Here is a 144,179-nt window from a genome sequence, read left to right on the forward strand (position 1 = left end):
CCCATATAGTCTATTGAACGGAGAAGTTGCTGCTGTGATAACGCAATTATACTACTCATATTCAAAGAGTGAAAGACAGTCATCATTCTCAATTTAGCTTCTAGATTTATTAAATTTAGCCACAAGTAGTAGGCATTTGATTGGATGGTAGAAATTTTTATGGATTGAATTTGGATTATTTAGTTATGAGAGTAGGATATCTCATATTTTGGCTATTGAAGTTAAATTTGTAATATATACTAATAATATTTAAATGTGAAATGAAAGATTTTGTGATATAAATTAATTTCTTTTTGTCATTTTGTGGTGCTTTTAATTTTACCAATAAATCAATAGGCAATGATCCAATTCAATTTTTTATTTTTTTAAAAATAAATTAACTAGTGATATCATGGTAACAGTAATCATAGACACTAATAAAATATCAATAACTACTAACACTATGATGTCATAATATCGGTGATACTGTAGTAATAGTAATAGTAATCACTAACACCACTTATAAGTGTCACTATTTTTCTGACTCCCAGATTACTGACACAATTAACAAGTGTCAGTGAAAGTAATTTCTGACACTATTCTAAAGTCAGTAAAGACCATTTTTCTAGTAGTGTTTGTTGATTCCTGAAGATCGAGAAAATGGCTAAAGTGCGACGCGTGTGAATTAGAACTTGTTTTATGGTGATAGTTTTTCTTTTTTGGATTCCACAGTGCTGTCTATGGACTTTTCTTTGTTGCTAAGAAAAACAAGTTGCATCCACTTGAACAAACACTCTTTTTTGAGTCCTTGCAACTGTTCAGTTAATGGCTTAACTTTATTGTATTTGTACCCGCAACTTGCTGAATAAACTAAAGCAATCGACCTTATAACAATAATTGAAAAGATCATCTTCTCATCATTATGTTTTGCTCCAATCACAGATGACTAGACCCACCAAAGTCGATCGAGCATTTGCCCTAGCCTTCCTTTTTTTTTCTGGGTTTACTTTAATTTTACGAGTTACGAATTCGAATTAAAACATCTTAACAAAAAGGGAGAAAAAGAAAACAGATTGTATTACAGCAAAACAATCATATATTGCTAAAATTTCATTCTTTTTAGTGCAGATATTCGCACCGAAGACCAAATATTACAGCTTTTATATCAATCATTTAGATGCCAGCATGTGCTAAATTTGTATATAGGCCATCAAACATATGCAGTGACGTATTGGGTTGTAGTTAAGTGATGTTCGAAGACGCCAGGCTCCATACGTTCTTAATGCCAAGTGACAAATTTTCATGTGCCCCTCTCAAATGGGATAAGGTTGCATTTTCTTGTCTCGTATAGGCTATACTCTCGGCACCATAAAAATTTTATAATAAGAAAAAGAAAAAATCAGTGTATATGTTGTTGTATATACGAGCATCACATCATCGATGAATCTAAAAAAGGCTACGTGAAGGCAAAGCCAGTGAGACAATTGTGCCATACTGCGTTCTTCGCTTTAATAATTAATGTGTGTGTTAGGTTATTAACTTGACCTAAATTTTTGATCCACTAAGTGAAAAAAGAGATTCAAAAGCAAGGTCGAAGAGAGACCACACGCACTTCTGTTCTTAACTTTTGCTTTTTCATCTCTTTACTTTCTTTGCTTTTGATTCGATGCAGGGGTCTGATGGGGGAGACAATATAAGCCGCTTAATAAGATCATCTTGCACACAATATTGGAACAAAAATCACCCACAATATTGTAATCAACTGCAATTATTGATTGATCGTCAATAATAATTATACAAAACAAGAAAGAAACAAATTACAGTATTGCCACTGTCAATTAAGAAAAATAGTGGTGTAATTTAAATGTAGAGTTTTCAGGTAAAAAAAAAAGGTACACGTCCGTATCGAGCAGATACGGGCCATACGGCTGCGGGTCAAACACTCAAATGATCTGCCTCGGGAAACGAAAAATTACTAGTCCAAATTTACCCTTAGCTATTACGAAAATATCAACTATGTCCACCGTTCTTTATGCTTTTCCAGTTACGGACGACACTAGAAGTATCTGAAAACTAGGTGTAGATTGGTCATTAATGACAAAGACAACCCAACTCAGCTTTCGCTTCATGGATATATATATATATATATTTTTTAAATAGGATAAAAAGTAAAAGATAACTGACGTGGAGGCTAATCTGTGTTTGTCTTGTCTTCTTTTTTTTTCTTTTTTTTAACTCACGTAAAAATAAAAAAAAAGCGGACCAAATATATAAAGTGAAAATGTAAAATAATTGTGCCTTGGTTTTTGTTAAAGTGCCCGAATTAGTGGGATTAATTTTTCGAAGATCAAAATATTTGCCGTTTATTTGAACGGTTGAGAAATTGAATTGGTGGGACTGCGCCCTCTTTTTATTTTTTTTTTTTGGCTAGGAAATTTACTTGTGAGTGGGCGTGATGATTCATGCATTTGTTACAATAATTTTAAGTAAGATAATCATTTATTCCTTTTTTAAAATGAAAAAAAAATTACCATGAGTGATATTTATCTTAAGATAACTAAAGATTAATAAAAACAAATCTAGAATTAAGTCTGTCCACTTCAATGCTGATCAACAAATGAAGAATAAATTGCAAACGTGCAAATGCTGTAGAAGGATTTTTTTCTTTTTTCTTTTTTTTGGGGCAAGTTCATTTTTGACAAGTCCACAAATAATGTCTTGTTAAGCAACGTCATATGTTGGTGCAAATTTTATCCCAACTTATGATGGTGAGTTCGTTCTTTGGGCTGATCTTTATGGGCCTTTGTATATACTCTTCTGAGTCCACTTCCTTAGGCAATCAGAAGGTCCTTGTCTTGTGATACTCTACAAACACAAGAAAATTATCAGAGGGCCGGTTTTGCCGGCGTAAACCCTCCGACGGTCAAGTCAGTCATCAGACTTTTGAAAATATGAATTTAGAAAGAGAAAGATTAGAGTGAGAAAGTTAGCATTTTCCCCTTTTGAGTCTCTTTTTTGTCTTACCTTTTGATGAGAATGAAAGACATATTTATCGACCAAACTGATTTGACTTGGGTCCTAGTTATTTCGATGACAAATGTCATTGTTCTTGTGACATTTGGCAATACTTGTCCTCTAGAGCCCATGTGGATTGACACATGGATATACAAACTTGTCTACAAATTAGAGGAAGAAATGTTCTATCCTTAGGTTATTTTTACTAAGACCTTGGGATCATAAGAGCCTTCACACTTAGTAGGTTTGTCCTAGGATAAGAGCCTAGAACCTCAGCACGTTTTGGACTTTAAATCCTTGCCACCTAGTTGATTTATCCTAGGTGATTTGTCTTAGGATAGGAATCTAGGACCTTGGCTCCTTTTGGGCTTTGAAATCTTATTACTTAGAAGGATCATTCTAAGTCATTTGTCCATCACTTCGTGGGCTTGATTGGGAGGAAATTTATTAGATAGGCCTTATTAGACTTATTTTATTTTTGGTCCAACATCATACACAATTAAAGTGTGCCAATAGTTTTGATTGGAACACCAAAGTGGACATTATTAGCACATTTAGTTAATTTCTATATATATGAAAACACCATCTTATGTTTTCTGACTTAAAAAACCCAAAATATTCTTCAAAAATATATTACAGTAAATTGTTAAATAACACCTGGAAAAAAATTATTAAAAAAATTTACCGAAAAATAAAAAAGCGTAGTAATTACGCACATGATGTGTAGTTGTTAGCCAAACAAGAATCTCACAGTGAAAGTTCCACGTCCCATTAAATAACTGATAATTAATATTAATTATATATATATATATATATATAGCGGAAACGTGATCCATACATAATTTTTTGAAACTCTGTCATCATCAAACTCCTTGTTCCAAAACTTTTGTTTATGAAATTGTAAAAGTAAAATTGTAAAAAAAAAAAAAATTCAAATTTTCTGTTGCGTCTTAACTTTCCTCATTTCTCTCTCATTCTCTTCAGAATAACGATTTAGAGCCTTTGGAACATTCTTTCAAGTTTCAACTGCGTTCTTGTTGCTTTGTAGTTTGTGTGTTTAAGGCAGTAACATTTATTAATGGCGCCACTGGGAATTTTAGTCGCCGTCTTGTTGTTGCCGGTGGCGGCGGTGATGGGTCATTTTCCGGTGACTCTGACGCTTGAAAGGGCGATTCCGGCGAGTCATAAAGTGGAGTTGAGTCAGCTTATAGCTCGTGACAGGGTCAGACATGGCAGATTGTTACAGTCTGCTGCTGGGGTCGTTGATTTTTCTGTCGAAGGGACCTATGATCCCTTTGTTGTTGGGTAATTTTGCTATGTCAAAAAACCTTATATATAGATATGTTTGTTAAAGTTTGAGTAATGGGTTTTTTTTTGTTTTCAAAAATATTTGCTTTTTGTTTGTGGTTTCTGGAATTGTTGTTGCTTAGTTTACATTTGACTGTTTTTTTATTTTTCTTGCTTTTGTATGCAGCATTTGTTTAAAATTGTGATTAAATTTGGTTATTTTATTGGCTTTGTTATTAGTTTTATTTTTTTTTCCTTTTTTGTGGGTTCTTTTAGGCTTTATTATACAAAAGTGCAATTGGGTTCTCCACCAAGAGAATTTCATGTGCAGATTGATACAGGAAGTGATGTTTTGTGGGTCAGTTGCAGTTCTTGCAATGGTTGCCCAGGGACAAGTGGACTCCAAGTAAATTTTGCATTTCCTTATATGTAAATTTTCTATTTGTTGTCAAATTGTTAAAATTAGAGTCATAAAGTGGAGTAGTTGGGTCTGAAATTTTTCGACTGATTTTACTTGCTACTGCAACAGATTCAGCTCAATTTCTTTGATCCCAGTAGCTCATCAACAGCCTCATTGGTCCGTTGTTCTGACCAAAGATGCAGTTTAGGTCTTAATACGGCAGATTCTGGCTGTTCTTCTGAGAGCAATCAGTGTAGTTACACGTTCCAATATGGAGATGGTAGCGGGACATCAGGCTATTATGTAGCAGATTTCTTGCACTTAGACACTATTCTTCAGGGTTCTTTGACAACAAATTCTACAGCTCAAATTATGTTTGGGTGAGCTAGAAACTCAGTCAAGCTTAACATTGTGGTTTTTTCAACTATGTCTTGTTGTTCAGGTATTAGAAACTAATCTTGATAGGTGGATTATGGAACAGGTGTAGCACCATGCAGACTGGAGACTTGACGAAGTCAGATAGAGCAGTTGATGGGATCTTTGGGTTTGGCCAACAGTCTATGTCTGTAATCTCACAGCTTTCTTCTCAGGGGTTAACACCAAGAGTGTTCTCTCACTGTTTAAAAGGGGATAGTAATGGCGGGGGTATATTGGTTCTTGGTGAGATTGTGGAACCGAATATAGTTTATTCTCCACTCGTCCCATCACAGTATGTTATTTTTGTTCCAGGAAACTATTTTTCATCCCCGTTTTTGTTTCTTTGGCATTTTTCATATCAGCCTCCGAAAGATATCATGCTATTGATTCACTTTGATAAATTTCTGATAGATTAGAACTTGTTCCTACATAGCCTCAGTCATTTCTGCCTGCAGTTCTCCATGTCTTGCTTATATAGGTCCAAATGACACATCTTTGTGCTGTTAGGCCTTTTTAGGTTTTCTTTTTAAGTTTGAAATGGAAGTAGTGTTTCAGTAGAACAAAACAAATTGTTTGTTTCACGTAAAGGGGAGTCATGAGCAGATGTAACTATAATAGTGATTTTACAGAAACACTAGAGGAAAGTAATAATTCTGTTAATGGGGGGAAAAATTCGTAGAAGCAGCTACATTTGGCAACATATCAATTTATGCTTTAGTTTTCAGACAACTTTTATGCATTTTATTTGGATTGTGATATGTTAAGTGCCATGGATCTTTCATTCACTTCTCTATAAATAATGAACATTTGAAAAATAAAATAATTGACTGCCATAAGTTGACTAATCAACTGCATTGCCACAATTTCAGGCCTCATTATAATCTGAATCTGCAGAGCATTTCAGTCAATGGCCAAACTCTGTCCATTGACCCATCAGCATTTTCTACTTCAAGCAACAAAGGAACCATAGTTGATACTGGGACCACTTTGGCATACCTTACTGAGGCTGCTTATGATCCTTTAATCAATGCAGTAGGTTTTGGTGAGCAAAGTTTTGATTTTCTAAACAGTACACTTTACTCTCTATCAAAGATTGAGGTATAAAGCTCTCATGTTGTGCAGATTACGAGTTCTGTCTCTCAGTCTGTGCGCCCAGTTCTTACCAAGGGAAATCAGTGTTTTCTAATCACCTTGTTTTATTGCAATTATTAGCTTCTTTCTTTCTTTCTTTCTTTCTTTCCCCACTGACTAGCTTTTTACCCAAAATAAAATTTAGTTTAAATCACAAATAGAAAGAAAACGATTTTCTTTTTTCAAATAACTGGATTACTATGGGCTTGTTCGATATTATTTTTTAATTGATATTTTTCTGAAAATAAAAATGAGAATGAAAAATATATTTTGCAATTGCTGTATTTTGAATTTAAGTATAAGTTTGGTATTATTTTCTATAACCTGTTTTTTAAAACTGCAAACAGTAATATGTATTCGGTAGATATGATTGAAAATAATTAAAACAATGAATATGTGGTCGGTAGAACAATCCTATAAAAGCAAAATTTTAGTAAATATATTATCTTAACATTTAAAAAATAATAATTTGTTGTTTCATTATATGATAAAATATTGTAAAATTTTGATCGTTCAAAATTCTTTTTAACCAGTCAAATGAAAAAGCATAATGAACACAAGCAAAATTTTATACAAGATAAAGTTAGATTACAAGATTCAGTATATATTTTATAGAAGTAAGGGCAAAACAAACTTAAGAAGAGCATTGTTAGTTATCACCGAGTTACTGAATACAAGAAAAATTGAGAGCAACCAAAAGAAAATATGAGTTACTCAATGGGTCACACTGTATAAATGTTCAGATTAATCTTTCATGAGCAGTCATCCATTCTTTTGTTTCTTGATATATCGCATGATCTAATTTGGATACTTTTTGTTACTTTCATCTCTATATGAATGCCCAAACATCTGTTTAATAATCCCATTAATTTGAACAAATAAAACTAGCTAGCTCCCTAAACACCCATTGAGTTTGCAGTATTTTCATGTAGCAATAGAACCAAATTTTATAGTAATTTCTTATTTTTTTAAAGTAATAGTAATTTCTTATTTTTTAAAGTAATTTCATACGTGTTTAATTACATTGATCTGAACTAATCAAACGCAAGGTGATTTAAGAAGATGAAGGGAAAAAAAAAAGGAGTTTACGGAAGAATAATGAAAGAAGAGGAAGAAGAAATGGTCAAAGAAGATGATGAAAAGAAGAAAGGACGAAGAAGATGCAGTGTAAAAGAAATGAAAAAAAAAATTATATTGTTTATTTTTTATGTCTTGAAGTTTGTTCAGGGAATTGTTTTGCTACATGAAAATACTGCAATTCTTATTTTTTAAAGTAATTTCATATGTGTTTAATTACATTGATCTGAACTAATCAAACGTATGGTGATTTAAGAAGATGAAGGAAAAAAAAAAAGGAGTTTATGGAAGAAGAAGGAAAGAAGAGGAAGAAGAAATGGTCAAAGAAGATGATGAAAAGAAGAAATGACGAAGAAGGTGCAGTATAAAAGAAATGAAAGAAAGATTTGAACAATGTTTATTTTTTATGTCTTGAAGTTTGTTCAGGGAATTGTTTTGTAGGATGAAGAAAACGTGTATAAGAAAACGTGCAAATCCTTTTTTTTTTAATTTATACCCGCAAAAATTTTATTTCTTAAAACAGTATTTAATCGGTTTGTAACCGGTTAAATATAATTTAATTAAAATTTTTTATTATATTATAATAATTATGAATCGTTGATCTAATATAATGGTCCATAATAATTACGGTATTGATGTCGTGATTTTAATTACGGCATCATAGAATTTTTCCTTTTTCAAACATAAATTTAAATTAAAAAAATAAATAGTTGAGATCTAATGAACTAAATGATACGACACATTAATTTTAGCAAATTGATGCTGCAACATTTGTTTTTCTTTATCCTCTCTCCTTCTCATAACGCTCTTTTAAGATTTTGCATTAAATTTTCTAAGTTAACCCAAATAGGTGAACATAATCATACTCAACAAGAAAATAATGAATTAAATAATAATCTAAATATGACTCTAACAAAACAAAGTGCGCTTTTTAAGATAATTAAATTGTAATTTTATCTTACATTAAGGCAATAGGATAACTTATGTGGTTGGCCTTTTACCGTGAAAGTAATTAAAAAAGGAAAAGGATGTAAAAGCACGAAGAAATACATTAAAAATTTTGAGAGTGGGATAAGGTGAGGTAAATGGTAAGAAATATTTATATATGGACACTCTTGCATATTTTAATATATATGCTCTGAATAGCCTCATCATTGAATGATTTTTAAGTAGTTTTATTTGATTGGTCATCACGAATAGTTTGAATCTTGAGAGATAAGGATTAAAAAATTGACTTGTACTTTCACCCTCTCTCTCTCCCAATATATATATATATATATGAGTAACTAATTCACAAATAAATTTAGATTAAAAAAAATAATGGCTTAAAGTTAATGGATTAGGTGATATGATACATTGGTTTCAACCCATTGATGCTATAACACTTATTTTTCTCTATTCTCTCTCCTCCTCGCCAATATTTTCTTCATTTCCTCCATTGTTTTCTCTCTTTATTTTTACAAGAATCTGAACTCCCATATCTAACTTTTCCTCTCTCTTTTGAATGGCTGAAAGTTAAGTAGAGAAGTCCTCTCTCTCCTTCCCCTCAAACCTTTTCAATTTTTCTTACTTGCACTATTGCACAAAGCAAGTTAAGATACAGTGAAAAGAGGGAAAAATAATATAATAAAACATCCAATTGATTGTTGAAGTATGTAACCTTCATCTTTGAAATAACCACAAATAATAAAATCAGTAATATTTTTTTAAGTATTCTTTAGTAGAGTTTTGCGTTATATCCTAAATAACTTCTTGTTTTTCTTCGGATTTTTTTTTTTTAAACAAGCACACGTACATTTTCCCTCAAAGACAAATTCTTCTCTAAAATTTTTTAATCCAAAGGGTTTTCTTCTACAATCTCTGTAATTAAGTCAAGTTCATACTTTTGAGTTCCCCGTTCAAAACAATTAGGTTTTACATTAAATGATTTGGTTGATTTTCCCCAAGCACGTGTGCGAATCAAACCAAAAGAAAATTCCTTTGAATTGAAATTTTTTAATCCAAAGGGTTTTTTTCTACAATCTCTGTAATTAAGTCGAGTTCATACTTTTGAGTTCCACGTTTAAAACAATTAGGTTTTACATTAAGGTGGTGTTTGGTTGGGAGGAGAGAATATAGAAGAGAAAAATAATTTAAATTCTATTTTTATTTCCATTGTTTGGTTTGACAAAATGTATAAGAATTTAATTTTCATTAAAATTTAATAACCATCATAATGTAGAATTTGAATTCCATACTAAGTAGTGAAGAATTTAAATTCCTCTTATATTAAAAACTAAAGTTTTCAAAATTACCCTTCGGTTTTTTAACTTATTTAATGTCATTAATAATTATTATTTATAGTTTTATTTTATTGATTTAATATTATAAATGGACCTCCACTGAAAAGTCGCCGGACCACCGCCGGATGTCGCCGGAAAGTCACAAGACCACCGCCGGATCTCACCGGACCACCGTCAGACATTGCCGGAAGGTCGCCGGACCACCGTTGACTTAGCCGGAAGGTTGCCGGACCTCCGCCGCGGGCCACCGGACCACCATTTTATTATATATATATATATTATTACTAATATAAATAGTTTAATATTTAAGATAAAGGATAAATTTGTTTGAAGAAAAAAATTATAATTCATTTTCTTATCAAATTTTATATCAAACTAAACAATAAAATCTAATTTCACTACTCTTCTCCTTTCCTCTCCATTCCACTCTTTTCCTCTCCTCCCTTTTCTTCAAACATGACCTAAATGACCTAAACAAACATGACCTAAATGATTTGGTTGATTTTCCTCAAGCACGTGTGCGAATCAAAACCAAAAGAAATTTCCTTTCAATTGAAATCGGATGGTTAGTTTTCTTTGCCAGCATCTGGCAAAGGAAAAAAATGTTAATACACATGGTGAGATAAAGAATGAGACGGGAACTAGAGAAGTCTTCGGACAAACAAACACACAAACACAGAAAAGAAAAATCGATATATATATATATATATATATATATATATATATATATATATATATATATATATATATATAAATAATTTAGTGATATCCTCACTTTGAAAAAATGAGAATATACTCTCTAGAAATTTACTTTTGTATATTTTGTATTACAAGTTATTTGAAAATAAATTTAAAGAATATAATTGTCAATATATAAATACAAATTTATGTATAGAGAGTCCCTTCTAATGAGGAAGTCCTCATCCTATTGAAATGAAGACTAAACTAAAAGGCAAACAAATCATTTGAAAAAAATCATATTGAAAATTTAATTGTTTTATGTAAGTAAACTATAAAGTTTTTTCATATCAATAAGTGTGAATTATTTTAAAATTTTGATCATAAATATTTGTCATAAATAATCAATTCTGTAAAAGAAAAAAATAATTAATCTTTTTCATGGTGGAAAAAAATATGTTCATAAGAGTAGTTTTGAAGGTGTTACAGTTAAATAATTTATTGAGGATTTAACACTATGTGTTGAAGTAAATTTTTTCCATAATTTTATTCTAACATAAATATTTGACAATTTTTTTTATGTCAAGGTTAAATATCAACACACATAAAACAGATAAATTACTGAAATTAAAATATGTTTAAGGTATTTTATAAGTCAAAAAACAAACGGCCATTTGAATCCATGTGAAATTTATCTGCATAAAACAATTTTTTTTACCTTATTATAGGATAATACTATGCCATCTCCGTTGCACCAATGAAATGATAAAGATTAAAATGTCAAAATTATTTAGTTCTTTCAAAATTGACTATTTGTCCCTCTGTTAGAGGGGTCACAATTTGTATCGATTAAACAAATTGTTGGAATTCCCAAAGTGATACATTCTCGAAGAGCCGTATATTCTTCTTGTTAATCATAGTTAATTTAAACGACAGCAATAGTTATTGAGGTCTAATACATTTTTACATTGTTAATTATGAAAAATAGTACTTTGTAATTTTTAACTATGAAAAAATAATATTTCACTAAATTTCTGTTAATTGACTCATAAAATTTCGGTATTACCCTTATTTGATTTTTCCACATCCGTCGGCAGTTTCGTGGACGGCGTGTAATTATTTGTCGGAAATTAATCAGGTGGAGACTGGGACCAACTCCAATTCAAATCTCATTTTTCATTGGACCAACTCCAATTAATAACTGTCAGAACCCAGCTACTATAAAAGAAGGTGAAGGGGACGGTGTTAATGAGAGCTTCAAATAAAGAGAAATCAAAATACAAACTTCAATTCAAAGATGGATTTGTTAATCAGCTGCATACTGTGGCTCGTGTTCACATTGGTTTGGGTGATGGCTTTAAGTTTCATTTCCAGTGGAAAACGCAAAGGGCTTCCACCAGGACCGAGGCCTTATCCGGTGATCGGAAACCTCCTGGAACTGGGTGGCAAGCCTCACAAGTCACTGGCCAAACTTGCCAAAATTCATGGCCCCATAATGAGTCTAAGACTTGGCCAGGTGACCACAGTAGTGATTTCTTCTCCAAGCATGGCCAAAGCTATCCTTAAAGAACATGATTCATTATTCTGTGATCGAAAGGTCCCTGAATCAATCTTGTCCCAGCCATACCAGCACCATGAATTCAGTTTGGTCTGGCTGCCAGTCTCACCACTGTGGAGAAGTCTTCGAAAAATATGCAACATGCATATTTTCAGTAATCAGAAACTCGATGCCAATCAAGACCTCCGACGCAAGAAAATCAAAGACCTTCTTGCTTATGTTGAAGAAAATTGCAGTGCGGGTAAAGCAATAGATTTTGGCCAAGCTGCTTTTAATACTTCACTTAATTTGTTATCCAACACAATTTTTTCTATGGATTTGGTTGATCCCAATGAGCGAGAGTTTAAGGATACAGTTTGGGGTATCATGGAAGAAGCAGGAAAGCCTAACTTGTCCGACCATTTTCCTCTACTAAAAATGCTTGACCTGCAGGGCATAAGGCGCCGCAATACACTTTATTCTGGCAAGATGTTCGAAGTGTTGGATCGCTTGATTGATCAACGATTGAAGCAAAGACAAGAACATGGTTGTAGTATTAGCACCGAATCTAAAGATACGTTAGATACTCTTCTCAATATTATCCAAGAAAAGAGTGTAGAGTTTGACACAAAACATATCAAGCACTTGCTTGCGGTAATATTTCTATTTCTTTTTATTAATTTCTCGTACAAAATTACGAGTTAATTAACAGAATTCATATAACAGGATTTGTTTATTGCGGGGAATGACACAACTTCAATTACAATGGAATGGGCAATGGCAGAATTACTCCACAACCCTAAGGTTTTATCGAAAGCAAAATTGGAGCTAAAACAAACTCTTGGCAAAGGCAGCCCAATTGACGAATCTGACATCGCTCGGTTGCCTTACCTACAAGCAGTTGTGAAAGAAACTTTTAGGTTGCACCCGGCTGTTCCCTTATTAATCCCCCGTAAAGCTTCAGAAGGCGTTGAAATTGCAAGCGTCACGGTGCCAAAAGGTGCACAAGTTTTTGTCAATGTATGGGCTATTGGCAGAGATGAAAACATATGGGACAACCCTCACTCTTTTAAGCCTGAAAGATTCTTGGGGTCAGATGTTGATTTCAAAGGCCAGAATTTTGAACTAATTCCCTTCGGAGCTGGGCGGCGAATTTGTCCTGGTTTGCCATTGGCAATCAGAATGTTATATCTAATGTTGGGTTCACTTATTAATTCTTTTGATTGGAAGCTTGAAGATGAGAGCTTGGACATGAAAGAGAAATTTGGCCTCACCATACAGAAGGCTAAACCCCTTCGTGCTGTCCCCATTGCCATTTAGTCCCATACCATAGTTTTTTGTGCCGGTGGAGTGCGTTTAGTTGTAGCTAATAAAGCACTTTGTTGTTGCTATGTATTCACCGTTGTTGTTTATCTATTGTTCTTATTATTTATTAGCAACTATCCAATTGATAACCTAAATCCACTTTTTTGAGTGAATCGATATTGTAAGCAAATAATGTGTAGAACTTTGAATAACCAAGGAAATGATGTTTTTTGTTACGATTTTTTTTTTAATTAAATAAGCGAAGAAACATTGTTATGAAAAACGTTTTGTTTACCTACACAATGTTTCGCGACTAATGAAATGATGTTTACCTACACAAATTATAGGCAACGAAAAAATTTCTCGACTAATGATTTTTTTAGGCCAAAGCTTGTTTTTCATTAGTAGATGCTTGTTTTAGCCACAAAAACACATTCTGTCCACAAAATGATTTTGTGAAATAACTGAAGTTTCCTTCGCATTGAATGATTTTGTGAGCACCAGAGTCTATGAATTGTTCAGCCATGAAAGCAAACTTGGCAGAGGATACATGGAAATGTTATTGTCAAAATGTCAGCTTTGTTATATGAAATTGGCAAACGAAGCTGAGTATAAATAGGGATGTCAAAAATCTCTGTTCGGCCGGATTTGGCCGGATTTGGATTAGAACGGGTGATGTGAACCGCGTAGTACCCTGTTCGGGGATGAAGTTGGGTAAGTTTTGGGCTTCGCTTGATAAGTTTAGGGTCTAGTTTAGAACCCGAATTTTGTAAAAAAAAAATTATAAAATATATTATTTTAAATTATTATATTTATTGGGTCCATTTATTACACATATTTAAAATTTTAAACATTTAAAATTTATTTTTTTATGCTCGCTTTCATTAAAATAAAATTAAAAATTAAAAAATTAAAAAAATGCATAAATAATACTATAAAAAATAAAATCAAGGCTTTTTAACCCTAATAAAAAAGCCTGGTCTAAGCATCTAAAAAAAATCCAAACCGAATCCGGATATTGCCACACCCGGGCCCAACCCTGGGTTTTGCCACCCCCACGCACAAAACATGGAGTGGTTCAATGTAAATACTTAAAGAAAGTATTTTTGAGACTGTTTAATATTATTTTATGGTGAAATATTTTGATTTTAAAGCATACGTAAAATATATAAACGGTCAGTAACAATTTTTCATATGTATAAATTTTATCGGGTCATCGTTGGCTGTAGGGGTGGGTATAAACCCACAACCCATGGGTTTATCCAAACTCAAACCAAATTAAATGGTTCGGGTTGGGTAAATCATTAAAATGGGTTGGATGTGAGTTTTATGTAGAAAATCATTTCATTATGGTTTGGGTATGGTTTACCCATGGGTTATAGACAAAACCCCAACGCTCAAATTTTCAAATGAAATAAATGAAAACAAAATAAATGAACACAAATAAGTGAAAGACCATCATTAAATTTTTTACGGCGTGATCAATTGTCAACAGTTAGAAAATGAAAATAACAGTAAAAATAAATTTAAATTAAATAAATATTATTGTAAATAACATAAATTTTTTTTCTTATTTACAAAAATAATTCCTCCCACATGGAAGGATCATCATAGAAAGAGCAGGAGACTCTACTAATGATCAATAATAACTCGGCTTGGACTGGGTCCGATACGCTAGATGGTGGCTAATTTTTGGTCAATAATTGAATGTAATGCCCATATTAAGTATTAAAACAAGAAATATATGTTTTGATATGAGCAGAAAAATTAATAATAAAATTTTTTCTTGTAATTATTTATTTTGTGAACATTTTCTTATAATAAATATTTTTTAATATTTTAAAATTAAATGTAAAAAGTATAGGTAAAATATTTTATTATTTATCTTATAATAAATTTTTATTTGTCAATCAAGTTTTCTTATAATAATTTTTTTATCATTTGACTAATAATTTTCTTATATATTTATTATAAGAAAATTTTCACAAAATAAATAAGTATAAAAAATTTTATTATTAATTTTTTTGTTCATATCAAAACATATATTTCTTATTTTTAATGCTTTATTTTTTATTTAGTTTCTATTCATGTGATTTATTTAATTTAGAATAAATATAAATAAAAGAGTAGTTGAAAATAAGGGTAATATTGTAAACTTATACTATTAGAGGAGTTTTTGGCCATTATAAAAGCAGGAGGGGGAAAAATAATATATGTTGATTACTGTAGGGGGGAAACTGGCAATCTCCCTAAAATTAAACATATAAGTAGACAACATAACGCAAAATTACTAAAACGATAAATAAAAATAAATATTGCATAATTAAATAAATAACAAGTGGCAAAATTTATTATTAGATTGTTAATGTCATGTTTGTGAAAGTTTATTATTAAAGTGTACGTTCTTATTTATTGAGAAATAATAATTTTTGTGATTAAACTTTATTTTGATTTTTTAGTATTCTTTAATTTAAGGATTAAGTTATTGTAAAATTTATAATTTTTATCCACTATATTTTTTTATATTTTAATATCAATTTAATAATTAATAACAATTAATAATTATTATAATTTTGATATAATTAAATTTTATTAAAATAAAAATTATTTTGATAATAAAATTCAAACCAAACCCAAACCAAACCCAAATTGTTTGGTTTGGTTTGGGTTAAAAATATTTGGGTTGGTTTGGGTTGGATCCAAATTTTTATGGTTTGATTTGGATTGACTTAAAATCCAACCCAAACCAACCCATGCCCACCCCTAATTGGCTGTTGTATTTTTCTTCTCTAATAGAGAAGTTGTCACGTAAAATTTGAGATGTGTGACTAGCGTTGTTCTACAGCTTTATTTTATTTAGTTTACGACTTGTTTAATATATTCTTTGAAAAAATCATAGGTGAGAACTTAAAATTCCTAACATTATCCATTGCTGACTTCTCTCTCTTAAAGATTCTTCGTCGTATGAAAGAGAGGCACAAAGTGCGCAATCCATGAGCTTCAACGAAATACTCACATCTTTTCCAAACTGACATCTAACTCTTTTCGAAAATTGCTCAAATATATCTTTTATTCTATTTCCCTAATTTTTTTTTTAATAAATCAAACACTAACCTAAGGGCGTGTTTGGTATCCCGCACAACATAGTATTAAAATACTATTTCGCATTAACTTAATACTAACTTATATTTGGCGTTAAATTCAACTAGCGTGGTATTGCATTAACTTGGGAAACTAATGCGGTCAGATCCGCATAAACCAAACCCGAGGGGGGGTTCGGGTTTATGCCGCATCGTATTAGAGCAACATCAAGAAAATAAAATTGAGAAAACTTTACAGCATATTCACGATGAAATTCATATAACCCAATCTAGTACCACCAAATCGACTTGGCAATCATCGCTCGACGCCATCACCGACGCTTTTACACTGCTGCGCGACACCATAGCCATTGCTCCATGAAGACGCCTTCACTGTGGAGAAGATAAAGCTCAGAGAAGAAGAAGAAAGAAGGAGAAAAAGAGGAAAAGAAAAAGGAAAAACAAATTGAAGAAGACAATGAAAATAGAAGAAAAGGAGGAAAAAAAAGAAAATGAAATGAAGACGAAGATAAACCCCAGAGAAGAAGAAGAAAGTAGGAGAAAAAGAGGAAAAGAAAAAAGGAAAACAAATTGAAGAAGACAAAGAAAATATAAGAAAAGGAGGAAAAAAGAAAATGAAATGAAAACGAAGAAAGAGAAAAAGAGAACAAAAATGAACGAAGAAGAAAAAGATCTGGAGAAGACAAAGGTGGGAGAAAGAGGAAGCAGATAATGATACATTGAAAAGCATTACCTAAAGAAAAAAAAAGGAGAGGGAGGAAATTAAAATAAAAAAATAAAAAAAATATTTTTTTAATAAATAAATAAAACGTTAATAACTATTGTTTTCTAAATATATATAATTTAAATTAATTAAAAAAATTAATACAGTGAAGTACCAAATACAGTATAACTAAAAATTATAAATATTATTTTTTAAATATATAATATAAATTAATCACAAAAAATTAATATAGTACAGTGCAACACCAAACATAGTATAATTAAAAATTAATACAGTATAGTACAACACCAAATATTGTACAACATTATTATAATACAGTGCTAATATAATACAACATAATACAATACATTAACATAAAAATAATGTAATATAATATAATATAATACAGTGTACCAAACGCATCCTAAACGTCGAGGTGTTTTTGATAGGTGCCAATCAGATCATTAACTGTAAGAAAGAAACTTAGATGGATCGAGCTCACCATCTCCCTATAAGTGAGTTTATACCTAAGCCAATCGTTTGGGTAGGTCAGGTGGTTCCTTGAATTGAAATCACCAACTTTAATATTAAAAATTTAAAAAAAATCATTAGATTCAGAGTGGGACCCAGCAGACCTGCCCGTATGGCAAGTTGTTATGGGTAGGGCCATCCACATAAGTGCTTCTCCAACTGTAGACCAGAAGATTATTCATATTTTTCATATTACGATTTGAAACTAGATAATCATGAAATTAGCACACCAACTTGAAAACAAAAGAATCACAAAATCTACCTGCAAATCTTGATAAAATATTGAGAATAACCATTATTTAAGATTTTGAAATGTAACTATAACATTGCAGCAAGTTGATTAATATAACATGAGCCAAACATTGCAAGTTGAGCGACCTCTGCAGCCAAGCCATCACAAATATATGTTCTCACAGTGTGTTAGAAACTGATGTGTAAAACAAAAGAGGAGCTTCACATGGAGCTGGAAAGTTTCCATTTTACAATTAATGTTCTAATGGTGTATTTACTAATTAGTAATTGGAACAGACTAAAATTAAAATGAAAAATGAGAATCAAAATAAATTGTTTATTTTACTTGTGGGAATCGAAATTGGAATGAACTATATTGCTATTGATATGTGGGTCCAGCTACAATACCTTTGGGGTTTGGTACCCCATTTTTTGTCTTTTTCAAATCTACCGTTGGATTTAACGTAAGAATTGCATAATGGCTGAGATGTAATTATTGGGTTATTAACATCAAAGACCCTTATTGTTCATGTAAATAAAAAAAAATTAAAAGTTTTGAAATTATGACATATAAGTCAATAATATTCTCTTTTTTTTTTTTAACTCTATTGAACTAAGTTTCTAATTAAATGAATTTTTCTTACATTTATTAATATCTATTTAAATTAATAATTTATTAGTTAATAAATTAACTACTTTATTATATAGTTAAACTATGTATATTATTTACTAACCATAATTAATGATAAGTATAAATATGATCTTTTTTTTTTAATTTAACATAAAGGCAACTAATTTCCTCTCACCTATGTGAACAAGGTTCAAAACCCATAATTTTTTCTTTCAACACAAGAGATTTTATTATCTCAAGTAGATGAAATATACAAAATATAAAAATAAATTTAATTTCATATTCTATATAGTTAATTTTTTTTGTAACATAATATTTATTAAACATACTATCAATTATTTAATTATTTAGTAAAAATATGTTAATTTACTAATAATAATAAAGTGTTAGTTTATGAACTTGTAAAATCTTTTTTTTAACAATGAGTTTTTGTCCTTAAAATAAAAAATAATAATTTAATTGCACACTTAAATAAATTGGTGTTTGTTACTCCACCCCAACTATTTAAATAGTCATTAACTGATATGAGAAAAGGATAAAAAATTTCTAAACAATTACTCTATTTGAAAATAATCTAAAAATACGTATTTTCTATTCTTTCTTCTTTCTTGCTAACATCACACATGGATAACAATAGAGATGTCAATTTAACACATATCTATCAATTAAAATAGAAGTCAATTAATATAATTAATTGTGTCATGAATGAGTTATCATATTAGGAGTTTTAAAACCAAATCCAATAAAATTATTAATCTAGTTAACAGCTAGAAAGAGCAAACAAATCCATTCAAGTTGGATGTCTAAGTATCTGATCCAAATAGATTGGATAATATCTATCTAAAATATTCCGGATTTGGTTTATTCAATATCCATCCATGAACTTGAATATTAATAATATTTAAGTATATGAGACTAAAATTGAGTATTATATTTAATATTTAAGTTTTGTAAATCAAATGAAAAATCAAAATAATATTGCTAAAAATTATTGCACCATCAATGACAACAATGACGGTATCATCACTAAGAAATAGAAGTGAGTAAACAAAAAAAAAAAAAACTATCAACATATTCAAAATTCTCTGATCAATGTAATGGTGGCAATGTTGATGGATAACTAGATATGCCGGCGATAGATGAGCCTTCCAATGCAAACAACTATAATAAGACCCTATGATTAGATGACGTTTTAACACAGGGGGGAAGCAATGCTAGATTTCGTTCTAGCATACGTCTTGAAAACTCAAGAAAGAGACTCTCACCAAAGAGAATATATTTCAATTAAGAAAAAATTAAATTTTATTAATGAGAAGCTTGTGTCTGTTATCATAAATTAAGAATAACAAGCCTATATATATAATAGTAGCTAACTTAAACATTATCTTTTTCAAATAAGAGAAATAATCTAAAATCCTAATTAGATTAGAATTACAAATATGACTCAAGTAGGCTTAATAAAACAAGATAAATTCTAATAAAATACTAAATTGACCCAAATATTATAATTCCTAGTAAATTTCTAATTTATTTATTTTTTTATAAGTTTGTTTGGTTTTTTTTTAAAGAACATAAAATTATAGGTAATAGTACAAGTATAAAAAAGTAAAGGGGCAAAATTATAAATAGGCAAAAGTTGGTGTCGCTAGCAACGGTCGTCGAAAAATTGGCCTAGGATAGGTGGATTTGGAAGATTTGATGGTGCTGAGTGTGATGCTGGTGGTGGTTTGTCTCAAATAGTTGTGATTTGACCGAAAAGTTGAGTTAAATTTGCGGGTGGAGGTTGGTTTCGGTTTCCGGCTATTCGACCGGGGGTTGGCAGCGTGAGTGAGTTGAAAAGAAAGAGCTGATGATGGTGGACGAATGGGTGGTGGTGGAGGCTGTGAATCGCGGCGAATTGCAGCGAATGGAGAGGCGGATTTTCGTGGTGGTTCAGCGGCTGTTTTGGCTAGTTTCCCGTGGCTACGGTGATGGGATGGTGGTGTTATGGGTTGGATGTGTGCGCTTTCGGATGGGAGAGAGGATCGACCGAAAAGAAGAGAAACCGGTGGCGGCGGCACCGTGTGTGGCGGATGTGATGGCGGCTTCGGGTTTTGCTAGGTTTTTTTTTTAACTTGATGGAACTAATGTATGGAGTTGGTGGTCAAGAATGCTCTGCCTGGTACAAAAAAAAGCTCTAATATCATTTATGTCTTGAAAACTTAAAAAGCTCTAACATCATTTATGTCTTGAAAATTTAAAAAAAAAAAAAGCTCTCACCAGAGAAGATATCTCAATTGTGAAAAAATTGAATATTATTAATGAGAAACTTGTGTCTGTTATTATAAATTAAGAATAACAAGCTTGTATATATAATAATAGCTAACTTAATCCTAATCTTTCTCAAATAAGAAAAATAATCTAAAATCTTAATTAGATTAGAATTACAAATATGACTCAAGTAAGCTTAATAAAATAAGATAAACCTTAATAAAATACTAAATTCTAAATTGACCCAAATATTATAATTTCTAATAAATTCTAATTTATTTTATTTAAAATGCTTCCTACATCACGTTTTAAGGTTCATTGTCTTTAACAACCAAATTGAGGGTCTCTAAATTAATAATAAAAAAAAGGTGGTAGTGTAATGTAACTCCTTGTGTTTTTGTGGTATAGTTATTGTTGCAGCTATTTTAGAAGAAGCATGCAACTTTATATATCAGCATTTGCTAGCATTGAGACTATCTTTATGTAAATCATCTAATTTCAAGGCTAATGAAACCCTTCATATCCCCTTTCGATTAATAATGTCATTGCACTTGAAGAAACAATGGTTATTAGTGATTGTCTATATTTTTTAATACAAATATCTTTTTATAATTAATTAAAAAATAAATAATAAAAATTTATTTTATTATTCTGTTTCTATATGGAAAATAATTTTAATTACCTTTTAATTAAAATGGGTGAGAAAAATGATGTCATTGATGGTGCAAAATGGATGAGAAAAATGATGTTATGTAGGTGTAGGACTAATGCGTAAAACTTTAAAAAATTTTAGCATTTTTATTTTTATAACAAATAGTAGGACACTATTATAATTGACCTTAAAAAAGACAAAAGAGAGGGGTACCAAACGCATGTTGCAAGATAGCTTTGCCCTTGATATGTTTACTTTATCTTGAAATCAGAATAGATTGTTATAAATTACTAAGCCGCCCTTAGTTAATTATTGTCATTATTTATTATAATAATAATAATAATAATAATAATTTATAATTACTGTTAAGTCCATTATTTATAGAGTTGGCATCTTATGGCAAGTCTAGTTAAATTAGAATTTTATTTATTGCATATCTTGTAATAGGGATTAATTTATTAATTCCCTAATTTAGTGAGATTCCAATTTATTTGAAATATTTGTTTCCTAATTTAATTAGATGTCTAATTTAACAAGTCTATTAATGATGGGATTCTATAATTGGCGCATAAGATCTATTTAGAGCAAGAAGTTTGTTCAAATAAGAAGTTTACTAAATGATCTAGATATTTCTTGAGAGACAAGGTAAGAAGATCAGATTTATTCCTATTCAAATTCATAGGAATTATAAGAGGAAAAAAACTCTTATTTGGAAAAAATCCAAGTCTTTTAAGACTTGCTATTTTTGTGAAACCCTAGTGCCTATATAAAGAGAGGTATTTCACAATTGAAGACACACAACACAGAGCATAAAGCAGAGAAGTAAAGTTCGGCCTCTTCCCTAGAGAATCCAGATTTGGCACATAATGTTGTGTTGATTTATTTTCTTATTTTTTTTTCATCTATGTAGAGAGTCTATATAGATCTTGGATTACTAGACATTGAAGAATTGAAAAATTCCTATTGATCACTTTGCGAAGTGCCTTGAGGATCGTGGATCAAGAGGGATAACAATTATTTAAGAAAAGCAGATTCAGTTTAAGGTTGAGTAAACTGTATGGTGATAAACTGTAAGTGAGAATCTTAAGTTTGGTAAATCCATAGGTTGTAACATCGCAACTTAGTGAATTACTTTTCATCTAGCCGTGGCCTCATGGATGTAGGATTGATTAATCCGAACTACGTAAAAATCTCCGTATAATTTATTTTCTACAATTTATTGTGTTTTGAAAAATTAATATTTTTTATACGGATGAACAGTAACCGTAAACAGTAATTGTGAACAATAACTATGAATAATAACCATGAACAGTAACTATGAATAGTATTTCTGAAAAATTAATTAAGTTGTTAATTTTAGGTTTTTTTTAGTTGCCTACATCTATTTGCGATAGATCTAAATTCCTTTTAATTAGTATTATCATCATCATCATCATCATCATCATCAACTATGAATTTTTCATCATCATCATCATAATTTTAAGATTTAAGTGGGGTAATATGGTCACTTTAGGGAATAGGATTCTCATTTCCACCTCTCCCCATAGGAATGGGAACTATAGTAATCATTCCCAATTTTAGGTGGAACTTGTCACTTTGATTCTCATTCCACATCTCATTTAAGCAAGTAAACATATTATTCATTCTCATTCCTTAATTCCCATTCCCATTCCCAATAAGTAAATACACCATAAATGAAGAGATTTCTACGCTACTTACGGTCATAAAATGAAAAGAAAAATCTTTTTGGATGGCGCTCTTTGTGTAAAATGTACACAAAATCACATAGTACTAAAAGCAGAAAATTAACGGTTCATAAAATAATTTTTTGGCCATTACCAGCAATAACAAAGTGAAAACATTTTCTGGCAAATGCTGGCATTAAACTGCATCGCATTGCAAAGATCTCACCCTAAAATATAATTTTAGATCATGGATTAGCACTTAGTTAATTAGCTATAAAATTTATAAAATTATGCATAAGAAGTCAGATAAGCATCAACTCTGTTTGCCAAAGAGCATAACCTTGTTTTCTGTAGGTTGAGCCGAGCAAGGCCACTCAGCTTTTGGCCCATAGGCCATAGCCACCCTGAAATATGAAAGCGGGCATCAATCACATGACCCAGGTCAAACAACTTTTTCAGAATATAAGTCAGTTTCTTCAGATTGGTAATCACAAAATCTTATAGAATTAAATTAAATTGCACATCTTTTATCTTGAATTTATACTATCATTTCATAATGCTCTGCATATTGAATGAAGCGCCTATATATTAGTCAATTCATCCCTGACTATGTACCACTAAATAAGAATTTAATAATGTAGCACTAAGAAGAAAAGGTAAGACTAACTAGTATAGCTGGGTTGTGGAATCTCACATGATAATTACTTGGAAGCTGAAGGACACAAACTCTTTCATCACTTATACTTAGATTATAACAAAATTAATGGATAAGTTCTAATCGATTACATGATACATTAATTTCAACACATTGATGTTATAATATTCATTTTTGTATCCTCTCTCCCCGTCATAAACTTTCTTATAAAATTTTGAGTTAAATTTTGTAAGCTAACTCAACAAAAAGATAACGAATTAAATAATAATTTAAAGATGACTAACAAAAGAACAAATGCAATCTAAGATAATTAAATTCTATTAATATATATATGTCCTATATCAAAGCGAGAAAGTATCTTACATGGTTAGACTTTTATAGTAGAATTAACTAAAGGGTGAAGGGTTTAAGAATCCAAGGGAATATATTAAAAAATTGAGGGTGCATAGGATGAGGCAAATGACAAGAATACTTGTAAATAAGAACACTTACATATTTTAATATATATGTCCTCAATAGTTTAAATGATTTTCATTTTTACTTGCCATATCAAAGATGAGAGCTAAAGAATTGATCTATGCTTTTGTCCACCACTCTACTTTTTTTTAAAAAAATAAAAAACAAAAACATAAATTTAGCTTAAAAAATAAATAAATGGCTGAGATCTAATGAATTAGATTACATGACACATTAATTTTAACAAATTGATACTTTAACATTTGTCCTTCTTTATCTAATTGTCTTCTCCTCATCAACGTTCTTGTAAAATTTTGAGTCAGATTTTGTATGTTAACTCAAATAGATGAAAAAATCATACTCAACAAAAAAATAACGAATTAAATAATAATCTAAATGTGACTCTAGCAAAATAAGAGTGCTTTCTAAGATAATTAAATTGTAATTTTGTCTTACATCAAGATAATAGGATAGCTCATATGGTTGGACTTCTATTGTAGAAGTAACTAACAAAAGGGTCAATTGTTTAAAAATACAAGGAAATCAATTAAAATTTTTGAGTGTAGGATAGGATGAGGTAAATGACAAGAAATATTTATATATGAAAACTCTTGTATATTTTAATATATGTCCCCAAGAGTCTGGTTGAACCTTTTTTAAGTAGTTTTATTTGATTGACAACCATGCATTGGTATGCACTTTTGCCCATAGTTCTAATTTTTTTTTAGTAACTAACACAAATAAATTTTGATTAAAACAAAATCAATGGCTGAGATCTAATGAATTAGATGATGTGATACATTAATTTCAACCCATTGATGCTATAACATTTATTTTTCTTTATTATCTCTCCTCCCATCAACATTCTTCTTTTTCTTCATTTCGTCTGTTGTTTTCTCCCTCTATTTCGCCAAGAGTCTAAACTCCCTTTCTTTATATTGTTTTGTACCAATATATAATAAACTATCTTTTTTTGTTTAGTATATTAAAATCTATGGCATCCTTATTTTAGTAAAGTGAGGATATTTTCGCTAGACAATAATTATATATATAGGAGTTATGTTTTACCGCAATAAGGAGTTATGTTTTGTCCTTTGATCCTAAACTTTATTTTTTTTTCTTTTCTGAGTTATTTGGGATAGAAGGATTATTTTTACATAACCCCTTTGTATAAAAAATCATGTCTTTTTTTCCATTAGTATAAGAAGACAAATCTATCTTTATTTGAATAAATTTTAACGTGTTTGTAATTTTGTCTTGTACTTCATCATGCATACAAGACGAATCTTATACTTCGTCTTGTCTTTCAAGACATAAAGGTATGAATGATATTAAAAAAATAAAAAATAGGGCTCATCTCATGAGAAAACCCTTCCCGAGATCCAATCAAATACTCCTTCTTCTTCTTTAAAAAATTTAGATCTATTTAAAGAAGCATAGGAAAAATAAAAACAATAGATAAATTAGTTTCTCTAATTAATTAATCCTAAAAATATTGCTCATTGATAAATTTTTATGTTATATTGTTCATACGAGTTACTGTTCATGGATACTGTTTATAGTACTGTTCATTAAAACTATTCAATGAATTGTCACATTTACTGTTCATTCATCATAAATAGACTAAAAACAATAAATTGTTGAAGTAGAACTCACAGAAAATTTTTATGTGGTTTGGAGTAATGAAAAGATTATAATATATGCTGGATTCTTACATAATTTTAGACATCCTCTTACTCTTGCCACCAACTCATTGTAACTAACTTAGTTGACCCTGCTTGGTGAGAAACCCTTGTTTAATTGTGTTTGCTGCTGTCCTTCATCTCAATGAGACCAAAGTAAATATTAGAATGTCTAATGAAAGACTTAATATGATGAAGACTTAATGAAAAAGACTAAAACATCATAGAGATATGAAACATCATATGCGGCCAAATAGGTTTCATCTTGATCTCTGCATTGGGTATTTCTCTAATATAAAATATGACATACCATCTTTACTCTTTCAATGTGTGAAGTACTCCTCTTTACGTAGGAGTAGTATTTCACCCAAAATCCTAGTAGAGGAATATTAAAATATACTTCTTTAAGAGTCCAATATTTAACAAATACTTGATTCAAGACTATACTTTCTTAAGAGTCTAATATTCCATAAGTACTTGATATACTTACTAATGTAGTATTCATCTTAATTTATTTGGAAATCTTTGATATGGAATCCTACTTTCATGCCAATTTGCTTCTTTTATACCTCTAAAAATATTCTTCAATATTCCGCATAATCTAATTTTAATTAATTCCCAAGACTAGATAAATTTCAAATAAAAGGAAACAAATCCCTAATAAAAGAAATAAATAAATTGCAATATTATTGATACGATGATGTCAATAATAGAAACCAAAACAATCTTTCCCTTTGACATCCTTGTAGCCAAAACATAAACTAACCAATTGTCCAAAGAACTAATCAAAACAAAAACCATAAGTCACCATTAGTTCAGATACAAATCTCCTCTAATAAATAAATGCTCATGACTATAATTCAATTGAGAAAATTAACTCTCCCGTTAAGATAAACCATCTCGTACATTTAGAGAGCAGTAATGCATATCAAAGAAATAAATAAACTTCCCTTTTAATAGAGTGTAAACAAAATGAAGAACTACTCTCCCCCTTTCATGATGCAATGAAAACGAAAAAAATATGTAACAATAAAAATGAAAAAAAAAATGTAATCTCCCTTTTTTGACAAAAAGTGCGAAAGCATGATATATAACATAAACAAAAAATTGAAATAGCAGGCTAAACGAGTCAAAAATCAAAACTAACTAACAAAGGGGGTATAAAGTAAAGAAATCATCAAGAGTAATGACCACGCCTAATGTCATTTAAGAGTGTTTTCAATGCATTTAGCTCAATCCAACAAATCCAAAATCGTGTCCTTTTGATCATCGAAGTGCTGAAGAGTGGAGCAAATGATTTGAAGCTCAAAAATGATAATGGCCAAATCTAGGAGAACATTCTTAGTTTAAGTATGTTCATCTTGATCACCAACAACACCAAGGGTGTCCGCATAGGATAGGTTGGTTTAATATAATTAGGAAAAGAATTAAAAACTTCATCATCGTCAACTAAATTATAATCTTGAGATGTAAACAAGTGATGAATCAAGGAAGGAATGGTAGTGCATTCTCTCCCAATATATATCTACATTCTTTACAATAAAATCAAAAGCTATCTTGCCAAGTTGAAAGGAATGTCGCCTCCAATTAGAAATATGACTTTAGCAAATAAAGGGTTCACTATGGTAGAATTTTCAGTAATATACCAATTGTGTGTCCCAATCTAATATAAAGCTTGATATTTAGAATTAAGCTTGGATACCAAAAGGTCTTTAGACGAAGGAGAATTTCCTCTTAAAAGTAGAGTAGCAATAGTAGACATGTCCAAGGTGTTCACGTGTTACTAGAATTGGTACTATCAAAATCTTTGCAACCAAACGAACTTGATTAAGGAAGGAGAAAATCCAAGGTACGCCCTTTTGCATGAATTTTATGGAAAAAACCTGGCTCAGTCTTATGCACAATATTTTCATTCAAATGGGCATAGAATTCACGAATTGAATTAGGTGCATATGAAGGATATTCTTAATGATGTTTTCCAAACCAATAGCATTAACGGATGGTTCAATCTCAAAAGGAATAAACTTAGAAATAACATCATGTTCAGAATGAAATTTTCTTGAAAGCAAAAAGTCAGGACCAGCACTAGGAGGGCAAGTATAGTACCTTTTATTATAAGCACAAGGTAATACATATCCAGAGATTGAATGGCTACTGTTTTGATGAATTGGAGACTTTAGGATGTGCTCATCTAAACTGGCTTCACTAGGATTTTCTTCAACTGAATCAGCATTTCCTTCATGAGATCCAACAAGATTGTTGCGTGAGATGATGCAATCGGCATGATTCCACCATCCTTATGTGTTGAGTAATTTCGATGTAGCTTCTATCATAGGCCATGGATTGTCATCTTTCTCTTTTTCATAAGTCGCATGCATCATATTAACTAGACCAGATTTCACGTTGGAATCACCAAGAGCATCCACTTCCTTTGCTTGTTCAACATGCATCTTTGATCTCTTCTTCATGGAACTTGACCCTGTGGAAACTATGATGCCCAGCTGAAAAAATAAAAGCTAAAATAGAGAAGCTTTGGAGAAAGAGGCTACTGGTTGGATGAGAAAGGATGAGAAGAGAAAGCTAAATAAGAGCCCTTATATAGAGAGATAACCCAGACCTTGTAGGGGTAGGAAAGTGTACTTTGGGTAAAAACCAATAATTATATTTTCTATAAATATAAAACAACTCAAACAAGGTTATATAATCCTTATATAACAATAATAACTAAGACATACAAGAAATAAAATCATAACTAAGGATTATATCCATGTATAATCACAAAAATTGCAAGTTAGATGCATAATCACGTTAGAAGGACTACACTGAAAATTAGGCCAGATTTCTGAAATACACACAAATATTGAAAAGTTTCATGATCAGTCTGAAAAACTTCAAGCACTTATAGGACAATTACAAAATGATCCCTAAAGATTACAGCATATATGAATAGTCATAAATGGCTACCATTTATCCATTTAAACCCTATATCGAGAAAAACCCTAAAAATAAAATACATGGAAAAATGTTTTTTTGCAAATATCCAAGTAATAATGACTAAAATGCATTTTTGATATATAAAACACATATATTCAATCTTTGTGCAATAAAACACTATTTTTTTAATTTAAAAACAAAACAAGCTAGTATGCAATTTTGTCAAATAAAACATGACTTTTGAAAAATTAAAGAGACATGTTCATCAATAATCATCACAATACACACAAAATCAAGATAATTGCTAAGCAAGAATCACTCATCAATTGGTTTCCATTAATTCCCAAGATCATGATTATATATATCCCACAATTTATGCCATATTTATATTTATTCTGTTTTTTAATTTAGCTTCATTTAAAGCCTATATATAGGCTCATACTTTGTGTAAATAAAAATGAAGATTATACAGTAATAATATTTTATATTCACCTTCATGGTATCAGAGCTAAAAGGTAATTTAGCTATAATTTCCCTGTCTTGTCTCTTTTAGTCCAAATTCAGCCATTGTGATTTGTGCAACAACATTCGACTACCATCTCTCTTAATCTTGTTGTTGGCCATGATTCACAAGTCTTTTGCTTGGCTGATTTTGGGCATCTTGTTGAATTTTATTCTTCGTACTTTTGTGCTTTGGGACTTGCATTAGATTGGCTACTGCCTTGGTTGGTTGACCATTTCGATTTTATTTATTGTCTTCTTTATTGCATGGATTTTTTTTTTTTTAGGATGGAAAAATTTAATGTTTCACAGCTTATTCATCTTAAACTCGATGGACATAATTATGTTCTCTGGGCACAAACAATGTGTAATTTTATTAAAGGTCGCAGATTATGGCACCATATTATTGCAACCATTGTTCAACCAGTCCAGAAAGAAGATGAGGATGCTGAAAAATTTGTTGATCGTCTTGAGGAATGGGATAACAGGAATCATCAAATAATTACATGGTTCTATAATACCTCACAACTATCTATTCAACTCCAGTTTAGTCGATTTGAACAACCAAATCGCTTTGTGACTTTCTTGCTCACCGTTATACTACCATAGATCTTTCACATCAGTATCAGTTGTTACAAACTCTAAATGAACTCAGACAAGAACCCGGTCAATCAATTGATGATTTTCACTCTCGTATGCAATTCTTTTGGGATTGACTAGCCCTTTTTGAACCTGAGTAGAATGATCCTACAGATGTAGAAAAATTCTCAATCTACTAGGATCGTTAGTAATTAATACAAATTATCATGGCATTACATAATAATTTGAGCCCACTCGAGCAGCCTTGCTTCATCAGACCCCATTCCCAAGTCTTGATCACATTATTGATCAACTTATCTTTGAAGAAACTCGCCGAGCTAGCTTACAGTTTCCTCCCATAGAAATTGCTTTGGCAACTCATTAATCTGAACTAAGTTGTAGCTTAAAGAAAATATGCAAGTATTATTGTGAACCTAATCATATTTTACTTAATTGTCCAACAAGGCATTGTAGATCCTGCAACAAAATTAGGGCAGGCCATTGTGAAAAAGATTGTCCAAATAAAGGCAAACAATTTATCCTTAAGCATGCACCTCTCAAGAATAACCTGCTTTCTATTATAGCTGATAATGCTAGTTAATCCGCTCAAGCAAATATTGAGCAGTCTCCTCTTTCTACCTTTATTACTCTTAATGACTTAGAATCCCTTCTCCAACAATGTCTCTAGAAATTCGGTAACACTTTTATCTCTATCTCATCTATTTCATCAGGTAACTTATCTTGGTACTTTATTTCTGCATGTTGTAATCATATGACTCCTGATGCTACTATATATTTACTTCTAAATCTATTGTCTTAAGTTCTCCTATTATACACACTGCTAATGGATTCTTAATGCTAATCAATCATATAGGCCATGTCTTTATTCCTAATTTGTCTTTATTAAATACTTTTCTTATTCCAATATTGACTTTAAATTTATTATCCATTGGTTAATTGTGTGAACTTGGTCTTAATGTCATATTCATTCTAGCTGATTGTTCAAGATTAACAAGCTCAAAGAAGCACCCTATTTTACTATTACCAATGAACATGCTGACTGTTTATCTTGTCAAGTAGCAACACAAACCACTTAACCTTTTAATAATATTGAGTTTGTTTCTCATGCTCCTTTTGATATTATACATTTTGATATTTGGGGACCATCACCAAATGCCATTGTGGGTAGATCTAGATATTTTGTGATTTTATTGATGACTATTCTTATTTTACATGGCTATTTCTTATGAGAAATATATCTAAGTTTGCTAGAATTTATTGTGACTTTGCACAAACGAGTAAAACTCTATTTTCTCTGTCTATTTTAAGTTTTTCATACTGATAATGCCATGGAATACAAGGATACTGAATTTCTAAATTTCCCACATAAACTTGGTACTATATGTCATCGCTCTTGTCTAGGTACTTCCTTACAAAATAATCTCTGCTTCTTATCTTGAGCATTTATGGGAGAAGTTGTCCTTACTATGGATGTCGTAGATACCTCCCTTAATTTCTTTGAGTTGTCTTTCTAAAGTCTCAACATGGGATACTAACTCTGGTGGTTGTAGATCTTAAATATGATGTGTTTTACAAAATCGTATATGGCCTATGAGATGAGATTTTACATGTTGAAGTCGTCTAAGAAGGTCCAAGAGGATCTGTCTAGGTGAGGCATGTATGATTAAAAGTGATAAGAGAAAACTTAATGGTTAAACAAACACACTTATGCAAAAATAATTTCAATTAGCAAAAGAATAATAAAAAGAGAGAAAAGAAGAAAAAAATTAAATCACCGAAAAGAAAGAAAAATCTCAATTCAAATTTGGTAGGTCACCCAAATTTATTTCGGTATCCTCTCTATGTGGTTGGTACTCTAGATATGACTTTAATCTTTGACCATTAACTTTAAAAGTGACACCGTTCTTTAGATCCTTAATTTCAATTGCTCCATATGGAAAAACAGTGTGAACAATAAAGGGGCCAGACCATCAAGAGTGTAATTTACTTATGAATAGGTGCAAGCAAGAATTGAATAAAAGTACTTTCTGACCTGAGGTGAAAGATTTTCTCAAAATTTTCTTGTCATGAAAAACTTTCATTCGCTGCTGTAAATCTTGGCATTTTCGTTTGCATCATTGCGAATTTCTTCAAGTTCTGCCAGCTGTAATCTTCTTTCTGAGCTAGCTTGCTACATGTCAAACTTGAATTTCTTGATGGGCCAATACACATGATGCTCGAGTTCCACAGGTAGGTGGCAAGCTTTTCCATACACTAGCCTATAGGGTGACTGATAACTCTATGACATGAGAGTTATTACAGCAATTCTAGACTTAAATCAAGATCACTTAGAGAGTAAATGAGGTGTTTTTATTATATTTTGGTTATATTTTACATAAACATCCATTTTAGTTGAGTCTTAATAAGTTTTGCTTGAATTAAAGTAATTTGTGCTCAAAACATATGCATAATTGTAGGTTTTCAAAAGTTTATAATTCATGAAGGGATGCTGAGATAGTAAACTAGCAAGAGGAGGAAAGAATATGGCCATAAAAGAAGTGAAGCACAACCGAAAATAGTGCAGTGTTATAGCCGTTGTTAGAGCAACCATTGCTGTAAAATCCTGGAGCATTGAGGGAGAAAACTTAGTGCAGGTCAGTTGCAGAATTGCGATCTGCAGTTTTCTAATTTAACTCATACACGTCCGAGGCTTTTGTTTACCCCAGTTTTTAGTTATAAAAGGAGACGCGCACCACATAAAACAGCGGCAAGGAATTATCATTGGGGAAATTAGAGAGAAAAAGAAAAAGAAGATCAGGATTCAAGGGAACGGCTGCAGCAGTATTGAAAAATCCAGCAGAGTTATTTGGATTCGCTTTTTGCCGTTCTCAACTTATACCTTTCTTCTTTCTTTAACTGATATGATGTATCTCGTGAATAATGTGTTGATGTTTGTTTTTCTCTTTCAGAATATGAACTAAATTTGCTTGTACTTGAGTGACAAACAATCTAATGGGGTCTTGACTGTTCTTATGAGTTGCTATGTCATTGCTGTAGCGTTTTACTCTAGTAGTTATTATTATAACTGTTATTTCAGTTGACCACTCATTTAATAGTTCAAGTTAAGATAGAGCCGCAAAAGGGCATGTCTTAGTGGATATTATTAGAGTAATACTTGATCTTAATTTAAGTTTCCTGGATTAAGTTTATCTTGAATCCCATAAGGGCTATACTTAAAGTTAATATTTGTGACAACCTAGACATAGGTACTCACCTTGTAGGGTGAAGAGAATAAAGGTTCATAATGCCATGCTATAGGTAGAATTGCAACTGATCACTGCTAATATACTTAAGGGTGTGAGGGTTCCAACACGCAATAGCTGAGGATGCAACATAATTCTACCCAATGCTGTAGCAATTGCTGTAATAACTGGTGTTAACTTGATGAAAAGCAGTCAGCTCATAAAGAGAATTTGATCATTCAACTACCTTATTCTCATTTGATTCTTCGACGTATTTTATTTAACTTATTTCATTACTGCATTGTTCATTTTATTCTCTCACAATTGTCAATTTCAATATAACCAACTTTACATTTGTTAATTTCGGAATTAAGGTAGATTGCACTATTGTAATTGCTGTAGCATTTCTAGTAACATCAATCTCTGTGGAGACGATCTTGAATATTCATCACTTTATTACTTGTTGTGTACACTTGCACATTGGCATCATTAGCATTTGATTATAATAATAACCAACAGTGACATCCTAATCGAGGTCTTAAAAGCCGTTCTATATGTCTATAGTGCATCATCAAGTCTCAATGACTGATCTTTTCTGTCTGGCCTCACCGTCTTTTCTAATATGTGCTTTATTTCTCGATTGGAGATCTCAACTTGGCCACTGGTTTTCGGATGATATGGGGTCGCCACTTTGTGAGTGATGGAATACTTTGTCAAAAGTGATTTGAATGATTTGTTGTAAAAGTGGGCACCACCATCATTGATTATTGCTTGAGGGAATCCAAAGCATGAAAAAAAGCTACTTTTAAAAAATCCTATCACTACTTTGTGATCATTGGTTCAACATACTTCTACCCATTTCGATAAATAGTCAATAACAACCAATATGTATTGATGGCCAAAGAAGGGCGAAAGGATCCCACGAAGTCGATACCTCATACATAAAAAATCTCAATCACTAAATTTGGGTTTAGTGGCATCATATTTTTTTGTGAAATTCTCCCCATTCGTTGACACCTATCACAGAAGAGCAAAAAGAGTAAGCATCTCGAAATAGAGTTGACCAATAGAAACCACATTGTAAAACTTCAGTAACTGTTTTCTTAAAGCTGAAATGACCTCTACAAGCTTGGTCATGGAAGAATGAAAGGATATTTTGAAATTCAATTTTTGGGATACATCGTCTGATAATTTGATCTACACAATACTTGAACAGATAAGGGTCATCCCAAAAGAAATTTTTTATTTTCGCAAAAAATTTGGCTATGTCTTGCTTGGTCCAATGCTGTGGAAGTTAACCTGTAACAAGATAGTTAACTATATCAGCATACCATGGTAATACTTCCATACTCATTAATTGTTCATCTGGAAATGATTCATTCAATAGTAATGGTTCTGTAATTGTGTCAAAATTGAGACAAGAGAGATGATCTACCACAACATTTTATGTGTCTTTCTTATCTTTGAATTCAACGTCAAATTCCTGCAAAAGTAACACCCAACGAATTAGTCTAGCTTTTGCATATTTCTTTGTGAGAAGATATTTAAGAGCAGCATAATCTGTGAACACAATTATGTTACAACCAATGAGATAAGATCGAAATTTCTCTAATGCAAATACTACTACTAGAATTTTTTTTCAGTGGTTGAATAATTCAATTGTGCATAATTTAATGTCATACTAGCATAGTAAATGACATGGGGAATTCGATCAACTCTTTGTCTTAATACTGCTCCTACCGCATCATTAAATGCATCACACATGAGCTCAAATGGTAAGTTCTGGTTTGAGGGCTGAATGATAGGTAATGATGTTAACAACTGTTTTAGTTTTTCAAATGCCACAAGACATGAATCATCAAAGATAAAATGTACATCCTTAGCAAGTAGATTGTATAAGGATCTAGAAATTTTGCTAAAGTCTTTAATGAAACATCTATAAAAACTAGCATGCTCAAGAAAAGATCTTACTTCTCTGACTGTTTTAGGTGGAGGAAGAATGGAAATGAGATCCACATTGGCTTTATCAACCTCAATACCTTTGCTCGAAATGATGTGACCGAGACCAATACCTTATTTTACCATAAAATGACACTTCTCCCAATTTAAGACCAAATTCTTCTCTATACATCTCTGCAAAACTAGTGTTAGATGATGTAAACATTGATCGAATGAATCACCAAAGACAGAAAAATCATTCATAAAGGCTTCAAGAAATCGTTCAACTATATCAGAAAAAACGCTTAACATGCATCGTTGAAATGTAGCAGGTGCATTACATAATCCAAATGACATTATCCTATATACAAAAGTGCTAAAAGGGCAAGTGAAAGTGGTCTTCTCTTGATCTTTTGGTTCTATGAGAATCTGATTATATCCTGAGTAACCATTTAGAAAGCAATAAAATCCATGGCTTGCTAATTTATCAAGCATTTGATAGATAAATGGTAAAAAAAAATGGTCTTTACGTGTGACAAAATTCAACTTTCTATAATCAATGCATACACACCACCCTGTAGTCACTCTAGTGGGTATCAAATCATTATCAGCATTAGTAACTATTGTAACTCCTGACGTTTTGGGGACAACTTGCACATGACTGACCCATGAACTATCAGAAATTGGGTAAATGATACCTGCGTCTAATAGTTTAAGAACTTTAGTTTTAACAACTTTTTTCATGTTAGGTTCAACCAACGTTGCATTTCCCTAGTAGATTTAGCATTTTCATCAAGGTGAATGTAATGCATGCAGTTTACTAGGTTTATACCTTTTATATCGGCTATGGTCCATCCTAATGCTCCTTTGTGCTCTTTTAACACTTCCAACAACTTATCTTTTTGTTTGTCATTTAGGGATGATGAAATGATTACTGGCAGAGTACTTTCTTCTCCCATGAATGCATATTCTAAAGTGTTGGGTAATGGTTTGAGTTCAAGTTTTGGTGGTGATTCTGATGATGGGCTTAATTTCTTCTCTGATGGTGCTAGTTGTTCAACTCTTGACTTCTATTTATTAGTGTCTATGGATGATGTTAAATCAAGTAAGGCATTGACCTCATCGATTGATCTATCAATATCAAAATACAAAGCAAAGTGAGTTAAACATGTTTGTAAAGGGTCATCACTGAGGTTTGAAAGAAAAGAATTATCAATTAATTCCTCTATTAAATCCACATAAATAAATCTATCATCTGCATTGTGAGGTTGTTTGGCAATGTTGAAGATATTTTGCTCCATAGTCATATTGCCAAAGGACAACTGCATATTTTCAGTCCTGCATTAAATGTGAGCATCGGCAGTTGCCAAGAAAGGTCAGCCTAAGATAATGGGGATGTGCTTCCTTGAATCCTGGACTGGTTGAGTGTCAATTACAATGAAATCAACAGGAAAATAAAACTTATTTACTTGGATAAGTACGTCCTCCATAATAACACGAGGTATTTTTAGGGACCGATCTGCAAGCTGCAACACCACTGGAGTTGGGTATAATTCTCCCAATCCAAGTTTCACAAATACTGAGTAAGGCAACAGATTTACACTAGCTGCTAAATCCAACAAAGCATTCTCAATTATATGGTTCCCTAAACTACATGAGATAGTAGGGGAGCCTGGTTATTTGCATTTTAGAGGAATTTTGTGTTGGAGTATAGAGCGAACGTTTTCTATTAAAAAGGCTTTCTTTTGAACGTGAATGTTTCTCTTTTTAGTACAAAGGTCTTTAAGAAACTTGGCATAAGATGGCACTTGTTTTATAGCATCAAGCAAAGAGATACTAACACTTACCTGTATAAAGATTTCAAAAATCTCACCTGTGGATTTTTCCTTCTTTGCTTTAGCTAACCTCTGGGGAAATTGAGCTTTAGAAACGTGTTCTCGTGGGTTGGTTTCTTCTTTCTCTTTTGATGATGAATCCTTGGCATTTACAAGTACAATTTAACTTGTTTTTGTCACCGACATCTCCACTTTGTTGTCAACTTCTTTTCCTTTTCTTAAGGTCATGACGGCTTTGACCTTTCCATGCTGCTGAGATGAACTCGTACTTGCTTTATGTACTCTTTTAAGATTAGGCACTAGTTGACTTGGCAATTTGCCTTTCTCAACAATCATTGCCAATGTTTGAACTGAAGAGACAAGTTGTCCCACCATCTTTTTGAGGTTTGAAACTGATTGGGTTTGTGAGTTGAAACCTGCTCTCATCTCATTTCGTAGTTCATTAATGGTGCGGTTTTATTGCTCAATCGTGGAATAAGTAAGATTCTTGAAATTCAGGAATGTATCCTCCCATGATATGAGTTGAGAGTAGTTCGTGTTATGATTGTATGGTCTAAATGGTGGTTGAGAGGCTTGAGGAACTTGAAGAATTGGTTGCATTGGTGGAGCTGGAGCTGTTAGTCCATTCTATTGGAATCCTTGAGACCATGAAAAATTGGGATGGTCTCTCCATCCAAGATTATATGTGTTAGAGTAAGGGTTGTAGTTTGATGGTTTTCTCATTATACCTATGGCATTGACTTGATTTGGGTATAAGCGATGGTCATGTGGCTCTGTTGATTTAATAGCTGTTAACGATGCTATTTGTCAGGAAAGACCTTCAATTATTGCTTTGACTTCTTTAATTTTCTAACTTGACTCGTCAATATGAACCTTATTCACTCCCTTAATTCTTTTAAGATTCTTGATTGATCAACTCCGTTGTTGGGAATTATCAGTTTGTCGCTGGAAGAAATCCCAAATCTCTGATGTACTTTTTGATATTAGCTCTCCTCCACTTATTGCCATTAGTTATTTGTGCACATGCGACAATAATCCCTCTAAAAAGTACTGACATTAGTGACATTTCTTGTACCCATGATGTGGACACTTCAAGAGTAGCCCATTGAATCGCTCTCATGCTTCGAAAAACTATTCGTCTTCTCTCTGGGTAAACTCTAAGATTTCCCTACGAATAGCATTGGTTTTATGCACTGAAAAATATTTATTCAAAAATTTTGTTACCATTTGTTCCCATGATGTAATGCTATTAGCAGGCAATGTATTAAATCATAAACGAGCTCTATCCTTTAAAGAAAATGAGAATAATCTAAGTTTAACATTATCATCTGAAAAATTCTCATATTTAAAGTTTGACAAACAACATGAAAATAATTCAGATGATTATATGGGTCTTTGTTTTCCAAGCCATAGAATGTTGGGAGACAATTTAGCACACTAGATTTTAACTCAACACTCCTAGCAACTACATTTGGGTATCTTATGCATGATGTGTTCAAGTTAGCTAAGGGACTGAAGTAGTCCTTAAATGGCCTCTCTTGTGGTTCTGGTTGTTGGTGTTGCAAATCCATTTCAATTTTATCTTTAATTGCAACGTGTTTGTGTGTGCGAAGTGTTTTTTTCCAATCCAAGCTCTATAGGCTCAAGATTAGGTAATTGTGACATTCGACCATGCATGCTAAGAACACAAAAAAATGAGAACAAAACTAATAAAAGCAAAAAAGAAGGAGAAATTATGATACTAACCTTATTACGTTGTTACAACTTTACTATGAAAACACACTCAAGTGCTATATAAAAAGAAATACGTGAAATAAATTAACTAAAATTAAAATAAATTAACAAGATAAATAAAAAATTACAAAGAAAGATAACTTGAAAATTAAATTTAAAAAATTTAAAGAAGAGAAAAAGAAAAGAAATTCTTACCTCAAAATGTAGATTCATTTTTTTAATTAAAAAATAAGAAAAAGAAATTACAAGAAAACAACTAAAAAAATAAAAATTATTTGCAAAAATTAATTCTACGAATTAAAATAACTTACCTCCCCGGCAACGGCGCCAAAAACTTATTGTCCAAATTTTATTGAACTCGCAAGTGCACGAATTTATTATAGAATAGATCAATGGTGACGAGTGTCGATTTCACGAGGAGGTGAATTTTAATTGCATATAGAGTTAATTTTCTAAGTGGGTGGTTGGATTTGTGGTAAAAGTGATTTAGACTTATCCTAAAATTTAAATTAGAATGACGGAAATAAATTAAAGTAAAATCTATTGAAATGAAGCGTTTAGATATTTGAATCTGCATCAACATGCATCATGGGTTTAATATTCCTTATTAGTGCCAATTAAATCATGAGGGGGGTTTCCACTCCTCATGAACCTCACTCTAATCAATATGATGCTAAGGGCTTATCGTGCCAAATAGTAATAACATTGCACTAGACAAGATTATTACCATCTGTCGATGAAAAGTCAAAACATCTACAAAAATCCGAGGGGAAAAGAAAGTAAATTTACCAAATTAAGCCCATGGAACATGTTGAGACTTCACCTTCAACCCAAGCTTGAAAGAAAATTAGCTACTCATAATTGAACTAGGGATAAAATGGAAATTTATTAAAATATATAGAAAATATAAGATGGAGAATGAATTACATAAAATGGAGTTCAAAAATAAATTCAGGGGTATCAAATTGAGGGGTGGGAGCCCCTTATTTATAGATACAATGAGTAAATCATAACCATCAGATAAAAACAATTTGGACACTTAGGATTAAGCCACTTGACAAGTTCTGATTGGATAGAACACATCATCAGGGCTGTCATTCCGTGTATATGCATGTACCGTACACATGTTTTCCGGTCCACTAACATACTGCCACACAAGCAGTCAATGCCACATCATTCGTCCAATCGAATGCTGTCATGTCATCGGTCAATGCCACTTCATCGATTAGTGCCACGTCAGCGTACCGTATATGTGAACAGAGTCGATAACAGTATCATGAACAGTACCGTATATGTGAACAGAGTCGATAACAGTATCATGAACAGTACCGTATATGTGAACAATGTCATTTATCTTTTTTTGCTCCTCCTAAGGTTTTCGGTTGTCCTAAGTTTGGAATTACTGTCCGTTTTTCCATCTGATCTCTCGTTCATTGTAAAATAACCTTAATGCCCCCTAAATATATATAAAATGCTTAATTATAATAAAATACGGATAATTAAATCACAAGGGACTTAAATACATAAAAGTAGGGATGTTAGTGGAACTTGGAGTGTAAAATGACGATTTTTCCCTTTATAAATATACATTTTCTAGCACTCAACACTACTCTCACTAGTGTGCTGGAAAATGGGTTGTTGTGGCTCTTCTTCAAATTGAGTTTCCTCTTGAGTTGAATTAAGTTCCACTCTTCTTTTTGGTACTTCAACTGGAATATGAACATCCCTTCCAGACCTTTAGTTAATCACTTTGCAATGTTTTTTTCCTTCTCTCCTTGGATCTTTTGTATTGCTTGGTAAACTGCCGTGAGGTCTGTTACTCAATGCTATAGCAAATTGTTCAATCTGATTTTCCAAGTTTCTTAAAGATACAGCTTAGCTTTGGACCATTGCTTCATTCTTCACACTATACTCCTTAATTAGAGTTTCAAAGGAACTAAATTGATCATTACTGGTGTTTCTTTGCCCTTGAATTTGCTAGTGAAAACTAGGTGGTTGAGCAGGCCTGTTCTGTCCACTAGATACTGCAGCATGCTGATTCTGATTACTCCATGAAAATTTTGGGTGTTGTCTCCATCCAGTGTTATAGGTGTTTGAATATGGATTGCTCTGATTCTGTCTGCTGAAATTGCCCACATAGTTGACTAAAGCTCTGATTCCCAGAACAATTATCATATAGATGCCCCTCTCTACAATAAACACAAGAGACTTCAGCAACTTGGTTAACTGTTGCTGGTGGTCATCACTTTTACCATATTTATCAATGCGGTTACTTGGGCTGATAATACTGTCAATGCATCCAAATTGTGTACTCCTATTGCTTGTAACGCCCACTTTTTTTCCTCTTCTACCCTTATTAAATTGGGTATGATAGTTATTATTGAGTGTTTGTGTGTGAGTAGAATTTATCAATATGTTTTAGATAAGTTACACAAGTTATTAAAAAAAAAAGAGAATTTTCTTAAAAACTCACATTTTCTTGCTTCATATTTTTTTAAAAAAGATTTATTAATTACCTAGTATTTAAGAGGAAGCCATCTTTTTAAGAGGAATCCGTCTTTTATTTTTTACACCGTTACAAACCTTAGAAGAAAAAAAGAAAAAAAGAAACATAAGTCTTTGGAGAAGCAAAAGAAAGTTTTATAACTTCTTTTCTTGGTGTTTGCCTTAAGATATTAAGTATTTCTTTGACTTATATGATTTATTTTTATGAATTGTTTTCCTTTAATTACTTGTAGTTTGATTTGGATAATATATGTGTGTTTGTAATATTATGATGAAATGAACAGTCTGTATTCTTTGCTTAAAATTGTTGTCTTTACAACTCATGAAACTAGACATCCTAAGCTTTCTATTGATAGGTCTTATGTTGAAATCCTCTAAGTATGTAAATTGTTATGGTTTTTCAAAGTTGGATTACTAGTGTTGGAAAATTTTGATTTTTAGCAGTGGTTCTCACTTCTGGAAATTTTTCCGTAAGGTTACACATCCTTAAAAATTATGGCAATTTTCGTATCAACAGATCTATGTCTCATATGATTACATATTTAATTTCGTAATTTATTCATTATGGTTAAATTATAAAAAATCATAACATGCGGCTTCTGCAGATCTGGAAATTGTTTTCCAAAATTGCAGAAAGCTGAAACATGTAACAGTTTGGGCTAATTTATGAATATTACTGAAAGGAATTTAGATCTATTAAAAATAGATGTAGGCAATTAAAAACAAAAAATTAATAACTTAATTAATTTTTCAGAAGTACTGTTTACTGTTGATGTTCACCGTTACTGTTCATCACAACTGTTCACAGTTATTGTTTACGATTACTGTTCATCCGCATAAAAAATATTAATTTCCAAAAACACAGTAAAATGTAGAAAATAAATGACAAGAATGATAGTGCTCTCATTGCACGCACCATCGAGCGAATTATTGGTGAAGCTATTGCTGCCCCACCAGAACCAGCTGTTGTAGCAGGGGTGAGAAGAGTTGTTGGTTTGGAGAGGAGAACCCAGGAACTGAGCACCAGTATCACTCAATGTGCTGAAGCCCAGCAGAGGGAAAACAATCAGTTTTGCTGTATACATGAAAAGTACCCACAATAATTTCCCTTATTCATTGCTGCAGCAGTTCAACTTTGGTACCTCCACCACAGATGCTCCTGCAGAAGCTAGTGAAGATGAACCTGAGGAAGAAGTTGCAACAGAATCGCAAGCAGAGGCCCATTTAGATGCTGACAATCAATCAAACCAGCCTGAAGAAGAGGGTGTTAAGTCTATAATCGATAGTTCCTCGACAGAGGCGGATGAAGACCCTAAAACAGAACTCGAGGAACCCTCGGAAAGGACATCTTCCAAGTCCAGGAAGAAGCACATCATGAGAGAGGAGGACGATGAACCCAGTGAGGAGCCTCCCATTTCAGACCTCTCTCGGAAGGACAAAGAAAAAGTGAACAACCCTTCTACATCCGAAGATGAAGTAGAAGACATTAATACAGAGCTGGAAGCTGCAGCAACCAGGGTTACTCGCACAAGCATAGAAACAAAGCACCTACTCGATATCATTACCGCAATCACAGGTGAATGGTCTGCAGTCGAAAAGTTGCCCCAGCTAACTCACAACAAACTCCCAGCAAATTCATTCTCACTAGTCCTAAAGGACCTAACAAGAGAAAATGGGGCACTTCTGAAGGTGTTACTGCCTCAGACACACCAGCGCAAAAGAGGACCAGATCTATTCCGCCCCGAGAGGCTGCACCCACTGGAACTCCCCCAAACAACCCATTACTAAGAAAGAAAAAGATGTTGTCCACTACCTCACTGCAAGGATCTCTTAAGGATCGTCTGCGGAGCTCCTCAAAAAAGCGGTGAATATGCTGCTTTCTGTTGCAGCATTGATGCCATCAACAGGGGAGTACCCCCTACCCGCCAGTTTATTTTACTTCCTTCTGAAAAACTTCTCTTTCATTTAGTTTTAATTTTTTGATTCATTCTGTAGGTTCTTTTATTTAGTGCATGCATGTGTGGTTTGTGTTGTTTTATTTTGTGTGCTTGTGAGGACACAACACCTCTCAAGTTTGGGGGGTGTGTTTTGTGTTTTATGCTTGTATTATGGTGTGAAGCTTTGTTATCTAGTATTTATGTATGGATTTGAAAACCTAATGAAGATAAATTGGGTGTTATTCAGTATTTGTGAATGCCAAGTAGGGATAGTTTATAGATGGAGGTTGAAATTTTGTCCCAACACTTAGACTTTGGTTGTATTTCATGAGTATGCTGTAGCAGAGCCAGAAAAAACAAAAAAACAAAAAAAACAAATAGTAGAAAATATCTCAAGTTTGGGGGGAAAATTTTTGTTGAACTGTGCCTATTATGAAATAAATTTTGCTCCAATGGCTTAAGTTGCTGAGTAACCAGGGCTGAGTATGCACCCTATATGCAAACTTGAATCCAAAGGCAACAAGAGTTATGAGCATTGCTGTAGCAACTATTAAAAGGAAAAAAAAAGAGGTCCTCTATTTAGGATATTGAGTAACTAAGTCTGTTCATGAGCCCCATGTTCAGCCTTGAGTTAAAGATATCTTTAGATAAGACTATGTTATGAGGATTACTACAGCAACTCTGAGCTGTGCATTGGTTGAGTAATTGGGTGTCATCATTACAAGTGATCGATATTCACATGAAAAATTAATGATACATTCAAGAGAGTTTAAGTTAAAAAAAATTATAGCACAGTTTGAGGTTACTTGTGAATTCTGCTCCCCCATATGTGAATATATTTGTGTTCTACCTTTGAATTATATGCAATGTCTGTGTAATGCTACAACATCTTTGGAACTTGATCAAAATGGCACACACACACTTTGGACATAATGATGCCTAGAGTTTAGAACTGAACTACCATGGCTATTTTGCATGATTGAGAGTGTGATCTGAAGGTTGAAGAATCCTTATAAATTTGATGACAGAGCTAAGTTTTTTGTTGCATGATTATGTGAATGAAGTGTTAGTGTTGTTGTCATTACTCAAGTATAAGTAATGGTTTAAGTTTCGGGGTGTGATAACTCTATGAAATGAGAGTTATCATGACACTTTTAGACTTAAATCAAGATTACTTTGAAAGTATACGACATATATTTATTGCATTTTAGTTTTATTTTGCACGAATAACCATTTTAGTATATTCTTAATAAATTTTGTTTGATTTAGAATAAATTGTGTGCTTAAATTATATGCATAATTGTAGGTGACTGGAAGCTCAAATTTCAAGGAAGTAATGCTAATACAATAGGCTTGTAAAAGATGGAAAAGAACTTGGTTATAGAAGAATTGAAATAAATCTGGAATTGTGCAGTTGTTGTAGTCACTACTGTAGCAATCATTGCTATAGCAACCATTGCCATTACTGTAGCAATCCTAGAACAACAACAGAGAAGATTTTACAGAATATCGCGATCTACAGTTTCCTAATCTGGAAGACACGCGACCTAGGCCTCTTTTTACCCTAGTTTTCAGCTATAAAAGGAGCACACATCATAGGAAAGAGGTAGAGCCGTCAATCATAATTGAAAGAAAAACAAGAAAGAAATAAAAGAGAAGATTGAAGAGAATGACGCAAGTCTGCACTAATAACAAAATCTGTAGAATATTTGGAATTCAACTTTTCTCATTCAACTCTTGTTGTTCTTCTTTATTCTTTAGTTGGAAATATATACTTGATGGCTGGAACTTTGTCGTTTTTTTTTCTCTTACAAGTTATGAACTAAATTTGAATGTAGTTGAGTGACAAATAATCTAGATGGGTTCTTGACTGTCCTTATGAGTTGCTGCATACCTGTTGTAGCACTTTGCTTTAATAAATCTTATTACATTCATTATTTCCGTTGACCTTCTATTTAATGATATCAGTTAAGAGAGAGCCACAAAAGGGCCTATCGTAGTGGAACTTATTAGAGCAATACTTGATCTTAGGTTGAGTTTCCTGGATTGAGTTTAACTTGAATCCCAAAAGGGCCACACTTGATTTGAGATTTGTGATAAACTAGATATAAAGATTCACCTTGTAGAGTAGAGAGAGTACATGCTTGCAATGTTGTATCCTGTGTTGACATAGCAACTGGTCATTGTTAGGTTGTATAAAGGTATAAGAAGTCCAACATGCGATAACTAAGGATGCAAGGTAATTCTACCCAGTGCTATAACAAATGTTGTAGCAACTGGTACTAATTTGACAAAATAGTCACCCCATCAAGAGACTTTGATCATTCAACTACTTACTCCTATTGAATTCTCTTTGTGTTGAACATACAATTTAATTTATAATTTAATTTTTACTTTATTGAGTTTTTATTCTATTAGTTAGTCAATCTTATTAAATTTTATCAAGTTAAGATAGAAGAAAGTTTGCACTGTTGTGATTGCTGTAGTATTTCTAGTAGCATCAGTCCATGTGGAGACAATATTGAATACTCATCACTTTATTACTTGTTGTGTGCACTTGCACATTGACACCAATAGCAATTGAGCTTAAAATATACAACACATACCTAGAGAAATCATCTACACACACAAATGCGTACCTTTTTCCAGCCAAAATTTCAACTTGCATTGGTCTTATAAGGTCCATATGAAGTATTTGTAGCACCTTTGATGTTGCTTTATCCGGAATGGCTTTATGTGACGCCCTTTCTTTTTTTTTAGATTGACATGAACCACATATTCCGGGTTGTTTCTTTTTAAGCATTGGAACTCCTTTTAGAGCACCTGTTTTCATAATTCTAGTCAGTAATCTATAGTTCAAGTGACCCAACTTTTGATGCTATAATTGTGTGTCATCAAGAGTGGTCTTATGACAAATAATTGAGCTAGTCAATTTATAACAATGATTAGATGATCGATGTCCTAAAATACAATTTCCATCAACATCAAGAACGCGACATTTGTTCTTGTCAAAGTTGATAAACAAGTTTTGATCACAAATTTGACTAATGCTAAGTAAATTTGCTTTGAGATCCTCAACAAGCAAAACATTGTCAAGTTTTGAAAAACCTTCCACATTCAAAGTTCCCTTTCCAAGCACTCGACTTTTCACACCATCAACAAAATTTACATTTTCTCGATCAAGTTTTTGATAATTGATCAAGGCACTTCTATCACCTGTCATGTGTCTAGAACAACCACCATCAAAGTACCAAAAAATAGTAGTGCAAGTTCTCAAAGAAATAAAGGAAATATAAGCTTTATAATCAGTCTTCCTCATCCAAGTAGTTCTAGGTTTATTTTCACTTGTCTCAACCTTAGGTTTAGATGTCATCCTAGGTTTTCCATGAGAATAATTAAAGAACATAGCCTTTTTCGTATATTTAATGAGCTTGAAGCAATTAGGTCTTATATGTCCTTTCACATGACAAAAATGACAAGCGGGAATAAACTTGTTGTTCTTACCTTGATGAATTGGTGACAAATGTGCAACAATTTTACCTTTTTGAAGATCTGGAAGTTTAACTCTTGGTGGAGAAGCTGTTTATGAAGAAGCTTTAACAAACACACCTTGAGAATTCGAGTTTTTACCATGTTGATATCCAAGACCATGATGATCTGAGCTAGATTTGACAAGTGACAAGATATGGTCTAACTTCTGTGTTCCAGAATTCATCATCTTAAGTGACTTTTTGGTATTCTCTAATTTTGTCGTCACTACAAGCAATTGGTTATCTTTATTAGTAAGTAAAGACTTGTAATGAATTACCTCACTTTCAAATTTCGCCTTATCATCTAAAAGATTGGATACTTAAGTCATCAAGGTCACATTCTCATTGTAAACTTCTTCCCATTTAGCGAACATCATCTTGTAGCTTTCATGAAAAGCTTTCTTGTCATTTATATCAATGTCACTGACGTCGCTATCAGAATCATTATTCTTGTTATCATGTCAAGACGGGAATCAGTGTCTTCTTTGCAAGAAGCTAAGTGTAAGGCTTTAGATATGGATGCATCTCTGATGTTTAATTCCTTTTTATTGCCGTCATTATGGACAACAAGTCCTCCAACAAGGTCTTCTTCGTCGATGCTATCAGTAGAATCATCATTACTCCAAGTGGATTGCATTGCTTTCTTTTTCATAAGAGTGTTAGCACATTGTGCTTGTATGTGTTCTATGCCTCCACGTTCTTTGCATTGAATACCCTCAAATTTGTTAAAATCAAACAATTTAAAATTAGAGTTAGAAGAACCTTTTTGAACCGTAGGAGTCACTGTTCATCTGCATAAAAAATATTAATTTCTAAAAACACAATAAAATGTAGAAAATAAATGACACAGAAATTTTTACGTGGCTCAGATTAATCAATTCTACATCCATCAGGCCACGCCCAGATGAAAAGTAATTCATTAAGTTGAGATATTACGACCTATGAATTTACCAAACTTAAGACTCTCACTTATAGTTTATCACCATACAGTTTACTCAACCTTAGACTATATCTGCTTCTCTTGAATAATCGCTACCCCTATTAATCCATGATCCTCAAGGCACTTCGTAAAGTGATCAATAGCAATTCTTCAATTCTTCAATGTCTAGTGATCTAAGATCCACATAGACTCTCCACAGAGATGAAAAGAAGATAAGAAAACAAATCAACACAACATTATGCGCCAAATCTGGATTCTCTAGAGAGGAGGCCAAATTTTGCTTCTCTGCTTTATGCTCTGTGTTGTGCATGCCTTCAATTATGAAATATCTCTCTTTATATAGGCACTAGGGTTTCACCAAAATAGAAAGCCTTAAAAGACTTAGACACTTCCCAAATAAGAGTTTATTTCCTCTTATAATTCCTATAAATCTAAATAGGAATAAATCTGATCTTCTTGCCTTGCTTGTCTCCCAAGAAATATCTAGAGCATTTAATGAACTACATGTTTGAACCAACTTCTTGCTCTAAATAGATCTCATGAGTCAATTATAGAATTTTATCATTAATTGACTTTCTAAATTAGACATCTAATTAAATTATGAAATAAATATTCCTAATAAATTGGAATCTCACTAAATTAGGGAATTAATAAATTAATCCCTATTACAATATATGCAATAAATAAACTTCCAATTTAACTTGGAGTTGCTTTAAAGGTATAATGACAAAGGTGTTCAAATATTGTGCATGGATTTGCTTACCGAATTGACAGCTCACCCCTCGTCTCCAATTTATTTTTATTTTTTTGCAGATTGATTATAGATATGGCTTGAGTACTTAGATGGAGATTTTTTTTTGTGGACCCTTGGAGTTGCGTTAAAGATTAAATTTGGCTAGACTTTTTATTTTGGATTAGAGACTTTTCTTTGGAGACTTTATTTTAGATGTTTTATGTAAGGATTCAATTGGAGTATGAATAATGATTGTTTATCTCGAGGTTTATTAATAAGGATAAAGGATGTGAGGTTTCATTCCAATTTTACCATTGTGCTTTCATGGGTGAATTTTTGGGATGTTACATTGCTCCTCTTGCTGCAGCTTGTCTAGTTGATGGCCATTGATAGTTATTGTTAGCTATCTTTTCCAAAATTTCATAAGCCTCATTATATGACTTAGACAACAAGGCCCTATTTGCTGAAACATCTACCATAAATCTAGTGCTTGAGTTCAACCCATTGTAGAAAGTTTCCAATTGTATGCAACAAGGAATACCATGATGAGGCATCTCTTGAGTAACTCCTTGAATCTTTTCCATGCATCATACAAGTATTTATCTTCGAGTTGATGGAAAGATGTGGTCTCATTCCTCAATTTTGCATTCTTTGTCAATGGAAAATATTTCATCAAAAATTTGTCAGCCAAATCATTTCATGTGGTGATGGAATCTGGTGGCAAGGAATTCAACCATGCCTTTACTTGATCTCTCAAAGAAAACAAGAAAAATCCGAGCCTCAATGCTTCTTGTGATGCTCTTACAAACTTGAAAAAATCACTTACTTCCAAGAATAGTTTAAGGTGAAGATGAAGATCTTCTTATGGCAATCCATTAAATTGCGCCACTATTTGTAACATCTAAAACATCACGGGTTTGACTTTGAAATTGGTAGTTTGTACTTCAGGTCTAACTATTTCAGGTTGTATACTTGAGGGGTCAATATGGCATAGTCTCTAATGGCTCTATCTCTATCATATGTCATGTAGATAATATTGTTGTTTCCTGATTATCCCTGAATATTTTGCCCATTCTGACCTTTGTTGTGCAAATTTTAATGTACTCGCAAGCGCACGAATCTATTGTAGAATAGACTAATGGTGACGAGTGTCGATCCCACGAGGAGGTGAATTTTAATTATATGTAGAATTAATTTTGTAAATGGGTGATTGGATTTGTGGTGGAAATAATTTGGAATATGTTAAAACTTTAATTAAAATGGCGAGAATAAATTCTAAAATTGGAATTCAAATGACGAGAATAAATTGAAGAGAATTCTATTAAAATGACGTACTTGGGTATCTGGATCCGTATCAACATGCATCATGGGCTAAATAATCCTTATTAATGCCAATTAAATCATGAGGGGGGAATCCACACCTCATGAACCATGCTCTAATCAATATAGTGCTAAGGGCTTATCGTGCCAAATAATAATAACCTTATACTAGAGAGCCGGTGTAACCAAAGCGGTATCTAGACAAGATTATTATTATTTGTCGACAAGATTATTATTATTTGTCGACAAGAAGTCAAAACATCCACAAAAACTAGAGGGGAAGAGAAAATAAATTTACCAAATTAAGCCCATGACACATGTTGAGACTTCACCTTCAACCCAAGCTTGAAAGAAAATTAGCTACTCATAATTGAACTAGGGGCAAAATAAGAATTTATTAAAATATGAAGAAAATACAAGATGGAGAAGGAATTACAGAAAATGGATCCCAAAAACGGATTCAGAGATATCAAATTAGGGGGGAGGCTCCCTTTTTATAGATACATGGAGTAAATCATGGCCATCGGATTAAAAACAATTTAGACGCTCAGGATTGCGCCACGTCATCAGTCAACAGTACGCGTGAATAGTACGCGGTTTGACCACGAGGATGAACAGTAACACGGTTTGACCCGGGTAGGGTTGGTAATGGGATGGGATGGGATGGGATTTACCAATCCCAGTCCCATCCCGTATATGCAAATGGGATGAAAAAACGTCCCAATCTCGCCCCTATATTTTTTTTAGGACAAAAATATGTCCCAATCCCGTCCCAAAAGAGATGGGATCCCGTTCTCAATTGGAAAAATTTCCATTCTTAATCGGTAATGAGACGGGATGGGACGGAATTTGTCAATCCCACTCCCGTCCCGCATATGTAATTGGGATAAAAAAATGTCTCAATCCCGTCCCTAAATTTTTTTATGGGACAAAAATATGTCCCATTCCCGTCCAAAATGGGATGGGATCCTGCAGGATCCCATCCCATCGGGAAAAATTGCCATCCCTAGACTCGGGTGAACAGTGACGCGGTTTAGTTGAAAATAATCCTGAGTAATGCATGTACCGTACGCGAGATTTTTGATCTACTGATATGCTGCCACGTCATCAATCAACAGTGCATAAGAATTTTAGTCCAACAGGATCGTGACACCTCATCAGTCAATGCCACATCATCGGTCCGTCTATGTGAACAGTGTCGTGAATAGTAACGTAGACAGTACCGTATATGTGAATAGTACCGTATATGTGAACAGTGCCATTTTTCCTTTTATGCTTCTCCTAAGGTTTTCGACCGTCCTGAGTTCAAAAGTGATGTCTGTTTTGCCATTTGATCTCTCGTTTATTGTGAAATGACTATAATGCCCCAAAAATAGATAAAATACTTAATTAAAATAAAACACACATAATTAAATTACAAGAAGCTAAAACACATAAAAGTAAAGGTTGTTAGTAAGACTTGAAATATAAAATAACGATTTTCTCCTTTATAAATATGTATTTTCTAACACTCAACAACCTTCTTGGCCATTAATTGGTTGTATTTCTCCGTGATTGTTCATTGCTACAGCAACTTTTGAATTACTATTCTCTTTCCGAAATCTACTTGTAGTTTTTTCAATCTCTGGATCAAATTGGAATTCAATAGGTTTGTATTTGCGCATGCAAGGGTTGCCAGAGCACTTCTGCAAACACAGTAAATAAAAAGAAAATCAAAATCTTGCACCAACTAAAATTGATTTAAAAAATCACAATAAGCACCAATCCCTGGCAGCGGCACAAAAAACTTGTTGTACGTTTTCTAATGCTATTAGTGTCAATGTGCAAGTATACACAACAAGTAATATAATGATAAGTATTCAAGATCGTCTCCACATGGATTGTTGTTACAGAAATTGCTACAACAATTTTATCACTGCCATTTTTATTCTAAAATAGAATTAAAATAAATTATTAAACTAATAAATTAATTAAAAAAAATGTAATAAGAAAAATGCAATAAAATAAATTATCACGGTAAATATAAAGATGCAATCAATGGGAGTGGAGTAGCTAAGTGATTAAACTCACTTAATGATTTTGTCTATTCTCCTACTGTTTGGATCAGTTGCTATAGCACTGGGCATAATCCTTATATATTCTCAGCTGTTGCATGTTGGATTTCTTATATCTAAATGCAACTTAACAGTGACCAATTTTTAGGCTGACGTCAGATATAGCATTACGCATTTTAGATTCTAAGTACCCTACAAGTTGAATCCATGTATCTAGTTCATCACTAATTTTAGATTAAGCATGACCATTTTCGAATTAAGTTAAACCCAATTCAGGAAACCTAATATAAAACCAAGTATTGCTTTGGTATATTCTACTAAGACGGGCCTTTTTGAGGCTCTCTCTTAAGTAGTATCACTAAATGGGTGGTCAGCCGAAATAGTGAATTAAAATAAGTATTATCAAAATAACGTGCTATAGCAAACATCCAGCAACACAGAATATCAGTCAATTAACCATCAAATTTATTTATCACTCAACTAAAAATAAACTTAGTTCATAATTTCTGATAAAATAAGAAACAAAATAGTTTCAGTCATAACCAATTCATCATAACAAGATAAAAATAAGAAAACAAAAAATAAGAGTTGAGAACCGATTGATGCTCTCCTATAATCCTTTGGTGGCATCCTCCACTCTCTCTTGATGCTGACCGTATTAAAGTTTTGTGATAGATTTGGTTTTATATGCAATTAACTTCATTGTCTGTACCTTTATCTGAGGGACGAATTAAAGTTTACCCCGTAAAATAATGACATCTCAATTTTCTCAAGATGAATTCCGGACCTCTCGACTTTATCGTCCGAGATATTTTGCTGTTGGGCTGGAAGGAGATTGAAGCCACCAATAAATTTCGTTGCCCCCTTTTTTCAAAAATAAGATTAATAGCTAAATTTGTTGTTTTATTTTGACCAGAAAAACATAGTAGAAGATGCGTTGGACGTGTTTATCAGTTTCATTTGAAAACGTTCGTATAGCATTAAATGTTTGATATGAAAGCACGTAGAAGATTTTGTAATTCAAGCAAGGATTTCTTGACTTTTTAGCATGCAGTACAACGTTGTATTAATTCACGAAAGTTCCCAAGTGGATGTTTCAAGCCAGCAAGAACTCGGAAATTAATAGTTGCAAATTCAAATCTTTATGCTCGTGGAACTTTCCTATTCAAAAGGGCAATAATGACTTTGTGTTTGTATGATTACCGAGACCAAATAAATTAGTGGAAAGCTACTACCGACCTAATATTCGTGTTCCAGCTAGTGTGCACGTGGTGCATGGTGCACCATTTGTTCTTGTATGAGTTGCCCATTTGTTTCAACGGCACGGATGTATTTTCATCAGTTTCTAACATTGATGTTCGTTGTTCTCTGGAAAAACAAAAAAGTTCGAAGATTTTAAAATTTGACACATAATTTTGCATTGATTCAAATTTTAAAATTCGACACATGATTTTGAAGTGTTTCAAATATTTATATTTTGGTCAATTCACCTAATTTGATTATTAAAGTTAGTGATAGCTTAAAGGTAATAACTTGTAAAAGCTTTTTAACAGATAATTTTTCTTTTGGGTGGGGATATTTTAACCCACTACTTTTGTACATTCACTCTATTTCTAGAAAATAATTACAGTAAGTTCATAATATTTTTAAAAAATATATAAATTAATAAAAGTTTGGTACAATTAATCAATTAAATCTTTCTATTAATTTTTTTCTTATTTTTTTACCATATTTGATCATAAACTTTAATATAAGTTTTATATTACTATTTTATTATTATTATTATATGACCAATTTGCCCCAGTAATCATGAATTATGTATATAATAATTTAGTTATTTAATTTTGTGACTTAGAATATAATACTTTTAAATGAAATTTGATTATTATTTTCACCATCCTTACAAATAAATGACATAAATTCAATAGCCCAATAATTTACATGAGTATTGTGCCATAAAGACCCTATGCTAGTTTATTTACAATTTAATAATTATACTAATTAAGTAATATTAGAAACAATGAGTTTGGTATAAAATTAGAAAATTATTGAAGTTAAGTAAACTCTTGGAACTTTTACCTTATAAGTATAAAATAGTCAATTTAAACTTATGTCATAGCAATCTTTGTAATCAAACATAATAAAAGGAAATCTAAATTAGAAAAAAGTAATTAAGATAGATTTAATTAATTAATTCTCTAAAGTTCATCTCTATTTGAAATTTTTTAATTTTTTAAAAATAATGTACACCTTTTGTAATTATTTTTTGGGAAAATATCCACCGTCCACCCATTTTTTCCAACTTTTTTTAAAAATACAAAAATCTTTCTTTTTTTGGCTGGAATCCACCTAAAGTTATATTTTGTTTCACTTTTCCACTTCCATTTGGAATCCGTTAAGAAAACTAATGGAAACTTAAAAAAATGATCATTTTACCCCCAAAATAAAAATTACAATTTCACCCTAAAAAATGTAAAAAATAATCAGATTTAATGATGAATATCATTATTGGTATGTTAATGAAGTACAAAAAAATCTTAACTACTAGAGATTATAACTCAATGAATAATGAAACTCTACTTATCTTAAATTCAATTGATGGTTTGCGTGATTGAGCTATTTTTAATACTACTGTTATAGTTTAGCATTCTAATTATAGACATATTAAAAAAAAATCTTACATTTGATGGTTGTGAAATTAATTTCTTTATTAACCGATGGGAAAAATAATTAGATTTAATCTAATTATTTTTTGTAATTTTTAAGGTGAAATTGTAATTTTTGTTTTAGGGGGAAAAATGGTCATTTTTTTAAAGTTTCCATTAATTTTTTTAACGGATTCTAAACGGAAGTGGAAAAGTGAAACAAAATATAATTTTAGGTGGATTCCAGCAAAAAAAAAAAGAATTGTGTATTTTAAAAAAAATTAGAAAAAATAGATGGACGGTGGATATTTTTTCTTATTTTTTTGAAAATGGGGTGGGTTTATAAAAACTATGGGGTATCATCACCTTTTTTTTTTTTTTTTGGAAACAACATAATATCCACTTAATCTATAAGAGAGACTGTGAAGTAATTTACCAAAAATGGGTGTATGGGGCAGGCGGGGCATCAAAGCTTTTTCTTATTTAGGGATGGCAAAATTCATATGAATCACGGGTTGCCTGAGAAGTAGAGATGGGGATAACCATTGATGGGGTGAGACGGTAAAATAATAATAATATTATTATTTCTGACATTTTAAAAAATTAGAGGGACTGCAATGTTAATTACCTAAGTAAATACATCCTACGTTGTTTTTACTTTTACAATTATTTCGTTGGATCTAACGATCAGGTCACAAAACCAATGAAGCAACTTACCTGGACCGCTCATTTTGATGTATTTGGATTGTCTTCTCCCACAAAGTTGCTCCTGCAACCTTGCTGCTGACCGTATTAAAGTTTTGTGATAGATTTGGTTTTATATGCAATTAACTTCATTGTCTGTACCTTTATCTGAGGGATGAATTAAAGTTTACCCCGTAAAATAATGACAACTCAATTTTCTCAAGACAAATTCCGGACCTCTTGACTTTATCGTCCGAGATATTTTGCTGTTGGGCTGGAAGGAGATTGAAGCCACCAATAAATTTCGTTGCCCCTTTTTTTCAAAAATAAGATTAATAGCTAAATTTGTTGTTTTATTTTGACCGGAAAAACATAGGTAGAAGTTGCATTGGACGTGTTTATCAGTTTCATTTGAAAACGTTCGTACAGCATTAAATGTTTGATATGAACGCACGTAGGAGATTTTGTAATTCAATGCAAGGATTTCTTGACTTTTTAGCGTGCAGTATAAAATGATTGAAGAAAGTCGTCGTGTGACTGTTCACCGTTGTATTAATTCATGAAAAAAGTAGATGTTTGAAAAAGTCAGCAAGAACTAGGAAATTAATGGTTGCACAACGTTGTATTAATTCATGAAAGTTCCCAAGTGGATGTTTAAAGTCAGCAAGAACTTGCCACTTCGGCCTTGGCCGAAGTGGTGGGCTGCTGCCCTCACAAGTATTGTGAGGGCAGCGGTTCTAGCCCCCACAAAAGTATTATGGGGGCTAAATGTTCTTTATATCCTTCTCCCTTACGAAATACAAGTGGAGTATGGACATCTTCTCCTGTGAGGGGTTATTTATATTGGGCATGTACTTTATAGAATTCATTGTAATAATGTAAGTCCCAATTATGTATATCTGATTATAAATATCAGTGTAATACCTCTACTACAATAAGCAGTTGTTGTAAATATCTGTGTAATACAGTAATTTGATGATTAATCAGTCTCAAAAAAAAAAAAGTCAGCAAGAACTTGGAAATTAATAGTTGCAAACTCAAATCTTTATCGTGGAACTTTCCTATTCAAAAGGGCAATAATGACTTTGTGTTTGTACGATTTCCGAGACCAAATAAATTAATGGAAAGCTACTTCCGACCTAGTATTTGGGTTCCAGCTACTGTGCACGTGGTGCATGGTACACCATTTGTTCGTGTATGAGTTGTCCATTTGTTTCAACGGCACGGGTTAATTTCATTGGTTTCTAACATTGATGTTCGTTGTCCTCTGGAAAAGCAAAAAAGTTCGAAGATTTTAATATTTGACACATAATTTTGCATTGATTCAAATTTTAATATTCGACACATGATTTTGAAGTGTTTCAAATATTTATATTTTGGTCAATTCACCTAATTTGATTATTAAAGTTAGTGATAGCTTAAAGGTAATAACTTGTAAAAGCTTTTTAACAGATAATTTTTCTTTTGGATGGGGATATTTTAATACTACTTTTATACATTCACTCTATTTCTAGAAAATAATTACAGTAAGTTCATAATATTTTTTAAAAATATATAAATTAATAAAAGTTTGGTACAATTAATCAATTAAATCTTTCTATTAATTTTTTTTCTTATTTTTTTACCATATTTGATCATAAAATTTAATATAAGTTTTATATTACTATTTTATTATTATTATATGATCAATTTGCCCCGGTAATCATGAATTATGTATATAATAATTTAGTTATTTAATTTTGTGACTTAGAATCTAATATTTTTAAACGAAATTTGATTATTATTTTCACCATCCCTACAAATAAATGACATAAATTTGATAGCCCAATAATTTACATGAGTATTGTGCCATAAAAACCCTATGCTAGTTTATTTACAATTTAATAATTATACTAATTAAGTAATATTAGAAATAATGAGTTTGGTATAAAATTAGAAAACTATTGAAGTTAAGTAAATTCTTGGAACTTTTACCTTATAAGTATAAAATAGTTAATTTAAACTTATGTCATAACAATCTTTATAATCAAACACAATAAAAGGAAATCTAAATTAGAAAAAAGTAAATTAAGATAGATTTAATTAATTAATTCTCTAAAGTTCTTCTCTATTTGAAATTTTTTAATTTTTTAAAAATAATGTACACCTTTTGTAATTATTTTTTGAAAATGGGGTGGGTTTATAAAAACTCTGGGGTATCATCACTTATTTTTTTCTTTTGTTTTCTTTTTTTGGAAACAACATAATATCCACTTAATCTATAAGAGAGACCGTGAAGTAATTTACCAAAAATGAGTGTATGGGGCAGCCGGGGCATCAAAGCTTTTTCTTATTCAGGGATGGCAAAATTCGGTTTGAGATTTGGATTAAAAAAATGCGGATCTGGGTGTGAGTAATACCATTGAGGATTGCAGATGAAATCAGATATTCAGATTTGTATAACGCTAAATTTAAAATTCAACAAATTTACCTAATAAAATCCAATCATAATTCAACAATCAACAATTCAACACCTAGAATACAACACCATATATCCATAAATAAAATTATCATAACATAAATCAAATATTAAGAATAACATAAATCTGAGTCTAACACCACCATAAATCCACACAGATCCACGTATGCATGTCTTTAGTATTATGATTAGTTGGTTACGTTTGATTTTTTTCATTTACCTTATATATTTTTAATTTATTTTGGTTTAATAAATAAATTAATTAAAAAATAATTTGGATTCAATTTTTTTATTTTTCTTATGTATTTCCATCTGTATATAGATTTTCATTCATGTAAATATTAATTTTTAGCATCCAGATCCGTACTTTTTATTATGCAGAATTGAATTTGTTAGATCTCTGCGGATTCAGGCCAGACCCAAATTGTTTTTCCATCACTAATTCCTATTTTTTTGTTAGTGAAATCTTTAAATATAATAGGTGTAAAGAATTAATTTGGAAGATTATTAGTGATAGATTATCATCTAATAAGATTAGTGGTGACAAATCATGACTTGGGGGTCTAAATTAATACAACAAAAAAGCAATGGTAAGATTTCTAGATTATGGTAATTCCATATGTTGTATGAGAAACACAATCCAAATATCCGCTTCAAAATGATTTTTAACTAACATCATCAACATTCTTCCTTCTCTTCATTTCGTCCCACTATAAGAGAAAGTACCCACGATGATAGAACAATACCCATCAAGAATTAGTGACAAAACAATACTAGTCATAACTTGTGATAGATATAACCAGTCACACAACTGTCATAACTTTATTTAGAGGGAAATATAATAATTTTGAATTTTGGCTCTTTTTTTAATTTTGCACGCTATATTTTGAATTTTTCGCAGGAAATCTTAAATTTGGCATGAAACAAAAATTATAATTAATTGATTTTTTTCAATCAATTCGGAAATTGAAATTATAATTAATAAAAATGATTATTTGTTTGTACCATGAAATCATTATCATTTTAATAAAAATCATGTAATTAATTTAGAAATTAAAATTTCATAATTTAGCTAATTAATTAGATTATTAAAATAAATATTGCAAATTAAAAGTTCATTGACAAAGAAAATGAAATGAATAACATTGAATAATTATTGATAATTGTCAACAAATATAATGTATCCAAATACAAATAACAAGTCTAACATAAATAGAAGAGCATCATAATAACATAAAAACCAAATTCCAGCAACATGTAGAAGACTAATGATCCATGATCAGTTCATTTCTAGCAACATAAGGAAGCCAACAACACCGTCATTTCCAGTAACACAAAGAAAGCCAACAACATAGTTCATTTCCAACAGCACAAGAGGAAGCCAACAATACTAATTAGACTAAGAAAATCTATTCTATCAATTTTGGTGAAGCATACAACAAATACCAATCTAAAATGAAGCTAAATGTGCAACGTTGTATCAATATCCAGGTCCTATTTTGCATTAAAGAAAAAAGGTAGCCAACTCTAGCAGTACCCACCATCTTCATCAAATTCCAACATAGCAAGTGTAAAAAGCTAGGTAACCGTACAAGTAAAATATAACTTCATCAAATTTAAAGTCCATGACAACTCATATATATTAGAATATTAGGCAATAGAATAATAATTAGCAAACTTTGTATTCAATGACTAAAGTTTGGTAAATTAATTTATTTTATCAATGAACTCACAATGACGACATAGTAGGTAAGGCTTGTCTTACATAGTAGCAAGTAATCCAGAAACATAGTTTGCCCGCTCAATATGGACTTCATCTAATTCAGCATCAAAATGTATTGTCTTTCCATTGAACTGTTTATGAAAAATTAAAATTATGTAGTGAAACTTTGACACAGTACATATTATTTTTTAAATTAAATTATGATCGAGGAACTTACATTGTTCATTAGTAATGAGAATTCATTAACCAAGTCTTTCATGAATCTCATCATATAAAACCCACACACGATTGAACTTACCAGTTGTTGTAGGATCTATTCACAATCAGCAATTACACAGTTCATTATAATAACAATTAAGCATACTAATATATAATTATAGTTGAGGTAATAGGTCATACCTTTATAGATCTCACCATCTTATTATAATTCCATTTCTCCTTACTCTTTTGTGCTATAAACATTAATATGGAGTTGTATAAAAAAATAAATTGTAAAAGAATATTTATGAACTATGTAAAAGTAATTTTATATTGACAATGGTAATCAAAGAAAACTAACAAACATTTTAATGAGCTCCTTTAAATCATCATCAGGATCTCTCTCACAAGAATTGAGATAATAAACTTCCTCAAAGATGACCAACACCCAATGGCAGCTATAACAAAAGAAAGAACATTAAGGTAGCAATTTCAGTAAATTAAGGCAAGAAAGGAAATTAATATAAGCCAAAAAGTATTAAAGGACCATACTAGGGATTATAAGGCATAAAAATAAATTGTCCCTTATTCGCTTTTTTTAATCAATCACAAAATCCATATGCCTTGAGATTAAAGGATGAGGTAGGATTACGGTCTTTGCCTAACGAAATCAGACATAGACGAAATAGTCCAAATGGTATTAATCCTCTTTTTGTAGGGAGAATGGGATCACACAACATCCTGGTAAACAAAAGACATACAACGTCAAAGTCCATTAATTGGAACTCCCATAAAAAATACACATAAAACTAGAATGATTATAAGTAGGGATGGCAAATTGCGGGCTTGGGCCGGGCTTTTCAAAGCCCAGGCCCAAGCCCACATTAGTTAAACGATGTTCAGGCCCTTCAAAAGTCCGTCCAACTTGGACGGGCCGAACTCGGGCCGGGCCTAGGCGGGCCTGGGCCGGGCTCAGGCTTTTTAAATTAATTATAAAATATTTTTTAAATTAAGAAAAATATTTAAATTAAAGATAATAATATAATATATAAATAGAATAATAGTCAAATACATTAAATATTAGCAATACAACCTAATAAAATAACAAATACTAATATAAAAAATTAAACTAATTTAATATTTTGATTTTTTTTCTTTTTTATTTAAATTAAATTTATTTTTTATTCATAAATTTAGAAAGCCTGGGCCAAGTCCGGGCTTTTTTGTTAGGCCCTTGTCCAGGCCCAACATATGCGGGCTTTATAATTTTTAGGCCCATATTCAGGCCCACCCCCTGCGGGCCGGGCTTTAGGCCCGCGGGCCTGGGCTGGGCTTGGCCGGGCCTGGGCCGGCCCGGGCTTTTTTGCCACCCCTAATTATAAGTCACTTAAGTAATATAGACTTCGATGACATTTACTCCTATAGCATCCATTGACAGAATCGTACTGCAATCATGTTGCCTAATACAAGGTCTAATTCCTTCTATTTGGAAAACAATCTATTAAGTATGAAATCCATTCTTGGTTTGACATCTTAGCTTCACACATTGTGCTAAACAACTGCAGCAACAAAATTCTACTCCACTGTACCTCTCTACATACCTTGTGCTTTTCCTCATTGGTAGAGGCTTCACTGCTATTTTTTTACCCTTGTCCTTAGTTTGTTTTACAACTTCTGTAGGTCTTATCTCTATGATATCATTATGTTGTTCGACTGATTCAAAGTTCAACTGTTTTCTTATGCTTTAATGTTTATGTTTGTCACTTTTTTTCCTGTAATAGATCATCAAGCATTTCCACTAAGATTTTAACTAGGTTTAGTCTTGGACTCTTTCTTGGAATGGCCGAAAGCCTTTTGGGAGGTGTATCCTTATTTTGCTTTGTTGTGTCTATTTCTTTATTATTGTTTAGTATTAGAAGGTTTTTACTTGCTGTGCTTTTAGATGTCCCTTGCTTCTTCTTCTTTTTCAAATGATCAGGCTCCTAAGAACATAAATGGTTCCTAAATATCCAAACGTTTTACAGAATATATTATTAGAAGTTTCTTACAAACAACCAATGTAAGAACGCAAAATATCAGCATACTAAATCCAGAAACAAGTACAAACAATGAATATCAGCAAAAAAAATCTAGCAACATCAAGTAAAAATAGTAACTAACATCAAACAAAATCCAATAGTAAGTAAAAATAGTGAATACAGCAAACAAAATCCAGAAATAGGAACTAAAATAGTGAATAGTAGCAAACAAAATCTAGAAACAACATATGTAGAAATAGTAAAATTACAGCAAACTATATCCAAAAACAGTAGGTAAAAACAATAAAATTATAGTAAACTAAATCCAGAAATAGCAAGTAAAAATAGTAAAATTGCAGCAAACTAAATTCAAAAATAACAAATAAAAGCAGTAATCAAACTGACCTTTAGTGTTTCAACAGCTGCATTATCTTAAACACAATTCATGCCATCATCTTTAAGAGCAGTATTAATATGTACATGTGAGTAGTTAGAACTTGCTATATATTAATGGTGAGGTCTTTACTTAGTTCATTTAACATTTCTTCCAACTGATGGTTAGTTAATTCCCTCGCTAGACGGTCCTCTCTTTCCCTCTATCTAACTACAAGCCTTTGGAAGGTTTGAAAATACATAGAAGAGGTTAGGAACTTGCCCACTCCTTGCATATGACCACTTCTTAGAGTTCTTCCCAAAGATTGTGCAAGAATGCCTTTTTTTTTTTTTTTTCTAGAAGACCGCATTTTCCCTTTCTTAGCTTCCATCTCTAGCATATTCGATCACATCAATGAATTAAGTAAGCTAGTGTTATCAAAGTATAAGTAATCATAATAGCCATAATTAAAGTAGTAAGCAAAAATTTCTTACGATCCTTTTAATAATTGGTTCAACATTGAGGCAGTATCCTCCGTTTTTCATTTGTCGAGCTCTCTTCCAAAGAACACTCCTGTCCACTTCCTCTTTAGTAAGGCCCATTTCTAAGCACTTTCAGACTATGAATCACAAAATAAAATGTAAGTAACAATCACTTTTTACATTAACCAAGCACTTTCAATAAACTAAATAAAATCTAAGTAACAAGCTGACTATACATACTACTTCTTGTATTAACCCAACATAACCTTTTCTACTTAAGCGATGATTAAACATGGTTTGTGCCCCCTATTTTATTCACACCACTAATTTTCTACTTAAAATAACCAAGTAGGCAATGGGTAAACACACAAGGAATTATGTCATAAACATGAAAATATTATTAATACTTAAATTAGATGCACTCACTTGAAACTTTTCAGATAGCATGTCCTTCACAAACTTAACCCAACTTTCCTTATCAATAGTGTTGTATCTTGTCGGTGCCCTGAAAAGCCTTTTACATTCATTAACATACAATAAAACATAGTCCCTTGTTAGAGTGTGCTTAAAGTTATGAAATACAGCTTCCATGACTTGCAATTCTTGCTTTGTACTTCAAGGATCAGCAACAAAGTAAACCTTCAAGTTTCAGAATATTTAGAACATTAGAATGAAATAAAGATTAAAACATTTCAGATTTTTCCACCAGGAATAATACTATAAAGATCCTCTAATTTCCTATTTTATGCCTTAATAGACTCCCATAAACGCTCCTTCGTATCATCTAGAGCCCAAGACTTATTCATTTTTGGCTTAACAATTAATTTTCCTGATATATAAATAAAACAAACAAAGAACACAACAGACTCAAAATGTTTGTCTAATGTCACAACACTCATGTGAAATAAACAAAGTTGAATCTTTGTGAGGTCATTCAAGTTTAAACATAGTTTGGCTCACATGGTTTTCTTTTTTATATTAAAGAAACAACATAATAGAAAAGTATGGTCATGGTCCACAACAAATTTAATTACAATTACAACAACCAAGAAAGCTAATAAACCGTAATTTATACTTTTCAAAAGTTCACTCTCCTAATATAATATAAATATAATAATTATGTGATGGCCCACAACAAACACATTATATAGAATCGTATTTATAAATTTAAAAATATGTAATTTTAAGCAAGTATATAATAACTTCAAAAAAAAAGTCAAATAATAGAGGATATAAAACAAAACTTACCAGATTAAACACAACAATCTGCTGCTGTATCCAATTAGAAGTGCAAATCCAGCGACAATATATATCACTAAAATATATATTTGAATGATTAGTTGATAGAATGCCAAAACTTAGATTCAAGAAGGCTAAAAGGTACCAACAAATTACAGTTATCATAACAGTAAGCCTAGGAAGAAAATGATAAAGTAAAACTTGAAATACTATACATCAGTAGAACAAAAGTGAAAGCAAATACAAAGAAAAGCTTCAAGTATCTTAATACAATACCTTCAACAATTCAAGAACACTAAATCGTCAAATTTATGCAGCAATCACACCTATTTATACTTGACAAGCTATTATTACGATCGAAGATAGCAACTGTTACAATAGCAGCAATAGCAAATGCAATCATAACTGCAACACCAACAATTTTCATAATTCCAGCAGCAACAACAGTAAATTCTCCCAGCTGCAACAACGACATCAACTTCCTTAACTGTAATAGCAATAATAACAGCTACCACGACTGCAACAACAGATACATAGCTACAACAAAATAGCAAATTCCCCAGTTGCACCAACCAATGCCTCAACTGTAACAACAACAGCTCTCACAGCTTCAAATAGACACCTAATCAAATAGAAAGATTCCCCAAATTTTCATGTTAATATGAGCTTTCCATCAACAACTTTTTATTTTCTAAAAAACACCACATACATTGGTAGATGACTATGAGAGGTAAGAATCCCTCAATTTTACATAACAAAATCGTTTGCTAAGAATCCCTCCTTAGCCTTTGTTATAGTAAATTCAAGCCAAAATTTAAAGAATTAGTTACATAACATAAAGATATATAAGTTCATGCACTAACACTCACTCAACTTAACGAAACTTCAACATCATAATTAGCTAGAATAAAATATATATATATATATATATATATATTCACAGATACACATGAACATATTTTTATGCAGCAATCACACCTATTTATACTTGACAAGCTATTATTAGTATCGAAGATAGCAACTGTTACAACAACAGCAATAGCAAATGCAATCATAACTGCAACACCAACAATTTTCACAATTCCAACAGAAACAACAGTAAATTCTCCCAGCTGCAACAACGACATCAACTTCCCCAGCTATAATAGCAGTAATAATAGCTACCACGACTGCAACAACAGATACATAGCTACAACAAAATAACAAATTCCCTAGTTGCACCAACAATCAATGCCTCAACTGTAACAACAACAGCTCTCACAGCTTCAAATAGACACCTAATCAAATAAAAAGATTCCCCAAATTTTCATGTTAATATGAGCTTTCCATCAACAACTTTTTATTTTCTAAAAAACACCACATACATTGATATATGACTATAAGAGGTAAGAATCCCTCAATTTTACATAACAAAATCGTTTGCTAAGAATCCCACCTTAGCCTTTGTTATAGTTCATTTAAGCCAAAATTTAAAGAATTAGTTGCATAACATAAAGATATATAAGTTCATGCACTAACACTCACTCAACTTAACGAAACTTCAACATCAGAATCAGCTAGAATAAAATATATATATATATTCACACATACACATGAACATATTTTTGTATCGGTCACAATTACAAGGCTACAATATGCTACATGCTTCATTCATAATTGTCTATGTGAATTCTTATCACATAATTTTAGTGCCACGTATATAACAACACTATGCAATGCATGATTACAAATTAAAATAGAACTCAAACTATTTTTACACAATACCTTTCTTGGAAATTATTTAGTAAATTAATTATCAAAATATATCTAATAGGATTCTTTTTCAATTTTCTAGAAATTATTTACTACTTTACATAAAAGTAGAATGAATAGTAAAAATTATAACTACCATTGAGGAGTGGTGGTAGCAAACACTGTCCATCCAAGCCTCGAGCCTCGCCAGTTTAGAATTTTACCATTAAATTAGTTAACTTTAAGCAATATAATTCACGAAAACAAAATTAAGTACATGTAAATACAGCAATGACTCAACAGAGGGCGTGAAGCTTCAATTCACAGTGAAGGCTAGGGTTTTAATTTCGGTAACCACAATTTGGGTCTTCTTTCACCACAAGAGATTGGGTTGCTTTCAATCAAAAAACGTGTTGTGGCCGTTGTTCTCATTCCAATTTGGGTTTTGATTAAAACTGATTTTGCTATTGCAAAGAGTGACAATGGCAGACATGACCGACATAAAATATAGCAGTGATAATGGCAATCAATAAGAACGACATCGAACAATGAGTGTTTGGATCTCGTTAGTCTGCTGGGACTGGGTTTCGAAGGTTTGCTGCTAGTGTGCTATGTTTTGAGATTTCAGAGTGAAGCTTGAAAATTTTCTCAACACTTAGAAAAAAATTTTGTTCCCTCTTCATTAAATGTTTTCCCCAACAAAACGTTTTTTTTTTACAAAACTTTTAATTATAATTTAAATTTATTACTGTAAAAGAAACGACGTCATTTCACTTATTTTTTCAGTAATAAAATATTTTAAAAAATAAAGTAAAACCCACACAATTAAAGTCAAAATAAAAAATCTATCATGCATTCTTAATAGCCAAATAATCTATCACTAGTCTATCATAGTTTCTTGATAGATGATATTTCTATCACAAGTATTGGTGTCGTCAGTTTGCTATGACCGGGTATTAAGGGTTTGCTGCTAGTGTGTTGTGCTTTGAGATTTTAGTGTGAGGCTTGAACATTTTCTCACTTAGAAAATTTTTCGGTTCCCTCCTCACAAAACATTTCTCCCCTTACAAAACGCTTTTGTCCTTTTTTAATTTACAAAATTTTTAATTATAATTTAAATTTATTACTATAAAAGAAACAAAACCATTTCACTTCTTTTTTTGATAATAAAATATTTTAAAAAATAAAGTCAAACCAGTGTAATTAAAGTCAAAATAAAAAATCTATCATGCATTCTTGATGGTCAAATAATCTATCACTCGTCTATCATAGTTTCTTGATAGACGATATTTCTATCACCAATAAATCATAGTTTCTTAATAGACAATATTTGTATCACAAGTATGTCATAAATGAATGACATAAAAAAAAAATCTATCATGAGTCTATCAGTGTAGGCCTCCAGATAAAAAACTATCATACAGAGGACTGTCATAATAGATACTTTTTCCTGTAGTATCCATTGTTTTTTCTCTCAATTTTTACCAAGAATTTGAACTCCCTTTCTTAATGATCTATTTTTTTCCTCTTTATCCTTTTCCTTTAACTTTTTCAATTTTAATTACCATCAAATATTGAATAAGATTTTCACTTACGCTAATGCACAAAGCAAATTAAGATACAGTGACAAGAGGGGAAAAATATATATATATATATAACAAAGCATCCAATTGATTGCTGAAGTATGTAATTTTCACCTTTGAATTAACCACTAATTATAAATCAGTAATATTCGTCTCCATATAGTGATACAATCATTTTTCTTTGGAATTATTTTTCTAACACACACATGCACATTTTCCCAGAAAGACAAACTCTTCACTAATTTTTTTTTAACTGACTATTATAATCAAACTATAATTCATATTTACATGAGGTTATTATTGATATTTACAATCAGATTATTACTGAGATTAGTTTACATAAGTTCTTATGAAGTATTGCTCATATTTTTTACCCTCACTAATATTCGAGTCATGTCAACTCTACCCACATTGGTAAGGGAGTAGACTGCCTCTACTCAATTAAGGAAGGACTTTTAGCCACCATAATGTTTTTCCTGGGGGCTTGAAGTAGCCGTGGCCGAGTGGTTAACTCTTCTCTAAAATTATTTCATCTAAATGGTTTTCTTCTACAACCTCAGTAATTAAGTCTAGTTCATACTTTTGAGTTCCATGTTCAAAACAAGTAAGTTTGAAATTAAATGATTTGTTTAATTTTCCTCATGTACGTGAGCCAATCAAAACCAAAAGAAATTTATTTTCAATCGAAATCAGATGATTGGTTTTCTTTGCCAGCATCTGCACGGCAGAGGGAAAAATGCTAATGGGTAAAAGCTTGTTTAGTCTCTATATTATGAGGTTAGTGTCCATTTAATCCATATATTTTTAAGAATACCTCAAAACATCCTTGCTGTTAAATATTGACACTTGTGCCATTATTTTTTATTCTTTTTAGCATGCTTTTACAATATTACACTCTTACAGTAATGTTTCTTTTTTGGATATTAATAAAAAATTAGATTATCAAATTAAACCCAAAAATAAAATAAAAAATAAAAAAGATATATATTAATTTTTGTTGAAGCTCATGTGTGTCCAAAAAAATTAATTTTGTGAAAAATTAAATTATCAATTTTTTTAGAAAAATTAATATTTTAACTACTCAGCAGAGTGTTCCACAAAAATTTTATATATATATTGTTTTTATTTTATTTTTTGGCGTTAAACTGGTAAATTAATTTTTCTTTTTAATAATGTCTAAAAACTAAACATTATTGTAATATGGTAATATTATAAAAATAAGTCAAAAGGAATAAAAGGTAATGGCAAATGTGTCAATAATTTAATGATAGGGATGCTTTAGGGTATTTTTAAAAATATAGAGACTAAACAGACACTAACATCAAAATATAGGGACTAAATGAGCTTTTACCCAAATGCTAATGGATACATGACGAGAAAAAGAGGAGACAAAGGACGAGATGGGAACTAGAGAAATCTTCGGAGAAAGCGAGAAAAAAAAGTATAGGTTTTAATACACAATTTTGTTTTAATAACTAAGTGATGTCCTCACTTTGAGAAAATGAGAATGACTCCGCCAGAAATTTATTTTTGTATATTTACTATTACAACTTATTTAAATACAAATTTTAAAAATATATTGTTATCAATATATAAATAAAAATTTATATATAGAGTGTCTCATAATGAGGAAGTCCTCATTTTATTAAAATAAAGGCTGAACTAAAAGAAAGAAAAATTATTTTTAAAAAATCATATTGAAAATGTAATTTGTTTTACGTAAATGAACATAAAGTTCTCTAATAGTAGTAAGTGTGATTTATTTTTAAATTTTGATGATAAATATTTATCATAAATATTTAATTCTGTAAAACAAAAAAAATAATTAATCTTTTATATGGTAGAAAAAATATGTCGGTAAGAGTAGTTTTGAATGTGTTACAGTTAAACAATTTATTGAGCATTTAGCATTAAGTGTTGAATTAAATTTTTTACTTAATTTTATCAGAACATAAATATTTGATAAGTTTTTAATGTTAGGGCTAAAAATCAAATCAAATAAAACAAATAAATTACTGCAATTAAAATAAATTTAAAGTATTATATAAGTCAAAAAGCAAATGTACAGCCATTTCAATCCATTAAAAATTTATTTCCATAAAACAAAATTTTTAAACCTTATTATAGCATAAAACTATGTTACTTCCATTGCACCAATGAAATTACGAAGATTAAAATGTCAAAATTAGTTAATTTATTTAAAATTTGAGAAAATAAAAAAAAAGCCCCGCCCTAAATTTAAATCTATGTAAATGTAAAATAATTTTTTTTTATCTTTTAATTAAAATGAATAGTTATTGTCTATTTATTGATCCAACTGTGTCAAAATAATAAACCACTACAACAATTGTCGACGTCTAACATTTTTATACCCTTAACTATGAAAAATTTGTGCTTTATTAACATTAACTTAGAAAAAGTAATGTTTCACTACATTTCTGTTAATTGACTTGTAAAATTTCAATATTGCCCTTATTTGACTTTTCTGCATCCATCGCTAGTCTCGTAGGTCGTGTAATTACTGTCGGTAATCAATTGGGTGGGAACTGGGAACAACTCCAATTCAAATCTCATGTTTCGTTGGACCTTGAAATGGCAACTTGCAGAATCCAGCGACTATAAAAGAAAGTGAAGGGGACGGTGTTAATGAGAGCTTCAAATAAAGAGAAATCAAAATACAAACTTCTATTCAAAGATGGATTTGTTAATTAGCTGCATACTGTGGCTCTTGTTCACATTGGTTTGGGTGATGGCTTTAAGTTTCATTTCCAGTGGAAGACGCAAAGGGCTTCCACCAGGACCGAGGCCTTATCCGGTGATCGGAAACCTCCTGGAACTGGGTGGTAAACCTCACAAGTCACTGGCCAAGCTGGCGAAGATTCATGGCCCCATAATGAGTCTAAGACTTGGCCAGGTGACCACAGTAGTAGTTTCTTCTCCAAGCATGGCGAAAACTATCCTTAAAGAACATGATTCATTATTCTGTGATCGAAAGGTCCCTGAATCAATCTTGTCCCAGCCATACCAGCACCATGAATTCAGTTTGGTCTGGCTGCCAGTCTCACCACTGTGGAGAAGTCTTCGAAAAATATGCAACATGCATATTTTCACTAATCAGAAACTCGATGCCAATCAAGACCTCCGACGCAAGAAAATCAAAGGCCTTCTTGCTTATGTTGAAGAAAATTGCAGTGCGGGTAAAGCAATAGATTTTGGCCAAGCTGCTTTTAATACTTCACTTAATTTGTTATCCAACACAATTTTTTCAATTGATTTGGTTGATCCCAATGAGCGAGAGTTTAAGGATACAGTTTGGGGTATCATGGAAGAAGCAGGAAAGCCTAACTTGTCCGACCACTTTCCCCTACTGAAAATGCTTGACCTGCAAGGGATAAGGCGGCGCAACACACTTTATGCTGGCAAGATGTTCGAGGTGTTGGATCGCTTGATTGATCAACGATTGAAGCAAAGACAAGAACATGGTTGCAGTATTAGCATCGAACCTAAAGATATGTTGCATACTCTTCTCAATATTATCCAAGACAAGAGCGTAGAGATTGACATAAAGCATATCAAGCACTTGTTTGCGGTAATATATCTTTTTTATTTTTCTTAATTTCCCGTACAAATCACAAGTTAATTAACACACTTCATATACCAGGATTTGTTTATTGCCGGGAATGACACAACTTCAATTACAATGGAATGGGCAATGACAGAACTACTCCACAATCCTGAGGCTTTATCGAAAGCAAAATTGGAGCTAGAACAAACCGTTGGCAAAGGAAACTCAATTGAGGAATCTGACATCATTCGGTTACCTTATCTACAAGCAGTTGTTAAAGAAACTTTCAGGTTGCACCCGCCAGTTCCCTTATTAATCCCCCGTAAAGCCTTAGAAGATATTGAAATTGCAGGATTCACAGTGCCAAAAGGTGCACAAGTTTTTGTCAATGCATGGGCTATTGGTAGAGATGAAAGCACATGGGACAACCCTCACACTTTTATTCCCGAAAGGTTCTTAAGGTCAAATGTTGATTTCAAAGGCCAGAATTTTGAGCTAATCCCCTTCGGAGCTGGGCGACGAATTTGTCCTGGTTTACCGTTAGCAATCAGAATGTTATATCTAATGTTAGGCTCACTTATAAATTCTTTTGATTGGAAGCTTGAAGATGAGAACATGGATATGGAAGAGAAATTTGGCATCACCATAATGAAGGCTCAACCCCTTCGTGCTGTCCCTGTTGCCATTTAGTCGCATACTATAGTTAGTTTTTTGTGTCGGTGGAGTGCATTTAATTGTATCCAATAAACCATTGGTAACTATCTAATTGATCGCCATAATTCACTTTTTTGAGTGAATGAATATTGTAAGAATACGTAGAACTTTGAATAATAAAGGAAATGGTGTTTTTTTTTCACGATTTTTTTAGCCATAATTCAAATTTTCAAGGCAAAACTTTGGATCAGTAGAGAAACTCGAATTGTTTTAGCCAAGAAACATTGTTATGAAAAACGTTTTGCTAACCTACACAAAGTTTGACCTAAAAAAGTTTAGGCAACGAAAAACTTTCATGAATAATGATTTTTTTTTTTTTTGCTTTTTTGGGCCAAAGCATATTTTTCCTTGGCAGATTCTTAGCCACAAAAACGTGGCCAACTATGTTGATTCTAGCCACAAAATTATTCTGAATAATTATCGTTTCCTTCGCATTAAATGTCTTGCATTAGATTGTAACTGCAAGCAAAGGACTTCTTGACTTATTTGGATGCCCATAAATGCTACATGTGAAGAGGCACCGCAAATCTGTGGACTTCTTTGCTTGGACGTATTTTCAAGTCTTCAAGCTGATTTGGTGGTTGCATGATTTTGATCATACACAGACTTGGCGGGCGGGCACCAGCGTCTTTGAATTGTTTAGCCATGGAAGCAAACTTGGCAGAGGAAACATGGAAATGCAATTGTCAAAATGTCGGCTATGTTATATGAAATTGGCAAATGAAGTTTTGCGCACAGCATGGAGTCGTTCAATCTAATTATATACTTGAAGAAATTATTTGTGAGATTTTATAATATTATTTTATGGGTGAAATATTTAGAGCATACGGAAAATTACAAGGCTAGTAACAATTTATAAATTTTATCTGGTTATTTTTTACGTTTTTTTCCCCTAATGGAGAAGTTATCACATAAAATTTGAGAGTGTGACTAGCATTATTTTACAGCTTTATTTTAGTTATTTGCATGGTTGTTTGATATATTCCTTGAAAAAAATGGCGAGTATTCAAAACTCTTAACTTTATCCCTTGCGGGCTTTTCTCCCTCAAACATTCTTTTCGTACAAAAGAGAGGCACTAGGAGCATTCCACGAACCCCTCAAAACTCTTAACTTTATCCCTTGCAGGCTTTTCTCCCTCAAACATTCTTTTCGTACAAAAGAGAGGCACTAGTAGAATTCCACAAACACAATGATTTTTACTTGGTTCGGCAATCCCCGCCTACATTCATACCTCCAAGCTCATTGGGCTTGAGGATTTTACTAAGCAAGCCTCCAATGCTTCAAATGCTTACAATTGACTTCCAAGGTGTCAATGGACCTTCACAACAAGAGATTATCCACAATCTCTTAACCCAAGTGTATCACAATACTTACAATCTCTTAACTTGATTTTACAAAAAGGATTACAAATAAATTTCTCTCACACAATGTGTTTGATCACAAATGAAAGCTCAATGTGTGAATGAATAAGATGAATAAAATGATTTAAAGCTCAATGAAAGTTGTATGCTCAATATTTTGCTCAATGATAATCGTTGGAATTGTTTTTATTTGAATTTGATTGAGCTTATTTATAGTTGGAGCTGAAAACTAACCGTTATTGACTTTCTGCTCACTGTCAGATCTCCGTTTTGACTGGTCAATATGATCGTTGGGCTGAATTTTTAAATTGTCGGATCGTCGTTTTCTAGATGTCGGATCGTCGTTAGTATCTAGAGGATACTCTTCAATTCTACTCGATGTCCGCTAGCCGTTATCAAGATGTCGGTTAGCCGTTTACTATAGTGACTGCTACAGTGAACTATTTTCTAAAATTACAGTTTGATCCTAAAACGTTCCATAGCTGTACTATGACCCAAAACGTTATAAATTTTGTAAATAGGTCCAATTTCATAATCTCTAAGTAATGCTTGCTATTCTCAAAAATTTTAAAAATTATGATATGGCCCAAAATACTATGAAACTTTTTAAATAAGTCCTCTTCCAAAATTTCAAGCAATACTTGTTGATTTCAAAGTTTTCAAAACTCTTTCAATTAAACCATAAACTTAAAAAATAATTAATTTCATAAAATTATTTTTACATTAAATATAAAACCTTTATAATGTGAAAATAATGATTTATTTAAAATGTATAAAAAATAAGTTGAGCTTAAAAGATTAATCATTCTTAATCTTGTTTGTTATCATCAAAATCAACATTATGGAAATATATATGTTAACAACACCTACTATAGAGTTTGATCCCCTCACCTATGAAAAGGCAATGAAGTCTCAAGATGTTGCCTTTTGGAAAGAGACCATTAATGATGAAATGGACTCTATTATGGGTAATAAGACTTGGAAAATAGTTAATTTACCACATGGATCTAATCCTATAGGTTGTAAATGGATTTTCAAGAGGAAGAAGAAAGTTGATGGAACAATTGAAAGATTTAAAGCAAGACTAATAGCGAAAGGCTTTACACAAAAAGAAGATCTTGATTATTTCGATACTTATGCACATGTTGCAAGAATTCCTACTATTAGAGTCTTGATTGCTTTGGCTTCAATTTATCATTTTGAAATCCATCAAATGGATGTAAAACTTACTTTCTTAAATGGAGAACTAGATGAGGAAACTTACACGAAACAACCAGAAGGATTTGTTATGCCATGACAAGAACATAAAGTTTGTAAACTAGTCAAGTCTTTATATGGCCTTAAACAAGCTCTAAAGCAGTGGCACGAAAAGTTTGACAAAGTGATTGTTTCAAATGGATTTAATATTCATGAATTTGATAAATGTGTATATAGTAGATTCAAAGGAAATAAAGGTATGATTATTTGTTTATATGTAGATGACATGTTAATTTTTGCTATTGATAGTGAGAGCATTAAACTCACTAAATCATTATTGTCATCTAATTTTGATATGAAAGACATGAGGCTTGCTAATGTGATTTTGGGGATTTAAATTATCAAAAATGAGAATGGCCTAGTATTGACCCAATCACATTATATTGAGAAAATTTTAAAGAAATTCAATCATTATGATTGTAAGCCTATGTCAACACCTTTTGATTCAAACATAAGATTGTACCCTAACACTGGCAGATCAGTATCTCAATTAGAATATGCACGTGTTATAGGGTGTCTTATATATGCGATGACTTGTACTAGGCCTGACACTGCTTTCGCTGTTGGAAAGCTAAGTAGATATACTAATAATCCAAGCCAAGCACATAGGCAAGCAGTGTACATAATTCTAAAATATTTAAAACATAAAATGGATTATGGTATATACTACACTTGATATCCTTCAGTTTTGGAAGGATTTTCAAATGCTAGCTAGATTACTTATTGATATGATCATACTTCCACAAGTGGTTGGATTTTTAATCTTAGTGGAGGAGCTATTTCATGGGGCTTAAAGAAGCAAACTTGTATAGCAGATTCCACTATGACTGCAGAATTTGTAGCTTTGGCTTCATGTTGCAAGGAAGTTGAATGGTTAAGGAATTTGCTTATAGAAATTTTTATTTGGCCTAAACCAATGCCTCCCGCGTCCATTCATTGTGATAGTGAGGCAACTTTGTCTAGGGGCAAACAGTCAAATCTATAATGGAAAGTCTAGGCACATTGGTCTAAGACATAGTTATGTGAGACAATTACTTATAGATGGAGTAATCACAATTGACTTCGTGAAATCATGCCAAAATTTGGCGGACCCCTTAATTAAATGCCTTGCAAGGGATATTGTATTAAAAACTTCTAAGGGGATGGGACTAAAGCCAACATCATCTGATCACCATTGATAAATACTCAACCCAACACTTGAAATGTCAAGATCTTGGGTTCAATGAGCAAAAGTACATCATATGTTGTGATAGCAAGCACTATATTATTTTAAGAAGCATCCCAAAGGTCTGTGCTTGATACCTGTAACATATAGGAAATATTAAGCTACTTAGTTTTTAACAGACTTATAAATATTTTAGTTACAAGGACATTATAGATAAGTCTACATATGTGAGTGTAGGAGGTGGTGTCGCTTCCTATGTAACTTGGTTGGTTACTAAAGCGCTCATAAAAATAGGATATAGACACAGGGCCAATCCACGTTTTGGCTAAAGAATACTTGAGAATTTGAAAACTTATGTGTGAGACATATCCGGTTAGTCGAATAAGGTCATTGGTTCAAAGCTTGCCTACCATGCCACTTGATTAACTTTGATGTGTTGTCACTAAGTGAAGGTTCAAGTCCAAAAGACACCTTCATCTATGCATAAGTTTTCCAAGCCTATGCGAGATAATTTTTCAAAATTCATTTATTTTAAAAATAGTGGGGGATTGTTGGAAAAATTTTCAAAATAAATGGTGTCTTATTGTAAAAACATGTCTAAATAAATAATGTCTTATTGTAAAGATATGTCTAAATGAATGATGTCTTATAGAAAAGGCATCTTTTCACTTAAGGATATAACCTTTCATGACTTTTCACTTAGAGATGCATCATTTCATGGTGAGATTTCGTTTGAAATGGTGATGGTTCAATTTGGACCATTAATTAAAATTAAATATTGATCCAATGGCCACGAATAAATGGGTATCATGAAAGATGAAAACCCAAATGAAAGGGCACAAGTATGTCTATAAATAAAGGTCATGTTTAAGCCATTTAGACATGAAAATAATGATCCCACACCACTCTTTTCTTATCCCTCTTTTCTAGAACGAAATTCAACATAAAACTCTTATTTTTGTTCATTAAAAATCCAATATATTACTTTCTGTAGGAATAATATATTGTTTTCTTGGCAGGCTTGCAACATTCAAGAGTATTTTAGTTTGCTTTCATCGATACACAACTATAAGCAAACAAACAAGTGCTTTATTGTATCCTGGAGGCGTATTTGCTTAACCTATGTGCATCACTCAATTGGTGGGGGCAAATAACGTCTTAAGGAAAGTGACATTTGTAACGTGCCTTGAAGTACACATTATTTTCTACAGTTTACCTATAACTATTATTTTTTTCCTACATATAGCTTTGTAAACACATTACTTTACATACTAAAGTTCCACCATTATTATTGTATTTCTCTACATTTGTCATTCCCCACGATTACACAATACAACCAACAGTTTCATGTCCTCTGCAATTTCTTGATCAAAACAATTTATATCAGCTTGGTTTCTTAATTCTGGCCACATTTACCATGCCACTGATGCGCATCTTATTGCAGATACCCAGTTGCATTTAGAAATATGAAATATTATTATGACCTGTAATGGGATAGGATAAGCAGTAAAAAGGAAAAAAAAATGGAGCACAGCATGGCAATATTCCAAATTTATGACAGCAGAAAAAATAAAGTCTTTGATAAATGAGCATTGCTGAAGTGACAAAAAATTAGATAAAACATTGATAAGATAACTGTAAGCACTAAATGGGGCCATTTTAGTTGCTTATTGTTTGACAATATAAAATGGATAAAGTTAGCATTTGTCTCTTTAGTATTTTTCTTAATACATAAAAGATAATACAACCAACTGGTAATTGTATAAAATATATAGATGAATTTAATATAAGTAAGATTTCTATGGTAGTTTTTTCAAATTAAATGCGTACGTGGCAAATTCTAGAATTTCTCATGGTTTGATTTTGTAAAGAGAAATGATAAAGGAACAAAGGGAAGACAAAAGGACGACAGAAACGGTAGCCTGCCGTTTCACATGTTCCTTCATCCAATTTTGTTCCTTTAGTGGGACCGATAATAAATATTAAAATAAAGAATAAAAAGTTCTCCACTCACTTCGGCCCCTCCACTTGTTCTTCACGTGTTGCTTTCTCCACTCATCCCCTCTAAAATGCACCGAATTTTTGCATAATATTTGATTTAAATATTAGTTTTGTATTTTGCATAATGTTTAATTTAAATGCCGATATTGATCAATTTATACCTATTAAGAAGTAATTAGTGATGATTTGTTTTGTTTATACATATTAAGAGGATAGTTACTAAACTTTTCACTCTAGCAATTCTATATTAAAAGGATCCGGAGATGCATGCTTTGAAATTTAAATTTATTACTACTTTCAAGGAACACAGTTCTTACTAATATTTTTCATTTTGCATATAATTAGGATTAGTAATGCAAGAAGTAATTTGGGCATATTATATCTTATATGAATTTTTCCAATGTAGAAACCAAATGCCTACTCAAAGCTATTATGTTGTTTTCAAAGGACGAAAGCCGAGCATATATAATTCTTGGCCTGAATGCCAGAAGCAAGTAAATAAATTCAAAGGGAATGCTTATATATATGTATGTATGTATGTATGTATGCATTTTACAGAATTATCATATATATATTAATTACGTGATTTGTGATAATTTTTGTGTGATAAGTTGATTTGGGAAATATTGTATTAATGCTTAAATGCATTGAACTTTTAGCTCTAAAATGCACCGAATTTTTGCATAATATTTGATTTCGATATTAGTTTTGTATTTTGCATAATGTTTAATTTAAATGTCGATATTGATCAATTTATACCTATTAAGAAGTAATTAGTGATGATTTGTTTTGTTTATACATATTAAGAGGATAGTTACTGAACTTTTCACTCTAGCAATTCTATATTAATAGGATCATGAGATGCATGCTTAGAAATTTAAATTTATTTACTACTTTTAAGGAACACAGTTCTTACTAATATTTTGCATTTTGCATATAATTAGGATTAGGAATGCAAGAAGTAATTTGGGCATATTATATTTGATATGAATTTTTCCAATGTAGAAACCAAATGCCTACTCAAAGTTGTTATGTTGTTTTCAAAGAACGAAAGCCGAGCATATATAATTCTTGGACTGAATGCCAGAAGCAAGTAAATAAATTCAAAGGGAATGCTTATCAATCTTATAAATCTTTATTGGATGACGAAACAGCATATAATGAGCACAAATAAATGCATGAAAAATTGTCAGAGACATCCAATACTTTAGAAAGTACAAAATTTATTGTGGAAACATGTGAAAAGGGAAAAGATGCATTAGCATATTTATTTTCTGACTTGCCGTTACGGCCACATGCAAATATTGTATATTTGACAATCCCATTAGTTCATTTCTTAGTACTTTGAACCTTCACAAGAAACCCTTCTTATTTACCATAGGCTTCGTAAAATACAAACATTTCTTCATTACTATCAAATAACATTCCAACTATTGGCTCATATTTTTTCGGTTGCACAATTCCAACTGCATTGTCGGCTCCTGTTTCTTCTAACTCTTCAAATGCATGCCCATTTTCCAAATTCTCCATTTCAACAAAATAATTAACATTTGCATTAAGAATAAGTAATTATAAATTTTTATTACATTTTTGTCCAATAACAAAAATCCTAACAATTTAAATATACGAAACACATCGACTAATTTTTATAAATTTATTCCATTATTTCCAGCTATCTAAATTAAAAAAAAATTCTAGCAATTTAAATATATAAAACACATCAAAATATTGTTCTAAATTTAATCGATTATTTTCTAACAATTTAAATTAAAAAATCCTAACAATTTAAATATATAAAACGCATCCACAATTTTTTATAATTTATTCCATTATTTCCAGCTATCTAAATTAAAAAAATTCTAGCAATTTAAATATATAAAACACATCAAAATATTGTTCTAAATTTAATCGATTATTTTCTAACAATTTAAATTAAAAAATCCTAACAATTTAAATATATAAAACGCATCCACAATTTTTTATAATTTATTCCATTATTTCCAGCAATTAAAATAAAAAAATTCTAACAACTTAAATATATAAAACACATCCAGAAATTGTTATAAATTTAATCCATTACTTTTTATCAATTCAAACTAAAAAATATATATAACAATTCATAACAATTTAAACATATAAAACGCACGCATCCAAGAATTTTTACAAATTTAATCCTTCACTTTCTAACAATTTAAAGTGAAAAAAATTCTAACAACTTAAATATATAGAACACAACCAAAAGTTAATTTTATTTTAATGTAATGGGAAAGTGAAAGTTACCAATTATCCGACTACAATTTCATCAATGTTGTTGGTGTAGTCTTTGGTACCATGAATGCAGATCTTCGGATAATGGCCGCTGATTTTACTTCAATTTTCTTCTGTTAATGCAAATGCAGCTATGAGTTCGTCAGTTTGGCTTCGTCGAGTTTGAGGGATAATAACGATTTTAACTTTTGTCATTACTTTTTTATTTTATCATTTCCTTTTCACTACTTTTGATTCTTTTTCATTATTTTAATATTTTTTTTTCATATTTTAACTTTTAAATGAAAAAGCAACAGACAAAGGGACCCCGTTTCTGTCGTCCCTTTGTCTTCCCTTTGTTCATTTAGCACGACTCTATAAGAAGACACAAAATTAATATAACCAATGATAAAGTGCTTTATTGGCTATAAACTATATATACATATACATATACATATATGATGTGGGGCTAAATGGCAATAGGGACAGCACGAAGGGGTTGAGCCTTCTGTAAGGTTATACCAAATTTCTCTTCCATGTCCATCTTCTCATCTTCAAGCTTCCAATCAAAAGAGTTAATAAGTGAACCTAACATTATATGTAACATTCTGATTGCCAATGGCAAACCAGGACAAATTCGTCGCCCAGCTCCAAAGGGGATTAGCTCAAAATTGCGGCCTTTGACATCAAGATCTGATCCCAAGAACCTTTCGGGCATGAAAATGAGAGGGTTGTCCCATGTGCTTTCATCTCTGCCAATAGCCCATGCATTGACTAAAACTTTTGAACCTCTTTGCACTGTGAAGCCAGCGATCTCTACGTCTGTTGAGGCTTTACGGGGGAGAAATAAGGGAGCTACTGGGTGCAACCTGAAGGTTTCTTTGAGTACTGCTTGTAGATAAGGTAATCGAGTGATGTCTGATTCTTCAAGTGGCTTGCCCCTGCCAATTGTGTGTTCCAGCTCCAATCTTGCTTTTGATAAAGCCTCTGGGCTATGGAGTAGCTCTGCCATCGCCCATTCCAATGTGCTCGAAGTTGTGTCAGCCCCCGCAACAAACAAATCCTGTCATATAAAATTTTATTAGATAACTTGAAATTTGTGCAAGAAAGGAAACAAAATAAACAATACCAAAAGCAAATGTTTGATGTCATTTCCATCAATCTCCACACTCTTGTCTTGGCTAATATTGAGAAGAGTATCCAGCACATCTGAAGATTCGGTACTAGTATTGTAACCATGTTCTTGTCTTTGATCCAGTCTTTGATCAATCAAGCGATCAAACACCTCAAATATCTTGCTGCAATGAATTGTCATGCGACGCCTTATCCCCTGCAGGTCAAGCTTTTTAAGCAGAGGAAAATTGTCGGACAGATTAGGCTTTCCTAGTTCTGTCATGATACCCCAAACTATATCCTTAAACTCTCGCGCAGTGGGATCAACCAAATCGACGGAAAAAATTGTGTTGGATAACACATTAAGTGAAGTATTGAAAACAGCTTGGCCAATCACTATTGCTCGCCCCACACGGCAATTTTCTTCAACATAAGCAAGTAGATGCTTGATTTTCTTGCGCCGGATGTCTTGATTGGCATCAAGTTTGTGACTAGAGAAAATATGTAAGTTGCATATTTTTCGTAGATTTTTCCACGGTGTTGAGACAGGAAGCCAGACCATCCCAATTTCTTGGTGATTGTAGGAACAGGCTGCGTCCGGGACCATCCGGTTACAGAATGATGAATCATGATTTTGAAGGATAGCTTTTGCCATGCTTGCTGAAGAAACCACTACGGTGGTTACCTGGCCAAATTTTAGAGTCATTATGGGGCCATGAATCTTGGCAAGCTTGGCTAGTGACTTGTGCGGTTTGTCACCAAGTTCGAGGAGGTTTCCAATCACTGGATAAGGCGTAGGCCCCGGCGGCTGCTGTTCGGATCCTGCTTTGCGTCTCTTGTAAAAGGAACTCAAAGCCATCACAAAAAGCCAAGTGAATAGAAGCCATAATATGCAGCTTAACATATGATCCATCTTTAAAACTCTCATTAACAATCGATCACTCTCTTTATAGAGAGGACTTTAGTATTGGTTTACTCGTTTCTTTGTCATTTAACTAGCATTTCAAATAAAACGGCCAGAATTTGCCACTACGCATTTACTTGATATCTCCATCTCATAGTTTTCGTAAACCCACCCGTTTTTCAGAAAATAGTTACAAAAAGTGCACATTGTTTTTAAAATTTTCAAATAAAGAAGAATTTTGAAGAATTAATTAATTAAATCTATCTCGTTTACTTTTTTAGACTTATTTTTTTATTATATTTGATTATAAAGATCGTTTTGGCATCAGTTTGAATTGAGTATTTTACCCTTATAAAGTAAAACTAATAAGAATTTACTTTTACTTCAATATTTTTCTAATTTTATACAAAACTCATTGTTTCTAATACTACCTTATTAGCATGATTATTAATCTTTAATTAAACTAACATAATGTATGTATATCACAATACTCATGTAATAAGTTATTAGACTGTTAAATTTATGTAATTTACAAGTAAGGATAGTGAAAATTTAGATTTCATTTAAAAATATTAAATTATAAGTCACAAAATTAAATACCTAAACTATTAGATACAATAACTCATGTTTATTGGGATAATTTGGTTGTTTTGTATCGTAATAATAAAATGATAAAATAAAACTTATCTTAAAGTTTATGATCAAAATGGTCAAAGAAACCTAAGAAAAAAATTAATAGAAGGATTTAATTGATTAATAATACAAAACCATTTATTAATTTGTAGTTATTAAAAAAAATTGAGCTCATTGTAATTATTTTTTAAAAGTGGGGTGGATTACAAAAATAGCGGATTGGAAATATCTCCACCCATTTGTAAAACTTGAAATAACAAAGGATCATTTTAATCCTTTATTAAATCCTTTATGAAAACTCATTTGCTATTTTAATTCAACTGTTGAGATAATGCAACTTGGTTAGTGCCATTGTGTTGAGAAATTAATTTTCTCTAAACTCGGAAAATGAGAGTTGACAATTCGCATGCGTTTTGCAGGAAGAAGTTTAGTTAGTTTCACTTAATTTGAAAGTTTGCAGGGCTTTAAATGTCCACTCCAAAGAAGAAATTTAGCTAATTTCATTTCAAGGTTTTAACTGGCATAAAATGTTCAATAAAATAGTGCTTTTGCCATTATTTTTTTTTTAATTTAGGAATAATGATACTTAGCCGAAGCCCTGATCGACTGGCGACATAAACGCTGTTATTGTGCGTGCACAGTGCACCATTTTCGTATGCTACAATGAAACTGTCTGTTGCATGATCATTCTATTTCTGTTACCCTCCGGTACTCTTTAGATCAAATATCATTATTCTTTTTCGTTTAATAAGCTCAGCCACAAATTCATTGTGTGGCTAGTCGTGTAAGCTAGTTTCAAACGTTTCAAATTTTTTATTTTGAATGATGCTTTTAACTTTCTTGCAAACGAAAGTATGCATGAGTTTCAAATGCTGGCAACGATTTCTTGGCTGTTCTGCGTGCACGTACGACGATGCTACACCATAGGTAAAATTTGTGGACAATGATGGTTGCAACTGTTGAAAGTTAACAAAGGGCTAATTTGGTGATTGCAAGGTCAGACTTGATTTGGTCCCTTTTTATGGGTCAATAAGAAGGCACCGACTTCTCTGAATTGATAGCAATGGAAGGAAACTTGGCAGAAGAGGAACGGAAATGTAATGATCAAATGTATTTTGTCAAAATGAAACTAGATGATGAAGAATTTAATACACCTGCTCTTGAAAACGCAAAGGCATCAAAATTTCAAAAATCTTCCTCCAAGACAAAATATTGGGGTTAATAATTACTTAGGAATTAGAAGTGCACCTACGTCATTGCAGCAGGTTGATGAATATAAGATTAACACATTTGAAGTTGAGCACCCTTCAATTTGTGGCCTAGCTGTAACACAAATCCTGTAAAATATGTTCTCGTAGTACACTATTAGAATGCAATGGTAGATTTACTCGTAATAAGAATAGGTTAGAATCAAAATAAGTTGGATCTGAATAGATTAAAATCACGATGAAAAGTGATAATTAGAATAAATTATTTACTTGAATTACAAAAATTGTAATCAGTATCAATAGTATTTTTCTTCTTTAAAGGTAAAAATGTCAATTCAAAAAATAAAATTTTATTCTATAAAGAGATGAAAATGAGATTTTTCATTTCACATTCCTAATTTTATGGAGCCCACAAATTTGACTCCGATTATGGATTGTATTTTCGGAAAAGAAACACCATCAATCAATCAATCCAATACCTAATTCCAATTTCTTATTCCCATAAGATAACGCACCATAAAGTAGGAAACAATCAGAGACGTTTCACACGGAGTTGGAAAATTTTCATTCCACAGTTGAAAATTCAACTACACAAATTCAATTATATATCATCCTGATTCCAAAAACAAAGAAAAAAATTAAGGAAAATTAATTAGAAAATTACAGAGCATTTATTGTGTGTCTCTTTAATTACCATTAATTACGTGCAAACCCAAAATTCATGAGATTAATATCAATTTGTACAAGCTCAGGACTCAACAGTCATCTGATGACCACGGATCACTCACTCATGGCCAGCGGATGCCTAGGGTGATCGATCCTCAACATGACGAAAACTCCTTCGCTTATAAGGCAATCATCCATGCCTTCTAGCTACAGAAATTATAATGCAACCCAATTTGCCCTCATCTTTAAAATAAAAAATAAGGGATAAATTAAAGTTTTCAACACTTTTAAGAGATAAATTAATATGATCCTTCTATTTGGGATGACTTAAAATTTACCTTAAATATAATAACATTTATTGAGGAGCATATAATATATGCATATTTTTTACTCTTATTTATATATTTACTAGTTATTTTTATTAATTATTTTTAGTTAATTGAATTATTTAATGAACAAAAAAATAATTGGAGATTATGGATAAAAAGTGCATGACCAATTTGGGAAGCATTAGAGATAAATTGTTTTTGGCAGCAATCGGGCCAACTTACACGTGGAATTCAAGGCTAAATAACCAAAATTTAACTGGTTGCAAATCTAAATCACGCATGCACGTGAATGGCTTAAAGAATATGGAAATAAACTTGGCTTCTTTAAAGTCGGTTAGCTTATGTTATTAATAGTTTTCCGTATCGACTTTGAATAAAGAATGATAGTATTTTTTTTTTAAAGATAAGAAAGAGTAGATTTAAATGTGTTAATAAAAAGAAAAGTATGATTAAAAGGTATATAAATATAAGGAATTGTTTTTAAAATTATTAGACAGTATATTTTCCCTTTAAATACAGTGATACAGATGAGATGAGATATAGGCCTTTGGGGCCCGTCTGAACAGATATAGAGGATTTAGGCCATGTGTTTGGGTGCTTTTCTCTTTTGGGAGCTTATGCATACAGTATGATGATTACAGAGATATAGATATTGAGATACAGATGATACAGATGAGATATAAGTCTTTGGGGCCCGTCTGAATACACACAGAGGCTTTGGTCCAGATATAGTCCTTTGTCCTTTGGGGACCAATTTATGCATGCACAGATATGATAAGATATGAGTTAACATTTCCCTATCTACCCATTGTAACTCTAGGGCATAAGGTTCCCCGATTGCCCATCGGTCGAGGTCCGGGTATGCCGAAATTATTCTCCTGGATACTTGTTTAGTGACAGTTTTCAGAATTTAATATTTGAGATTACAGTGTATTATGATTTCCTTAATTTTTATGTGGTATTATATATTATGTTCATGTCAGTTTATGATTTATAATTAAATTAATTATTTAAGTTTCTTACGGTAATTTGGTAAAATTATTCACTGAAATGAAATAATTATTTTGAGGTAAATCTATTTTTAAAAAACTACTATTCACTCACTGAGTTTTATATTCACTCCGTTTTTATTGTATTTTCCCCCCATAGGAAACTTGCAGGTACAACAGTCAACTCAACAATGATAGTTATTTTTAAAATTATGGTCACATGATGGTGCCAGGGGTCTTAGATGTTTTTTGTTGGGATATTTTGGATTGCGTAATTTTGTTATAATTTGTGATTAAAGATAACCTATTGTATTTTAACATTAGATGTTTGGATGATATTTGGTATTTTGATTGAGGAAGTTGTTGTAGAGGTTGGTTGAATATTGAGCTATTTTGGGAGTGTTTGTTATATAATTTGCAAGTGTGGGAATGTCTTAATTATAGGAGAGACTATGCCTAATTTTCGGTAGAATCCTTAGATATTAGATTTATTATCAATTCAGTTAGCCGAGTTTACATAGACTCACTCTAGGGGTTCGGGGTGGTTCATTTTAGTTATAGCTGTAGGATTTAATCAAATGAGTGACTTAGGCTCCATTTAGTATACCTTTTTGAATAAAACTTATTTTGGGTAGAGTTTATTTTTTATTGTTATTTGGTTGTCGATCAAAACTTTTATTAAAAACTATAAATTATTTAATTGGTAATTTATTTAAAATTATATTATGAAAAGAATGAAATAAGATTATGAAATAAGTAAAAGATATTTTAAATATTTTAACTTTTTAAAAAAACTTTTCACCACTACTCCAAAAAACCCAAAATCTGAACTTTTCTAATAGAGCCAAAATAAATAAATTAATCTTCAAAAACTCTACTCAATCAATAACTAAACAAAAAAAAATTAAAAAGAGCTTATCGAACTAAATAAGCACTTATGGTCATCAGATACACTATATTAAACAGGCACTTAGCCTCCAAGAGGGTAATTCAAATTAGACAAAGATCTGGCCAAGTTGGGCAATATTTAAAGAGATGCAAACCATGCAGATTAGAAGGAGAAGAAGAGATTATCAGCAAGGCATAGAGAAGAATTGAATAGCACAGCTTGACCATGGCTTCCATCGGTTCTATTGTGCTCAATCTCTTTGTGTCTTTCTAATTGTCTATACTAGGGTTAAGGATGAAGACTTGTTCAATGAAATAAATTATTTTTTATTCAATTAATTCTCTATATGTGTGCTTTAATACTTATGGTTCTTGTTTCACATATTTGATTGAATATTATTAAATATTTTTACCAATTTTGTCATGTACTATTGATTGTTAGGATTAATATTTGACTAAACCTATGCTTGGATCTATAAAATTTATATATGCATGACCGTCTTTGATTCTGTGACTTTCATAAACTGCTTTCTATACTTAAAAAACTTTGACTCTTTGTTGATTCAATATTGATCATATGGAATGTTTAAATATTATAGGGAAATTATCATTCGTCCACCCTAAGATTACATCGTTATCAAAATTACTACAAAACTTTGACAGTGTATCAGCCGTCCACCATTAGATGACAAAACATATCTCCCAACCACCTTTCCGTCAATTGCCGTTTACAACTGCTGACGTCATAAGGGTAATATGGTCTTTTAAGATAGAAGCAGCTATGGGAAAATATGACATGTCAGCCATTTACCAGACGACTAAATGTTTTGTTGGAAGACATGTCGTTTTACGGGATGACACGTCGTTTCATCCATGAAAAACGACGTTGTTTTAGGGGGGGGAAAAAAGAACGACGACGTTTCACATTGGCGCATCAAAAAGCTTCATTGCAGCCACGCACCCAATTTGTTCCTTCATCGAGAGATAGCTTGCACGCATACCAGCCATTCCTACTTATTTTTGTTCCCTTATCACCAAATACGTTCAATATTTAACCATCAAACAAGTGTAGCTGACATCTGTGGAGGTTGAATTGAAGTTTGAATCAAAGCGTAAGCTGATAACGCTTGAAGATAACAAGTGAAGGATCGGGTTGTTAGGTATGTTCATATATGATACTTGTTTCTTGCAATGCATCTATTATTTAATCAATAGATGTAAGAACTTGTAAGAAATTATTTGAATTTGTCATTTTTTAACTAATGTTAGAAACCCTAGACTGTAGAAACTAACGAAATGGTGAGGAAAGTTTTGTATGTTAATTGAAGTCCTTTTTGCTGTAGAATCTCGTTAATTTCCTATTTTTGTTTTTGAAAAAGCTTGAGTTAGGATTTAATTAGGTTATTCTTTGTTGCATTTGATATGGTAGCATATGTCTCCAATGGAGTTAGTGATTCATTTCAAAGGAGAAAAACGTTGTGTAGGTTTGATTTACCCTGAAAGTTGTTCTATTGATAAAATAAGGGTTGAAGCATTAAAGATAACAGGAGTACATGGGTTAAACAAAGCTGGACAAATCTTGTTAACTGTTATGAATCCAGATAACAAAGCGAAGGTTGTGGTGGATTCCGATTTTGGGTTAAACAGATTATTCGGGATTCATAACTCAATGGGTTTAAACACATTTGAAGTTGAAGTGGTGCCAGTGTTATACCCTCAATATCCAAATTCTCCATTACTGCAATCGTTGATGTTTAACTTAGGGATACATCTGCCTTTAGAAGCTATAACTACATTGAATAATCAGTTTAATAGAGTAGAGCATCAGAGTACTCCCAAAGTTAGGCATCCAACTAAAGATGAAGATGACTTGTTATCAAATTGGTCAGGCAAGAGATTAGACAGTGGTGATGATGATGAGGGTGATGGTGAGGAACCCACTGTGCCTGTTGAAGATGATTTGCTATCAGAATGGTCAGACAAAGGGGTTGGTAGTAATGATAATGATGATGGCGAAGAGGGTGATGGTGAGCAACCACCACCTACTATGTCTGTTGATGATACCGCGCCTGTAGAGGACAGTGATGACAGTGATGGTAATGAGGGAACCCAACGTGACAGTGATAGCGATGCAGATATTTTTTTGGATGATGATACTAGGGAGTTCCAAATGGTTGTTAATTCTTCAGATGAGGACATGAATTTAGGCAGTGTGCAGTTTAGAAATTATTTAGAAAAGCATGGGTATAAGTTAGATGCTGATGGAGTACATAGGCTTAGGGTGGGTGATGTGTTCAAAGATGTAGGTCATTTCAGAGAAGTGCTGCATGAGGTGATGGTTAGGAAAGGGTTCAATATTAACATCAAATACAGTGAACCGAGGAGATATTATACAACTTGTAAAGAGCTTGGTTGTCCATGGTTTGTTAATGGTGCGAGATTGAATGACCGAAATGGATTTTGGTTGCGAGGATACCACAAAAAGCATGAGTGCAGGCTTACTAAGAAATCTGTGAAGGTGACTTCTACATGGATTGCTGAAATGATAAAAGGGCATGTTGCTATTGATGCTAATGTCAAGATATCTCTGCTTAGGACTTATATGCAGGAAAAATTTAGATTGAAGATTGAGAAGCTAACAATGTATAGGGCTAGAGAAAAAGCAAGGGTTTTGGTGTACGGTGATCATTCTAAGGGCTATGAGAAGCTATTTCAGTATGCTGCAGCCATTCATCAGGCTGATCCAGGAGCTATTTGCAAGGTGTTATGTGATGCAGTGAGTTATCCCGAGAAATGTTTTTTTAAAAAAATTCTTTGTCGCATTTCCTGCACAAAGAATGCTTTCCTCAATGGTTGCCGACCCTTCATTGGAATTGATGGCTGCCACCTGAAGGGGAAATATGGAGGAGTGTTATTGGCTGCTATTGCTACAGATGCTAACAAAGGGATTGTCCCATTGGATGTATGTGTGTGCGAAATAGAAAATACTGAAACATGGACCTAGTTTCTTGAACATTTGCACAACTATTTAGATGATGGAAGGCATGTCACATTCATTAATGACAGGCAAAAGGGACTGTTGAATGCGATTCCAAACACATGGCCTTTTGCCTATCATAGGGCATGTTGTCGGCATGTGTATGCTAACTTTGCTAAAGACCATGCTGGTGCCAAGTTGTTGAATCTTTTTTGGAGGGCAGCCAAGAGCAGTAACAGGCACGACTTTAATGAGGCAACGACATTGATTAAGGAAGAAAAGATAGCGGCTTATAATTGGCTGGAAAGAGAACTGCAAGGTTACACTTGGTCTATGCATGCATATGACAGAAATTGTAAAGTTGAGAGAACTGACAATAATGCATCTGAGTGTTTCAACAGTTGGATTTTGCCTTATAGAGATAGGCATGTGCTATTGATGCTTGAGGAGATTAGGTGTAGACTTATGAAAAGATTCACAAAGAGAAAAAAATGAAGCAAAAGCTTGGGCAAAATCTGTTGCTCCGAGGATTTATAAAGAGCTGGATACATCTTACAAGAAAGGAGAGAAAATGACCGTGCACCCTTCGGGAGACTTGAATTTTCAAGTCATGGATAAATCTTATTATCTAGCTAGGAAGTTTGTTGTGAAATTAGAGGACAGAACGTGTGACTGTGGGTATTGGGAAATTGTCGGTTTACCTTGCTCTCATGCCATGGCTTGCATAGGTTATGCGAGACACGAAATTGAGGAGTACATACCATTTTGCTTCACCAAGCAAGCTTACATTAATACGTACTCGATTATATTTAATCTAATTCCTGATGAGCGTACATGGGACCGTGGTGAAAGGCCACTAATTGATCCCCCAATTGTGCAAAAAAAGATTGGGAGGCCAAAGAAATGTAGGAAGAGAGCAGCAACTGAACCTCAAAAACGCAGCAGGAGATTCTTTGTCAATTGTTCAGTTTGTGGTAGCTCTAACCACAATGTAAGATCTTGTCCATTGAGGCCTTCTGTTGCACGGGCAGCACGAGCAAGGAGTACTAATTTTCAAGTATGTTGTTTATATTGTTTTTATTGTTATTTAACATAATAGTCATTGCTGATCAGCAGTATGCAAATGCTTAACTTGACTGTTTATATTGTTTATAGTTCTCAGCTGGAAATTCTTCAGCCCAGCCAGCAAGTTTTTCAAGCCAACCAGCAACTCCTTCAGCCCAGCCAGCAAGTTTTTCAAGCCAACCAGCAACTCCTTCAGCCCAGCCAGCAAGTTTTTCAAGCCAACCAACAACTCTTTCTGGCCAGCCAGCAACTCTTTCAGGCCAGCCATCTCAGCAGACAGTACAAGCAAGTGGTCCAAGCGAGGGCTCCAATATTGGATCAAAGAAAAGAAAAAATAAAAGTACTACTGCAGTTGCTAGAACAACCAGAAAAAGAGGTTGAGTTTCATTAATTTGTTTTAATATATAATTCACAGTTTATAATGCATACATAATAGTTTGATTAATTTTTTCTTTTGTAATTTAGGAAGGAAAACGAAAACAGATGTCAACACATCCCAAGCTAACCAATTCCAGAATCCATCACAGTCGTCAACTGTAACAGGTGCTTCAAAATGAGTTTGATACTCAATTTTTTGGGAAACATGTCATCAATTTCAGTTTCTTAAACACTTATGTTGGTTATGTTATTTCATTTTGTCAATTTCAGATTCCTAAACTCTTATGTTGGTTATGTTATTTCATTTTGTCAATTTCAGTTTCCTAAACTTAACTATGCTCTTGCATGAGCTAAACCATGTTTTAGATTTTTATTGAACAATAATTTGAAGAAGATATGTTATTTGCACGGTTTGGATGTTAATTAATTACACTATCACTGTTTTGATTGATTATTGACAACATTATTGTTAAGGATATATTTTGTTAGGAACATTACATGAGCTAAACCATTATTGTTGAAACTTTATTACAAGCCATATTACTTTCTCATAAAGACAGTTACAAATACACACACAAGCATAATTAAGATATATTTAAGCCTTCATTCAATGAGTTTCAGCCTCTTTTTTATTTTCACCACATCATCATTTAGCTTCAAGTTTTGCTCGTATGCCATCTCATCATTAGTAGTCGGATATATGAGAGATTCCGTAGTGAACCATTACCAAAAATCACAGTGCTTCACTCCACAATGCTTCCACCTGCATGACCAAAACAGTGCATTAGGATTTTGCAATGTAGTTGACACCATGGCCACTGCTTGCACGCCACACTTGCAATATTTTGGCTGACATTTCACTTTTTTATATCTTTTAAATCCACTGACACCAGAACTTGATGCTTCACTGGAGGCCATTTTCAAGGAAATGTGCTACTGATTTATTGTTGTTAAGGAGTAGCAATTTTTTTGTTTTTTTCAATGAGGTGTGTGTGCTGATTTGTTGTTGTTGAGGAGTAGTTAATTTGGGTTCTTTCAATGAGGTGTGTGCTGATTTGTTGTTGTTGAGGAGTTGCTAATTTTTACTTGCTTTCAATGAGGTTTGTGCTGCTGTTTTTGGCTCATTATATAGCCAAAATTGTTACCGTTGTTGAGTCCAACGGCTACATTTGGCGTTGTTTCATCTTTGGGGCAGTTATGCCTTTTTAACATTAATTTCATGCGTAAGGGCAATATCGTCATTGTGTTTCAATTTTGTTAAGTTGTAAACGGCAGTTGACGGAAAGGTGGTTGGGAGATATGTTTTCTCATCAAAGGGTGGACGGCTGATACACTGTCAAACTTTTGTAGTAATTTTGATAACGATGTAATCTTAGGGTGGACGAATGATAATTTCCCAATATTATATTATTAAGTAGAAAAAGAACAAACATAAGATTAATCTTAATGGAGCTTAAGAATAGACATAGATTGATTTCGAGTTGTCACTTTAAAATTATGAATTGATTGGTAATTAGATAACTGTTAAGTTGAACTTTGGTAGATTTTGATGGTAGCCTCAATCTCTTGAATTCTTGTGTTAATTTACTCGTTTTAATTTTAATTATTGCATTTTTAGTTATAATCTTCTCAAACAAAATATTTTCTTTTCAATTAGGGTAGACTTATAATTGAATTAGATTAAATTTTGCTTTTCTAAAAGTTAACAAACCTTGTGGATTCGGACTCCTTATTCCTAGTCTATATTTCAATAAATTTGTGTATTTTCGAGTGTATTAAAATTTGCACAATAAATTTTTTACGCCTTCTCCAGAGATTGGATTGGAAAGTTTGTTTGATTTGGGGCTGACTTAATTTTTTATATTAGTCGTAGTTTAGGTTATTTAAAAAAAAAAAAGATGAAAAGAAATTCCAATTCGTCAATTACTGTGTAGTTTAAAGTTTTAGATTTGATTTTATTTAAATTATTATTTCTTTTAAGTCGCGAGTGTCAGTTTTAGATTAGGATTAATTTATTTATTTTCTTTTAAAGGTCATGCGTCTTTTGTTTAGATTAGTTATACTACTATTATTGTTATTATTTTTATTATTAACCGTTTCTTTTATTTTGTCTTTACTTTTGTTACTGTAAGTGCCTTCTAATTTCTTTTCCTTTTACATTTTCTAATTGTAGTCAACAAAAATTAATCTAGGGGATAAAGAAACATAATAAGTTATAGGTCTGAACATTCTAATTCTCTCCGTAGTAGTTCGTTTTTATAATAGCTCATCAAATTAGTTTCTTTTTCTTTTCTTTTCCTTTTCACAAATATTATTTATGTTTTTTATTATTTTGGTGTGATTGCATGCTTCGTAATAGATCTCTACTGTGTGATTTTGAAAGCTACAGATAGTGAAATTATTAGAACTTTTCATCAAAAAAAAAAAAAAAGAAAGCTACTTCAAAAGAAAAAGTTGGCCAAAATATAGAAAATATAATTGAAGACAAAATGGCTCAAGAGCCACGAGAAAAGCCTTCTAAAAATTACTTTGGTCCATTCCCTAATCTAAGCACCTCATGCATTCAATATCGAGGTGTTGCAGCTAGGAGTTTTGAAATAAAGCCCAATACTCCCTAAATTGTCTCCCATCTTTTTATGATTTAGATAATGAAGATTCATATAATCATTTGAATGATTTTTATGTTATGTGGCAAACTTTTAAATATGAAGATTTTTCTACGAATGATGTTAAGCTTCGTTTGTTTCCATTCTCATTGAAAGATAAAGCTAGATCATGGTTTATCACATTCCCAGCTATTAGCATTACATCTTGGGAGATAATGGTTGATAAATTTTTTAATAAATATTTTCCTACTCATAAGACTAATGCTATTTGCAGGGAGATTTCAGAGTTTATACAAAAGAGGATGAATAATTCTTTGAAGCATGGCAGAGATTTAATCACTTACTCTTGAAGTGTCCTCATTATGCGTTTGAAAAATGGCATCAGTGCCAATATTTTCTAAAAGGATTATTGCCACATATTCAAGAGTGGTTGATAGACACCAGTGGAGGTGAACTTATGTCCAAGAGTGTGACAAAAGTTTGGGACTTTTTCCAAAGACAAGCTGATAATTACATCAGAGGAGTTGATCTTTAAGGAATAGTAGAAGAATAAGAGGAGTGAATGAGGCCTGCAAACCACACATTGCTGCTACAGTCTATGTCCTTGCCTTCAGACAGAACAAGTGTACTAGATTTTCAAGCAAATCCCAACCTCATTCAAGACTCTATGCTTGTACTAACAAAAGGGGCACCGAGGCAGCCTAAAAAGGCCTAAAAAAAAAAGGAAAATGCATTCGATGTGATAACCTTGGTTATACAATTAGAACTTGCACTTATAACCCGCCACCAATTCCAACTTACATATATAGCCAGAATAATTGCCGTGACCACCTATCGAACAATCTCCTGGACGAATCAGACCCTGATACCTCCACTTGGACCAATAAATATTTTGATGGAAGCTCAGAACCTACCTCGACTCAAGCATCAGGATCATGGCTTAATAATAGTCAATCAATTGGCATTACTGCACCATCCGAGCTAAATCTATTTGGGAGCAGTCTAGCATACTAAGGTTGTATATAAATGCCTTGCTAACCACTTATTTCTACCGAGGAGGTAATATTTTACCTTGACTATGAATTTATATTTTTCATATTATTTATGTTGGTGATACATGGCAATAGTTTGTTGTTTTAACATGTTGAGTGAATTAGGTTTATGACGATTGTGTTTCTATTATGCTAGATCAAAATGAAAGTTGTAGGTTCTGATATAGGGATTTATTAACTTAGAAGTTCGATTTCAACATATCTACTATTTTGTCTTGTGTTTGATTGCATCAGAACTTACGTAATTGATGTTCGATTGATAATGAATTTTGAGAAATGATAGACAAATGTTCTTGTATTTTAATTCTATAAATTGTGGAGTAAAATGGTTTACGACTGATATTGTTGGATTCATCTCATTATTCATTACTATCAATTCTTATCAGAATTTACCCGCGTGCGAAGTTTTATGTTGAAGAAGAATAGTGTAACAGTGTTAAAACGATCTAAAATTTTGAGATATTGTACTTCTATTCTATGTATATAATTAAGATCTATAAATTTTTAGGTGATTTTAGTTTGTCACTTGTTTTTGGATGAATTTTCAAAGTTTGCCACTACTGTGGCTAGTTTTTTTTTTTACAGATTCTCCAACTTCCTTTTATTTTAAAAACCACTTGTCAATAAATACCAGAATGACCTCAAATTTTAAGGGTAAGTTGTTATCACTCAATATGCGTAATTTATTTTTGGAAAGTTTGATTGAAGCCTATCAGTATTTCATTCTCTTATAATTGCTCCAAGTCATGCTACTGCAGTTGTTGCTTGATCGATTTTCTTGGTTGATGTGCTAACCTCATGTGCTATTAAAATGACGGAAGAACTTTATATGTTGTACATTTATATGTCCATTAGTATTTTCAGGAATTTCACGGTGATTCGAATAGTTCTAAACTTTGTATACAAGTTGAAATCCATATTGCTCATGCTTTCCTATTAAAATTTCAAGTTTGAAGGACATCAGTGTGATGAGGTAATGAATAAATGGATGCCTTCGGTTTTGCTTTAAAAAATTTATAACTTTTGTTCAACGCATTTTAGATCTATAAGTTTGTGGACGAATGGTGTATTAAAATTGATTTGATTGCCACTATTACCTTGTAACATTTTAAAACATATGACTGTTGTTTTATTAATATAAATGTTACTGGTTGCAGATCGTACTTCTGAACTGAAACGTCAATAGATTTTCTAAGCGAAAATATTTCCACAAAGAAGATCATCTTATTTCCTACAAGTGCTCCCAACCATGACTTCTCTTCCTATCAACGTACGAAGTTGATCGTACCTCATAAATTCGTAATTGTGAAAGTACCAAATAAATAAAATGATCCACCATTTGCAACAGTAGTTTCAAAGAGCAAAATATTGAATAACCATAATGATAATGTCAACTAATTTTTTTGCTTGAATATGACATGTTCAGCTCTAACAATACTATTACATAGTTCATGAATTGCATATACAAAAATATCATTTTTCTTATTATGTGGAATAAGCAAAATGTTGTAGCCACAACATTAGGTAAAATACATATAGAAATCAAACATGTGGCATTTTATAAAACGAAGTTGGAGAATTAGCGAGAACCATATATCTAGTTAATGTTCGGGATGAAAATGAAAGCTCAATGACTTTTGTCCAGCAGATGCATGGATTAAAAAACTGCATTATCATTTTGCTTTCCAAGCTCACAGTGCAGAACTGGTGCTAAGTATTAGCATGCTGCTTTATAGACATCACTATAACTAAAACTTGTACATACAGAGCAGGTAGTATGGAATATTCTCTAATTTCTGAAGGACAACAAAATTTCATCTAAGACATATTGTGTAGGCCAAATTTCCTTTTAAGAAATGAAGTTTAAAGAAAATGTACAATTGCATAAAACATTGAAAGGATAGTCCCGCGACCAAATTAAAAGCAACCTCGAAAGAGGAATGCTTGAAAACGAACACATGAAGATTGATCCTGGAAGACATAATAATTACCAAACTATTTCAGGAAAGAACCTAATAATGAGTTTAACGATGATTCATTTCTCTTTTTCTTGTGCAATAACTGAAAACTAAAGATTAAGTCACCTGTAAATCTATAATTTATGCCCATGACCCTTACATGTACAATGTTTTGCTTGCGCATGATAATTCATTTAATAATACCGGCCAGTCTTTCTTTTATCTGCATTGTTCATCACGTAAAAACTCTTTTGCACATAAGATCATTTTCTTTTTCATCACGTTACTTCAAGACACAAGAAATTGAACAGCCAACTTCCTCCATTCACCCTCTAATTTATACTCTTTGAAATAAGAAACAAACAAAATTTAGGTCAGTAGTAAGATCAAGTAAATTTTGTGCAATGCAGATTCAATATCATTTCTATCTAATCTTATCCACTCAAGATATCCACGAAAATCTAAATTTTCACAAAACCAAATGGTTGACTAACCATGCAATCAGGAATTTGTGCTATAGTAAGGTTCTCCATCCACCAAATCACAAACATACCACATATATACCCATTACACTGTCTCGAAATCCTTTGTTTGTGAAGGGAATGAAAACTCTGAAATCTAAAGTCGCTCCCATATAACATCCGAATTTGTCCTTCAATATCTCATCAAGTGCTTTCAACTACAGTGATTAAAAAAACAATGCAATCAGTATGTACTCTAAATGACGAAATGGAAACATAAAAGGTAGAAGATAGTTGAAAAAAAGTTTATAGTTGAAACAAAGTTTTTGAATAATCAAGTTTATTGAATAATTATGAATTGACAAAGATAGAGTTTTGGCCCCTTTGTAATAATTCTAAATGTTGCGAATTTACCAAAATAGATAAATCTAAAATATTATTTTATAATAAAATTCTCCTAATCTAAATAAGAAAAGAAAAACAAATGGTGTCTAAGTCTGAATTCTAGGAAAAAAGAAGAAGATAAAAGTCCTAAAAGAAACAGAAAATGTAGGAAAATATTTTAAAACTAAAAATGATCAGGAAAGAAACAGTATTTTCGACTTGACCATGGGGCAGAATGATGAAGCTATTTTATTTTTGATTCATTCTCATCGCAAGCTTCAAAACGGTATATTATACGCCAAAAGCGAACACCTGTAGCCTAAGTTATGCCCTCTGAAAAACACCCCATGCATAATTTACAACCATCCTACATCACCAAAGTAAGACTTTAACTTAAATAAATACAAGAAAATGTTGGAAGATAAACAAAATCAAAACACATAAAAACCCAAATTTCTTGATCCACTTACCATTGTGTTTGCTTCTCCAACTAATGCATATTTTTTATGGCACTTGGTAATGAGTCCCAAATCTCAGCACATATAGTAGGAATATCAACAACAAGAACATACCAGTGCCATGAATTATGATTTACGGTAATGACAATCTATTTATAATAAATTCAAATAATTATATCAACAACTTAATTGTTTGTTAAAGTATCAATTTGTATATGCAAATGTGATGGATTTAACGATTTTATTATTCATAAAATTTCTATAAACATATTGTCTACTTTCTAATTCTGTTAATTCACTACTGCTACTTTTATTTCATCAAACATCTAGGCATGCCTTTGCACATTGTGCCAAGTCTTGCATGTAGCACTTACTCAAGTGCTTCCACCTCCCTAGCCATGCTATATCACTTCCTTGAATTAGAATCATTTACTGCTTCTAATAACAATTAATGTCATTGTTGCATATGCCTACATTTCCTTCCAACAATATGAAGATTTTTTATGCATTCACAATCACTATAACTAATCGCAGAGTAGGTGGGCAGAAACTAGGTAAATGGATTGTCTGAACCTTTTTTGCTTTCGCCGTTTGACGAAGTCTCAGCCACAAGTGATATTCTCTACAAAAAGAAAAATGCTTTACAATATTACTCAAGAGTACAAAGCACTTAAAATTCTTTTACATTAGACTATATAAGACTGTCAACACATTGGCCTAACTCATCTCACCATGGATCATCTTTTAGGACATAAAGACAATAAATCCCTCCCACGTAGCCAATTCATCTTTGGTTGAACAATAATTCCACTACAAAACATTTTAATGACTGCAAAACTATAATATTACACTTCACAAATTACTCTTAGAAGAAAAATAGTTTACCAACAATCACAACAAATGATTGTCATTCTATATCATTTCACTTTAAATGACTTATTCATATCCAGTCAACATTTCGTTACCTATTACTAGATAATTATTATGAAAACTATACCACCCTTTATCATACCTTCCATTAAGGTGTTCATTAATTATATATCCAATCAACTTCCACTCATCTTCTATAGCAGGAAACGTCAGAACATGGGGACCTACTCTGAAATGGCCATAATGACACCAAGGCCTTTTTTGTTCTGTTACTTCTCTATTGGCCATCTCAACAAGCAACTCCACAACCTCCGTTAAAGGATTATTCACCGAAGATGAAACAACTGCATTGTCTTTGCTCATCACATCCTGCATCATGCATCGAAACATCCAAATAATAAAAAAAACATAAATGACATATTCAACTATATAATAATTTATATTATGTCAACATAACCATATATTACAGTACCTCTTTTTTGTGATAGCACTGTGGATTGACCGCAAAAGATGCTTGTAATTGTAATCCTAAATGGCACAAAACATCCTCATTATTTTTCTTCACTGTAGGATTTCTTGCGTTCCATTTTCGTCTCTTGCATTTTCATCCAAAACTATCTGACTTTTCCTTCGCCCCAATTGTCAATGTTCAATGGCAATTGTTCAACTTTTAGGCCATTGGATTCAACTATTTCATTGACTTCTTCATTTTCACTTTCCATGCCTCTAAGTTCACCTAATCCACCTCTCACGACCTTTAAGTTTCGAACAAGGTTTTGGTCATATACGTTACAACAGTCAGTTCGGAACATATCCTATGACCTTTAGTCCACGCTTTGTGCATTTCAAATACTGTCTCCACTCTCTATTTAAAAGTTTATTATTTCCTCCTTTCTCCAAATATCTTTTACGACCACCATTAGAACAACCTTTGATTTGTTTCTCATGTAGTGTAACCTACACCAAAAATTTATAATAAACAATCATCATAAATCATTTCAACCATTATTATTCTAAACAATACTATTCCTTTACACAAACCTTTTCTGCACCAATGCCTCTTTGCTTGTGCATCTACTTAATGAATCTTGTTATCTTAGCCCCATTCCACTTTATTAGAAGACAAGGCAAGAGGTTTATTTCAATATTCCAATTAGCAACATAATTGATGCACAATATCGGCATAAACTTATAATAATCAAAACTAATATACTAATAAAGATTAAATCTCATACAAATTAACCATAATTATGCCAACACCCTAGTATAAGTTTTTATAGGAGAACATCTTTAATATAGCAAAAACACCCTTACCATATGTATCATACAAATTTCAAACCAATGGTATGTGGACAAAGTCTTAAACCTTATCTTCTTCAGTAAATAGATAAATATCATTCCAAGCACATGAACCATTCAATAATGAATTATCCAGCAACCTAACCCCAACAATCGATACCCAAGACTTTACCTAAAGGTATAGCAAACAACTATTTATATATGCCGGCTTCTCCTGCTTTTATCTTATGCCTTACATTAGCTTACCAAAGCAAAGGGTCGCCTAATTTCTTGCACTGATAGTTTCTACATTCTTGACAGATATTAGTGAGGAGGAACTTATATGAATGCCACTATTCAGACGTAACAATGAACACAGTACAAAGAGAGTGAACTTTGCTTTGAATTCATCATCGCACGTGTTGATTTGCGTAGGATATCCTCCAACTTCTTGCATGTCTCCCTTTGCCTCGACATTCAATCCTCTATCTACAATACCCATTATATACCCAAAACTCAGCGGTCTAGGCTCCAACTCCTTACCATGAACAATTAAGACCGACCGTGTCGTATCAACCCTATCTACTAACCACTTACATCGTTTCTGTTGAAGCCAAGTACACTTCATCTCAATTAATTTACCAAATCCAATAGAGCACACGCCTATTCCTTTTTCGGCCATCAACTTAGATGCAACTAATGCAAATCAAGCTGGCGCACTTTCTCTCTCTTCAACAGTCCTTTCAAAATATACTTGCATTTTTGTTTTGCTTCAAGCGGCATATTTTTAAACGTACTTCCTATTTTCTTCCTCACCTGCATATTTACAAAGAAATAAATCAATCAATCAATCAATCAACCAGTAAACAAACTTTCTCAAATAACTAATTTCAATTTCACCTATATCAGTTAACTTTTCTAAACATTGCACTAAACCAATCCTTTTAGACTCCAACTCATCTCTTTCATGATACAAGCACTACCATCGTTTAATTTATCTTTTGTACTTCTTCTCCACTATATTCACGAAAAACAACATGCTGTCAAATGCCATTAACATAAGGACTTTACCATCCAATTTATTTTTTTACCAGGCTTATTTGTTCTGTTATGCTTTTCTACAAATGTAGTTGGATCAAAACACGAAAAGAAAAATATCTTACCATAAATGTTATCAGTTGTAACTTGATAATATGCATGCGAATCAGTAATTGAGCCAACATGACTTAAGAATGATGCATATTTATGGCTGTAATGATAATATTATTATTTAATGGAATCATCTTAATGAAAAAAATGTTGCAAATTTGAATGAGTATACAGAACAAATTGAATAAAAGTGTGCAATAAAAGAGTGTTCGCAGTACATTCCTGGTTAAATATGCCCCCACCGATTGTTTTCTTAATTCTTCATGTTTTCCTTTTTAAATAATTTTCAGGACATCACTAAATCACCATACATTTGATACCTTACGGTATATTATATGCTACTAAATTAAAACAAAAGTAACAACAAATAAGATACTTACTATTGTTTTGGCCCATAGTTATTACTTACTATTGTTTCTCTACTTGCCATCCCCCCCTCCCCCCCCCCCCCAATCTTCCCCTTCATCACCTTCCACACATAGTCTTACGTTTTCTATCTGTTGAGCTCACCATTTTGGAGACCTCTGTATCACATGTAACTACTTCTATTTTCTTTCTCATTTCTTCCTAAATGCTTCTCATTTCCCCTATCCAACAAACTACATGTTAATAAAAGAACATTAAATTCAGTGATAGTCAAATACTCAAACCAAATGGAGTAACTAAAGAAAGTTGACAATAGATGCCTAAATACTATTATAAATCTTGGAATCACAAATGTCCACAACTTAAACTATGACAACTGTATGTTGTCTATACCATCTAAAATTGCAAAACTAGCTTTGTTGAAGCTTTTTTTCACTTCAAATGCTTATTCTATATAAATGCATACTTTCAGAAAGGATTTTGCTAAATAACTCATTCAAGAACCAAAACTTTACCCAATGTAAGAGTAGTTCCGTTTACAAGCCCAATCACAGTATCTCTCCGTAAAACCCAAAAAATATATATATATACAGACAGGTGTCGATTGTAATTAGCTATACTACAAGTAAAAAAGTGTCCTATATAACATATCAGGAATACAAATAACTATAGGAATTAACAATCCAAGCTAGAATATTAAGACCTTACCCACTGCAATCAGTATAAAAGTTGAGGCTGTTGTTTGATAATTGTTGAAAAAATTTTTGAAACGAAAATGAAAAATAGAATTTATACTTCTAAATATAAAAAATGCTATGGTTAATGTTTTTAAAATTCAGTATTTTCGAGGAAAAACCCAATGAAAATGCATGAGTATGCAATTTTTCCCTCCCAAATCTTGTAGTTTAAAAACATATAAAACAACACGTTTTACTTTCACAATAGTTGTTACAAAAATAAATTTATGAATTTTGTACTTTCCTGCACATAATAGCTTCAATTTTGCTAACAAAAAAAACATAAAAATAATTGTTACTTAAAAAAAAACACAGCAATTGGGCGTAGAACTAGAATCGAAACCCTAGAAATTTATTTTTCTCTTAAGAATCTGAGCAGCCAAGAACTCAACTTTAAAATCGGTCAGCAAAGACTAGAGATTGGATAGAAATGGTGACCTCCCAAGCAGTGTTGGTTCGCTGAAACTGAACAACCACTAATTCGTTGCTACCCAGTTATATGATTCGATCTTGTCATTCAAGAAGTGAACAGCTTGCGCCACTTTGATTTGCAAGTCCATCAACATCAAATAAAGCATAGGTTGCAGAAAAATGAATGGTGGATTTTGAGTAGGATGGACGTTGGATGAGATGCAGCTTTGGCTTCTCTTGGTGGTGGATTTTCAATAGGATGCTAGTTGGAGGGGATGCAACTTTGGCTTTTCTTCCTGAATGTTTTGAGTTTTTTTTATTTTAAGATGTGGGGGATTTAATTGTGAAACAAGGTTGTTTAGTCTATTGCAACCGATTGTAATAGTCAATCTTTTGGGTTGACTTTTTGAGTCACCCGTTTGCACCCTTATCAACCAATTATATTGTCTTTCAGTTTTGTCCATATGCCACATTTTTATTAGTTAATTAGTCAAATCACAAGCTATAAGTTACGAAAACAATAACTTAGGGAAGCAACCTCAGCTACCATGCAGGGCATAACTTGAGCCGTTGGATTGAGCTTATTTAAATTCAACGTTAAACTTAGCCTTATAATTGTTATAAAGTTATTAGATTTGTAATTTATTGTACTTGAGAAAATCGATTTATTAATGATATAACGTAAAAATATAATGCACACACAATATTTGGTAAAGAATGAGCAAAAAGTGACTCAAAAGTGAAGGTCTGTGAAACAAGTAAACTAGGTTTAGAGATTTGGGAATTTTTAAAATAAACAAAGAAATGGTATTTTCGGAGTGAATAGGTGAGGTTTAATAAAAAAAAATGGTTCTAGAGACTCGCTTTAGCAAGAAATTGAGTGGAAAATGAAGAATTTAGAGAGAGAGGAGATCGAAACGAAACAGTGTAGAGAGAGAGAGAGAACGTGTGACAAAGATGATAAACAAGCCCTACAATATATAAAGTCGGCTAGCTACTTGAACTAAGTAGTTAACTGCTTCAGTTCTAGAAACTAAGTGGTCAGGTGCTTGCTTAAAGCGGCTAGCCGCTAAGTTTTTGGAACTAAATAGCGGTTAGCTGCTTAAAGAAAGCGATTAACCGGTTCCATTAAAATTTAGATTGTTTTGTTTTCGACCAAAATTTGATCAATTCCAAAACCATTTTGTGATTCCGAAAAATTTCAAACGCCATTTTTTGTGCATGAGACATAATGATGAACATCCAAAAATAAAAATTTAAGCATATAACATACTAAACTCAAGTATATATCACATAACCATCAAAGATAAGAAATCATACAAGTTAAGGTGAATGTAAATTCCATATAATGAGTGTATAAACAAAATAGTAACACACTAACGAAACCTTCAATTAAAGCACGACTCTTGCAAAGTCAAATAAAATTAATATTTACATCCTCCGATTAATCAAATGAATTGCCACGAGGCCACCAATTAGAGTGCATGTTGGGATATGGAAGAAATGTAAAGGTGTCCCATCTCAGTGATTGTGACATTGATGAATTATTCTAAAAACTAGCCATTGGATTCTGAGAACACTTGAGAACTACTCCCACATTCATTTTGGGTTTCAAGTTCATATGATGCTTCACTAGTGTTGAATGAAAATTGTTCACTTGAGCGAGCTAACTTAAAACTACCATGACCATCATTGTTACTAACATTGGCTTCACTACTTTTGCAAGAAATTATTCATGAATAAAATGAAATTTACTTCCCATAAAAACAAGTTACTCTGAACTTGCAATATAAAATTTGAACATAAACATGAATTGAGGGAGAAAAAAAAATTTCGGGGTATTTAGAAAATAATTACATGAAACATAGAACAATACACATGAAACAAGTTACTTAAAATATGCAACAATGAATATAAAATATAAGTACTTCCGTAATAGTGAACATAAAACATCAATATAAAACTCGTAACTTGAAACATGAAACATGAACGTAAACATGAAACGAGGGGACAAAAGAAAAGTTTGGGGGTGCTTGGAAAATAATTACATGAAACATTGAACAATAAGTATGAAACACATTACTTAAAATATGCAACAATGAACATAAAATATGAGTACTTCTATAATAGTGAACATAAAACATCAAACATGAAACTCGAAACTTGCAACATGAAATATGAACGTAGACATGAAATCGGGGAAAAAAGAAAAATTTCGGGGTTTTTAAAAAATAATTATATGAAACATTGAACATTAAACATGAAACATGTTACTTAAAATATGCAACAATGTACATAAAATATGAATACCTCTGTAACAGTTAATATAAAGTATCAAACATGAAACTTGGAACTTGCAACATGAAACATGAACGTAAACATGAAACGGGGGCAAAAATAAAAATTCCGAGGTGTTTGTAATATAATTACATGAAACATTGAACAATAAATATGAAACACATTACTTAAAATATGCAACAATAAACATAAAATATGAGTACTTCTGTAATAGTGAACATAAAACATCAAACATCAAACTCGGAACTTGCAACACGAAACATGAACGTAAGCATGAAATGGGGGCAAAAAATAAAAATTTCGGGGTGTTTGGAAAATAATTACATGAAATATTGAACAATAAACATGAAACAAATTACTTGAAATATGCAATAATGAACATAAAATATGAGTACCTCTGTAACAGTGAACATAAAACATCAAACATGAAACTCAGAACTTGCAACATGAAACATGAACATAAACATGAAACAGGGGCAAAAAAAAATTGGGGTATTTGAAAAATAATCACATGAAACATTGAACAATAAATATAAAACAAATTACTTAAAATATGCAATAATAAATATAAAATGTAAGTACTTTTGTGACAGTGAACATAAAATATCAAATATGAACCTCGGAACTTGAAATATGAAACATGAACGTAAACATGAAACATGAGAAAAAAGAAAAATTTCAAGGTATTTAGAAAATAATTACATGAAATATCGAACATTAAACATGAAAATTAAAATATTAAACATGAGACAGATTTCGTAGAAAATGAATTAAACTTTTGTTTTTTTGTTAACACTCATTTTATTTTGTTTTTCAAAATATTTATAATAATTTTTTTTCTATTTTTACTTTATTTGTCTTTTTTTCTTATTAGTATTATTATTTTTAAATATTATTTTATTTTATTTTATTTACATTAAAAATACATATTAATGAAAACCAGTTGTTGTCAATTATAAAAGTTATTTGGCTGCCGACAATTAACTCCCTCTTTGATACAGGGACTTTCTGTCCCTATATCATAGCCACTCCCTAGGTAAGCCATTTTTTATTGGTAATTTTGAAAATAAATAAAGTTAATTGAAAAGTATAGACTAATGAGATAAAATAAGGAGAAATTATATTTAACCTGAAATTTCAATAGAAATTTCATTAAATCGTAGCTACCGAAATTTCCCAATCTGGGTGATAGCTCATCGCCCAAAGATAGTCGGTGTGCGACGAACCATCTGTCGATTTTAGTTTGATTTTAGCAAAAAAGTTAATTTTCATAATTTCACTAGACGAAATTTCAGGCCAAATATGAGTGTCGTAAAATACCCATATTTCTCTACAAACTTCATTCATTCTCAGTAAATTCTTCCGCTATCCCAACAAAGGTTGAACTTTACATAGAAGTCAGTGTGGGCAATTGATCGTGCTCAACAAAAAAAATCATTTATTTTCATATTTTTAAAAAAAAATTAGTAAAGAAATTTTACTATTCGATCAATTTTATACATTATTAAATTTTATTATAGTTTTACTCTCAATAAATTAAGTTTCTTAATACGCCCCGATCCCAACCCTTGTAACAAAATCATGAAACATTTAATATCAGGATCAAAATCTTCATTTTTCATTTTATCAAAGACCGATAGTGCCTCCCTTTGTGTCTTGACTTACTCAAAGCATAATTTAATCTAGATAAATTATTATTCGTATACCCTATATTTGCTCTGTTATAAAAAATACTACAACGCTTTAAGGGTATATCAATCGTCCACCCTAAGTTGACGAAATGTATCAGTCGACCACCAAACTGTTAATTGTCGTTTGAAAATTAACGGAATTACAGTGAATTGACGATTTTACCCTTGAAAACTATCACTTGTATACCCTTAAATTCTTTTTTTATCACGTATATACCCTTAAATTATCACTTGTATCATATGAAAAGACCAGATTACCCTTCTGACGTTATCATATTTAAACGGCAACTAACGATTTGGTGGTCAGCTGATATATTTTGTCAACTTAGGGTGGACGATTGATACACCCTTAAAGTGTTGTAGTATTTTTGATAATGGAGTAAATTAAGGGTATACAAATGATAATTTCCCTTTAATCTATTAAAACCCAACAATTCTCTAGCTTCAATCCAAACTTTCCCATATTTCTTTTTTTTTTTTAAACAAATTAATTCTCATTAAATCAGGAAATAATTCAAAGATAACAATCTATAGACTGTGGAAAGTCTTCTAGCAGTACAAATGATGAACATGTTTGAAGAGCATATTTAGCTAGAGCATCCGCAGCTTGGTTACCATTCCTTGAAATATGCCGAATCCTGAAGTCCTGCTTTGGTTGCATAAGTTGCTGCACATCAGAAATTATCCACAAAAGCTTTGTACGAGTATGTTGCTTTCCTTGGATCAATTGAATAACAAACAACGAGTCCGACTCAATCATTCACGGAAACAAACCAGTCTCCTTAGCAAGTTGAATACCAAAGTTAATAGCCTCTGCCTCAGCAATAGCCACATCCTCACAATAATTCCCAAAATTGGTTTCAGCCAACATAACCAATCCCTCATGATTTCTAATACCAGCTCCATAACTGACCTTTCCATTTTGAACATCCACTGCCACATTGGTATTTAATTTAAACCAACCCAACTGTGGAGGCTCCCAAATCACAACATCTTGGACAATACACATAGTATTTATATTCCTACAATTTCTCCTTACACAACTATCCCAAATTCCTTGGGCTGAAGCCACCACACAATTTGGAAAGATGGCTTAGCCCCATCATATAAAATCCTATTTCTCGCCCTCCAAATCCCCCACATAATTAAGCCAAAGAGTTGAATTTCATTAAAAGCAACTTTAGAATAAACAATATCCCACACATCCCACAAACATGCAACTCGGTTAAAAAATTCCGAAACAGTAAATGAAGTAAGCTCCCATACATCATGAGCATGTTGACAAACAAATAAAGCATGCAAAATAGACTCACCAGCCTCACCACAAATCCTACACCGCGAATCAGCCACCACCATTTTCAGTTCTAAATTTTCCATAGATGGAAGCGATCCTGAAAGTGCACGCCATAGAAATATCTTAACCTTGGAAGGAACAATTAACTTCCAAATGGTTGCCCACTGCCTTGATGAAATACTAGAAGATGCAACATTATCAAGGTTCTTCCATGTTCTCGCAACATGATACCCAGACTTCACTGTGTACTCTCCACAACGATCATAGTGCCATATTACCCTGTCATTACAACTCTGTGAAGGGAGCTTAATCTTCATAATAGAATGGACATCCAGTGGCAATAAATATTTCTGTAGCCAAGTCATGTTCCACGAATTTCCATTCTCTATCAAGTCAATAACCCTTACTTCATTACCCAAAATTTTTGGTGAAATAGGTCAGAACAACAACGGCCTAGGCATCCAATTATCACCATAAATACGAATATGTTGCCCTGACCCCACACACCATCAAATTCCCCGCTGTAACAGCTCACGCCCCCAAAGAATACTTCGTCAAATAAATGAAGGATTATTACCAATAGTTGCATCAAGAAACGAACATCGTCGGAAATATCTTGCCTTCAACACCCGTGAAGCAAGTGTCTCCCCATAAATAAGCAAACGCCATCCTCGTTTTGCCAACATAGCCTGATTAAAACACCCTAAATCTTGAAAACCCAAACCACCCTCCCCCTTTGCGCGGCTCACACTAGTCCATCCCATATTTCTTAAAAGCATATGTTCTCCACGAAATCAAACCATATGGCCATGTTTGGATGCTAGGATTAAGTATGAGATTGGACTAATTTTGGGATTAAATATTTATCCAATGTTTGGCAAGCTTAGTTGGATTGGATTAATTAGGGGGGACTAAATTTGAATTTAATCTTAAAATCATGGGATTAATAATCCTAATTTGCACATCGGTTTAGTTGGGATAAGATTAAAGAAAAAAGTTGTCAATGTATGAGATTTTTATTTATATTTTTTTTATTTACACCTAGTATTAATTAATTAGTTATTTTTTATTATGATTTACTTAAAATTTATTTTTATTTATTATCTATGATCTAATTAAATTGATACTTTTACTTATACTAACTCTTGAGATTAAATTTTCACTACTTGCATATTTAATAATTTATCAATAAAATTAAATGTCTAATTATTTATTGCATTATTTGATTGTATTAAATTGAATAATCACTAATATAATATTAAAAATAATCATGAAAATTAATAATACCATTAATTAATTGATTTTATATAATATTTTTAAATATTTGATAAAAATTAATTAAAAATTTAATTTGTTTTATCTATGTTTATTTGTTTATTGTATTATGACTACCCAATAGCTTATTTACAATATATTTAATTTTTCCTAGTAATTGGTTTTAAATTTATTTTAATTATGATTATAAAATTTCATGAATAATTGAAATTTATATTGAAATAACAATTTAAATGCTATTTAATATTATTTAAATACAAATTAACATATTTTAATCCGATATTGTACCAAACATAAAAATATATAATACAATCCAGCTTAATTCATTCCAATATAATTCAATCTAATCATGCGTGTCAAACGTAACCTATGTGCCTTGTAATATTTTGTTAAGCAAACCTTTTCAGTTAAAAAATTATTTTATTTTTACTCCTTAATTTGTGTGTTTCAAAGGAAAATGCCCATGTGTCTCTTGAACACCAAAAAAATTCAAAATGATAAAAATAATTTCTTTTTTGATTTTTAAAAAATGGACTGTTGGAGTAAGAGACAGAGCAAAGAAAGCTATAACAGTCTTGAGGCGACAAAATCTTTGATCAACGACTCCCATATCCGCATTTATGATTTAACCACATTTTTTTTTCTCTACACAAAATATTAGAAATTTTATAAAATATAAAATTAACAAAAAAATAATAACCCTTACATTACTTGCATATAAAGTAAAAGCGTAAAACAAATTTAGGTGGCGTTTGTTTTTTATCTGAAATTTGAATAGACCTGAATTAATCTGAATTATGAATAGATCTTAATGTCTGAATCTAAATAATATGTTTGTTTTTTTGTCTGAATCTCGAAAAATAAGTATTAAGTTGTTTTTTTTTCAACTTAATGCTGAAAATATGTACTTTTACATTTGTATCCTTATTAAATTTGAATGTCAAATAAATAATAAATTAAATACCACAACATTTTAACATATATAAGTAAAACTATATTCAAGTGAATATATAATTATTTTGAAATTTTAATATATAAAATACCATAAATTTTAAATTTTATCATATATAATATAAGAAAGAAAAAATAGGGATATTTTTATGTGGGGTAAATGTCTATGGGTGAGTTTTGGGAAGACATAAAAAATAAATTATAAAGCAGGAATATTTTTGACATTAGCAAGTAATTGACTTAATTCAGATTTCTCCATTAAGTAAAAAATCATAAAAATTGGTTTATTTTATTAAGTCAAAATTATCTAAAAAGTCTCATTAAGTTATAAAAATAAACACCTCTAATTAACTTAATTAATTAAATTAAGTTACTTTAAGTCATTAAGTTAAAAAAACAAACGCCACCTTAATCACAAAATTGGCAAAAATTGAAATTTGAAGTTTTGACCGTTACGGTTAGGGCCAAGCTTAGGGTTAGGTTTAAGGTTAGGGTGTAAGGTCTTGGCGCGCCAAGCACTAACGGCTCCCGCATCGTGGCGCTTTATTTTCCCTATCAATTTAGGAAGCTAATATCTAAGGAAACTCGAATTTAATTAGGAAACCCACTTCTCTCAGGATAATTATATATTTACATCATCACTGCCGTGTTCTGTTCTGTGTTCTTCAATTCGCTAGTTTCCTGTTTTGTTTCTCTGTTCTTCGAATTTTAGGAAACCCACTTCACTCAGGAATTAATAGCATCCTTTTATTCGCATAATCATCCTCTGGTCCAAGCACTTGAAAAGCTTTCTGAAGCTGCTGTTCTGTGTTCCTTTTTTTCCTGTTTTATTTCTCTTTACGTTTGAATCTTTGAATTTCTGAAGAAAGAATTTACATGGAAGAGAGAAATATGAAGTGGCGATTGAATGATGATGGTGGGTCTTTCGAAAGAATTTTGAGGGAGGCAGAGGAAGCTGCCAATGGTGATGAGTCGTTAAAAATGAGTTCACTTACGAGGATCATTGTTCAACAGCTTGTTGAGAAACAATTGGCACAAAAGAAGAAATTTGACAATCTGGGTTTTGACATACCGAAAAGAAGAAGAGGTTCTGTTTCGGAAAACTTGCCTAGTAGAAGAATGCCGTCACTAATACTTAAAATAAACAACAAGAAGATTACTCTGAAGAGGTGCTTCGACCAGACTTATGACAGAGGCGACAAAGATGATGAAAAAGAGATCAGACAGCCCAGAAAGCAGAGGAAGAAGGGAAACAAGAACGTGAATCAAGAAGAACGCGTAGTTGCTGATATGCCTGAATCATTCAAGAATCGCATCCAGGAGGAGAATGGTACTGATTTAGTGTTGGTGATGCAGAAAACAATCACAGGATGTGATTTAAGGAGTAATAATAATCGGCTGTCGATACCACCGACCAAAGTAAGAGATGATAACTTTGTCAATCAAAAGGAGAAGAGCATTCTTAATACAAAGGAAGGGATAGAGGTCTTGATGATTCCTCCTTCTCTTAAACACAGTGTTCCTTTGACGTTGAAGAAGTGGAAGATGGGTGATAATTACACTTATAATCTGATAAAGACGTGGCATGATTTGGTTGTGGATGATAAAGATAATGGACTTGAGTTAGGTTCAGAAGTGCAGCTATGGAGTTTCAGGAAGAACAATTCCGATTTGTGTTTTGCTTTGGTTAAGCTTGAAGGATAACAAGGAAGTGGAAACAGATCATTACACTGATGATGCAACTGATGCGAAGACTCTTCATCAAACGGCTGAATTGCAACAACTACATATGTTTTGACCCGACCCGTTGATGATATTGAGCAAGAAAAAAAAAATTGTATATATGACAGATGAAATATGTAGTAGCTACTGTAATTGCATTGAAAACTTGAAATGCATTATATCTTTATAAGGTTTTGTGATTTTCTTGGCATGGCTTATTGTTATGATTCCATTTTTTACAGTATTTTGATTTTCAAGCTCTTAATCATCATAGGGTTTATTACTATTTTAGCTCCTGTAATTGGCCTGCTTGGAGTTATGAGCCTCCAGTATCTGTTGCAACACTGAGGACTAATTCTCGTTTCTTTACAGTTTTCTTTACCTTACCGGTGCTTGCATAGTTTTTCTGATTACTCTTTGAAGATAACAGAGAAGTAAAAGCAAATTCAAAGACTAGATCTAATGAGAAAAGTGTCCTTGTGAGGTTGCATGACATTAATCTTAACCCTCTGATTTCAAGAGATGACTCTCTTTGGTATTCTTAATAAGTATCCTTCACTTGCATGCTTGTCGGTCAGCTTTCTCGCTGTCCGGAGATGTTCATCTTTGTCAGGGTACGCAAACACATTGAATTCCAATCTTCGTTTGCGAATAGTTCACTTTGAAAACCTCAGGCTGGTGAAAGGTTTCTGAGTAAATTTAAGGAGGTTGTTGATACAGGAGAATTATCACTATTCTGTAGGCTGCTCTCAGGGCTTGGTGCGAAGGGAGTTGCCGGCTGATTATGTTTATGACTTTCCAATTTGCGGCGTTAAAGTAATGCCACGTATACAAAATTGGCCATTGTTGTTGACTTGTCGCCTCATGTGGATAAATTTGTGCTTTTTAAATGGGGTTATGAAACTCAATGTGAGAAGGATCTCTAATTATTCCTTATGTTTTGGTTTTTGCGAACGTGCTTGTTCAAACAAATCCAAATCTGTTACAACTTGTTCAATATTCAGATGACTAAAAATGAAATTACATAAACAGCCAATGTCAGAGTTGATGTCCAGTTTTTACATGTTCCAGTTATCCGGGGATGATATTGAAAAGAATTGCATTCACAAGATTTATATTGTGATTTGATGATTAGGTCTCACTAGCTGGCAGATTTCAACTCTGTTTGATTTGGTACAGCAGAGTTCAATTCATCGTATCTATTTGGTTGGTGCTGGATTTCATATTCATCTTTCAATAGCCAGCCCGGCGAGCAAGGCTAGCCCTGCAGTATGGCCAGCAATATTTCAGTGAAAGACTAGTACATCATAAGCCATTAACAACAGTAATAAGCACAAATATTAACTCAATCAGACAATCCAAAATGGTAATTAACTGATCAAAGACCTTTGAGGAATTCATTGTTTCAAAATTGGAAAAATTTTGAGTGTACATAGTTAAAACTGAAGCAGATTAGGTGATTGATTTTATCAAAACAGGCATTCTAATTGAATGAAATATGACCTCATATCAGCTTTTGTTTTAGTCAATGGATTTTTTTTTTGTCAAGTTACCTAGTCCGTGTGCTTTCCTGAAGAAATGCAGAGTATTACTGTTTACACATACAAAATTACCTTTCCTTGAAGTCATTTCCGCTAGCCAGCAAAAGCATGCGGTTTTGTATATACTCTGATTCATGACATGCATGGTCAACATACAACTAGAGTTGAATTCTTACCAGAGGAGAAGAAACCCTTTGGTAGCCTCACTTAAATGTCATGGCAAAACAGATCAAAACACCAGCTAACGTTGAGCTGCTAACATGGAGATACAGGCATAAAAAGAAAAGTACCAAAAGCGCATGCAAGTCTTAACCAAACATCAGCCATGGACATTTCTTCAACCTCACAAAATTCCAGTTTGGTTCTTTATCTACAATGAATCAATGCCTTTAAATCTTTCTATTTTCTGTACATTAACTGTCATTTAAAATACACAACAGCGTGTAACTTAGGCAGGACACTCAGTTATCAAGGCAGAGGCTTTTTCATGCATTGAAATATTAATACGACCTATTAAACTATGTTGAGATTAAGACTCGAATTTTTGTTCAGTAATGATCTAAACAGGCTGCTGAAGATCACCAATACAACTAACAGAAAGAAACAGGAATACTAACCTAGTCCCAATTTAATCCAAGATTCATTCAGAAGAAACCACTTGCACAAAGCAATTGCCTGTTGAGAAAAGGCACCTACAAAAGGCCAAATTCTGAGCAGGCCAATCTGTGAACCGCGATAATTTAGCTGAAAATGGAATAAACCTCTAGACTTAATTAAGAACAGGTAAATCAAAAAGCTCCAAATAAATGAAAATCATAGAAGAGAATACCAAGAAAGTTATTGAACCTTGAAAAGAAACAATAGAGCATTTCAATGTATTTAAAAGACTACATCTTCTTCACAGTTTATCTATCACATATTCTATCTTATTCTTGCACAATTAATATCATCTAACACTATCAACACTCTACAGCTGATGAAATAATGTTGCAATTTCTGCTTGCTATTTTGAGGCCCTCCTTCTCCTTCGACATCTCTCCAAAGCGAAACACAGCTCAGAAGACTTGTTCCTGAAGCTCCATAGATTCACAGTCGTACCTTCTCTCAGTCTATTGTCTGGATTACTCATAACCAATGAATGCCATTTCTCCACGAGAGAATAACTGATCTTCCACTTCTTTAACTTCAATTTAACATTGGATTTAAGAGACGGAGGAATCATTGAGACCTCTAATGAGAAAAGTGTCCTTGTGAGGTTGCATGACATTAATCTTAACCCTCTGATTTCAAGAAATGACTCTCTTTGGTATTCTTAATAAGTATCCTTCACTTGCATGCTTGTCGGTCAGCTTTCTCGCTGTCCGGAGATGTTCATCTTTGTCAGGGTACACAAACACATTGAATTCCAATCTTCGTTTGTAACTTCTGCCACCCGCTTTCCAACAAGATCTCGCACAAGTCTCCACGTTTGTAAAAACAATTTCAAGATTTCATCACCTTTCGCTTCTTTTCCGGCCTCTCTCAGGAATCTTTCAAAAGACTCACTATTCTCAGCTTGTTCATTCAACTCTTGCCCCATTTTATTATTATTATTTTATTTATTTATTTATTTTTTTTGGAGATTGAAAGAAGTAAGAAACGGTGATCTGGGCTAATCTTAGCAGCTGTTTGGCAGCAGGGAAAAAGAGTAAGAATTTTATTGATCTCAGCTTAGCAATAAAATGAGGATTACTTAGTGTATTTTATACTAAAGTCCAGCTGCGGCCAGTCGTATAGCTTCACACAAGTTAGCAGTTACAGGGGTTCTGTAACCAACTGCCAGGTTGGCAATCCATGTGGCGAAATGATCTCATCCCTTGGATCTTACTCTACTTTTGCTGAGTTAAAATGACGGTGTTTGATGGTTGCACCAAAATGTTCGACAGAATGTCTCAAAGAAGATGTCTTGTGGGGATCACCTTGGTTTGAAATCATACTGTATGGATGATCAGATGCCCCAATGATCTAGTGGCTGATATGAAGGCATCAAGAAGCATTAGCTCTAGAATGAGCAAGAGTGTTGCCAGATAAGCTTGGTGACTCAGCCAGGGAATTGAAGACAAAATGTGGAGAGAGTTTGTTCTCCTTTTGTATTTTTGATTTGATGAAACCTGGACCATTGATTGTTTGTTACGCATGTTAGGGTTTCATAATTCACCAGCTGTAATGTAAATAGCACATGACATATGGGAATTGTTATTGTTTTTGTTATACATTTAAAGGCACTAAAAGATACAATTTTTAGGGGGAGAGTTTGTTACAGGGATTGGTTACAACCGCCAGGTTGACAATCCATGTGACAAAGTGATCTGGGCCCTTGATCTGATTCTGCTTTTCAACAAAAAAATAACTAGCAGTTGACTTAAAATATTCAAAGATTAAAAATAGGAATTAATCACACTATAGTTCTTGAAAATGGCTGTCATATTTATTAAAAAAAAAAAAAAAGGCTCCGTGCCATTAGATGTGCGCAAGAGGCAGGGCAAATGTGGCCAGAATTAATCAAAATCAGGCTTGTATAAGTTGATTGGAAAAAGATATTGCAGTGTACGTTGAGCACTAGTCTCAGAATTTTTTGAGTGAGATATGGTTCAAAAGTTCCGGCTCAGAGTACTAATGATTAAAAAGCCTAACTGGGTCCGTCGCTTTAATCAAAGCTACGTGAGGCCTGATTTCATACTTCATACATCTGCAATGCATCTAGTTACAACATGATGGTTCGGTAAAGGCAACATGAATTGCTTTTATAGCAAGTCATGTAAAGCACAAACACCGAAGAAATGAAAAGCCGCTGAAATTTGTAGTATTCAACTGGAAATGAAAAGTGAAGGAATTTGCAGAAGCAAGCAAGAACATTATATGAAAGTCAGTTCCTAACTACATGGAAGTACAGTAAAATGTCAGTTCTAAAAGCATCAATGCTATCAGGGGACTTAAAAGTCATTAGAAACCTAGCAAGGTCACCAAAGAGAAAACTATTTGAGATGCTTGAGCATTCTCAACAAACTATATCTGTTAAAGTCATCAGAAATAGCTTTAGACTGGTTGCTGAATTAAAACAGAAGAAGAACTTGAATACTGTGCATCGTTAAATTCATTGAAACGATTACAATTGACTAAATAATGCTGCTGCACTTTGAGTGCAATACATACCGTCAATTTACAGTGTACATTAAAGAACCATGAGTAGTAAAAAACAGTAACAGTATTGCATTACATAAATGACTAAAAGAATGGCTTAAAATGTGGAATTGAATATTCGTCAATGATCAAGGGAGATTATCATCTTCAGGCTGCCTACGCCAGGGGAAATAACAAGCACCTATCCGCCTTGGATGTACCAAGAACTTCTCCTCTTGCTCTGCCCATTGAAATTCCTCACTTTCCACGGAGACCAAATGTGTAACAGAGAAGTCAATTACTATGGTGCATGTAGCTTTCATCTCCTCTGCTCTTGAACTGCTTCGTATAAAATCCCCAAAATGACTGAAGAGTAATGTACATCACCTAAGAATTCGACTACAACATTTTGGGAAGTAAGTCCGAACATCTCCGCAACCACTGTCAAAAAACAATTTATGGACTGTTTTCAGAACTCTCATATTGTTTGCTAATGCCCGTCATTCTCACTTTCATTAGTCCATGTTTCAGAATAGAATTTATGATCGCTTTTCATTTCTTTATCCTTAACAACTATCAAGTTCTCATTGTGATCACTCCACGCACTCTAATTGTCATCATGAATAATAATGCCGGTCTCTTGCCCCAATATTGAGTTCAGATTCTTCCTATCTTTTCGCTTGAAATCTTCACGACCAATGATCCTGGAACTGAAGTACTTGGAATCTGGGTCGAGTAGCTTGACAGCCTTCTTAGCGTAACATCCGGTACCCATGGTGCATACATATATCTCAAACAAGCTACTGGTTTGTTCAAGAAAAGTGTGAAAAAATGGCCTCAACTTCACCAACCCATCATCATCCATCTGGAATAAACTGTCATTGAAGGAATGAACTCGCTTCTTCAAATATTTCTCTCCTGATGAGAGGCTTGTAACCTTTTGACAGTGGAGCAGCGTATTGTTGCGGACCGCCCAATTCGCTAGCCCAATTGCCCACAATTTCGGGCTAGAGAGCCAACACAAGGCCAAGAGTGCTAGCTTGGCCCAATTCTGGAACATTCTAGGCAACTCTAGCACATGAGCTTGTAAATACTCTAGAATTCTCCATATAATTCCAGCACATGTAAATAGCTAGGAAATGGTAGAATTCTCTATAATCTCTAGAGCTTAGTAAGCCTCCCCTATAAATATGGGATGGCATTAGGCATTTGTATCCAACAAACACTACAACAAGCATTGTAAGCAACTCAAGCATTGTAATCTCTCTTTGTGCAATACAAGTTTCTTCTTTGGCTCAATTGCTCTCTTCTCTAGTTCGAGAAGCTCTAGGCTTACTTTGCAACATTCGGCAAAGTTGTCTAAGTGCCGCACGGGTTAGCTGCGCAAAATACTCATCCCGTGACAAGTGGTATCAGAGCTAAGGTTTGCACGCACGCAAGTTAACTCACGAAGCAATGGCCAACCCTTCGAACGTAGCACAAGAGGGTGTTGCTGGAGTGGATGCTCCACCGGAACCAAGCCGCGGTCGAGAGGGAGAACGCGCCCAAGGCAAGACTCGCGGCAAATCCAAGGCCCCATCCGTGGATGCGTTGGAGCCTCGTGTGACTACTCTCGAAATTGCATTGTCCGCCGCTCAAGATAGCCTCGAAGGATTGGAGGAAAGAGTGGATGGTCTTGAGGGGGAATACGCCGAGTTCACGGTGGCAACCAAAGCTCTCATCCAAGAGCAAGCGAACACTCTCCGAGGTGAGTTTCGTTCTTTTTATGATGAGTTGCTAAAACTTCGTAGTTTTCTTCAGGACGAACTACGCGTTGTCTGTGCGGAAGTGGATGAAGTCCGCTCGGATTGGGCATGGCACAAGCGCACACTCTCCGCTAGTCCAGCTTCCACAAACTCGAGTGATGGGCGCTGCATTGACGTTCCAAAGCCCGACACTGACGATGACACACGCAATGCCACCATCGTGGACAATTTCCTCTTTGGGCTCGATCAATACTTTGATGCCATGGGTGTTCGAGATGAGGAATCGAAAGTGGGCACTGCACCCACCTATCTTCGAGGCGCTGCACAACTATGGTGGCGTTGCAAGCATGGCGAGATGGGCAAGGGCATTTACACCATCGACACTTGGGCCGACTTCAAGCAAGAACTCCGAAAGCAGTTCGCTCCAAGCAATGCGGAGAAGGAAGCGCGAGCGCGCTTATGTCGCCTCAAGCAATCGGGTAGCATTCGGGACTATATCAATGAGTTCACTACCCTTATGTTGGAGATAAGCGACATGTCCGACAAGGATTCGCTCTTCTACTTCCAAGATGGCCTCAAGGATTAGGCCAAGACCGAGCTTGATAGGCGTGATGTTCAAACACTTGACGCCATCGCCGTTGCGGAATTGCTCACCGAATACTCTACCCAATCCAAGGACAAAAAGGCCAACCAAGGCAAAGGTGGGGGAGAGAGTCGCAAGGACAAGGGCAACAACCGCAAAGATTGAGGGTAGAAAAAGCCACCTAGCAATAAGAGCGGGCAAGGAAAATCGGAGGGCAAGAAGGAGGCGCCAAAGTCGCGAAGCCCATGCTTCATATGCAATGGTCCTCATTGGGTACGCGACTGTCCGGAGAAGAGGTCGCTTAATGCTCTTGCTACCCAACTCAAGAGTAACCCCACAATGTCCACGAAGGAACCCCAACTCAACATGGGTTCTCTCCAACGCCTCAGCGCACTCAATCGCCAACAGCCCACACTCATCAAGAAATGGCTCATGTATGTAAGCGCAAAAGTAAACGGTCAGTCCATTCGCGCGCTGCTAGACACGGGAGCGACGCACAACTTTGTGTCCGTAGACGAGGCCAATCGCTTAGGCCTTAAGGCCACCAAGGAAGGAGGCACAATGAAAGCGGTAAACTCACCCGCCAAGCCAATTGTGGGAATCGCGCAAGGCGTGCACATTACGCTTGGTACGTGGAGCGGAAAGTTTAACTTCTCCATCGTGCCCATGGACGACTTCAAGATGGTCCTCAGCATGGAATTCTTTGACTAAGTCCATGCTTTCTAGCTGCCCGCTATAAACTCCCTAAGCATCCTCGACGGGAGTAAGGCATGCATCGTTCCCACAGAACGAGGCAAGTCCGAGGAGAAGACACTCTCCGCCATGCAATTCAAAAGGGCTTTCAAGAAGGACCCAAGCTTCTTGGTCTCCATTCGGGAACTAAATAAGGAAGGAAATAGCGGAACGTCGGCAAGCCAAGTCTCTCCGCAAATTCAAGCCGTCCTCAATGAGTACAAGGACATGATGCCTCCAGAGCTTCCGAAGAAACTCCCACCTCGACGAGAGGTAGATCATGTGATCGAGCTGGAACAAGGCGCGAAGCCACCAGCCTTGGCGCCCTACTGCATGGCGCCACCCGAATTAGAGGAGTTGCGGAGACAACTTAAAGACTTGCTGGACGCAGGCTACATTCGCCCCTCAAAGGCCCCATTCGGTGCACCGGTCCTCTTCCAAAAGAAAAAGGATGGATCGTTGCGGATGTGCATCGACTATAGAGCGCTCAACAAGATCACCATTAAGAACAAGTATCCGATTCCCTTGATCGCGGACTTGTTCGACCAACTTGGCAAAGCGCGATACTTCACCAAACTTGACTTGCGCTCCGGGTACTACCAAGTGCGCATCGCCAAGGGAGACGAACCGAAGACAGCGTGCACAACAAGGTACGGGTCTTTCGAATTCCTTGTGATGCCTTTCGGCCTTACTAATACACCCGCCACATTTTGCACACTCATGAACAAGGTGCTCCAACCATTCCTTGACCGCTTCGTGGTCGTGTACTTGGATGACATAGTGGTGTATAGCACCACGCTCGAGGATCATGTCGAACACTTGCGACAAGTCCTCCAAGTACTCCGAGACAACGAGTTCTTCCTCAAGTTAGAGAAATGCTCGATTGCACAATAAAAAGTGGAGTTCCTTGGTCATAAGATTGTGGGTGGGAAGATTATGATGGAGAACGCCAAAGTAAAGGCCATCCTCGATTGGGAGCCTCCCTCGAAAGTGCCCGAGCGTCGCTCATTCCTTAGGCTGGTGAATTACTACCGCCGCTTCATCAAGGGCTATTCGGCCAAGGCAGCACCCTTGACGGATATGCTCAAGAAAAATAGAACGTGGCATTGGTCCGAAGAATGCCAACGCGCATTCGAGGAGTTGAAGAAGGCAATTTCGAAGGAACCCGTCCTCGCTCTTCCAGACCACACTAAACCCTTCGAAGTCCAAACAGATGCCTCAGATTTCGCCATAGGAGGAGTCCTTATGCAAGAAGGCCACCCCATACCATTCGAGAGTCGAAAGCTAAATGACACAGAACGCCGCTACACGGTGCAAGAAAAGGAGATGACAGCCATCATCCATTGTCTAAGAGTGTGGCGACATTATTTGCTTGGCTAACACTTCACGATCATGACGGACAACGTGGTGACAAGCTACTTCCAAACTCAAAAGAAGTTGAGTTCGAAGCAAGCACGGCGGCAAGATTTCCTTGCGGAATTCGACTATCGGCTAGAGTACAAACCGGGGAAATCCAATGTCGTTGTAGATGCTCTAAGCTGCAAGGCGGAATTGGCAACACTTAGCATGAGCCAACCAAAGTTTGACCTTGTCTCAAGCATCAAGGAAGGCCTTCAACAAGATCTGCTAGCAAAGGATTTGCTGGAGAAGGTGCTCGAGGGAAAGACAAAGCGTTTTTGGCAAGAGGAAGGCATCCTCCTCACCAAGGGAGATCGGTTGTTCGTGCCAAGGTGGGGAAACTTACGGAAGGAAGTAATTAAAGAATGCCACGACTCCAAGTGGGCTGGTCACCTAGGAATCGAACGCACCACCGCACTAGTACAAGCCTCATATTTTTGGCCGCACATGAAGGACGACATTGAGGCATATGTGCGAACTTGTCTTGTGTGCCAACAAGACAAGGTGGATCATCAACTCCCAGCGGGATTATTGGAGCCGCTACCACTAGCAACAAGGCCATGGGAAAGTGTCTTCATGGACTTCATCACATCGCTGCCCAAGTCCAAAGGTTGCGGAAGCATCATGGTCGTTGTCGACCGATACAACAAGTATGCCACATTTATTGCCGCACTAGTCGATTGCAAAGCGGGCGAGGCAACCCGTCTATTCATCAAGCACATTGTGAAGCTTTGGGGAGTTCCGAAGAGCATTGTGAGTGACCGAGACCCTCAGTTCACTGGGCGTTTTTGGACGGAGCTCTTTAAGATGTTGGGGACTGATCTCAAGTTCTCGACAAGCTTTCACCCACAAACGGATGGGTAGACCGAGCACATTAATGACCTCCTCGAGATGTACTTGAGGCATTATGTGAGCGCTCACCAGCGGGATTGGGCGAAGCTACTCGACATCGCTCAATTTTCTTATAACTTGCAGCGAAGCGAGGCTACGGGCAAGAGTCCGTTCGAGATCATCATGGGATTCCAGCCAATGACTCCCAACGCCATAGAGTCGACTTACGGAGGGAAAAGCCCCGCGGCACACAAGCTCGCCCGTGAATGGCATAAGGAAGCGGACATCACACGAGCCTACCTCGACAAAGCCGCGAGGAAAATGAAGAAATGGGCAGATACAAGGAGACAGCATGTTGAGTACAAGGAAGGTGATCAAGTCATGATCAAGCTCCTACCCCAACAGTTCAAGACTTTGCGGAAAGTTCACAAGGGGTTAGTGAGGCGCTACGAGGGACCCTTCCGAGTTGTTTGACGTGTGGGCAACGTCTCGTATCAACTCCAACTTCCGCCAAGACTCAAGATTCATCCGGTCTTCCATGTGAGCCTTCTCAAGCCATATCACGAAGACATGGGAGAACCAAGTCGTGGAGAATCGAGGCGCGCGCCAACTGCCGTTGTCACCGCGTTCGACAAAGATGTGGACTACATCATTGCGGATTGCACGATTTCGAGGAGGGGCGTGCCAGCACATAGCGAATACTTGGTGAAGTGGAAAAACCTCACCGAAAGTGAAGCCACTTGGGAACGTGAAGAAGATTTGTGGCAATTCACTGAGCACATCCAGAGGTTCAAACACGAGAGCGCGACGAGGACGCCGTGAGCTTCGGTGGGGGAGGATGTTGCGGACCGCCCAATTCGCTAGCCCAATTGCCCTCAATTTCGGGCTAGAGAGCCAACACAAGGCCAAGAGTGCTAGCTTGGCCCAATTTCGGAACATTCTAGGCAACTCTAGCACATGAGCTTGTAAATACTCTAGAATTCTCCATAGAATTCCTGCACATGTAAATAGCTAGGAAATGGTAGAATTCTCTAGAATCTCTAGAGCTTGGCAAGCCTCCCCTATAAATATGGGATGGCATTAGGCATTTAATTAACGATGTGGTACAAAGGATTGTGTAGTAAAAAAAAAAAAAAGGCTTGGGACGAATTATTATTCGAGCATACAATTATGGAAGTCAGTTCCAATCTTTTAGTGGAGTAGATTTGGAATTAAATAATTGGGCTAGTTTAAATACAGGCCTAATTATTGTAGCCACTATTGTATGTTCCCAAATGATCCCCGGGTTAGCTCATTTAATTGACTGCACCACTACTGGACTAATAAGTAAGATAACTAGCTATTTGTGTCAAAAGCCTAAATATATCATTTAGTGGGAGGCTCCATTTAATTAGCTTTTGTGTAAGGGGCCTTATGTTATTTTACAAGGTGGGTCCCTTATTTAAAAAGCAAATAACGTGGGTTTTGTTTTTTGAATTATTTGGAGCCTAGGGTTTTCACTAAAGGGTGATATAAAAGGCTTATTTTCTCTAAAGAAAATAGTGAAGCCACTTTATACAGATCAAAGAATAAGATTTTTCTCTCTATTGTTGAGAGAAAAAATTTCTCGTGCTAGTTGCTTTGGTAGTGATAAAGGCGCCCACACGTCAAGGGCAGATCGAACCTGAGTCATAACCTGGAAGATCATTGGTGACAGTTCGTGATCTAACAAGCGTGGTGGTGACGGATCGTGATCTAACAGGAGTGGTGGTGGCAGATCGTGATCTAACAGGAGTGGTGGTGGCAGATCGTGATCTAGGAGCCTAAATCACTTCAGCGGAAAAAGCCAACTCGGATTTTCAAGGTACGATTTCTAGAATACGAATTCTTATATATTATATGAGAGCAATCTTCAAAATGTTTTATAAAAATTTTAAAAACCTAATTTTTCCCCAACAATTGGTATCAGAGCCATCTCATATTAATATATAAGAATTTCGTATGAAATTAATCTTGAAATTTATGTATTAGAGTGGCACATTTATTCAGATATATATTATTTGTTTAATATATGAATAAAGCATGTTTATGGTTTGTCTTAATTCATGGTTAGATTTTCCGTTGTAATTTTTCTTTGGATCTGTAACAAGAGGGGTGGTCTTTTATCACCATGTTTCCATCTTGATTTAGTTTATCGCAATAAAAATTTTGTTAGCCAAAATTAGCATTGGATAATTGTAAATCACTGGAATATTACGGAAACTTGCTGGAAACTGCAGCAACGAACCAGCGCACGCAGCAGTCGAGCGGCCAGTAGCACACGCTGCTGCGCGAGCAGCGCGCGGCCAGCAGCCACGCTGCAAGCAGCGAGAGTTGCACACGCAGCAGCTGCAGCGCGCGCTGCACATGCAGCAACTGCAGCGCGCGAGCAGCAGCTGCAACGGCCAAGCAGCAGCGTGAACGTGGGCTGGAGGCGCGGAGCGTTTTGGTTGGAGTCTTTCCGGCGTTGATGACGGCTGTTCGGTGTGGAAACAGTAAACAACGGCTGGGCTTTTGTGCTGGTGGCGGCTGGGGAAGAAGAGGAAAAGAAAAATGTGATTTTAGGGTTCCATGGTTTTTATCATGGAGGTCCCTATAGTTTCATATTTTTCAGTTGGGCAAAAATGTTTTTAATTTTTTGCGTTTAAATCCAAACATAGTTTTGGGTTTAATGAATCCTAGTTTTAGGCCCAATTTCAATTGGGCTTAATGGATTAAAATGCATAGACAAAATTAAATACATTAAATTTATTTTTGGTCCAAAAATTTTATTTTAATAAAAAATTTTTTATTTATTTATTTAAAATTAAAATTGGACCAATTATAAATTTAAAAGCCCAATTTCCCCTAGTCCATTAACAAAGACAAGTTTATCGAAGATGGACATTGACAAGAAGCCTAATGAAGATTAGGCTTAGGGTTAATGTATTTTTCATTATAGGAAAAGCCATGAATTAAGATTATTTAATTGTTTTTCTATATGTTATGTTTTGGATGATCACATGGCATGATAACATGTCATATAGAATAGGTTGTGCCACTCTATGCATAATGATACATGTCATTCATTAATTATGAATTTATTATATTGTTTGAAATTTGTCTATGCTTAATAATATTGGATATCATCTAGATAATATTATAGGAAGCATGCAATTAACAATATGTATGTTTTAAAAAGGAAAAATCAATTTTAAAATATTGAGTGGGAGAGGGAAAATTCAAGATAATTTTTCCCACGGGCTCCATTGTTAGTTCAATAATAAAATTATATATATACCTCGACTTCATGATACGGTGATGCTCCCTACGGAGGGTATATCTATTAGATATTTTATTTGATGAACTTCTTCAAAGATAAAATTGAAATATTTTTCAATCAATTGTTCGCCCCAACGGTGACTATTGATATGAAAAATACTTAGATTGAAACAATGGTTATACACTCAACTAAAATTTGTTATTAACCTTCTCAACGAAGCTCTGTTAACAAATTAAGGCCCAAAGGGATAACGATAATTATTTATCATGTCTCTACATGAAAGTAAATAATCTAATGCATAATTGGGTCTAGTAAGTGTAGACATGACTTCCCCAACGGATAGCTTGTCAAAGCGGTACTAGATTATCGTTACAATAAATTAAAATGCATTTATGATTTTTTGTATTTTTGTCATTTATTGTGAATATTGTTTCAAAGTATTTATGCATGTTTATTTTGTTTTGTTTTTCAGAAAATGTCTTCCATCAACCCCTTATTAATTATCCTTGTTAAAAATGAACTCACTGGCGAAAATTATTTAGATTGGAAACGCAATCTATTTAATATTCTCACTACTAAGGGAAGCAAATATGTGTTGACCCAGCCTTGCCCTCCTGAACCATCGTTATACAATTATAGAAATCAGAGGGAGCCTTATGAGAAATGGTGCGAAGCTAACAAAATGGCTAAGCGCTATATATTGGCTTCGATTTTGTGGAACTGCATAAGAAACATCGGAGCATGGAAACAGCCACTGAAATTATGGCTAGTCTTCATCAGATGTTTGGGCAAAATACCCATTTTGCTAGACGTATTACGGATACTAAGATGGAAGAGGGTACAAAAGTTCGTGATCATGTCCTCAAAATGATGGACTATTTGAATGAGGTAGAGAATCATGGTGTTCAAATCAATGATAAATCAAAGATTAACATGGTGATTGAATCTTTACCTGATACATTCAAAGAGTTTAAGGTCAGCTATATCTTAAACAATAAAGATATGACCTTAATTGAATTAATGCACGAACTACATGCTATAGAAGAATTTTATAATAGCAGAAAACTTCCTGAAAAATGATTCTCTTCAAGGCTTAAGTCGAAAGACAAGAATGAGCAAGTAGGAGTTGAGATCGGCAAACTATCCATTAAAAGAAGTGGCAAGCCAAAAGGCAAGTGTTACAAATGTGGACAGAAGGGTCACTGGAAGAAAGATTGTCCTAAGATTATTAAAATCAGGTATAGGAAATCTTTAAGCTTCCTAATTAGTTCAGATTTCTATTGATTCATACAATAATGAATTCTGAGATAACTAATCTTATTTGTAATTCATTTATTTGGTTTTCAGGAAACCAAGGGATTAAGTGAAGAAAGCTTCAAACAGCAGTTGAGGACGTGCTAGTTTATATCAATTGAAAGACTAGATCAATTTTACAAGACTTTAGTTTTGATATTTGTCTTTATTTTTCCAAATATTAGAGGAATTTAATTTCGGTGGCTTGTTTTAATAAACAGGAGTACACTGTTATTTATGGATCCTCTTTTTATTACTTATTTTGGTTATTTATAAAGACAATTTATATCATAGAAGTACATTGATCTATTCAAAGTAAGATATAATGATAAAAAGTATATGCATTTATCTAAGAAAAGAAATGTTTCTTCTAACCAAAAATCACCTCTGATATTTATGCTTAAGTCATATAAACTATAATAAGATTTTAAGAAAATGATTAATGATAGACTTGTTGGCCTATTAAGATTGATCATTGTAACTCTATAAATCTTATTTAGAAAAGTAATATGACAAGGATGCTCTTTTTGAGCTAAAAGCATAACATTGTATTTGATGATTTAGCGCATACAAATGTATACGGACAAATCAGTTTACATGTTATAAGAGGTTATGAGTATTCTATCAATCTTGTTGATGAATATTCATTTTATTTATGTTTGTCTAAGTGCGTCATGATTCCATTGCTTTTGAAATTCAAAAGAGTACGTGGATAAGACAGAAGCAATTAGACAGGAACATAAAAGAACTTCAATATGATCGAAACAAAGAATATCTCTATGGAGAATTCAAGCACTATTTGGTTGTCAATGAACACTATGATACAAATAGTGTAATTAAATGGAGAAACAAGATTCTTTTGGATAAGACAAGATATATACTAAGTGGTTTATCATTTACCTTTTTGATTCCAGATACTAGTATTTGAAACTACAAAGTTTATTGAACTTAGTTTCATCTATCTCGGTGTCTATTACTCCAAGATATTATGAAAAAGTCACAAACATAGTTTGAGACACATTCGTATTTGGAGTTTACTAGAATCAGAGATAGAGAAGATGGATTCGTGTTCAGAAGCTTGCATGTTTTAGGTATCTTAAAGGAATAAGGGAAAGTCTGAATTATAGTCCTCAAGATAGGAATGTATTTATAGAAATATTCTTTACTTTCTTTGAGGAAGACTATATAATGACTTATAACCAAAGAGTAAGGTAAAACTAGAGAAATAAAAGAGATCGGGTTGATGCTCAGCTTTCAACACCTGTTATAGAACAGGAAGAACAGCAACAACCAGCTGATCAGTACAGGATTATCTGTGAACAACCATCACTTTTAGAACCTCGTCGTAGTGGGAGGGTAACTAGGTTACCTGCGAGATACATGCTTTTGGGAGAAACCTATACGGCTATCTCAGATGAACATGTACAAGATCCCACTAGTTACAACGAAGCTCTAATAGATAGAGATGTTGAATTTTGAAAAAGGCCATGAATCAAGAAATGGAATCTATGTATTCCAATAAAGTCTGGGAACTTGTAGAGGCGCCAAATGGGGTAAAACTTATAGGGTGCAAGTGGATCTACAAGAGAAAAAGAGGAGTAGACGGAAAGATGGAAACATTTAAAGCAAGATTAGTAGCCGAATGGTTTACTCATAAAGAAGGAATCAATTATAAGGAACCTTTTCTCCGGTTGCTGTGCTTAAATCCATCAGGATTCTGCTCTCCATTGCTGCAGTGCTAGATTATGAAATTTGGCAAATGGATGTCAAGACTGCCTTTCTTAACGGGCATCTTGAAGAAAACATCTACATGCAGCAACCAGATGGATTTATACAAAAAGGCCAAGAACACATGGTATGTAAGTTGTAGAGATCCATTTATGGATTGAAGCAAGCATCCCGGTCATGGAACATCAGATTTGATCAAGCGATAAAATCGTTTGGATTCATTCAGAACATTGATGAACCATGTGCGTACAAGAAAATTCAAGAAAAATTTGTAACCTTCCTAATTCTTTATGTAGACGATATTCTTCTAATTGGAAACGATATAGGAGTGTTGACTACAATAAAGAGTTGGTTAGCAAAACAATTTGATATGAAAGACCTGGGAGAGGCAAGTTATATTCTTGGTATCAAGTTACTACGAGACCGAAAGAATAAAACTTTAGCCTTGTCACCTAAAACATCTCTAAGGATCAATCAGACATGGAATTACATTCTCTAAGGATCAATCACCTAAAACATCTGAAGAGATAGAGAGAATGAGACGAGTTCCCTATGCAACAGCTGCGGGAAGTCTCATGTATGCCATGCTTTGCACTAGGCTAGACATCTGTTTTGCGATAGGGATGGTTAGTCTAATCCTGGACCTAAACACTGGACTGCGGTCAAGCATATAATGAAGTATCTGAAAAGAACTTAAAATTATATGCTTGTGTATTCTGGTGATAAACTTATTTTAGTGGGTTATACTAATTCTAATTTTTTGTCAGATAAGGATTTTAGAAAATCAACTTCTGACTATGTCTTTACATTGGGAAGTGGAGCTATTAGTTGGATGAGTGTGAAACAATCTTGTATCACAGACTCAATAAATAAAGCTGAATATGTGGCTACATCTGAAGCAGCAAAAGAAGCTATATGGCTCTGCAAGTTCCTACGAAATCTTGAGGTGGTACCTGTTGTAACTGCACCCCTTAAACTATTTTGTGATAATGGTGGTGCGGTAGCTCAATCTAAGGAACCAAGGAACCACAAGAAACAAAACATATTGAAAGGAAGTATCATCTTATAAGGGAATAGTGTAGAAAGGTTATATGAAAGTACCCCAAATGGCATTAGATGCTAAATGGCAGATCTTATTACAATGGCCATTAGTGGGAAACCTTTATAACCTGCACTTAGAGCCCTAGAGCATGTGAAATACGCCAGATATGCTTTGAGAGCTAGTGGGAGATTGTTGGGAAAATATGCTCTTTAAAAGCATATGTGTTTATTTAATTGTAATAAACAATTTTTCTGATTAATAAAATAAATGAGGTATTTTATTCAAATATCTTAATTGCATTAATATTTGTATTAAAGTCCATTTAATCATATTATATGTATTTATGTGATCACCATGTGGATTCACAGAAGACATAAATACAAGTTATCTTATGATTAAATAAATTTAGTTCGCAGTTGATAAATAAAGTTGGGCACTTTATTTAGGTATAGACTGTAATAAATAATTGAATGATTTGTCTTAATCATGTATGAATTTATTGATGTAGTGCGACTACATTGAACAGGATCACATATGAGATTTAATTAACTTTGTAATAACTGTCAGACTTATTAAATCTCATAGGCGTTGATTTTACTGTAATCTTAATCTTGAGTTAATTATGATTTCATGATTGTGATTGTTATTTCATTTGAGTTACCAATGGGCACGACACATCCTTGTGGTCAAGATTACCCGGTATCTTGGTGGGAGCAATTATGAGTATTGGAGTTATGGATTAACAATATAGAATTTGTACAACACATCTCTTGATAGGTTTTCGGTACTTGATCATAGAATTCTCTGGCCAGAGTGTGTCAACATATTTAGTATGTTGAAAATGATCATTAGAGAAAACCAGTAAGGATCAAGGAATAAGATGTTATTAAATTGATTGGACAGTTGAGATATCAATTAAATTAACGATGTGGTACAAAAGATTGTGCAGTAAAGAAATCAATGTGGCTTGGGACGAATTATTATTCGAGCATACAATTATGGAAGTCAGTTCCAATCTTTTAGTGGAGTAGATTTGGAATTAAATAATTGGGCTAGTTTAATTACAGGCCTAATTATTGTAGCCATTATTGTATGTTCCCAAATGATCCCCGGGTTAGCTCATTTAATTGACTGCACCACTACTGGACTAATAAGTAAGATAACTAGTTATTTGTGTCAAAAGCCTAAATATATCATTTAGTGAGGGGCTCCATTTAATTAGCTTTTGTGTAAGGGGCCTTATGTTATTTTACAAGGTGGGTCCCTTATTGAAAAAGCAAATAACGTGGGTTTTGTTTTTTGAATTATTTGGAGCTTAGGGTTTTCACTAAAGGGTGATATAAAAGGCTTATTTTCTCTAAAGAAAATAGTGAAGCCACTTTATACAGATCAGAGAATAAGATTTTTCTCTCTATTGTTGAGAGAAAAATTTTCTCGTGCTAGTTGCTTTGGTATTGATAAAGGCGCCCACACGTCAAGTGCAGATCGAACCTGAGTCATAACCTGGAAGATCATTGGTGACAGTTCGTGATCTAACAAGCGTGGTGGTGACGGATCGTGATCTAACAGGAGTGGTGGTGGCAGATCGTGATCTAGGAGCCTAAATCACTTCAGCAGAAAAAGCCAACTCGGATTTTCAAGGTACGATTTATAGAATACGAATTCTTATATATTATATGAGAGCGATCTTCAAAAGGTTTTATAAAAATTTTAAAACCCTATTTTTCCCCAACATAATCCTGCCAGTATATAATCAAAAGATAAACTGAATGAATCAACCACGGCTTGGTTGCAAAAAATGCACCTTCTGTCCCGAGCAGTGGAGTGTGTGCATGACAAAAGCTGCTCAAAAGAACAAGAATCTACACCACCGACAAACTCCCCACATCTTCTCATGTTAACAAACTTTGTTTTCCTAACACACTTGTGTTTGTAACTGTATGCATCCATTTGGTGTGCTTTGAAAGATTGTATGATTAAAAGAAAACAGAATGAGTGTTTTCGATTGATTGTTTGAACAGGCTTTAGAGAATTGCAAAACCCTTTTTCTCTTGAAGCTTAAAATGAATAAATGTTTCAAGAAATTAGTTTTAAATGGGTTCAATCAGAAAGAATGATGAACAAGAAAGTACAGTTGCAGAATTCGAAAGAGATTTTGTTGAAAAAGAGTTACAGTCATAAATGTAATCGAAATACGATTGCAGAAATTGTTTTTTATTGGGTTTCAATGATAATGTAATTGTAATTCTTTTCCTGAGTGAAGTGGGAATTGACGAAAAACGCGGTCAAAATCATTCATGGAGAGACATAGATAGGGTAGTTGTTAGAACTCGCCACTCGGAGACTTTGGAGCCAAGAGAGTTATCTCTAACCCTAAGTTAACGGCCTTTTTTTCTTTCTCTGCAAGTAAAAGTTTTTCTTGTAATTAGTTGAATTGTTTAAGAAAATTCACTATTATAAAATATAGTTAGTGTGTGTATATATGTATTTATATATTTCTATTATTGACAAAACAAATTAGAATTTGAAGTTTTGACCGTTTGGGTTAGGATTAGGGTTCCCGTGTTTTGATCATTTAACCGCCTTTTTTTTCTTTTATCAATTTTGGAAACTTATTTCTTAGATTACAAAATTCAGGAAACCCGCTTCTATATTCGCATAATTTTCTAATCCTGGCACTTTAAAGTTTTCTGAAATTCCTGCTCTGTTTTATTCGTTTCTCCGTACTTTGAATCTTTAGTTGTCAGCTGCTAACTTTCTTTGAATATGAGAAGAAAGAAGATGGAAGAGGAGAGAAACATGAAATGGGAATTGAATGATGATGGTGGTTCTTTTGACAGAATTTTGAGAGAGGCGGAAGAGGCTGCCAATGTTGATGAGTCCTTCAAAATGAGTTCACTTGTGAGGATGATTGTTCAAAGGCATATTGTAAAACAAGTGGCTCCAAAGGAATTTGACAATCTGGGGTTTTACCTACCCAAAAGAAGAAGAGATTCTGTTTCTCAAAGCTTGCCAAGAAGAAGAATGCCGTCGCTAACACTTAAAATTAACAATAAAAAGATTACTCTGAACAGGTGCTTTGATCAGACTTATATCAGAGCCGATGAAGATGATGAACAAGAGATCAGAAAGCCCAAAAAGTGGAGAAGACGGGAATCAGGAAGAATGCATATTTGCTGATTAATCATTCAAGACTTGGAGAATGGTACTGATTTAGCGTTGGTGACGCTTTGAAACTCAATGTATCAAGTTAATTGTATCCAGTTATCCCCTTTAGAATCAATCTCAGTTAATGTAGCAACAATTCACTTTAACTAACATGTTGAGCAAGTTCCTGTTACTTATGTGGGATAGATTTTCTTGATTTTGTAGCATTTGACCTATGCTGATGACTAAATTCATCACTGCAATATCATGAAAGCATTTTGTCATCAGTTGATTTTTACCTGTCTTTGAATTGATTTTGTAGACTAACTGTGTTAATTTGCATAAACGTAGAGCATTCCTCAAATGTTTATGAGAAAGTTTGGACATAAACTTATTGATGTTGCTACATTCATAATTCCTAATGGTCACCATTGATGTGTTCGTATGAAAAAAGAAAAAAAAATTCAATCTTTATAGGATATTTTATAGTTTTCAAGTATGAGAAGAGTTCAAGTTTTTAGGTTCTTATTTTTTGATTTGGCCATAATTTGATTGTTTAGATATTTAATTCTAAAGTATGTTCATAAACTCTTTCACTTAGTGGTCATTATAGTCATGCAAAGATTCGTTGAAGTAAATACTCTTGATGCTAATGGGTTCATATGGTCAAAATTTTAGTCGTTCAGTCATTTCATAAGGATCTCTTTAATACAAATAGGCCGACTATGTCATTATTTATAGAAAGTAAAAAATCAGGGACCTCAAAGATAACCTCCCCATAGGCATAACCTTCAAATTTATTTGCGGAAGTAAGATAAACTTGTAATCTCAAATTAATAATATTTTTATAAAGTAAAGAAAGATCAAGATGAGTCACCCACAGAAGTAAAGATTTTGAATTTTTTATCTCTCCTTAACATATACCATATGGATATATAACTACATGTTCATGCAAATATATGTTTTGTCATTTTGGTTCTTTTTTTTTTTTAAAAAAAAGGTAAAGTTTGTATATGAACAATTATAGCTTAAGATTCAAAGATTCTTCCATTGTTGTTAAAATAGTCAATTTTTACATGGGTGGGATTATTTATACTCTAAATTTTATTTTGAATGCTGCATTACTTTGTGAACTCATATACTAATTTAAAAATTAAGGTTTACACTATACATTCTTTAAAATTCTAAAAACAATTATTACTTAAACTATTTAAATTTATTTACTTAAAACATCAATAAAATTATTTAACACATACTTAAAATAATATATAACGAAGTAAAGTTGTAAATAAATTATTTAACATAATTTTTATTTTTATTTTTTACTTATTCATATTCAATATTGAATTTTCATTAAAAAAAACTTACATTGACAACATAATAATAAAGATATTCTATAAATATCTAAAAACAATGAAAAGAAGACGAGAAGAGGGAGGAGGAGGAGGGAAAAAATGGTTGTTTTACATACAATAATTTTTTATTTATTTTAAAAAAATAAAAAGTATCACACACATACTTTAAAGTCAAAACTTTTCCTAAATATTAGTTTTAATTCGTTATTGTTTATCCAAGTATTGATGAAGATGTTGGAAATAAATATTTAAGGATTTAAGATATGACAATTATATATTGAATAATAAGTGTGTTGTAGGGGTGTTCAAAGAAATTATATAAGTTATATAATAACTTATCCTTAATTATAATTCACATGATGATTATTTTTATAATAAATTTTTTATTAAAATTAAAGTATTAAATTTTAAATTGAAAATAGTCTCATCTATTTTACATGTGGAAAATATGATGATCATTGACTATTTTTAATGCAGGGCAAATGCTGTGATTATAGCATTAATGCCTACACGATTGACTCATTCATTTGTTAATTTGTAAAATCTATTAATAGGGGAGCCCCTATGTTACAATTAATGTAACATACATACTCAACAACAACCACACAAATGATGGACCCACACAATTTGTGTGGTTGTTGTTGAGTGTGTATGTTACATTAATTGTGACATAGCATTTGCCTATTAATAGGGAAAAAGCCACCAACATCCTCAAGGTTTATTCTGCAAACTCCCTTACTTTCATAAATGGTTACATACACCCTTTTTTACTATTATACCCTTTGATTATAGCAACCAAAATAAATATAAATATAAATATAAATATAAGATAACAATAATAAATATATATCATATGATACAAATAAATATTACAATAAGTATAATTAGTAAAAAAACTTATATAATAAAAATTATTTTTAATATTAAGCTATTATATTCTATCCCGACCAATTCTATTAATACTCTAATTTATTAATCTAAAAATTGACTTTAAGATTCATATTAATATAGAAATAATTAAAAAACTGAAAATAAAATAATATAATTTTTATCAATTACTATGAATGTTAGGTATAATTATTTTAATATTATTAATTTGTCAAATAGATTAATTATTATTAAAAGAATATGATAGATTAATAATGTTAAAATAAATTTTGTAATATTGAAAATAAATTTTAATATTATTTTTATTTTTATTATATAAATTGTTTAAAGTCAATTATTGGGTTTTTGCAATCAAGGCTATAATAGTAAAAAAGGAATGTGCATGATCAATTATGAAATTAAAGAGATTTGTGTGATCAGTAAATTTTGGGGGTGTGGGTGGTTTTTCTTTGTATTTATAGTTTAATAATTGGACCAGATTATTTGAACTCACTTAACTACTCTTCAAACCCCTTTTTTCAATTAAATTCTATATCACTAAATACCCATCAAGCAATTGGCAATTAAGGCCAAACAATACATCAAATAAAATAAATTTACTCTCTAATCCATTTTATTTGAAACCTTGACTCTTTATTTGATTATCATTAACATAATTTTCCGATAAACAAATTGTATTTAATATTGAAATTCGATTGGTATCTTTCAATTAGTGAAAAAGATTTTATCTAACAAGCTTAATTAGGGCAAAAACACTTAACACCATCCTAATTCGACTGTTGTGAATTGACATTTAAATACTCTTTGCTGTAAATTTATAATTATTTTGTTGAAGCCCAATAACGCCAGTGTGTTAGTGTCTCTTGATACCGTCCTTTGGGATTGTGAAATTGCCAAGTTTATGAAAGTTCAAATAAAAAAAAAGGATGAGTTAATAGATTTTGTGGGTGTCGAAAGAAATTGATACTGAATTATTTAAAGATAAAAAATCAAATTAGGGTAATTTTTGGTATTATGGAAGGTGCAGAGAGTAAAATTTTGACTTTTAAATTTAATTAATAAGTGTAGAGAGTAATTGTCCCACATTAATAGGTCCAACTACTTTGCGTCAGGGGTTTGGTACCCCAGTCTTTTGTCCTATAGCGAATAAGCCTTTAGATTGGTAGCAAATACACTTGACGGTTGAGATTTAATAGTTTGAAAATGGGTAACCGGGTAGAAGAACAATACCAGTAAAATAAAAAAGAAATGGTAATGAATGTCTTTCTCCTCACGGCTGAAGTGTGCAGTGATATTCATACTGTTTTTAGAAGCTTGAATTAGTGGGTCAGTTAGTTTTCTTAGGTTGGGGTTTGGAAAAAAAAACTATTGAATTAGAGGGTGAGTGGGTAGAAAGCAGATTACGGGTACTGTGGCGCAAACTGGGGATTTAATTGATGAATAAGTTACGTCGTTAGGTTAGAAGTTGTCGTCATTTGCTGTCATGTAGGTTAAAATACAACCATTTGAGTGGTGCTGGAGTAAAGTGAGTAGAGATAAACTGTAGCGAATTCTGTGGAGAGTTATATTTGGAGGTCATATTTGCTCACAATTTCGTAGCAATCAGTTGTCTGCGGGAGCCTTAATACGACATCGAGGTATGTATTGACTGTGAATATTTATATGTGGCTCTTAATTTGAGTCCATGTGTATAAATAGTAGACGGTAATTGATTGGGTACGCATGAACAAGTAAAAATAGGCACAGAATGTTAGGTTTGGTTGTAAAATAGAAATTGGGAGGAAGAAGTAGAAATTGGGAATATGTTATGTTATGAAATTGATATGTTAGTAATTATGCAACTGATAGAAGGAAACCTTCATCAGGTGATTTAGATTTTGATAGAGAAATATATATGAATCAATAGACATCAAATTAATAATTAGTGTATAGGCATGAAAAGGCAGGATTTTTTGAACATAGTGGGTGAAATGTTGTAGTGCTGTCAAGTTTCATATTTCCTCCATCTCCTATCCTTGTGACTGGTTTGTTTGAATATGTGTTATTATTGAATAAGGTAATTTTTGGTACCTTTGGTGGCAAAAATCATGACAGTGATGTCTAGGTCAACCATTTTGTATAAAAGAACCTACTGTTACTTTGAGGTTTTGTTGATGGTTTATGAGCATAGTGAGTGAAATGTTGTAGTGTTGTGCACAGTTGGGCCTATATGGATGTGGGAGTAGTGAGATATTGGCTAATATTTAATTGATCTAATTCTGTATAGCAGCTACCCTTTGGAGTATGAAGATCTAATTGAAAGCATTAAACTGAAGTTTCACAGAGGGGAAGGGAATATCCTTTCGCATGATTTAAGTCAGAGGAAAGTTTTAGTTGAAAACCTTCAGGAGCAACCTAGTTTGAGTTCAATTCTTTATTCATATCTTTAAGTAAGAGTGGAACTACAATTTTTTATTGGAACTATTTTAGAGTTTCCTTTTAGTAAAGAGTAAACAATTTGTGATTACTCTGCGTTATATTTGAAATAGGATGGGGAAACCATTGATTTTGTACATCATTTCTCGTCCTCTTCTCAATCCAATTGTGTTGAAGGTCTATGCTTCTTTTTCTTCTTCATTTTCTTTCTGTTTTGGATATTTGTTGGGTCATACAAACGTGGATGGACTTGTATTCAAATCGGATGAGAATTGAAGGAAGAGGTTTGATTTTCTTATGTGGATGATAGTTCAAATGTGCCTCTAGGTGCATGGCTTGATAAGACTTGTGGATTTTTGAGGGTTTAGATAAGCATCTAGTATCAAGTGTGGATCTTATAGGTCTGTTTTAGTGGTATGTAGTTTATCTTGCTCTACATTTTCAGGGATCTTTAGTGTTTATTGGTAAGTTATAGTTTAGATATTAACTCTTATTGTCATTTTTTAATGCTCCCATGTATATTTTCCTAGACTGGAGATTCGGCTCCCCATTTTTTTTGGTTCTTTGCAATGAGCTTACTATTTATCCTAAAACTTCTCGCCTGCAATCATTATTAACCTGAAGTGGAATACCTTTTTGTAGCTATATACTTGCTAGCTATGTTTGCAATTTTCTTGGTTCTAGAATACTTTTAGAATAATCCTTCGTTTGTAATCATTTGATTTTTAATGATTTAAGCTCCAAACATTCTATCATATTGATGTAAGGAACAATGATTTGCATTTTTCAATTTCGAATGGGTGTGTACTGGGCCTGTTGGCTTCACTTTTCTGCCATTTGTTAACAAATGGTGAATCATAGGGATATTCAACCTCTTCAATCCTGAACATAGGTTTGACACTCTTCTTGCTAAAATAATAAAATCCAGCCTTTATATGAAACTTCACTTTTCTGCCATTTGTTAACAAATGGTGAATCATAGGGATATTCAACCTCTTCAATCCTGAACACATGTTTGACATTCTTCTTGCTAAAATAAAAAAATCCAGCCTTTATATGAAACCTCTAGTCATTCAATGCCCCATATACTGTTTAGATGGAAGATTGTATTTTGTGCTGAAAATAGTTTGTTATGTGTACTTCAATAACTGAGAAAAACATGTCCTCCTGCTTATCATTTTTGCATTGGTAAATAGTATGATTCTGAAATGTGAAAACTGTTAGAGCTAACATTAACCAGCATTTGAACTGCAGTATTCTTGTGCTTGATTTATTAGATCAAGGCATACAGAAACTAACACAAGATTTGGATCGTGTTCTTCTTATTTATTTTGTCAGAGTGCACATCAATTTAGTAAGAGCTTGAAGCTAGCTGAGAGAGGCAGGGCATTGTTAACCTCATCTGGGACTAGTTGATGAAAAGAATTTTGACGATCTGAAGCTAGAAATCTTCATTCTGCTACTATGCTGCTTAAAACTACAAAGCAGCTGTGATTTGGACAAAACCATACACAAGACTAAGTTTTTCATGTTTCTTTAAACAGAGACCATCTTATGTATTTAAATCCACTGATTACTGAAACTGAATCGAAATCCAATTCATATTTTTACGGATCGGATGCAAATAAGACCCGATCCATATGTAATCCATCGTTTGCCGGATTGATTTGTAGATGCAATTTTTTTTTTCATCCAATCTACACAGTAATTATATAAACAAATATCTCATTCATATTTTATTTTTTAAATTAAAATTTCTAATGTAAAATTAACTTTACGACCAGTTAAAATCAAAATTGAACAAGATATTAATTAATATTAAGCTACGATAATACATTCAAAATTTCCAATTATAACACACCGATATACAAATTTTTATTTGTTTTGATCAATACATCAAATGTAACTAAAATTATCAATTTCAAAGTTCAAACTTCAGAGTTTTGGTGTAACAGCAAAAAATTATGAAACTCGAGAAGCTTCAAAAGAAAGTAAGCAATTAAATTTAATTACTTTAAGTGGTGAAGTGAAATAGTTATGCCTTGTGCGTGCCGTCGGGGATAGCTTCGGTGTTATATGCCAAAATGTTTTGTTTAGCTTATGTTTTTTGTTTTGCTTTTTATTTCTTAATGTTTACGAACCTATATTTACTTATTTGTTTATTTGTTTTTAAATTGTTATCGAATAAGATATAATATTGTGTTAATTTAGCTATATCTAAATTTTACATTTTTTTTTACAACTCACTACCATTGCTATATTCATGAGTTTTGTTTTTTTAATTCAATATATACTATTTCTCCCGATTTCACGAATTTTTCTGGATTTACAGACTTAAATCCTTTTCCAATTCATCTAATACGCAATTTTACATTTTCACTCCAATCCGATCATCACGGACCATTTTTTCACTGATAGGATTTTTGCGGATGGGCTACTTTGACCACCTCTAATTGGATTCTGAACACCCCTAGCTGCTGGTTTACAAGTGGTAATCTAAGGTTATTTCAAGCTACAAGACCCAATTTCAACGGACTTACCTAAACGATTGCTTTTATACAACACAATTTTTCCCCTATTATGAAACTATTGTTTTTTATTTTGCACTTGTTAATGAATATTGAATAACATGCCATATAATTTTTATTATTACACAATTTATCAGGCACCATTATCATTATTGTCATATTTATAATTTTATGCATAATAATAATAATAATAATAATAGTAATTATTATTATTATTTCTTGAATGACGTGGCCTACTATTTCAACTACATGCATAAAAATTAAATTAACTCTTACTTCAAATCTCAGGATTAGGGAATTTTCCCCTTTTTTCCCCCACCAATTACTTTTCCCCAATTTTCCATTTCCGCCAAACACCTCAACCCAGACTTGCACGCTTCCACCAAATTGTTTTGAACCATTACTTGCATCCACTTGGCGTTTGTTTCAATACATGTCTTCGTAACTCACGTGGCAACCATTAAATGGCTACTTTTGTCAACTTCTTTTTCACCTCTATGTTACCGGGCCCTTACCTTCTTCTCCGGTTAAATGCAATCCACTCTGTGTCACTTCTTCAGCCGTGGGATTATATCCAATGGTTGATTCACTATAGGACAAGCGACTGAGGTACCAAACCCCTGACGCAAATTAGGTATGCCCACATTAATATTGACTAATTGATATTTACTTTTTTTTTTTGGGTCCCAGCACATTTAATTATATCCTTTTATTTATTCCATAAAATTCAACATGTTAAAGGAGAGTCACCAAGTCAATAGAGATGGCATAATCCGAATTTGAATCCAGACCTGCATTTAACATTTGGCATCTGGATCTGTAAAAAAATATATGGATCCAGATGTAAATAATATCTACACAGATTGTGAGTGGATTTTTCAGATATCCGGATCTGTATAATAATAAATTTAAATATAATTTTAAATTTAATAATTTACCTAATAATATCAAATAAAATTCAATTATAATTTAACAATCAACAATTCAACATTAATTCAACATAAATAACGTATAACAACGCCATAAGTTCACAAACGGTAATTTCACAACATAAATCAAACATAAAAAAAAATCTAAGATAAACCGATTCATTACAATATTCTCTAATTATTATTATTCTTTTTTATTTTTTAACATATTTTTCATAGTCAATGAAGATTATAGAGTTAATTATGCTTATACATATCAAATAAATAATTTAATTTATATAATTTTCAATTAAAATTTATTTAAATAAATAATTTAATTATAAAATAATGCGGATCCGAATATTCAGTTTTCCAGATACACTTGTATCTGGATTCAAATCCACATGGATCTTGATTTTTAAGATTAGAATCTGTATTTTTTAACATGCGGATCTATGTTTTCCCAAACCCGGATCTTTGCCGATCCGAGCCGGATCCGGAGTTTATTGCCATTCCTACAATTCAGGGACCTTTTATCATAATTAGTGAAACTACGTCCTTGCATGAAAATTCAAGAAAAACATGGGTCCAAATGTTATTTATAGAAACAAGAATCAGAGTTTCAGAAACTTATGATTTTGGCAAGTACCGTGTAATAACTCAAAACTAGAGAAACAGAGTGAGCAGAATCGTGTACGTCGAGTACCATGGCAGAGACGCCCTCTCACTTCTTCAAGGTGATTCTTGCCGCCACCATTGAAGACAAGAACTTGGTAACTTTTCTAACTTCTATATTCTTGTTTTGCGAAGATTCTTGTTCGTAAAAAATAAGTATATAAACAAATAAATTTGTCCTATTTTTGTGATTATTAACTAGTTAATAATGCCCACATTTCATGTTTAACGCTCTGCTGTTTCTAAATCAACAGAAAAATTTGTCAAATTGCCACATGGGATTGGTTTTGCATACATACATACATACACATATATATATATATATATAAGATTTGCTCCAAAAACTTTGTTCAGCTTTCATTTTTTCTAAATTTGATATGAAGTCTGGTTTTTGGCAAATACAAATCCATCCTAAAGATCGTTACAAAACAGCTTTTACTGTTCCCTTTGGACAATACGAATGGACAGTAATGCCTTTTGGTTTGAAAAATGCACCCTCAGAATTTCAAAGAATCATGAACGATATTTATAATCCATATTCTGAGTTTTGCATTGTTTACATAGATGATGTGTTGATTTTTTCTCAAAGTATTGATCAACATTTCAAACATTTAAAGACTTTTCATCTTGTTACTAAAAAGGCTGGGTTAGCCCTTTCTAGTTCAAAAATTTCTTTATTTCAAACAAAAGTCCGGTTCCTAGGTCATCATATTTCCAAAGGAACTATCACTCCAATAGAAAGATCACTTTTGTTTGCAGATAAATTCCCAGACAAAATTTTAGACAAAACCCAATTACAAAGATTCCTTGGAAGTTTAAATTATGTTCTTGATTTCTGCCCTAACATCAATAGGATGTCTAAACCTTTGCATGATAGGTTGAAAAAGAATCCTGTTGCATGGACAGAAGAACATACTAAAGTTGTTAAATTAATAAAGCAATCTGTAAAAAATATTCCATGTTTATTTCTTGCAAATCCTGCATTACCTAAAATTGTTGAAACTGATGCATCTGACATAGGTTATGGAGGAATATTGAAACAAAAAGAAAATGATAAAGAACAGATAGTACAATATGTTTCTGCTCATTGGAATGATTGCCAGAGAAATTATTCTACTATCAAAAAAGAAATTCTTTCTATTGTTTTATGCATATCTAAATTCCAAAGTGATTTACTAAATCAAAAATTTTTACTTAGAATTGATTGCAAAGCTGCAAAACATGTTTTAGAAAAAGATGTTCAAAACATTACATCAAAACAGATTTTTGCACGATGGCAAGCTATTTTAAGTATTTTTGATTTTGATATTGAATTTATTAAAGGTGACAAAAATTCTGTTCCTGATTTTCTAACCAGAGAATTTCTTCAAAACAGATAATGCCGCCAAAGAAGAAAGACAAAGGTAAAGCAGTTCTGTTCCAAATCCATGTTCATCTGGATTGGACGTGCTTTAGTGGGTATTAAAGCACTTTTCTTTTCAAAGCATGCTTGCAGACTGATCTTTATCAGATCTGCCATAAAATTTGTACGTTCCTCTGAGGCAAAGAGACCGGATCTCGATCCTCAGTTGTAAATCTTCTCTTCTCCCTCCATTCCTTCAGAGCACCATTTCCGGGATCCGGATCTGGTACTGTGTATGTACCCAAACCTCTAAAAGAACCTAATCTAAAAGCAAAGAAAGGGGGGAAATCTTTTTTTAAGTAAATAATCAAATAATTATTTACAATGCTTTATCGGAGAGAAAATGCCACGAAGCTTTAAAGGGGTCATAGTTGAATTGCTTACAGAAAATGCCATTATCTGTTTTGAAGAAATTCTCTGGTTAGTGGTATCAGAGCCAAGGGGAGGATAGTGTAAAGCAGTTTATAGTTCTGTGTTTAAAGACTTGTGTTTTATTTTGAAGTTTTGTTGTGTGGTGAATCCTTACTGGTAGTAAGTCCCGCCATAGGATAAGGTCATCCGTTTAGGGCTGTAAAACCATACCTGTAGCCATTCTGACAAAACCATAGATTGACCATAGGTTTTTACTCATGGACCCTATGCACTGTAGAACATCATCCTTTTCTAGCTCTTCTTCCGGGAAGACTAGTACTTCAAAGCATGTTGTGAGTTCAGAAGAATTCTTTATTGAGAACTTTGATAAAGCAATTGATTGTTGGGAACTTCCAAAAATTTCTAAAGAAAAGATTTACAAAACAAAAAAGCTTGATTTTTTAAAGAGTGATTATATTATAAAGACTGAAGAACGTGACATAACTCTTTCAAATCTATTTGAAACAATTCACTTGTTTTCTGAGCATTCTTTAAAGAAATTAAAAGAAAAGAATTTCAATTATATTCATATTGGACTAATTCAAGTCGGAATAAAACCCTTAACCAAAGAAGGCTTGGATACTTCTATCCTTGCTGTCCTAAGAGATGGGCGATTCATCTCTTTTGATGATTCTTTGCTAAGTAGCATCGAATCCAGTCTTTGTAAAGGTCCAATTTCATTTGATTGTTATCCAAACATAACAATTTCACTTAAAGATAAAAATATTTTGAAAAGCATGATTTTACAAATCAAAACTCATAATTATAATATGATTGAGGGATCCATCCCAGTTGCCTTAATTTTTAAAATCTCGTATAAGGCAATGATCACTGCATTCAGTACACAACATAAATTCCAGTCAAAAAGAGATGAGACTCTTCTCTTGCAGACTGATTTGTCTAGAGCCAACACTGTCATTCCAAAACCTATTCAATGGAAAGATGTCCATCTTCCAGAAGAATGGATTCTTGAAGGAGCCGCTCCACCAGCGATTCCAAAACAGCTTGAGCCTAATACAGAGTTGCAAAATGTGACTCAATATTCTGATGGAAAAGTCAAATTGTCATTTAGAAGATCTGCTTCAACTAGATTTTCTGATAAAGAATCGTGCTCAAGTATTCCTTCACTAGAAAGGAAATTTACAAAAATCCCTTCTGTTATAAATCTTCCTTTTCAAAGTCAACCTAGGTTTTCAACTTCAGATATACCTAGTACTTCTATACGATCTGTTGACTATGCCACTAGTGTTCCTCACCCTATTTACACTAGTAGTCAACATGAACAAAGACAGGAAGAGAAGGAACCTTCTCCTCCAACTTCCCCTACATTTTCTGCTGTTACAGAAAATGTTATTAATGTCATTAAAAAGGAATTTGAATTGGATAAAGCTTTTCTGCATAAAGACTTTTATTCTGATTTAAACAAAGAAAAAAGACTTTGGTTTTTCAAACATTTTTTAAATCAAAGAAAAGAAATCCAACAAACTTATTATGAATTTGTGAATCTTCATCAAGTTCATATATTGTTTTTTGATTGGTTCGAGATATATTCTTCTAATAACAACATCTCTTACCCCTTCAAAGAGTCAAACCCTATTACTATTAGGAAGAAGACCACTGAATGGAAACTCTCCGAAAGTAATAGAACAGTCGATTCTGAGCATCCACCCCTCCGGAGTGTAACCGTTGACCACGGCGAACCTCCTATAGAAATTAGAGCTTCACCTTACAAAATCCCTAAACCTAATGATACTGATAGTAATTTAAGTAGTATTATTCAACAGAATAATTTCTGTAATACTAACTTAAATACTATAGGAAAACAGTTGACTAGAATAGAAAACCAATTCCAACAGTCAACCATATCTGTTTCTCCTAGTCCAAAGCCTATTCCTTCAAAGTTAAATTCTGATAAAAAGCTTAAGGAACCTATTTTCAAACCCTTTCAGGTTTCGAAAACTAGCCAAAAGCTTGTCCATGAATCAAAATCGGATTTTACCAAAGCCATCAGAGAACAACTAGATAGGATAGAAGCTGCTTCTTCCTCATCTAGTAAAATCCAAATTGCTCCAGATACTCCTCAATCCAGCAAGAT

At 32.9% G+C, this 144,179-nt stretch overlaps 5 protein-coding genes, 2 non-coding genes and 1 pseudogene across 10 annotated transcripts; 4 read left to right on the forward strand and 4 right to left on the reverse strand.

Annotated features, from left to right (window-relative positions):
- The first annotated feature begins 3,837 nt into the window (after positions 1-3,837).
- Positions 3,838-7,525, forward strand: LOC127899025 (aspartic proteinase 36-like). 3 transcript variants are annotated; one of them, XM_052431662.1, is made up of 6 exons: positions 3,838-4,299; positions 4,558-4,687; positions 4,811-5,061; positions 5,163-5,390; positions 5,968-6,140; positions 6,221-6,441. In XM_052431662.1, exons 1-6 carry the CDS (start codon positions 4,073-4,075, stop codon positions 6,388-6,390), a joined length of 1,179 nt encoding a protein of 392 aa, XP_052287622.1. In that variant the 5' UTR covers positions 3,838-4,072; the 3' UTR covers positions 6,391-6,441. The 3 variants fall into 3 exon arrangements, with proteins under 3 accessions (XP_052287622.1, XP_052287624.1, XP_052287623.1); XM_052431664.1 differs by lacking the exon at positions 6,221-6,441 and adding an exon at positions 7,279-7,525 and having other exon boundaries at positions 3,839-4,299; XM_052431663.1 differs by having other exon boundaries at positions 3,839-4,299; positions 5,968-6,130; positions 6,221-6,423.
- Positions 7,526-11,499: 3,974 nt separating this feature from the next.
- Positions 11,500-71,022, forward strand: LOC112495544 (geraniol 8-hydroxylase-like). 2 transcript variants are annotated; one of them, XM_052432552.1, is made up of 3 exons: positions 11,509-11,863; positions 69,597-70,190; positions 70,263-71,022. In XM_052432552.1, exons 1-3 carry the CDS (start codon positions 11,564-11,566, stop codon positions 70,854-70,856), a joined length of 1,488 nt encoding a protein of 495 aa, XP_052288512.1. In that variant the 5' UTR covers positions 11,509-11,563; the 3' UTR covers positions 70,857-71,022. The 2 variants fall into 2 exon arrangements, with proteins under 2 accessions (XP_052288513.1, XP_052288512.1); XM_052432553.1 differs by lacking the exons at positions 69,597-70,190; positions 70,263-71,022 and adding an exon at positions 12,530-13,344 and having other exon boundaries at positions 11,500-12,457.
- On the forward strand, positions 48,631-48,736 carry LOC127899463 (small nucleolar RNA R71). Its single transcript, XR_008051340.1, has one exon. It is a non-coding gene; the product is annotated as a small nucleolar RNA R71 (small nucleolar RNA).
- An 8,283-nt stretch (positions 71,023-79,305) lies between the features above and the next one.
- On the reverse strand, positions 79,306-81,037 carry LOC127899026 (geraniol 8-hydroxylase-like). Its single transcript, XM_052431677.1, has 2 exons — positions 80,042-81,037; positions 79,306-79,975 (listed from the first exon to the last, which is right to left on the reverse strand). The coding sequence occupies exons 1-2, from the start codon at positions 80,951-80,953 to the stop codon at positions 79,382-79,384; spliced, it is 1,506 nt and encodes a 501-aa protein (XP_052287637.1). The 5' UTR covers positions 80,954-81,037; the 3' UTR covers positions 79,306-79,381.
- An 11,897-nt stretch (positions 81,038-92,934) lies between these two features.
- LOC112497028 (small nucleolar RNA R71) lies at positions 92,935-93,037 on the reverse strand. The gene has a single exon (XR_003063576.1). It is a non-coding gene; the product is annotated as a small nucleolar RNA R71 (small nucleolar RNA).
- Positions 93,038-96,073: 3,036 nt separating this feature from the next.
- Positions 96,074-98,248, reverse strand: LOC102616192 (uncharacterized). The gene is made up of 4 exons (XM_052432117.1): positions 97,994-98,248; positions 97,555-97,603; positions 96,994-97,013; positions 96,074-96,890 (listed from the first exon to the last, which is right to left on the reverse strand). Exons 1-4 carry the CDS (start codon positions 98,239-98,241, stop codon positions 96,848-96,850), a joined length of 360 nt encoding a protein of 119 aa, XP_052288077.1. The 5' UTR covers positions 98,242-98,248; the 3' UTR covers positions 96,074-96,847.
- Positions 98,249-110,177: 11,929 nt separating this feature from the next.
- Positions 110,178-111,005, forward strand: LOC107174925 (B3 domain-containing protein At2g31420-like). Its single transcript, XM_015526188.2, has one exon. The coding sequence runs from the start codon at positions 110,178-110,180 to the stop codon at positions 111,003-111,005; it is 828 nt and encodes a 275-aa protein (XP_015381674.2).
- A 4,867-nt stretch (positions 111,006-115,872) lies between these two features.
- Positions 115,873-116,783, reverse strand: LOC127899288 (RNA polymerase II C-terminal domain phosphatase-like 4; annotated as a pseudogene).
- Between the last annotated feature and the right edge of the window lie 27,396 nt (positions 116,784-144,179).

Source organism: Citrus sinensis, chromosome 8, assembly GCF_022201045.2.
Source record: "Citrus sinensis cultivar Valencia sweet orange chromosome 8, DVS_A1.0, whole genome shotgun sequence".
NCBI classification, from domain to species: domain Eukaryota; kingdom Viridiplantae; phylum Streptophyta; class Magnoliopsida; order Sapindales; family Rutaceae; genus Citrus; species Citrus sinensis.

Bases quoted from the DNA above. Each gene is read 5' to 3' on its own strand.
- LOC127899025 (XM_052431662.1), top strand. From the start codon at position 4,073: ATGGCGCCACTGGGAATTTTAGTCGCCGTCTTGTTGTTGCCGGTGGCG. The intron at 5,391-5,967 runs GTATGTTATTTT...CCACAATTTCAG, and splicing joins TCTCCACTCGTCCCATCACA to GCCTCATTATAATCTGAATC. The intron at 6,141-6,220 runs GTGAGCAAAGTT...CATGTTGTGCAG, and splicing joins AATCAATGCAGTAGGTTTTG to ATTACGAGTTCTGTCTCTCA.
- LOC112495544 (XM_052432553.1), top strand. From the start codon at position 11,564: ATGGATTTGTTAATCAGCTGCATACTGTGGCTCGTGTTCACATTGGTT. The intron at 12,458-12,529 runs GTAATATTTCTA...TTCATATAACAG, and splicing joins ATATCAAGCACTTGCTTGCG to GATTTGTTTATTGCGGGGAA.
- LOC127899026 (XM_052431677.1), bottom strand. From the start codon at position 80,953: ATGAGAGTTTTAAAGATGGATCATATGTTAAGCTGCATATTATGGCTT. The intron at 79,976-80,041 runs GTATTGTTTATT...TTTATATGACAG, and splicing joins ACATCAAACATTTGCTTTTG to GATTTGTTTGTTGCGGGGGC.
- LOC102616192 (XM_052432117.1), bottom strand. From the start codon at position 98,241: ATGTTTCGATGCATGATGCAGGATGTGATGAGCAAAGACAATGCAGTT. The intron at 97,604-97,993 runs GTATGATAAAGG...TTCTTTTTGTAG, and splicing joins AATGAACACCTTAATGGAAG to AGAATATCACTTGTGGCTGA. The intron at 96,891-96,993 runs GTAAGTGGATCA...TTGGTGATGTAG, and splicing joins TTGGAGAAGCAAACACAATG to GATGGTTGTAAATTATGCAT.
- LOC107174925 (XM_015526188.2), top strand. From the start codon at position 110,178: ATGGAAGAGAGAAATATGAAGTGGCGATTGAATGATGATGGTGGGTCT.